The 144,179-nt window shown below is 44.8% G+C and overlaps 1 protein-coding gene across 1 annotated transcript; it reads right to left on the bottom strand.

Annotated features, from left to right (window-relative positions):
- Positions 1-1,607: 1,607 nt before the first annotated feature.
- LOC115323886 (neprilysin-11-like) lies at positions 1,608-80,494 on the bottom strand. The gene is made up of 19 exons (XM_040214771.1): positions 80,381-80,494; positions 76,379-76,471; positions 70,485-70,666; positions 67,792-67,986; positions 64,461-64,550; positions 32,872-33,002; positions 27,124-27,361; positions 25,547-25,645; positions 25,367-25,444; positions 14,276-14,391; positions 11,620-11,678; positions 11,466-11,517; positions 10,831-10,898; positions 9,299-9,393; positions 4,268-4,330; positions 3,357-3,455; positions 2,378-2,430; positions 1,831-1,939; positions 1,608-1,748 (listed from the first exon to the last, which is right to left on the bottom strand). Exons 2-19 carry the CDS (start codon positions 76,431-76,433, stop codon positions 1,608-1,610), a joined length of 1,923 nt encoding a protein of 640 aa, XP_040070705.1. The 5' UTR covers positions 76,434-76,471; positions 80,381-80,494.
- Between the last annotated feature and the right edge of the window lie 63,685 nt (positions 80,495-144,179).

Raw genomic sequence — 144,179 nt, forward strand, 5'->3', positions numbered from 1 at the left:
AGGCTGTCCGAGCAACTTGACTGGTCCTCAGCCCCCTCAAGTACAAAGCAGGGGTGAGAAATGTAAAATAAAAGATACAAGAAATTATACAATAATACGGGGCACTTCCCATGACAGGAGCAACAAAAACACCAAGAAGGGATTGACAACAGTGACTCTTGCCTGCACTAAGAAAAATTTATTGGAAAGCTGAACATACACACAAAAGGGGACCCGAAAAATCTACGAAATTATTTTTAACATATCTCAGTAGCACACATAAAAATAAAATGTTCATGCTGTTGTACATTGCACGAGGTTTCGTGCAGCTGCAAGTGTGTAGATCAAAATGAACAAGGTGATCGCTCTCTCTTAGAGATGGCAATGATTAAGAGACTCATTTCCGGAGTCAAGTCGAGTTGTAGCTACAATCCAGTTATTTTTATGTCTTATAGAATAAATGAAGTTTTTGTTTTGCAATTACGCCACACTACGTATACTATTTAAAGCATTTTAGGTTTCTTATCTAGAGCGGGCATTCAAACGAAATCTATATAGGTTCTAGGCTCTTACCACGCGGGAACGATGAAAGAGCATTGTACTTGGTGATTCATATGGCGCGTTATAGATCTGCCCTATATTTATTTTGTATTCAATTAACGCGCGGTAGGTTTGAAAATGTAGTTTTCCCCAACACCAAATGGCAATAGTACAGTGTGAGTGAAAAAATGAATTATAAAACAACTTAATTCTCCTGGAAAGGAGGTTTCTAATGCCTTCAAGTACACCGGTAATTTGAGCTCTTTTTTGTTAGTAAGTGGTTAACGTGATTTTACCCCAACACGTCGTGGAAAAATATAACACCTAGACAATTGAAATAATATGCCTCCTCCTACAACATGAATTTAGGATTATGTAATGGTGTGTTGGAATGTGCTTGCACAGAATTACCTACACAGAATTAGAGACTGACAATTGTTTAGTGTTTTCATCGTAGCATAACATTTATCTATGATCTTATTACCATCGTTGCCAGAAAATATATACAGTATCATCCACATATATGAAAATCATGACTGTAGGGGAAATATTAACAATATCGTTAAGATAAACGTTGAAGAGCGGTGGCCCTAATATGCTACCCTGTGGCACACCAGAAATTACAGGCTGAGTCTTCGAGCGCATTTCGTTTATCTGCACCACTTATATGCGATATGGTAAATATAATTTTGAAAGCAATAAGGCCTCTTCATGAATGCCATCGTAGTTCAGTTTTTCTAGCACAATTTTATGATTTACCGAGCCAAACGCCTTTGAAAAATCCGCGAGCACCCCAGCGCCAATCATTGGGCGCCGAAATAGTTACTGCATTTTTTACAAAGAGGTTCCGCCGTCCAGCCGTAAGCTGGACGGCGAGACCAAGGGGCGGGGACATTGCCACCCGCCGCGATTGGTCAGCGTCGCGCGTGACGTCACCGCCGATGCTCTCTATACCGTCAGGCTGCGATGTCCCGGATCCATGGACCCGCGGTTCAGCTTAAGGCCCCAGGTGTCTAATCTCCAAAATGCTCCCGATATAAGTGATAAGCGCTATTCTCGCCTCTATTAGCTCGATAATGGCGCATATATCACGGCAGTTTTATTAGAGCTGCTTCGAGAGTTTGGATATTCGTTCCCTCCAAATCGCTGATATTGTTGGCCAAGAGTAGTTGAACGACGGCCCCTACTGCGGCAAGCATCAGTGTATTTTTCTTTGGAGGCTTGGGGGGCTGCAAAAAAAAAAAAAAATGCAAATAAAGGTTCACATTAGTTAAGTATTACAATGAGCCAATGGGAAATGCGCTGGCTTACTTTTCGTTCCTTGGGCTGTTCTTTGCACTGTTGTTTGAGTTTGGCGTTATATTTCGGACAGGAATACGTTTCCGCAAAAAATGGATCAAGCTTCATTTGAAGGTTTAACCTGTATAATACAAAAAAAAACCTTTACAACTTTTAAAACAGTGCGGCGAGAAAAAGAAAGTATTACAATAGTTCAGCTCAGACGAGCTTTCTAGATTGGTTTGCATTCGTCTATGATGCCGAGAGTAAATTTTCACGTTCTGTAGCCTGCAATGCGCCGGGAAATTTCCTTCCGTATTCAACACTAGTGGCACCACGTTATGTTTAAAGAAAGAACAGGCTTCACATGAATGGAGACTTTTTGGGCACCTTGCAGTAGAAGAACTTTTAAGTTATAAACGAAAACGCAATCCCTACGGCATATACTTGATGTCTGAAACAGCAAATTATATCGTTGAAATTATCCTTAGCCTCCTTTTACTCGATCTGCGTTGCTTTTATAAAGTTAGCCTTTTTTGTAATTCGTGCCTTTATGCAAGGCCAGTGACAACGTTCTTACCGTTTTTCTCTTTCTTTCGCAGAAAACCGATGTCCAGCTCCTTTGCAGTACCGCTGTGACAAATGAAATGCAGTGTTGCTGCACTAAAAATTCCACAAGCCATTTGTTCCGTTGGTTTCATCCGCTAACTGATAGGTTTGCAGAAGATAGAACGTCCTTCAACGGTACTTGGAAACAATTACCTTACTGTTTGCACATCACTACACAAGTACCCTTCCACAGATGTGCCGTGCCTCAAACTAAAAAAAAAACGGTGCTTTAGACTTTTGACGTTGAATCTTGGCAGCGCTATTGAGGGCTTCTACACTGGACGCATTTTCATGTAAATTTTTGTCTTTAACCGAAAAGGGTGTCCCGGGAGAGGGGGACTAAACCTTTTCAAGTCGGCATGTGCTGACTGGTGGTGTTTTCTAAGTGAATACATGGCCGTAATTTGGAGAAAACGAGCCATTAAACAGGAAATCTGATTGCTGGTTGCATCCTCTATAGTTGAAACCGGGCATCATGTTAGGGGCCATGCTAAAACTTTTAGGGCGTTAGCGGCCTTCCAACCCGACTCTGAACGTAATGAACTGTAAAAAAGGTACACTTGAAAAATTTATATTAAGTCTTGTAGTTTATTATATACCTACTCAACAGCAACCAGCTATGAGCAACAAAATATATGCAAGATTGTTCTCTAATATCATTAGAGCACCTATCAAATTCAACTTGTTTTGTTTCTTGTGCGAGTACCTTTCAAAGTCTCTTTAGAAAGGAAAGCTAGGGAAAACATACCACATGAACTGCGCAACAAAAACCTACATTGCTTTATATATATGATCATACCACTGAACATGGAAAAGTAAAAGGCAAGAAAGCAATATATGGCCATTGAGTGGGTCGTTCTTAATGTACATCATATTCATACTAAGAATGAACGGATATCTTAAATTGGCTAAACTATGTCTATTTCCCATGGATTCTAAAATGTTCATACCTGTCCAAAAGTCGCGAAGAATAGTTGCTCAGGTGTCAGTGCCTTATGGATAGGGAGAGTATACTCAACGTTTGTGTCATTAAGAACACTCTTGTACGCCTGAGAAAGACATTAAATAAAATCATAAATAAAGCAACAGGGTGTTCAAGACATTCTAAAAAAAAAAAAAGCGAAAAATAACGCACTCGGAAAATAAAGATAAACATGCTAAGGCTGAATTGAGAAAATGATTACAGTAAACTTCTATCAGTGCAGACTTTATTGCAGAAATTCCCCTTTACAAAATATATATCATTACTTATATCACTTTAGGTGTCTCTCCATGACTTCACTGCTTCAAAAACAAATAAATATTTGGTGACACCAAACATTCTTTACCCACTTCAGCAGTTATTTGCCATATATAATCCAGGATTAGTTATGAAAAACAAGATCATGTCGTATACTATGCCTCTAGGCTAATTAAATTGCACGTTGACTAAATTATTGGTGTTAAGAAAGGTTATTACATGAAGGTAGGGGGATTTGATATAACCTCAGACACATTGTTACTTTTTAATCTGACTTCTAACATTCCGGTCCTTCGCAATTCAACCAACGGATAAAAGGAAGCTTATTGTTGTAGGGTGATAAGAAAAATGTAGTGTAACATTGTGAGCTCCTTTAGCCAACTCTATATTACTGTGGCTTGTGACACAATTTATTTGGTTATAGCCTGTACAAAAATAATAAGCGTCAATAGTAAACCCGAGAAAAATAAATAATAAAAATGGAAAGAACAACAAAGTTTCTATAAGGCTTCGTTGTTCTGTTCGTTTTCATATATTATTCTTTTGTTTCGGGTTTACGATAGATATCTTTAAAAAAAGGCCGTCGGCATTTTTTTCTCTGTCTACAAAAATAATACCCACCTTGAAGGCCAAGTGCGACGCTACGTAGGCCGCAAATGAAAGTTCTTCCATCTTTACTTCCACCTAAGCAGAAAGCAATGAAATGTTTCACTTTATTCACCTTAATTTATCAAACTGTCAAATCCCAGAGGGATAAACTTCTAAGTACTCACAAATACCCACGATTGGTAATGTACTCAGCGTTACTTTGAGATATCCCGTGTCACCAGTGGCATATTAAATCAGGAAAAGGGACCAGTTGAAAAATCACTTAACAACAGGTTTTGTCCGGAATATTTCGACATTATTCGACAATAATCAAAAGAAAGGCACTCCTGCAATCTACCCCCCAAACTTCCTTATGAACGTGATGCGTTCGGCGCGTTTGCTTCTGCGTTGAATACAATGCTGTTCACAAGTTGAACGGTGCAAGATGCGGCCCGGGCGCGACTTCAAGGAGCATAGATGGTGCGGACTTCGCAAAACCAAAGATGGCCGCTGTGGATGGCCCATCAGCCAGTGGCCCTTCCAATGCCCCCCCCCCCCCCCCCCCCCCACCCAAACTGAGATGGCACCAGAGCCAGAAAAAACATTAATCCTCGCTACCGCGGAACGTAGAACGGAACGAGCCGCGTATGAGAGTTACTGTAGTCGGCGCTCCAATTGCCACACTGGTGCAAACATATCACTTACTGGAGATTCGGTATTCGAGGTCTGCTAAAGAAAAAAATACCAAGTTCCGAACATCAGTGTAAACTTGCAGGTAGCGTCAGAATCTGTGAGATTGCGAATCTTCCACAGCAAGAAACGAACGCAACGGTTTGTGTATCTGCTGGTAGTACCAGTACCAATAATCATATGTAGAAATTTCGTCGTGGCTGATGGCATTACGGTAGATTTTGCTTGGGAAACGATGCTGTGCTCACGCCATTTACCTTACGGAAGGACTGCGTTCCTGCAGACGCAATTTCGTTAAACTTTTCTGAACAGGTTTTTTTTTTTTTTTTTTTTTTTTTTGCTCCCATACAGTGTTAACAAGGCGGTGGAAGGTGTCCCGCAGCAGCTTCCAGAAGCAGCACCTTCAGAACCTGCCAGATTTCTTCTCGTCGATGTTCACGAAATAACTTCGGAAAACTGCTCTCCTATGGCACCGAATGGAAACCAAGGATGCACATCCTCGGAGGTGCAATGCAAGACCCATACATGCTGGCAAGCGACAACTTCTTGGTGTGGCGCTCACAGAAATGATCGACACAAGCGCAATATGTGAATTAAAAAGCCCATGAGCTTCGCCCGAGCTCTTGCTCTAAATGAAGGACCAGGCTTTGTGTTGATTGCAGGCGCCTAAAGGGAAGTGTCAGTCAGAGGCAGTTACCTATTCCCCAGTATTTTATCAGTAATTTACGCCCTACGACTTTGGAAACGCAACTGTTTTCACAACCCCCCGATTCCAGCCGCGGATTTCTTTAAATAGAAGTTCTTCCGGCTGATATACAAAAGACTGCATTCGTTTGCCACAGAGGGTTGTTTGAATTCACTCGCATTCCCTTCGGTTTGTCCAACTATACCGCCAGCTCTCAGCGCATAACGGACGTTGTCCTCGGCGACGTGAAGTAAGAGTAGGTGATGACGTGCATGGATGACCTACTTGTGCTTTCACGAACATTCGAGGAGCACCTCGTGCACCTTCGCATTATACTCGAACGAATGCTTCAGGCGGTCCTTACCATTCATGCAGATAAAGTTCAGTTAGCCTCGCCAAGAATCAACCTTGGCTTTGTTTTCGATAATGGCACGCTGGGCCCAAATGAGGATGCCTTGTGCGCAATAACGAACTACTCATCCCCTCACGACATTAAAAGCCTAAAAAATAACTCTGGATGATTACGTTATATAAATATTTCATTCCGCAATGTGACAAAATAACGGAACCTGTAAAACAGTTGCTTCAGAACAAAACACAAAAACAAAAAAACACGAAATAGTGTTGGAAGCGACAGCAACAAACCACATTTGAGAATGTCTTTCAGAAGCAGTGACTGAAAACTCGTGTTTAAACTGTTCGACTTGAGCCGTCCGTTCATACTGCAGAGCAACACAAGCTGTTACTTACTAAAGGCGGTTCTATTGCAGGAACATGACAGCGTTCTTCGTCACGTAGCCTGCGCCAGTCATGCGCTCAACGGAGCTGAAACGAAACGACTCAATAACTGAAAAAGAGTGTCTGGCAATTATTTTTGCGCTGAAGATGCTTGACATATACGTTGACGGCGCTTCATTTCGCATACAAACTGACCACATGACTCTTTCGTGGTTCAAAGGGCTTCAAAACCCTGCAGGACGGCTCTTTCGATGTGCTCTTTCGCTGCAGCGCTACAAATACACTATCGAGTACAAGTGTGGAGTGACTAAGCACGCTGCAGAAGCGTTGTCCAGTGCTAGACGTATCGGGCAGGAAATGTAGGTGGGTCCCGACTTGGTCGCACTGGCCAATGCAGCGCCCGTCACACCGGATTGGCGGTGGGGAACCGTCGTGAGCAGGGAGGAGCTCCGGGCGGTCTAGCTGTGCGATAGACTTTGTAAGAAAGGGATACACCGGTTGGCAGAAGAAAGCGCTGCCGACGCCTGGATTTCAAACTTGGGCTCATACTTGCTGAGCACCGAAGACATCTTGCTGAGGTACATCCCCCATGCGGACGATGGGTCCTGTGGCCCGCCATTCCGGACTATAATGCCTCATAAACTGAGTAAGTCACTCATAAGATGTATGCATGATTAGGCCCTGGCAGGCCACAGCTGTAGGAGCAAAACTTACGAAACGTTGTCCCAAAGTGCAACGTGGCCAGGCATGAGGCAGGATGCAATAACTTACCTACGTAGCTGCACGATATGTCAGAAGGCGAAACCACGAGGGGGCCAACAATCACATTTAATGCAGTCGGTCGAAAGCAAGTAACCCTGCAGTGTGCTGCCTGTGTCACTGTCAGTCCCTTTCCCCATAGTCCACGCGGCAATCAATATTTGCTAGTAATGACCGACCACTTCACGGAGTGCGTCGAACTGTTTCCTTTGCGCAGGCTATACTCTAGAAAACTCTGCAACTGTCTTCTTGAGACGTTCGCGCGCTTCGATTTGCCGCAACGCTCACTGCAGATAACGTCTTGTTTTGTTATTAAGGTGTTCGTGGATGGATGAGTGCAATGCACTGGATGCACGGCACAGACAGACTTCTCTGTAGTATCCGTCACGGAGACAGTCAACCGTAGCTGGCAGTTGATTCTTGTAGCACATATAGAGTGACACAAAAACTGGGACGCAAAACTGCCAGAAATAGAATTCGCTACCCGCACGCGCACGCGTGTTTAAATCTGCCCGACTTGAACCGTTCCTTCATCGTGGAGACCAACGCAAGCGGTTATTGACTAGAAGCTGTTCTATTGCAGGAACATGACAGAGCTTACCAGAACTGAACCAAACGACTCAACCGAAAAAGAATGTCCGGCGAGTTTTTTTTTTTTTTTTTTTTGCGCTAAAGGAGTCAACCGTAACCGTCAACAGTCAACCGTAACCGGCAGTTGATGCTTGTAGCACATATAGAGTGACACAAATACTAGGAATAAAAATTGGCCGAAATGGCATTCGCTACCCGCGCGCGCGCACGCGTGTTTAAATCTGCCCAATTTGAACCTTCCGTTCATCGTGGAGACCGACGCAAGCGGTTGTTGACTAAGAGCGGTTCTATGCGGACGGCAAGTTCGTCTGCTTCAGGGTGTAAGATAGACAGGTGGGGAAACGAGAGCCAAATGAGCAACCGGCAAGAACGCGGCCTTCGAAAAAAGCGAAAGGAAATACCCTGAAAGGTACGTCCTTTCTCTTGAGGTGAAGGATTTCACTCTACAGTTGCGAATGTCCAGGCGTCGTTTAAGAAATGTAGCTTCGCGGTAAAAATGACGCTCTCCGATAAAGGTGACATTTTAGAGAGTCACTGTGAGTGCCCTCGCGGGGTTGCAAAGTGCAACCACACGGTGGCTACCGCGCTTTACGCGGCTCTAAATGGACTGTCCAAGACGGACCTTCCACTGCAGCGACTGCAACGCCCCAAGAGCACCATGCCGCGGCAGGTCGCTCGCTCAGATAAGAAGTAAACACCATGTTCATCGCTATGTTAAAACGTTTAGTTGCACGAGTTTCGTGAATGGTACCTCGCGTTTAATGAGTTGTTCTAAGATAATCAGCTGAAGACAGATGACAGCCGATGTAGTGGCTGTAAATAAACAAATGCGGCTGTGCGATCGGTACTATGAGCACATCAAAGCCCAAAATTGCTCGAGCGCTGCTTGGTGTTACAACTTTCTCGCTCGACTAAAAAGCTGTTGTCAATTAGTGTATTGGGGTATGTATGTGTGGCGTAAACCCAAGTGGCAAAAGTTTGAAAACTGGAAGAGAATCCGAGCAAAATCGATCCAGCTACCCGAGCGGCGTCGAACGTATCGCGGAAGTTATGTCGTAGACTCGTTGACACCAAGAAGTAATTATTGTTAGAATGCAATTAAATGCATAGGTGCAAGCGAGCTGGACAAGAATGACGAAAATAATCACTGGAGAAGGGGAACAAGAAGGACAAAGGTAAAGCACAAATCTTTTTCGAAGGCCGCGTTCTCGCCGGCGAAAAAGCGGTGAATTTCCGACGTACCGCTCGAGTTATTTCGTCTGCCCTCTCTAAAAGGCGAAGTCGAGCTCGCTTGACTTTCGAAAGTCGCAGGAAAGGTAAGACAGACGCAGACGACGTTGCGAGCAGACGACGTTGCAAAGGAGCAGACGACGCTCAGATAAGGGGATCAGCCAATCAGGTCTCGGCGTTCTGACGTCACCGCTACCCCCTGCCCAAGAGGCAGACGAACTTGCCCTCCGCATTGCAGGAACATGACATACTGAATCAAGCGACTCAACCCAAAAAAAGTCGGACTAGGTTGTTCCCATGCAAAATCGTCCGTGGTCATTTGATTACGCAATAAGTACAGGTGACTGTTTAAAAAAAATCATAACTCTTACAGGTTTTGTGTTTCCGTAACGACACTGTGAGTCCATTGATTTTCCATCCGAAATAAATCGTGCTCCTGTAACAGACGTCCCATTTCCATCCCAATCTGAAAATGAGTACATTTCTTTCAGCAGTTATTTTTAGTCGTGCACCCCAGCGAACGTTAACCTTTGTGCAGTGCTTAAAAAATTGTGGAATTTGCATATTTTTATATAAATTCTTAACTTTCAACGGTATAAAAATTTCTTCTTTTTCATTGCCTTTTGTCAAACCCCTTTTTTGCTATTCTTTCTGGTTCTGAGTGTCAATTTAAAATGATTGCTTATTTAATTTTTATCGTTTGAATATAATTTACAATCTAAACACTTACTTTATTTAAAGAAAGTTAATGCCCAAAAAGCTCGAATCACAAACAGGTTTTGCTCCGAGAAACATTTGGTAAATTTAATTCAATATAGAAGTATAAATTCCGGCTAGCTTCCTCGCGGTTTCGAGTGTTGGCAGCATCTGGTATCCGGGCTTAAAAAAAGCGAGCCCAATAATCTAGACAAAAGTTACCTTGGAATTAGGGCAGCCACTTTAAATATTACCCGGCCACTACATACGATATAAAATTAAAAAGATATGCGATTTTATTAAACACGTTATGGCTACGTTGTGTAAACAATTTATGATATGATAGACATATTTATCTGGTCGACTGTAGCTTCTCTAATTTCATCTTTCACTCTGCGATCACTGGAGCACAATCATTTTCATGCACGTTCCAAACATGTAGCTGGGTTATGCGGCGAAAGAATTATTTGTCACCATGGAGCTTCTCTGCCTCTCTCTCTATCTTTCTCTCTTCTTCCCTCTCTTTCTTTTTCTCCTTCTTTTATTCGATCTCTTCTACTTATCACTTATTTGCAGAAAATGCGGTTGTGCATTGTATTATTCTAAAACACTCACACTAATTCTCGAAAAAAAAATCGTCAACCTTAACCAGAACTATTCTGTTTCTCCCTTTCAGAAGTTTCCATGCTTAAATTTCGTAGTCATTGAGAAAACTTAATATTTTAATCCCTACCAGCCTTTTTGACCTATTTTTTGCTCGCAAAATGTTCACCAATAACTGACATAAATAAAACCAAACATTATTCCTTTATTTCAATGGTATAGGATTCAGTTGGCGTTTTTTTTTAATAAACTAGCTATGTTTATTGATCACACTGACAAGGCTTAAACTCACAGAAACAGCAACATTTAAAGACACTATTGCGTTTTATACTGTTCATTTCGTACGATAAATTATTTTATAGTTTAATAATTTTGTCATATTTTAAAACTCCACCCCTCAGGGATTCTGTCCAAAATTGGCCTATAACATTATGGCACGCAAACGTATAGTAAGTTTAGATCATGTGTTAAAAGCATCAGCATCTCAATATTATTTCTTGTAACGATGTATAGTGTGAGGTCCATTATTGTGACAATAGCAGATTTTTTGCTAGTGTGCATTTTTTCGGTTGCTACGAAAAAATTTATATAAATAAATTCTTACATGTCGCCTCTGCAGTCCGGGCAAGATGGAATGCTAATGTAGCTCCAAGTCCTCCATATATGTATGATCTGAAAAGTATAATGTGGAAATAACATTTAGTTCACATATTTTTAGCATGTCATCATAATTTTAAGATATGTCACTGGTATCAAATTAGAAAATGATATATCATATAAAAATTACATTTCTTATATCTGCTTCCAGCTTAGTGTTTCAGCTTATTCTGGCATATTGCGGCTATGAAGCATTGTAGCGATATTGGTTTCACGCGAGGTATTGAATATAATTTTGCGTTTATACTTTAAGCAGTCTTCCGTCCAATTGCAAGTCCACATCCTGCCCCCCCCCCCTCCCCCCCCCCCCCCCCCCGGTTTGTAAGTGTAAAACAAATAATATATACATATGTTTACCAAGTATATACAATTACTTGACATTCGCTTGAAATCCCAGAAGCAACGTTGTCAAAGGAGCGTGAGCTTTTTAAGGGGCTTAATATTGTTGTGTCTAACAGTGTGACAAGACAGACTAATATAAATTCACGTCCTAATACAGACTTAAGCAAACACATTGCTGTAGCAGAAAGTTGCAAAACGTTTCTCGTTGCCCCAAGCTATGAAAGTAAATGTATGCATTACTTTGGTATACTTTCTTCAGAGAGCCGCCCTTGAAGCGCAGCTGCTTGAAATACTGAAGTGGAAAGCAAAGCGTTAATACTCATGCAGCACGGCACCTTAAACATGGCGGGAAATTAAGCATAATACGCTAGGGCACAAAGTGAAGGTTTCATACGTAATGTGTTTCTGTGGCCGTCGTAGTAACCATGGGTCAAGAAAGGTCCAAAACGATAACTGTAAAGAAAAATACTATCTTTTATTTAAAGTAGGCAGATGAGTATTTGACGAAGTGACGCTATTTGGCGAGAATGACAGCTACATTTGTAAAGAAGATACCTATATTTTAGTGCTTTCATATGACTGACCAAACCCTTCGGGCGCTAAACTTATCGCAAATTGTGTAAAGCATTTACATTAGTTTATCATTGTGTCATATGAAGCCACATATATTTTATCCGTACTGCGCCGTATACGTAACTTTGATAAAACACCCTGTCTTAGAATTGAAATTAACAGCACTTCAGAATGAGACTTCCAGCATTTTTTTTTTCCCAAATGATTTCTTCTGGTAAAACCCTAGCAACTAAAGGAGTTCGGCGGCCACCCTCCGTACCCGCCTATAACAAGTTGTACGCAGGGACTTTAGAAAGGAAATTTTTTTTTAAGTAGTTGGTGGGAGGGAAGGATCTTCAATCTTCAAGCTCAACATGGAAGCCGTCCTAATTTGTTTTTATCCACACTGAACTCTGAACACACAAGCTGCAGCCCATTCAATCTTTTTGGCAGTCAAGCAAATTATTCACGGGAATAATCTGTACCTATTCGAACTCTAGCCTCGTAGTACACAATGTGATAACTATGCATTATGATCCGTCGCTCTGACAATCAAAATGAGCTCGTAGCCATATATTCATTAATTCTCATGTTAATTTCACTCACTACGCGTACTAGTATTAAAGCTGCAAATAGAATTCGGAATAAAGAGCAATTTGTTAATATTAAGCACAGTTCATCTTTCATAACTGCAATTTCTACGCGTGTCACAGGTCCCAGTCAAACCCGAAATAAAGCAAAACGGTAGACGTGATTAACACAAATTTTGCTTATATGGAAACACTAATATTCTATAACTAAAGCTAGAGTCTATATAATATGTAAGTTACATAGAAAATATATAAAAACCGAGGTGATCTGGTGTATTCTAATCGTATTTAACCTTTGAATAAGAGGCTTTATTTTTTGGTTTAACACCCGCTTCAGGCGGGGCGACTTTTTCCAGCAACTCGACGCCGCAGCACCACCAACAGGGGCCGCCCGCGTTCGCACGCAGCACTCGAACTGCTACAAATTGTCATAATTGTCATAAAATTACATTTTCTTGCACTATTTAGACATACAGTTACGCGCTATAAATGTGTTTTTATATATTTAATTTAAAACTAAAAACTCATCTTTCTCAGACGGTTTATTCCTAAAAACGATAAATTTAAGAGCAGAACCAGGTCTTTAGTTATCATCATAACCGCCATGGGGTGCCACATGAACTATGACATCCCTGATTGGCTGCTGTCGCCTCAAACGTCACCAAGTGGTCCGAGTTTCTCGTACGTTTTTAACCGGACGCCACCAGAGCAATTCGTGTCGCAGCGCTATGATGTAAGGAAAACTAGGGAAAAACTCGCCAACAACGCAGAAATTGCTGGGAAAGTGCTCCGTCTGAGGTGAATCTTAATCTCGAAACAAAACATAAAAGTCGAAGAAACAGAACGGGACAGGACGACATCTCAACGACGTCCTGTCCCGTTCTGTTTCTTCGACTTTTATGTTTTTTTCTACCCCAGTCTCAGGTATATTCAACATGGTTAACATCCACCAGCTCGCCTGCACCCTTACTATTGTATCTTAATCTCGGGTTTAATTTGTGTGTGTAATATGCAAGACCTTAATAATTTTATTTTAAACTATTTAACAAAAAACCTATTTGCAATTTCTCGTTCTGTTGTCCAAGCGGTACCTGCAACAATTCGAGTTCGAGAATTTTATTACTAATTAGGGTCAGTCCTACTAGAAACTACTTATTAACTAAAACATTACTGACGTTGCAACAAGCGAGTGTGAGAGAGTGAAATTGTGTTTGTTCATGTGCATTCCTTCATACTACGACACAAATTTAATGGCTTCATTATTAAAACTATTACGTCACCAGTGCGCATTCATTCCTGAACCTTATAAGGTTACGACACTGTCAGGTAAAATTCAAGACAATTTGAAGGATGTGAAGTTTTTAACTTCTCGGTAAAATTCAAGTATCGTGAATATTGTTGGTAACTTAAATCGGTTCGTGCGTTCATGATTTATTTTATATCACGCATGCCTAAGTTTGTGTTTTTTTATATATTTTAAGAAGTGTTTTAACATACTAATTTTATGCCAAGCGCTTATATTTATGTATTTCTGCTACCACTAGCACCTGTGGGATTCTGCATCCGTTACTTTTCTCTTTAAGTAAACAAATGGAAATACAAATTTAAGATATGAATAACATAGTTTTATATATTTCTTAGATAGTTTTTTTCCAGTATTTACTTAATCTTATTGAAGCGAAAGCTTCCTTCGCGACCATCCCGTAATCAAAGATAAAATAATTATTACATAACAATAAAGTAATAACCCTGGATAAATACATTCCTTCGCCCCATTGACAAAGGAGCTCATTTCAATGTATATATATGTATATATATATATATATTACTTGTAAAATACAGGTACGTGACAAAACGCATCATTTTCATTTGTGCCATTAAAAATAATTGTTTAAACGAGCCACTTACTCGTACTTAGATTCCCTCTTACGCAACATTTTCAAAACGTTCAATTCTTCGTTCTTATGAAGCTCATAATATATTTCAATGAATGGTATGTCTTGCTGGAAGCTCTTTTTATTCACCTTGACAAAAAGAAATGGTTAAACTGAAGTTTTAAAAAATTTTAGGCATATAGATAACTGATTATGACTGATTAGTTAACACATTAGTAGATATGCATTAGGAAACCAAAGACTGCACGAAGGCGGACGAAGGACGAGTTAAACACAAAGTGCTAACTGACAACTGATTTTTTTTTTGTTAGAATTACATCGCGGCTGTTTTATTTTTTTGTCACTGTAATAAAGAAAAAAAGTTCAGTCAACGCTTCAGCTCGTGTACCTCTCGTCCCTTCTTCGTCTTTGCGCTGTTTTAGTTCTGTATTCATACTAAAATAAATATCGTTAGCTTGCTCTCATGATTTTTACCAACTTGGCAAGCTCAGTGGCTGGATATTTGATGTAGGTACTCAATAAAAATAAACATTTATATGCAACAAGGTGTCACTAAAAAAACTAGAACATCGAACCTAACTCGCCAGCATCATCATAACTCGTTATTCCGTTATACCAGGGGTCTCCAAACCCCGGCCCGCAGACCAGATCCAGACCGCGGAGGTCTTCTGACCGGCTCTTATCTGGCGTCGGTCCTTCCAGTCAAGTCCGACCAATGGCCCGCTTCCAGCAGGTCGGCTTCTACCGGCGCAAAAACAAGCGCGCCCAAAAAACGGCGCTGAAACGAGCACCAACCACCTGAACGAAGATACGCACTAAGGATGAGAGACAGTTGTCTATCGTAATGCTTGTCCTTACGTCATAATATTTTTTAAACATGTCATCAACAACTTTACCATTATTAGCCCCCTGCTTTATATCTATGCGACTACGTAGGTTAAAGTTTCTTTGCTGCGTTACAATTTTTCTTCGGTTTAGTGTCCTGCGTTCCGTTAATTGCATATTGTCAGCATCAGTTCTGTAATTCTCATCATATTCTACCCCGTGTAAATATGCTAAAGTTCTTATTCGGTTTGATTTATATCTGGTGAGTTTTCAGAGTTTCAATTATTGCTTAATGTAATATTACAAGATATTGAATTTAAAGATACAGTATAACTATTAATACGCCTTAGATTGTATGTTTTTTTTATTTTATGCTAAGAATTAATGTTTTATTGAGATTCTTATCTAGGAATACGTATTAAATATTTATTGTTTATTTACGGCCCCCGAGATACCGACAGATCCCCGATCCGGTTCCTTTACCAAAACGTTTGAAAACCATCCCTTAGACAGACCAAGAGCAATTAGAGAATAACTATAATTTTCGATTGTGCTTTCGCCTAGTCCGTAAAGCGTGCCTAGAAGTTTCGATTCACCAAAAGGACGCGGAGAAGCGCTCTTTGCGATCAAGAGAGACGACCATCAAATCACAAAGCCAAGAAAAAGCTTTTTTTCAAAACATGCAATCTCAGCACCACATATAACGGTCCAGAAATGACATGCTTATTATCACGGCATAAAGATAGCATTTTAGGCAGAAATCTCTACACATTTAGCAAGGAATATTTTATTCGGTCTACGTCACTTGGCTCTCCGTGTGGCCTGTTGATCGGTTTCCAGGATTGCCCAACAAATCGAGCCAGTCTGTCCCCTCATCTAGAGTTTCTGTATAGACTCCCTGGGAGCTAGAGTTGCGCGCTCATCCCCATAGCGCCGGCTTTCCTGCACGGCCCGGGGTTCTGGTCGTTACGTGACTGAATTTGGCGATTTGCGATTCCTCTCCTTCTTTTCTGAAGAACAGGAAAGGAGGAGGAGGCAAAATCAGAGGAAACAAACGACGGGCGCGTGCAACGTCTGCGAAGTGGCCGTATCGGTTGCTTTCCTGTACCGCACTTGGATTTTGCTCTTTACGTTATGGGATCTCGGTGAATAGCGGTGCGGTGGCACGTAAAAACGAGACACGCAATTCTGGCCACTGGGTGTAGCCAACACCCCTTAGAAGAGAAGTCCGTAGCGCTCCGAGTGGTTACGTCACAATGTCGGAGAGGGAAGTCCATAGCGCACCTAAGTGAGAAGAAGTTTCTGGCATCGGACGTGAAAAAAGCGTTCCTTGTCGAGCGGCGCGGGGTGTTCGTGAGCGTTTACCCAACATTAATATATGTTTTAAAAGCGCAGTATTGTACAATTTATTATATATATATAATATAAACATAATATACAACGCGCTACCAAGGTTGAAAGTACCAATTTCATATTTATGATTATCCCGGTAACCGCGGGACTACGTGCAATCCCGCAAATCCCCACACTTTTCGAAGGAACCGGTCCGCTTCGACGTTTTCTTCCCTCGTACGGGCTCCGATTCTGGTAAATTTACGTTGTGTGTGAGCTGCTGACTGTCTGAAAAGGAACGCTGAGACTTTCAGAAGGGAAGGGAACCGAAAAAAAATCCTGTCATCACCGCAGGAAGTGCACGTGAGCAAGAGAGGGTTGACGACGTTAAGCCTCCCACCTGCTGCCGCCGCTCTCGCGTGTATGTGTGCGTGGTTCTTTTGACCCTTCCCGTCGTTTCTTGGTCGTCAGCACAGTCCCGGGTAGTCTTCTTGTGTTCGCTTGATACAACGGCATTTACGTGGATTCGCGGAACAAGACCTGCTACGGTTTGAGTGACATGTGTGGCAACTAGCCAACGATGACACTGGTCGATTATCGATAGACCTCTCTTTCGACAGAGAGAGACTTAAAGTTCGTGTTCAGATGTTTTTGTCACGGATATTGTGGGACGCATGGATACGGTCGACAGGTGAGAAACAACTTATTTATGGGCTTTCTTGGTCGTGTGGGACGCGAGTAAAGTGCAGCAGTCGGGTTGTTTGTTTTTTTTTGTTTCGTTTTTTTTTTGTGATAGAAGGGCATCTTATTCGTCGTTATTAGTTTGCAATTGCGTCGACATAAATATGCGTGGTAATATTCTAGTTTTCACTGGAAGGTGAATAACAAGTTTGAGTGATTATACGAAGTGCGTTCTTTGTGCTTATGTGTTTATTTATACTGTTATTTTATTGCCTTTACCGCTTTTATACTAGAATCTTAACTGTATTAAGGTAATAGTATTTTGTATACAAAATAAGATATTTTTTCTAAGGCAGTTCGAGCCCATAGGGAGAAGTAAATTATTTGACTCTAAATAGTAAGTTTAGTAGCCCTGCCACACGAAAAAGTCAATACATTTTCATTTATCGATATGGGACTTAATCAGCTCGCAGTCTTGAGTGATTATACGAGAGTCGCAAGCTGATTTGTCGACCCCGTAATGTCATTCGGTCGAAATTCTATTACTTTTGCCATGTGGCCAGGGTATGATGCAAGAACTCAGTGACTGCACGCGATAACATCGCTTACATGACCGTGAGAAACACTTGTCTAGCCGTGTCCGCTTTGACTACGTCTACCTGATTTTTACCTGTGATCTGTTTTGCTGTCTCCAATCAGTGCGTGTCTCGCCATCTTGTCTAAGTATTTCTGTGTAAAATATGCATTCCTACAGCAAAAATTGCGTGACTCAATGTTTTCTCTTTTACGCCTACCTCGTACCATTTCATACCAATTATTTAGCGGTGTAATATTTTATCCGTGTAATAAAGTGTTTCTTAGACCCGTTGCTATGTGCAGCTTTCATTTTAGGTAATAAGACGCGCGTGTGTGACTAAAAACGTGTTACGACGGCCGATCCACTCGCGTTGCCTTCGCTTCGACGCGCGCCCCCGATGGCCTTCCTTCGTGACGTCACGAGAAGAGCGGTACGGCCTTCTCTTCTAGGAGGTGTTGGTGCGGCGATGAGGGCGCTAGAAAAGAGAAAAGTGAAGAAAAGGCGGAAGAGCGCTGAAGGAGCGAGAAAGGAAGGGAGGAGCAAAGAGGAAACGACCGCCATTTTGACGCAACACGCTTTCTGCGTAGACGCACGACGCGTTGCCTCAACAGGCCTCTACGCAGAAAGCGTGTTGCGTCGTCTGCTACGGGCCGACTGCTTTTACAGCGCAGCTCTGAAGGCCGACCCCCATAGGGCGTATTCTCGACGAATTTACGCGCGTTTCAGCGGCCATAATCACGGCATTTGGCGGGCGCTTTTTTCACAGAGGAAAGAGGGGTTAGTCGACAAACCACAAACGGCGCGTTTTGTCGGCGTCCACTCGGCGTTTGGTGCAGAAAAGCGCGACTCGGCCCGACTCCCGTTTTTCATGAAACGAGGCAAAATGTAAATCGGCTGCTACACTATCGCTTTATACTCAAGGGGACAGAAATAACTATATGTTAATCAGCAACGAAAGCCCAATTTGCTACCGCTTGTCTCGAAAAAGTACATACCTTGACATCGCAAGGTTGCTAACAAGCCCCGGCAAAAGGACGGCCGAGGTCTCTGCTCGAAAACCTTCCTTTTTAATATTTTTTCATACCGCCCGCCACATGGACGGTCTTTTCTTCTCTTTCTATTGTTTTTCACTCGTTCGAAATAGATATAGCGATTTCGTATAGTTCGCCGATAAACCGGCGAACGCGACAAGCGAGCACCCGTTTCGGCCGTTGAATCAAGCGAGCCGGCAGGTCGCAAAGCTAGTCAAGCCAATCCTCGAGCTATTTCCGGTGATTAACTCGCGAGCTCATTGGCCGGCACCACGCCGTACGCTTCCTTTGGGGTGCGAGTGACGCTGCACATGCAGCGGCTGCACTGCGGCTCACGAGGCTGACGGAAGTAGTTTTGTTTTTCTATAAACTTTCCGCGACCGATTAATCAAGATCTTCGACCGATAAAAGCAATCGGCAGCGTCGAATAAACGTTTAGTCTGTCGGCAACCAGACACGCTGTCCATTGCTTTTTTCTTCAGCGTTGGCTTCATTGGCGACGAGAAGACCGAACACAACGCCTTAAACCGGTCATCTCACCCCGCACCCCACACACGATGGCCTTCGTGGTTCCTCAGTTTAACGAAACCACAGATAAGTGAACCTCCTATTTTACGCGTCTGAAAGCGTTCTTCGAGGGAAATACGGAGAGCCGACGGGGTGATGAAGCGAGCGTTGCTAGTGTCAACCCTGAGTACGAAGACAATTGAAGTTTCGGAAGCGTGCAGCTCATCGACCGCGGTCAATAATATCACGTAGCCGAAGTCGTGGAGCGGTTACGTACTTTCTACGCACCAAAACTGAACGAAATTGCCAAGAGCTTCAAGTTTTTCATAAAGGATCAGAAGCCAGAGGAGTCCGTACAGGAATATTACGTTGCGCTTCGCCACCTAGCACAGACCTGAAACTTCGGCGACACTCGCGAACGTCTACTCCGTGATTACATTGTCTGCGGAATCACAAACGCAGATGTGAGGAAACTGTTGCTTACTAAAAAAGTCCTAACCTTGCAAGCGGCCGAAGGCATGCATGTCTTCGGCCGCTTGTAAGGTTAAGACGCTTTTAGTGACCAACAGCGCTGCGAGCGCCATGGCGCTCGCTGCGGAAGCCGCTACTGTAAACATTGCGGCCATGAAGCCGACGCCGGAGTCGGATGTCAACGCGGTGACACAAGGTCCACATCACCGAGCGCCACTTGTTCAAAGCTCCCGCAAGAACACGACTCTCGTCTGCTCACGCTGTGGGAACTCGTCGCACGACGCATAATTGTGCAAGTTCAAGAGAGTTTCATGTCATCCCTGTGGACAAATTGGGCACATTGTTCGATGCTGTTGAGACCGGATGATTCTCAAGAAACGGGGGCGCGACCTTCAGAAAAACTATAAAGCTTCTGAATGAACGTTATTGAAGGAAGTGATACCTTATCAGACAAGGAAGGAAGCTTGTTTACGCTCCAATGCTCCCATGCCAGGTCAGACAATTTGATTGGTTTAGTGGAACCGGTGATGCGGAAGTTTGTTTGGGCCGGGGAGCCACCCAAACTGTTGGTAGACACAGGGTTTCCCGTGAGCGCAGTACCAGACGACGTCGATCACAAGTACCGAAACTCGTTTCTGAAGCTTTACAAGACACCGGTTCGGTTGTCGTGTTTCTTTGGAACATTGCCCGTGTTGGGAGAGTTGAACATGCGCTTGGATGTACCAAGACAGGATGACAGAGGGCACTCTTACTGTGTTTAGCTGCTCGGGCCCTTTGTTTTGCCGGGACCTGATTAGAGACATGAACGCTCGCGGAGTTCCTGTCTTCAGTCTTTCAGCCGTCAGTACGCATGCTCCGGCCTCAGGTACTGCAGCACCAACGGACGATCTGAACCTACCACAGCTACTCAGGGAATTTGTGGATTTGTTCGAGCCCGGACATGGGACAGTGCACGACACACCGGTGAGTCTGATCGTATGCCCAGACGCTCAAGCCCATAGTTTTGTTTAACCCGAGACTGGGGTATTTCGGAAAAGGGACGAGAAGAAAAGAGGCCACAAGGAGGCGGATTAAACAAAACTATGATTAACTTCCACCAGCTCAAGCCCAGTTCGCTAAAGCAAGGCCTGTGCCCTACGCGCTGCGCATTAAAGTATCCAGCGAGTTGGATCGATTTGTGGCCGAAGGCGTGTTGTCTGTGGTGCCCCATTCTGCTTCAGCTGTCCCGATTGTGCCGCTGGTTAAGAAGGGTGGTGATTTCAGAATCTGTGGGGCACAACACACTGTAATTTTCAGTTTTTTGTATTCAGTTTAGACAGACGCCAAGCACGAATAAATTCACTTGTGGATATCTCTATCTTGTGAGTCTCATAAAGTTCATTATAAAGTCAAGAGTAGATAAGCCATTAAAATATATGTTTCGAAAAATTAAACTAGATAAAGTTCTACTCGAACGAGGAAATACGTTTGCATATCTACAACATTTATCAAAGGGTTCTTCTAACTCATTTTATGACCGCACATTCGCTTCATATCCTCTCCTATAGCTGAAGAGTTCATAAAGCATAGTAGTTTTCAGCTTTTTTTTTTTCAGAAGTATTTTTATAGTACTTTTTTATTCAACGGTGCGTCCCGCTGGCCAACCTAGCCTGTCAATTAAAGTGTATATAATCAACGTGTATCTTTCATAAACAATAAAACTACTAAAATATATTTCGAATCTACTTTTCGAAGTGTTTGATGAAAGTATATATTTGGCACACTTTCAGTAGATTACATATTACCAAGTGCTACGCAGCACCCCTTGGTAGCAAAATAAAGGAATGAAATAAATACAAGGATAATTTGTAATGGGAGATAACCAAGTGCGTCGTCGCAAGCTCGACCTAACTAAGACATTACGATTCCCACAATCATAGAGAACTCTTTTCTAAATAAAAACCCTTCTTTTATGTGGCGTATAACGCTTTTGTACACTGGAGCTGTTTGTCTAGCCGATCAGCTTTAACTTCTTGGCCCAACAAGTTGCAATAACGATAAAATATTACAGCAACAAATCATATCTTACTTCAATCGATTGCTCTGCATAAGGCACAAATAAGCAGCCTCGTACGATTTTAGAATGTAATTAAACATTACATATTGCGGTGCAGGCAATAATTAATCTTCGTGTCAAAGTTCACGTTGCAGTCGACATTCACATCTAGTAATATATTCCAATAGCCAGAATATTTGCGGCTTATAGGACCGTCCTCGACGCAGACAACTGATTCAATAAAATGTCAACAAAATACGAGACATCTGTTTACTTAAAAAATTGCATTTTCAATTTTATGCATATTAAGAAAACTGCCCGCAAGACGTACACACAGAGAAATCTTGCGCGAATACATTCCCGCGAATTACTTGGGAGAGCCAATCTCTCCTTTTAAATGATGTAGCTTGGCAAACGTCGACGCTGGAAATATATTTAGACCTAAACAGCACTCTGTGCCGGGTCATTGAACCAGCCTACATGATTCCCAGTGCACCAACTCAAACTGCGCTTACAGCGTCAACTGTGTACTGGGCTTGCTGCACTCGACGAGTGTCGTGTTGCCTAAAATGAATGGAGCTGCGCGTTTATTGTAGGTGTGTCGTTGGCGCCGGGTGAGGGCAAGTACAGAGGTGATACCCTCGCCCTTTCGCTGATAACAGTCGCTGTTGAAGCACAGCGCCTTCGGCGAATCGCGATTGCGCTAGGGGTCATGTGATCGCCGTCCTCGCCTCATGCTCTTTCTCGCCTTTGCTCACTAGTTCCCCCGGCGTTCTAAGCCTTTGCGCGCAAAAATGTAGAGGTCAAAAAACACGCCGGATCAAACAGCGGCTGCTCGACGGCGTAAACGCTCCTGTGCAAGAGAACGTTGTCGATGTGTAGGCGCCGATAGTCTAACCCTGGGTGTTAGGATGTAGCGCATTCGACGTCAAGATTAAGCTGTGCGTGAACGTAAAGTGACACGTAGGAGAGAACGTTACCGAGGGAAGACTGGACACGCTGGTGCTATAAGCACTTTGTGCAGCGCGTCCGCGAGAACGAGTGAGGTGCGAGCTATTCCGCGTGTGGTCGGTTGTGGTTTACGCGAGACACAGCGCGACGCAACATCATCGAAAGCTCGAGTCAGTCAAGACGAAATACCATAGAGATGTCGTGCCAGCTGACGCTGTCCATTTGAATCGGGTCGCGTGATCGTCCGCGAAACTTTTAGGTCTAAACATACATATATATAAATTTGTACTTCCCCGAACACCCACCATAGATTAGCTACTTCATGTTTTACACGGGAAAGTAAACTTACTGGATTTTGTAGAGAGCACGATTAGGAATAGTATTGTTCCAAGCAGAGTAGAAACGTAACTGCAATTTGATTATCAAAAAAAATCAAAATTACACGATATCGTTTGATCCTTCACTAAATTTGGCTGCTCAAGCCGGTCCAGATGACTCTCGGAAATTGTCACCTGAAGGCAGCATTCTCAAAATGCCACCCTCTTGAAAGCGTGCACCAAAAAGGAGCAGCACTTAGTAATATAGCTTTTGGGTTCAGAGGGAGAGAAGCCCGCGGTTATTTATCCCAGAATGTTGGAACAGTATGGAGGCGCCTGTATGCCATCTCGATAGGTGTACGATTGGTACAAACATATGGAAGGCGTAAAGTCAAATCTGACTGACGCACCTTGGTCCGGCTGGGCTCACACTTTAACGACGCCGCACTCAACATCAAAACTTCAACTGCGTGTATAAGTATTGATCTTTGTTTAGGGGGCATAATGTATTCGTCATACTCAAAATAACCTGGGACCGAGCAATTATAATTTGTTTGGGCCCCTCAAAGCAGCTTTCGGCAAAATTACGTGGATTACAGGGAATGTTTTGTTCCGTGGCACCCACGTGTTGTTGAAACGCTGGCGCATATGTGTCGAAAGCGGGGAAACTATTTTGAAAAGCAACAAATGACTTTTCATTCTGTCTGTATTATTCAGCAAATAAAAAATATTTTGCGGTTACATTTCATTTTGCCTCGTACTTTGGGTTCCTTCGCCATCGTATTACTTTGCGTCGTCGTCCTATCAGTAGGCCTCCACCTATTCTGCGCGAGTAGTCGCAAAGAAATAAGACAATGCTACATATTCATCGTTATTTAAGTCCACATCAATGCTGTGTGCTGTGGGTGAAAATAGTGTCTATGTTGAAAAGGAGAAGGAAGAAAAAAAAAGAAAAGGAGGAATGTGAAGTAGGAAGGCCGGGTGTGCAGAGGCTGGTAGAAGACTACATCCACGAAGCCAAAGCTAAGACGATGTCAACGACCCTGGAACATCTAGGGGGTCCTTGATCTACGAATCGCGTCATCCTTCTCGACGACTGGCTGAGACGGTCAAAATATGGCAGGCCGCGAGTGAACACAAGACGTATCGGCTCATCAAAGTTGGACTTCATATTGCTACAGATTATGGCCCTTAATTACTCTTGACTTGTGTAAATAGTTTTTTTTTCATTTTTTATTTTTTAATTTGTTCATTGTTTATTTTATGTTTTCTTTTCATTTTTTAATATTCTGATTTTCAAGGTAAAACTTGTTTACATTCACGAGGCCTCCTAATTTCAAATGACCCTTTGCGCCATACATACATAAGCAGGTGTTGTGATGGCTGGCTGCGTCACAAGGGACGCGGCGGTAACGGGGCGACATAAATTGTCGGTCGTTGCTCGCCAAGCACGCTAAGAACTAGTTCCCATCTATGTACCGCCAAGAACAACGATTTGGATCGGGCGAAATGCACGCTGAACGTGCGTGACCGTGCATTCCTCCCAGACAAGATGTTTGTTCCTTGCAGATGGTGAATGGGAACCATAGTCAATAGCACCTTAAGAAACGCATGTCCCGACACGGCATCAGCATCTTATTGTCGCTCCGCTGCCACCAGTATTGCGGTATTGGACGATGAGAAGGCTCAAGAGTGAATCGCAAAACAATCAGTGTGAACATAATACGACACACCCTGCATTCCCTTTCAGCTGACAACGGATGTAGATATTACCGGCTGCGAAAAGCAGGAACCATACGGCATCCCGTGAATACACCTTATATTATCAGTAAATATTCATGATGGAGCAGTCGGAAAGTGCAATCAATCCGACCACGCGCGCGTATTACTTGTCTGTACGTTTTCTGCTGCAACGGAACTGAGAACCTGAACATTGATCATTGACCACTGCAGCTTTAGATTTCAACACGTACGCTGTGCGTGTAGTTGTCAATAACCATATTTTTTTTCGCATCCTTCACTGTTTTTTTTTAATTAACGTGTAAGAAGGTGGAATTTATGTAAGTATGAGAGCAGAAGCTGAACTTGTATTTTATTAATTTGAATGCTTCGTTGTGGTGTATGTAACCAACGCGCAAGTATGTGGATCTAAAAGTATCTGACAGCTTAGAAACTAACCAACATAATCAGCTCCAGTCATCTGATTATTAGTCAACAGGCTGCGAGTGTGAAACATAACACATTAACAATTATCAGAAACTTCTCACAATGCACAAAACAACGTAATGAAATCACACCATGTGTAAATTTATGCATCAAATTAAAAAAAAGCTATTCAAAATAAATATATTGTTAAGCAGATTATAGTGCCACTCACGAATGTGTAGAGATTGTTTATGTAGGGCATATCCACAAAGAAATCATCATAACCAATTCGAAGATTTATTTTTTGGATCTGAAAGGCAGAATAAATGGGACATTACAAAAAGAAACAAAAAAAAAAAACATGCGGTGCTCCTTCAAAGAAAACGGGCCAATGATTCTTGGTAATATTTACCCGTTCTGTGGCTATATCCTTTGACCTTGTATTCATCCAGGGGTTCTCATTAACTAAGGTCACCAACTGGGCTTCAATGTTCCGGACCATATCCAATGCCTACATGTAAAATATAAAACTAAATATCAAGATTTAATATGGGGCCTAAATTAGTTTCTTTATGGAAACATTAAATAGCAATTGGGTATCTATAAAATTAAACTCAATGATTACTCTGAACCCTTCATTCTGATAGGTCAATGTGAGTGCCCCTTTCAGAAGCGATATATCATTATCCTAGTAGGATTCTAGCACACTCATGTACATATTAGTCTCAAAGGAAAAGTTAAAAATATACAAGTATCTGCTCAAGTAAAACAAAAAGGACAAATGAAACCACAAAACGTATAATGGAGCATTTTTCAGCGTTGCGTTAATATCAGCGTATGACCCGTACCGGAAATCTTATGAACATTTGATATGCCGAGATGCAACCTACCGAAAGATAGAGTGAGTAAACCAGAAACACAAAAAACAAAAAAAGGACGAAACTGTTCATGCGAAGAAAAGTAAAGGGAGGGGGCCACTACGTTAATTTCTATCGTTAAATTACTATGAAATATAAAAGAATTATGTAAAGGGAAAAAAGTAATTAGTTAATAAATCTAAATTGATTTGATTTAATGGGATTTCAATACCCCTGCAGGATAAAGCCTGATGTGAGCACTAAGGAATGTGTAGCAAACACCTCGTTGCGTACTTTTTCATCTGCCCTTAACGATTTCAGTAAGCAATCATGGACAACTATTGCAGGTCGCAAGAAATCCGACTTACACGATCCCATTCCAGCAATACTAAATACTGTCGACCTATTTAGGTTTACATTTTTCCTCTGTAATGACTCAATGCCAAAATCATTCTGGAGAAAAGAGTTGTTTCATTACATGCCCAAAAATATCAACCAGCTTAAGTACTGATTTGCTGTTTTGCGTTATACCAAGCCAAAACTATTTTATGGGTCTCTGAAAAGTTTTAGTCTAGCCGCTTGACCTATAATACGGAGGGCCGGTATTCTGCACTTTGTCATGCAGCCACCCTGGCGAGCTTTTATATTTATTATCGCACTACTGTACTATTTAAACAGGGGACATTCGCATAGAGTATATCCGGTAGGCAAAATTACCTTAATTAACCGAGCGCAAGCTATGTGCAAAACACCGGGGAGCCAGATATGTGCAGAACACAAGAAGATAGCAAAGAATGTCAAAAGTTATAAATCCTCTGTTAAGTTTTCGTACTGCGACGCCTTCAGATGTAATTTGACCAGAGCAACTTCATCAATCATGTCAAGTTATCCTCAATTCTCGCTTTGTTTCTTTCTCTTTTTTATCTTTTAATGCCACTAGGGAAAGATTATCTACAGCAAAGCAACTTGTTTTTGTATTTTATCTAGGCAGAGTATATAGAAACCAAGCAGAGTTTCACAAAACGATAACAACGAATTATCGTCCAAGACCGTTTCAGAGATTATTTCTTTCTTTACGTAGTAATGATTCCCAATAGTCATCGTCAGCGTGTAAAATGATACGGGTGCTCACCTTGATTTTTTCTTCCGGGGAAAAGTATTTTTCCAGATATAAATTTGCTGCTGGCGTGTACATGGTAGTTTCATCTGTTACTAACGCATCGAGGCAGACGTCTTCCCAACCTTTTGGATCTCGAAGACTGAACTTGGTGTTTTCTTCAAATTCTTCCAAATACTGGGTTAGTCGTCCTCCGGCAACTTTAATATATTTCAGAATCCGAAGCCAGCCAATAAAATTGTACAGGTCCGTACTGTAAAAATTCAAAGATACTTCTAAGCACAATTGGGCAAAGAATACGATTCAATTGTGCCGAAGATTTTCTAATTATTCAGCTGCAATCATCAGGTAAATTTTAAACTCATAGCACCCTGCACCGTCTTGTTTAATTCTAGATAAATTTTGATATATAAAAAAGCATATCTAAAAAAAATGTGCTAAGAACTTGAGTGAGAGGAGGAGACTAAAGGAGGTCAGAACACCGCGCTTTGGTTGGAAGGATTAGAGGGTAGACCTAAAGCTAGCTGCCTTTATCTCCACTGCACTTTTCGAACGCGTTAAAAGGTGGGACGTCGGCGTCCAGCGTTTGACTTTCGCATTCGAACGCGTTCGGCGACTGCGGTAGGGACAAACGCAGCACTTGCCATCACTGCACTCGTCGAGTGTGTTAGAACGCTGAGCACCGGGGTCCGGGGTTTGGCTCTCGCACTTAAGCGCGTTCGACGTGGGCAGTGGAGACAAAGGCAGCCAGCTTTAGTTCTACCACTAATCATTCGAACCAGAGCTCGGCATTCTGACGTCCCCGCGCCCTCGTTCGCTCCTCTCCCTCAGTTTCTCAGCGCATCACAAAACAAGATTTTTCGCGTTATTGCGATCGCAGCCATTTATGTTTGTTTCATTCGAGCTATTCTAACTCTAATATTAAAAAGATTGCTCTGTGCGTGGCAAAGTTGGCAACGCACGCCGCTGCCACGTGGAGAAACGGGGTTCCAACCCCATTTTACACGGTTCTTTCTTTTGGCACTCATTGATCCTCTAGAACAGTGGTTCTCAGCCACTTATGTTTCGCGGACCCCTTGTGGATCGAAGGAGATGATGGAGGACCCCGCTCGTGATGAGGGGAAAGGAAAGTATAGGTTAATTGTGATACTAATTTAATAAATGAGTATAACTAACTTCTAGTGTTAACTATAGAATTCTCTTAGTGACATATACACGCGAAAACGCACCCGAAAATTGAAACGTTTCTTCTCAGTCTAAGAAAAGACAACTTCTATTGCCGGGCTTGACTGATGAGGTGGGCTTCGCGTACTTCTAGAGTGCCTTCGCGGACCCCAAAGGGTCCGCGGACCCCCATTTGGGAACCACTGCTCTAGAAAGACCCAGCTCGTACTCGGCTGCAATCGTGTGTGCTACAGCGCGAGTCAAATGGATCGTTGGCGGTTTGAAGGAACCGCATAAATGGGTTTCTGAATGTATCGTGCTAAACGTTTGTGTAGATGTGGCCAAAGAATGTGCATTACGTTACAAAAATTCTACAAAACCAACTTACGTGGGTAAAAAGATAGAAACTATGGACTTCAAATCTTAACCTACGGTGTGCGTCTGGTAACGAAAGGCGTCTGATAGGCGCAATAGCTGACAGATGGCGGCACGTGATATAGCAGGTGGCTAGAGAGCATATATAGAGAGTTTTTAGCTGCTCGAGCGGGGTCACTTATTTTGTAGGAAGCGTTTGCAATTCGAGCTGCGAGGAGGAGACGAGAGCGTTGGTCGTCTGCATGTGTATCCGCCTTTCCGTCTGCTTATTTCCTCGCAACGCGGCAGCGCACTTCATGTTTTTTGCAACAGATCTCCGCAGGAGGCGTCCACCATTAAATTTCAAACACTCCCCACAGTTTGAGTTGAACCCTCTCTGGCTATCTACAGGCGGCGACAACGTGCGCCTCCCTCGACCTCGGTAACAGCAGACGACGTTTAAATTACCTTTCACGGTAACTTGGCGAACTGTGGAGGCAACGGCCCCGCCACCGAATAAGAGCGTCGGAGCGAGGTACGTGACCTGACGTCCTGAGAGCGTGTGTGTCACTGGAGGAAGCGCCTGTCGTCCGCTAGCCAAGAGTCGTCTGCTCCCAAACAAACCAAATTCGAATAAACGTCTACCGCGGCAACATATCCCTCCGCTAGAATAGCAAGCACTTCGGGAACAGTTCATGAGACGGCCATACGCTCAATTTAGCCGCAATTTTGTGACGGGGGCTCATGCATATTCCACAGCGCGATATTGTGAGTGGATACGGCAGATTACATGGCTGGGGATCGCCGGGGATCACTAACGGCCAGGGCGCTACAATGCGAAAAAAATCGAGCGGATTCGGATGTGACGTTATTTTTAATGCAAAAGCATTAACTGTCTTATGGAGCGAACCGGCTTTATCAGCTTTTGAAGCCGCGCCAAACGGCCCCTAAACTCTCCTGTACCAATGGAGCGAACCCTGTCGTCTGTAGCAGCGATCTTATGGGTAGGCTTCTATCGGCTGGCGCGCGTCATAGTTTCAAGAATAGAGGCTTCCATTTGCTCTCGCGCGGCGTAGTTCCAAGGAACGCCACCACAAAAGCCCTCTCTATGTCGGCGCAGCGGCACGGTCTCCGGCAGAGCCGTATATGGCCTCCGGTAAGAGGGAGCGGCTGGCCGCCGAGCCTCCAGAGCCCGCACGGGCAGACTTCGGAGTGCCTGCACGGCCGAGCTCAGTGGGGCGCGGCCACTTCACAAGAACGCGCGCTCGGCCGTCGGCCGCAACCTCGGCATTAGCGAAACGTGGGCGTCCAAGCCAGAACGCCGCAGACGAACGAAGGGTGCCGAAGAACGATATTCGTGCTTTCACATTCACAACACATAAGAAGTGCTTATTTGTCGTCGGAATTTCTTCTTTTTTTTTTTGTTTAAATATAATTGAAACTTGTAAATTTGTGATTATTCTCTTCATATCCTCGTCATAGATGGGATCGTGCAAGGTCAAATGCCGTTAAAGGAAAAAGAAGCCTAGAACTACATTTTGTCGCGGAGGGCTCTGTTTGTTGTTCGGGCGGTAACGAGGCCCCGGTGGCCGCGACCATGGAGTGTTATCACATGCCTTGCTCCGGCGCCCATATTGGGTCGCGGGCTGAAGTCTCCACAGTTCGCCAAGTTATCGTGAAACAGAGTAACGGGATGCGCTGTCTTTCTGCGCAATTGTATGTGCACGGGTATTTTATCGTATTAATAAAAAATACAAAAAGGAAGACAAAACGAGAAAAAAAACACACACACACACCCTTTGTGTTTTCCCGCTTTGCTCGAAAGTTATTTTCGGCAACATGTAGTCGCCTGCTTTGCATTCTTTGGTTGTTTCCGCATCTCTTTTCTTGTGTGCAACTTTCATTTTTGCTGTTTCTGGGTGTAAGTCGTCTTCATGATGCGCTTAGCCACCAACGATTGAGTGAGGGTTCTTCTCTCGTACGGGGAGTGCCGGAGAACGAAAGAGGTACGTCGACGGTTTCGGGAGGAGCATTGGTGGTGAACTTCGAGATCATACCACCGAAATAACGGGTTCCCTCGCCAAAGCTGACAATGCAGTATTTAGGAATTTGCTGCCGACCTCCACCTATTGGCGCGGAGATCACTGCCGATATCTGTGGGCTGCTGTGCCAATCATAGGCGTTTCGTTAGGCGACGAACGCCGTAGATGGGGCATTTCACTCTTTTTTTTTCTATCTTTTTATTTAGGTAAGTTTGTTTAGGAAAATTTGTATAAGCTTAACTTATGTCCTTCGGCCCCCTCTGCACAACATCTTAGCTCAATACGTTCAGAAACCGATTTATGCTGTCCTTTCCTACAGTCAACAATCCCTTTGACTCCACGCTGTAGTTCAGAACATTCTTGAGCGTACCACGTATATAAAAGCAGCGGTAACGCGCTGCTTCGTGGAAGTCTCCCTTCCGCAGCAGACGCAGAATGCTCGATACCTTCTGTTTCAAATTGTAGGCGCAAGTTCGCCTCATGAGACATTTATTGTTACTTTTACATTCGTTTACCCTTTTCCATGTGTTACATTATTTTGGAAGTTTACGTGCCAAAATAATAAACGGCATCGGCACGTTGCATAAAAAAAAAAATCAAAGGGTAATTTGACTCCGTGAATTTGTGACTTGCGATCAAAATCCAGAAATTTCTGTTATATAGTGCCTTCGTCGAAATGAGCCTCCGTCAAAATTAGGGCACCACGACCGGAATTAAAACCTGCCATCTGGGGTTTCGTAGGCCGGACATTTGATTCAGAGCCACTGTTTCTCATTTCGTTTTGACATGCCGGTTTGCCATTACGAAGGTAAACACTACTAGAACGCTTTTCACAACACATGACATTTCTAGATCTCGGTATCTACCGATCTTTAAATACATCAGCAGAAATGACAGGACATATATATTTATTCTGACCGAACAACCAAACAAATGTATGACATGGTGGGTGTAACAGCTTCAAAAAACCAGGACGATAAAAGGAATAGACACGATAGGACAACAGCTGTACTCGCAACTGAAATGTTTTATTTGAAAAGGAAAAGAGAATGCATTCGTCAGTACCGGATAACACAGTGTGTAATCACACAATACTCCCTCCACAAGGCCCGTGTCATCAAAATAGGTTATCGATGCAACCCATGCCAGTCATGGTCTGGCGCAAAAAGGACAACCCCTTATCACATAAGACAAGCGACGGCTCAATCGCGAATCTTTCTTAGAGGCACGACATATAAAAAGCCTCAATAATTTCGCGAGTGGCCCTCTCTCTAAGCCTCCCTTCAACCGTCACCTCGTCAAAGGCCGGCTGACACGTGCAGCCTCTGCAATGCAAAGGGAGGAGCCGCCCCACCGTGGCCCTCAGCGAGTAAGCATGCTTCCGGTGCCTATCGTTAAGGCACCTCCCTTTCTGTCCTATGTAGAATTTTCCACGTGGCAGGGGTATCTTCTATACCACACTCGAGAAACATGGCACAAAGGGTTTTGCGTGCCTTTTGGTACACTTCGCCTTAACTGGATTATCGTATTTTGCGCTTGTTATCTGCTACTGACGTCTGTGTTCTGTTTTTCTTTTCAAATGAAACATTTCAGCTCCAAGTACAGCTGTTGCCCATTCGTTTCTATTCGTTTCATCGCCCTCGTTTTTTGAAGCTCTTACACCCACCATGTCAAACGTTTACCAACCCGCCCAGTTCAACACCTTGTTACAAACAAATGTAGCCAGCGTGTGCTAAAAAACAAATTGTCGAGCTATTGCAGTGCATGAGGATAATAAATTGTTCTTAACTTACTAATGAGCACTAGGCTTTTTATGTCCCCAAATTCCATGCTGGTTGAAAAATAATGTGTCGCGCTTTATATTTACTAGCTCTCAAAAAATATGAAAAAGTGCAACCTGTATATTTAGATCTTAAAATTTCAAAGAGATTGGGGGTTGTTCATCTACACATGCATTTTCTGTATTGGCTGTTTTTTTTTTTTTATTCTCTTATTTCTTAACATTCAGCTGGTGCAAGTTTTATACACACTTCCACATTCAGCTTAATGACCACGACATTGTTATCTTCACTGTAAAATTAATTATACCGCTTTTATTTATCCTGCATTGCATGATCTCCGTGCACTGAAACACACAAGTTCATGCTCATAAAGCATCATATTTAATCAAAATTGCAAGAAAAACATTCAAGTTTTTTCTTACCTGTTTACCCACTCGGTCCACTTAACAACAGCACGAGTGAGATGAAAAAACGGCAAGTGAACCCGATCGTTTGATGTCAGTGTTATATTGGCCTTTTTGAAATGAGCAACTAGTAGCTTCGAAAGTGGAAACTGAAAATAAATAGAACGTTTCAAGGGCGTACAGTGTACCCGTATGTTACACAACAAAATTGTGCGTTCGCAAAATTACATCCATATTTTGTTTACAAATATGGCGGTTGCTTTCTTACCCCTGAAACCACACAGATAAAGCAAGAAGCTATGAGCCGACAAAAAGTGAGAGAGAGGAGAAACGAGAGCACGTGGGGACATCAGAACGCCGATCTCTGGTTGGAATGATCAGTGGGTAGACCCAAAGCTAGCTGCCTTTGTCTCCACTGCACTTGCCGAACGCATTAGAACGTAGAACAACGGCGTCCGGGGTTTGGCTCTCGCATTCGAGCGCGTTCGACGAGTGCAGTGGACACAAAAGGCAGCTAGCTAGCTTGATGTCTAACCACCGATCATTCCAATCAGAGCTCAGCGTGCTGACGTCCCAGCGCGCTCTAGCCCCCTCATCTCCCTCAGGTTCTCGGCGCATTAAATTTCCTCTTGCAAGTCATTACTTCAGGAAACTTTCCTGAATGTTCTTGAGATCGAGGATTCTGCAAGTTGGCTGTGCGGAGAGCGCGTCGTCTGCTTCTTGAGCAGAGATTCCAGGGACGACAGAACGACGCCGAACCCTGATTGATATTTGGCTGAAAGAATAGTGGGTAGACCTCAATGCTAGATGCCTGGAGGTCTACCTACTGCTTTTTTCACTTAGTCAACAAGAGCTCAGCGTTCTGATATCATCGCAAACCGTGCGCAAGAAGCAGACGAACTTGCCCTCCGCATTCATACTTATAAATGAAGGCGCACAAGAACAATTCACACTGAAACCCGTACACCAGTAAAGAGGAAACACTAATTCAGCGCTCACCATCACTCAGTGTGGTACTTGGTCTACTACTCAGTTGGCCCATGTACCACACTAAGTGTATATTTTCTGTTGTTGCTAGGTAAAACAAATATTTCTGGGATAGGTGGGTTCCCAACAGACTTTTCGTCAAGCTTCATTTCATTTCATTTTATTTAATGCTCCTGAAGGGCCCTGTGGGACATTACATAAGTGTGGGGAGCGGGGCGGGGAAGCAGGTGGGGCAATGCAGAACATTTTGACAGAAAAATAGAACAACAAGAACAATATGAAACAGAGGCCAAATCAATGGTCATAGTAACGTATTTACTTGTTAAAATTTATTGGATATGTGGAGTCACTGATTACCGAAAAGTGGATGGGTCAGTAATAAAGATGATTCCTCAGGAAGAGAGTTCCAGATGGTTATAGTATGAAGAAATAATGAAGTATTAAAGGCTAGCGTTTTGCTTGTTATGCGTTTGATGCAGCGGCTGTGATTGAGGCGTGACGAGATTCTGTTAGGAGGTGATATCAGAGAGTCAGAGAGGTCTTCACTAGTGTGGTACAATTTATGTAGGAGACATAATCGACAGATCATTTCTCGGTCAGAGAGCAGTGGAAGCCCGAGATTAAGTTTGAGCTTCTTACACTGGTGTCTTCGGGGTATGCTCAAGAATTGAACCGGGCTGCATGATTTTGAATTCCTTCCAGACTGTCGCTGAGGTGAGCTTGTGATGGATGCCAGATGGACGAGGCATACTCGAGCTTGGAGCGGACGAGTGTGGTGTACGTTAGTTGCTTCAGGCGAGAAGGTTCCTATTTTAGATTCCGCTTCAAGTAGCCGAGGGTCCATGAAGCATCAGCAGTGATGGCGCCAATATGTTCAATCCAATAGAGTGTGGAAGCCAGATGGACCCCGAGGTACTTGTATGAGGGAGTAATGCCAATTGAAACGACCTCAAGTGAGTATGAGTGAGAAAGAGTAGAGCTTTTCCGTGTGAATGATACAATTTTGCACTTCTCGTAGTTAAGAGGCATGAGCCATTGATCGCACCATGTGTTAATTCCTGTTAGATTCCTCTGCAGGATGATATGACCTTAGGAGTTTATGTATATGAGAATTAGGAGTGGGGAGAGACTTGCTCTCTGGGGAACGCCTGATTTTACGTTAGAAAGGGGTGATTGATGAACGTTCGCAAGGGTAAACTTAACTCGCGACGTAAGAAAATCCTGATTGAAGAAATTGTGTTTTCTCAATACCGAGCACTGCAAGTTTAGAGAAGAGGGGATTATGAGGAACTCAGCCGAATCCTTTGGAAAAGTCTAAAAATACGGCGTCCGTTTGATAATTGTTATAGACGTTAATATGTAGACCATGAGTGAATTCAGCAAAGCTCGATATCGCAAGAACGATTTACCGTGTCAGTGAGAGTAGAAAACGTTGACCGAGTGCAAGTGATGGATTATGATCGTGCTGAGTATAGGCTACAAAAGTTTTGATGGGACGCTCGTTAAAGGGAAACTCCGCTTCATTCTTGGTTGCGAGAAAACAATGCAGCTCTCCTTAGTATCATCTAGAGAAACTACGTGTCATATATTAGAATGTAAAACCACATAAATGATCATTAAACCGGCCAACAAAGACAAAGATGCCCGAAGCCACCATTATCAGCTAATTTAGCCGGCGGCGTGCGGCGCAACCAACGTTGTATTTCCGTTGTGGCTGACGTCTGTTGCATGCGAAGTTTTTTTCTTTCTTCGTATTTTCTTTTCCAGGGTGAGCTTACCAGACGGCCCTACCGGCGCGCCACGTCTGAGCGAGATAGAGGCACAAGAGGGACGAAAGAGAATGAACGAGAACAAGAAAAACCAGAAGAAGGAGAGGGTAGCACGGGATGTAGCACGCTATGTTTCACTGACTAGCCGCCTGGGTTGCCGCCTACATAGCCTGCTTCGTCGTCTCTCGCGCTGTCTCTTTGCCGCCGCCGCTTCACTGCTCCTCGCCCCTCCCCTTGCGTCCGCGTCATTTCTGGATTGCCCCAGGTAGATCACATGACCCCTTGAATCCCATGTGGGTGCGTATTCAACTGACGTCGAGGGTACAATGTTGCCGGGCTGTGCCGAAGTTTCGGTTTCGGTTTGCGATTATGGTAACTAACAAGATATCACTAAATATATTTTGGTATTCTTGAGACAAACGGTCAAGGGTCGTTTTGAATTACCTTTCACGTTTATATCACCCACTACCTCAAAATTTTCGATATGGAGCGGAGTTGCCTTTTAAGGATATAGGACGATGATTAATTGTAAGTAATCGGTTGCCATGTTTATAGAAGTGCTATCTTTCCAAGTTTCCAATCTTTTGGAAAGCGGCTGCAGGAGAGGGGTTGCGAGAAGATTAATAAAAGATATGAACTGGCGATTACATCGACGTTCTTGAGGATTTTGTTGATATTGTCCGTCCCGGCTGACGATGAAAGCTTCAGTTTGTTCATTAGAGCAGTAAAAACGGTACAAAATGCTATCGCGTTACAACAACAACCTGCGCAGTAATTTTGACAACAATTTTAATGCGTTAGCATTAGAACGCTCGTTTTGACGAAAATCTGGCGGTGCTTTCCTTTGTCAGCTACAGCGAGAAAGGAAAAGGAAAGGAGAGACAGTGACGCGTACTACGCACCCATTGGTTAGAAGCGCTGGCGTCAGCACGTTCAACCCCTTTCCCCTCATTCTCCCTCTCTCCCCGTAGCTGACAAACTGAAAGACACCACCTGGTTTTCGTCAAAACGACCCCTTTTATTTTCGTCAAAGTCACGCACAGCTGGCGCGGAGCCGGAAAGGAGGAGGCGCCGCGCAACACACACTAGGTAATAGAGCCTTAGTGCTCAATGAGATCGCGTCATCAGAGATGGCCAACGCTGGACAAATATTGGAAACGGATGCCGCGTCAGCACTGGGCTTAGAGTCAAGGCGAGCCGAACGTTGACGTAATCGTCTAGTCCAATCTGGGCCCAGCGTCGGCCTTCTCTGATGACGCCATCTTATCCTGCTCTACGGCTTTGTTATCTAGGAGGTGCTGTTCTGCGGCGCGTTGGAATGTGGGCGTAGTGGTGTCACAAGGGTCAGCGGCACCAAAAGTGGTAGCCCCCCCTCCCCCCCCCCCCCCCCGCTCCCGTGCCCGCCGCGACACTCGTCGCCCCCCCCCCCCCCCCCCTCCTCCACCGCTCCATGGCCCGCCGCGACCCGATCCCCGCCCCGCCCCCCTCTTTCACTGGCCAGCTGCACCCCTCTGAGTACTGCGCCCGTAGCGGTCCAGGTGCAGTATTCAGCGGTTAATTGGTTCATCGGCTGAGTGAAGATGACAGCACTTCGCGTAGATTTATTGGCATGAAAGTCATACTGCAGCGGCGTTCTCACTTGGTATTCGTCTATTAATGAATCAATGTGTTTCATTACAAGTTTTAAAATATTGTTTGATGCTATTTAGTACCGAGAATGACTGATACATTTTAGGTTAATGTAAAGCGTTGGGACGTTTTAAGGAATTTTGGTTTACTCTGGCTTTTAACGAGTAATTAAACACGTGCTTTAATGGCGTGGCTAGTAGAGCAATACTAAATTTTAGCACTCTACTTTGAATTTTGTCAGTCCTTGCTGATTTACTTGTAGGCATTGTAAAGGTTGTGGATTCTATTTTTGTAAGTTATTTTCTCGAAACGTATGGTTACGTGCAAAACTCGTGCCGGGAAAACATCGGCAAGCTGCTTGAGATAATGCCATTTGTAAACTATGGGCCTATGTTAGGAAGGAAGCAATTTAAACTTGCCACTATGGTATTATCAACTTTGTAGAGATTTATTCGCTTCCCCTCTACAGGCTAAATGAAGACGTTGATGACATTTTACGTTTTGTTGGGATCCTGACAGTTGGTATTTATAAGAATAGAATAATATGTTTTTTACGCTTTTTATAAGTTATATAGACAGCCACGATAGAGCTTATTGACTATACACTGTTTTAGGTTTGTTTTTTTTAAAAGCAGGACAAGCAGCTCCTCCACTCTTTGTACTTTTGCGGAGCGAACGCTGAAGAGGGAGTAAGTCCCTCGATCCTCACCGCCTCTAGCCTCCTTTCCAGCTTCATTCTGCTAAAGTACAAAGACTGAAGTTAAAGCATGTCCGGTTTTTCTTAACCTACAAGAGGGTATGATATAACATTTGCTGTGTTTATGCAGTTTCAACTTTTGATGCTAAGTAGTTCTATCATTTAGAACGCAAAAAATGCACGACGCCATTCAGGAGCAAATCGCATCGAAGTAACGCCTAGCAAACATCTAATTAAAACAGCACAGACAAACAACACAAGGACGAGTAGAAGAAGGACACAAACACAGACCTGACTTACTACACACTCTCCTTTTCGCGTTCCTTAAAACACATCAAAACAAGAAGAAAAATGAAAGGAAAGAGAAGAATCCCAAATGGAGGACATCTTCACTCTCATTTGCCATAAAACAAATTCTAACAGAATGTAGCATTAAAAACAAACAACAATCTTTCAGCCTTTCCACTCAGGTTACGAACGAAGACCAGGGAAGTTGTACTATGGTAGGAATGAAGTAATGACGGGCCGGAAGTCGGCAAGCTAGAGTGGAAAGGCTGGAAAGGTTGCCGCCATCTATGAGCTGTTGCCATCTATGAGCAACCAGCTTGCAAAACCACCGGCAAGCCGGTTGTCTGGTTGCCGCCGTCGCTCATAGATGGCGGTAGCTGTCCGGAGTGTTGTGTCAACATTTTTTTTCTGGCGGACACAATCCTGGGGAAACTAGCCCTTAAGAGCTCCGCTGTAAAAGAAAAATTAAAATAGAAAGAAGAATTATACATTTTTTCACCTCAGGTCCGAGCGAAGCAAAAGCTACAGCGCGAGCCCGAATGGTCGGTGCGTTCTTGCCTCGCGCGCGGCCTCGCGGAGTGTGGGCCTCATTTCAAGCTGCATGTACGCGCTTCTATACTCTGTTTCACCTTATGATGTACCGCAGGAAAGGCTACAAGCGCGAGCTCCTTGCTGTGGGACACATCTCGTCGGCACAAGCTCTCGCGCATTATGGGCAGCCGCAAATGCCATGAGCTCGCGCGCCTACCCTTCGCTGCGGTACAACATAAGGTGAAACAAAGTATAGCCATGGAATCGCACCAACAGAAGCTGAAACGAAGTACCAAACAAACGTGCCAAAACTACGAACAAACTATAACTCTTCACTGGATAGCGTAATTGACTCTCAACTGACGCAGAGATCGGGACCATGTAGCCTTATGTAAAAGGCTTCATATATTTCCCTGACCATTTTTTTGTGAATGTCTAGCCGAAATTTCGATGTCACCTAACCGAGGTGAACAGCCACATCTATCGCAATGAACAGTTAGGTGAGCCGAAGGTGGATGTATCAAACACAGAGAATGCTCCCGACCTCTAATATTGATACATCGACCAAGCTGCCTAATATAAACTTTACTACAGGAAAAATGTATTTTATAAACGACCCCGACCACACATGCTACATATTTGAATTGATGTTTTGTTCCACGCCCTAAATGTTGAATCCTGCCCTCTCAGTGGAAGCGCACAATCCTGATAACTTGGAATACGCTGACAACACTATAGGGAAGTTGTATTTATCAGCCACTTTCTTAATCTTGTGGGGAAGCTGTGCAAATATGGTATTACCACCGGTCCAGAACCAGGTTTTGGTCTAACGTTGTCAAATATGCCAAGCGAATTCCTCAACAATTTTAAAAGAAGTTCCGCTAACCCCCCCCCCCCCCCCTCCCCAAGTTAACCTATCAACTTGAACCAGAAAGCTCTTAAAACTTCTCTGGACACATGATTTCATTAAAGAAGCTCTCAAACATAATTTTGCAATACCCCTTTTCACAACCTTAGGGTGCGTAGATTCGTAGCTAAGGAGGGACTTTTTTATTCTAGGCTCATAAGCCCAACAAAGGTGACTCTGTTCAAGACAAATGTTTACGCCCAAAAAATTCAGTTTTTTAGCTAGAACCTTAAACCTTAGACCTCATGAGCACCCTTGCTTTAACTCGATCGAACAATTTGCAATCGCATTTGTTGGCACCCCTGCCAACTAATGCATCTGGTTTGTATTTGCTTGATAAATCAAACGTTGATATCGTGTTTCGTAACCTTTTATAATTGATTTGCCAGTTTAGTTGATGACGCGGTCTACCACATGTGGTATTCATTAGTGGGACAAGTATGAATATGCCAACCTGATATGCGAGAAAAAATTCGTAAACTCCAGCATCATTTATTTCAATATCGGTAAGAATGTAATCTATAAGAGTTGATGAAACAGTCGTCACTCTATTTGTCTCGCTAATAACATGTGCTAAGAGAACGACTGTACAACAATGCATATTCTATGTGCAGATTTTTTTGAACATCATTATAACGTCCCCACTTAAAATTCACTGTCCTCGCAATGGTAAGTTATCTTTTTGTGGGCTAAGCTAACATTACGGGCACAGGTCCAGTGGTCCGTATACTCCACGAACCACTACGCCACAATTCATATCCAGAAATAAAGCTTCAATACAGTTCAAAAAGTGAGAAAATCGAGGGGGTTCACTAAAGGTTACTAATGTTTGTATCAACAACTCTACGCCGCGCCCTGTATGCTTAGTGGTTCTTGGATGGGACAGCATTACATACCCAGGGCTATTAATACGCTCATTTCATTCAAATTATGTTTCGGTTATTGCTGTGACATTATATGTAAATGAATGGAGGGACAGGGAGGCAAGCAGTAAATCAAGATTTTTATGAATACTGTGCATGTTACAATGTTACAGGGGGAGCAGTTTTGTCGAACACAACTGATTCACGGATGTTATGAAAAAGCATTTAGGGCTGAAAATTTTACAAAAAAAAAAAAAACTAAATAATAAAAAGTGGGAGGGGTGAACAAAGGAGCTATACAATCTTATCGAAATCCTACTCGCTGGTTATCTGAATCTAGGAACGTATTTACGTTAAAAGGGTCATGAAACCATATCGGGTGAGTGTTCATGCCGTTCCAGAGGCGTGCTGGTGTTAGTCTGTGTCAAGTTTACTCGCACAGACCACCACGGATTCAGAAGTTTTTGTCGCAATAAAATTACGAGAAAAATAGGGAACTACTATTTCAGTCTTGCCTTCGCAAAGCTTGATGACGTGATTGTGGAATCGTTTTGGTAATGGCAGATGCGTCAATAGTACACAGTTGGCTAATGACTTGTCTATGCTGAATTGAAACGAAAGAAACACACAAGAGGACGACAGTCTGTTTCGTCCTCTTGTGTGTTTCTTTCGTTTCAATTCAATGTAGATTACCAACACGCTCAAGTCTATAAATAAATTGTCTATGCTATTTTCAGTTTTCCCAGTTCTGCTGAGTGCTGGTGGCTGCTACTGGAAAGCTGCAGGCCTTTGGGTCTGCTCACGATACTCAACGTCGCAAGTCATCCTCGCGGATCACTCACCGTCATCGCCTTGTGCCACCTACCAATTACCTTTCAAAGCGTCCCCAGTGACACCATTGTCTGCGCTAAAAAGAGTTGTTCGGAGACACGGACCATCACTTTGGCGGCGGCAGCGGCGTTAATAATACACAGACGGCTATCGTCTTGCCTGTGACGAAAACATTATCTGGAGAAGGAAAACAAGTGGGACAAAAGACAAAACAAAAATCTCCAATCACAGCTAGATGACTGGAGCGCGACCGAAAAAATCCGCCTTGTCCATAGACTGCTGGCAGCTGATAAAGCCCGTTTGCTCTACTGACGTCTAACTTCCAACTCGAAGCGTGCTTCACTGGAAATAAAAAGATTCCTGTTTCGAAACCAGAACAAGGCGGATTTTCTCGGTCGCACACCAGTCATCTGACTCTTTTTGGAGATTTGTGTTTGTCCTTTGTCCCCCTTGTTTTCCTTCTCCAGGGGTTATTTTCGTTATTCTTGTCCACCTCGGATGAACCTTTGCATTTAATGGCGTTATCGTCCTGCCTGTGTTACTTTTAAGTTAATTTTACCTTTGATTGTATATAAAAGGGCATTGATTGACTGCTGTTTCTGCTGTTGCTCCCAAATATCTGTTTATTTTTTAGTCGTTTCTTGCTTTGTTGTATTTCTCGACGATGTCAGAGGAAGATGATGTTTTTCATTCAAAATGTTGCATCGAGAACGGCAGCAATGAAAATGCCTTGACATGTGCAGAATGCGACAGTTTTTACCACATGGGCGACTGCTCTGATGTAAGCGGGACAACGTACAAATCTAAAGGGGACGGTTACAAGTCCTTGGCGGTGCCCACGCTGCAAACCATGGAAATCAACGAAGGGGGGGGGGGGGGGGGGGTAAGGTAGGGAAAAACAACGTGGCCTTCATGTAGCGAGCTTACTTGCTGATATAAATTATAAAGTGGACAGCCTGGAACCCTTAAAAACGACCGTTGACAACATCGAAAAAATTCAACAGGTGACTGACAAGTACGATGAGTCCTCATAAACAAAGCCCTGCATGACAAGGAGAATAAAGAGTAGTGGAAATCGCATGGACGCTGCCGAAAAAGCGTGCCCGGTGAAAGAAAGTGGGCGACTGCAAAATGAAATCAGCCATTTTGAGTAGCAATCAGGGAAACTAAACCTCAAGGCTCATGGCATTATCAAAACTGAAAAGTAGACCTTGATCGATAAGGTCAAGGAGGTGGCACCAATATTGCAACTTCCACCCACAAAGGTTAACGAGGTGGTTACTATAAACTGATTACCCGGGAAACCCGTTAAGTCACCGCACATTATCATCTGCTTCGTCAGACAAACCACAAGAAAACAGTGGCTGCAAAACAAGAACCAAAGCTGGGTGGAACCAAGCCTAATCTGTTTATTGTTGAAAGCATGATTATGAAAAACAGGGCGACCTCTGGTAGGCAAAAGAGTCGGCTAGAGGGGCTGGTTTTCAGTACGTACGGCATCGCAATGGGAGTATCTTAGTAAGAAGGAGGACCAAACGATTGTAATAAGAAGCGAGGTAGGTGAACCAGTCGGTCGTACTTGGCTACTTTTTTCATATTGTGTTTCCCTCTATGGCGAAAAACGTCCCATTTTGGCATAATGCAGTAATATGCAATCTTCAGAAAGAATGTGGTTCCTATTTGACTTTAAATTAAAAATTAAAAAAATTAAAAAACTGACCTTGAACAGTTTTGTTTGTAATTTTGACGTTCTTTTTGACGGTATTATGCTTACCGACAGATGCTACATTAATTATTTTAAAGTCTTCGCCTCCAGTCGTAGGCTCCACTGAGCGAGGCGTCCTGAGGGGTCCTTCAAATTTGCGAGCCGGCAGAGCGAGTGGTGGTCCGTGACCACTCGGAACGGACTTTCGTACAGCTACGGGCGAAACTTGGTGATGGCCCAGACGACAGCGAACCATTCTTTCTCCGTCGTAGAATAATTACCCTCCGTCTTGGATAGCATACGGCTTGCATAGGCGATTATCTGCTCTGTTCACTTCTGTATTTAAACCAGCACCGCGCCAAGACCTGTGTTACCTGTGTCCGTGCGAATTTAGGTTTGGGCATGCTGGCCAAAGTGGCCAAAGACGGAAGGTGTTTGACGTCTTCGTTTAAGCTCGTCGAAGACCTGCTGGTGCTCATCTGTCCACGAAACATTTACAGCGTATTTTGTCAAGTGTGTCAGTGGTGCAGAAAGCTTCGCAAAATCTCGAACGAAGCGCCTGTAGTAGGCACAGAGGCCTGGGAATCTTCCTACGGCCTTTTTGTCAGACGGTGGAAAAAATTCGGCTACGGCACGCGTCTTCTCGGGGTCAGGACGTACACCCCCTCTGCTCACGACGTGGCCTAGAAGCTTGAGCTCAACACAAGCAAACCAACATTTCGTTTGCTTTAGAGTTAATCCAGAGGCCTTGGTGGCTTGGAGTACGGCACGGAGTCGCCGTTCGTGCTCGTGTAAGTTGCTGGAGAACACTACAACGTCGTCAAGGTAGACGAGACAGCTCTGCCATTTCAAGCTTGCTAGCACGGTGCCCATGACATACTGGAAAGTCGCGGCGCTGTGCACAGACCGAAGGGCACCACTTTAAACTCGTACAGTACGTCGGGCGTGACGAAGGCAGTTTTTTCCTGGTCCCGTTCGTCAACCTCGACCTGCCAGTAGCCACTTTTCAAATCCATTGACGAAATGTATGGAGAGTAACGAATATAATCTAGAGTACCGTGGATGCGGGGAGCGGGCAGACGTCTTCTTCTGTCACAGCATTGAGTCGACGATTATCAACACAAAATCTCAGGATTCCTTCCTTCTTCTTTACGAGGACAACAGGTGAAGCCCATGGACTGCTTGAAGGCTGTATGGCATCATCATCGAGCATTTCCTCAAACTGTTCTTGGATGACTTCCCGCTCTTTCAAAGAGATATGCTACGGTGACTGGTGGACTGCGTGCACGTCGCCGTCAGTAACAATGCGATGTTTCGCAACTGGTGTTTGACGAACTTTCGTCGACGTGCCGAAACAGTCACCGTATTCAGCGAGCGGATCAAGCGTATGCCGACGCTTTGGAGTTGGGAGCTCAGGATCGATGTCGAGCTGTGGCGGAAACGTGCTCTTCTGCTTTGACGATGAGATTTCCTCAGATTGCGGTGACCACGGCTGGCGCCTGTATCTCCTCGACGTGGCCCACTGTGGTACCCTCTGTTAGCTGCTGCGGCTCCTCTCGGAACTTTGTCACGAGAACAGTTGTACGTCCTTCTTGGAGATCCGTTACGCCTGTTGCGACACCAATTCCTTTTTCAAAGAGCAGTTAGACGCTGCCTTCCAGAAGAGCTTTACCGTGCATGGCCACGTCAATTATGACGGTTACGAAAACACTCAAACGCGGCGGCAGGTTCACATGGTCGGATATAAGTTGGACCGCGGTTGACGTCGTGTTGGACTCCACCGGCGACAGAACAGGCTTTCGCAGTGTCAACTGATTTGCCCCGAGGTCCATGACGGCGCCATACTCCCAGAGTATGTCCATTTCGGGGATAACGTTTCTCGGACAGTCTTACAGAATGACAAATTTCACAGGGAACGTCTCACCGTGGATCTCTACGTGAGCAGTACATCTATCTCCCTACTGGTGTGACGAGTGCCCTCCGGCGGTTCCTCTTTGAGGTTCATGCCAGGCGTCGTCACTTTCCAAAGGCGGTGGGAGAGCCTTCCATTTAGGACTTAGTAGTCTACTCCGGCGTCCACGAGTGCCGATGCACCGTGGCCGTCGAAAACAACACTAAGGTTGTTGGGCACCGTTGCTGGAGTGCCGCTGCGATGCGTGGCGTTGGGAGAGTGGGACCGCTCCGGCGTTCTTGGAGGCTCTTTAGTTCGGTCGTCTTCGGCAACGCCACCTCCAGATATTGCCGCGCTTAGTTTTGCCGAGGAGATACCGGAGACAGGCTGTCCTGCCGGGCAGCCTGTCTCCAGAAGAAGGCGAATAGGAACCTCGTGGTAGAGTCGAGAAGTCGAGAAGAAGGCGAATAGGAACCTCGTGGTAGAGTCGGCACCGGGGAGAAAAGTCGTCAGAGGTATTCCTCGATGTCCCTTGGTCGCTCCCCAAGGCGGGGTCGCGGGTCGCTTGGTGCAAAACCTCGCAAAAATAAAGGACTTACAAATGCAAAGAAAATTACTATTTCTTTTTTTCTGCAGCAAATGGTCGCACAAATATTATGTGGATGCTTCTAGGTTCGTTGGTTAAGTGTATTTCTGTATCAGACGCAATTGGAACGTTGTTGCAAAAGGATGTGCATTTAACCGGTCAAGACATGGCAAATGTGTTTAATGACCATTTTGTAAATCTAGGTGGCAGTGTTGACGGTTTTGACTCTTGCAATTATATTCAAAAAAAAACTGCAATTTCCATTTTTAGAGACAATTATCGGCTCAAAAGTCAGTAACCTGGTAATGCAACTGAAGAATAGCGCATGTTGTGGTGCTGATAAAATGCAAGTTTGTTGAAATAAATTTGTCATCGACATAATCGCTCCAGTTTTAACGCACATACTTAATCTCTCTTTTAAAGCGGGTTTATTGTCTAAAGGAATGCAATTAGCGAACGTTTCTGTTTTCTGCAAAAAAAAAGCGATAAAACGAAGCTAGGCAATTATAGGCTTAATTAAACTTGAGGAAGAAAACGAGAAGGAACGGACAAACCGTCCCTTCTCATTTTCTTCCTCAAGTTTAATTATCCCTACCAACCCGCTCGTTCTGTCCTTGAATTATAGGCTCATTTCTTTATTGTCCGTTTTTTCTAAAGCCTGAGAGAAACTATTTATCAGCGTTTAATAAACTTTTCAAATAAATATTATCTTATTACCTCTTCTAAATTTGGTTTCAGAAAGAATTTTTCTGCTGAAACAGCATTATTTAATCAATAAAACTACAATTCGAAAAATTTTGAGAAAAAAAAGTTGTACTAAGGTTGTTTTAAGATTTCAAGAAAGCATTCGACTGCCTTAGTCATGATATCCTATTTACAAAACTTGAAAGTTACGGTATCAGTGGACAGGCACTACTAATTTTAAAGTCCTGCTTGCAATATCGCGAACAATGTGTGCGCATGAACAATTGCTTTTCCACAATAAAACCTAACACGCCAGGCGTTACACAAGAAAGTATTTTAGGACCACTTATTTTTAATTTGTACGTGAACGAAACTGTTAACAATAAAAAGGAAGCAAAATTTGTTAGCTACGCAGATGATAGAAGCATACCTTTTTTTTATTCAGGATGAACTCATGCTGCGATAATGACTCTTTAACATTTACATTAGTAAAATAAGAGTCGTTTTGGTTCAAAAATGAAAGACGTTTACAACACACTGTAACGTCGAATTAGAGCGCAGCTCTTGAGGAGGAGGAGGGAAGGGTAATGAGGGGAAGGTATGCCCCTCCTCTCTCCTCTTCACCCCCTCATCCTTCTTGCTGCTTCTCCTCCTCTCTCCTCTTCCTCCTCCTCGTCCACCTCCTCCCCTCCTCCTCCTTTACCTCCACCTTCCCCCTTTCTTCCTCCTCCCTCCTTCCCCTCCCTTTTCTCCTCCTCATCCCTTCTCCCCTCTTCCCTTCTCCTCTTCCCCCTCCTCCTCCCTCCTCCCTGTGGCAGACAGCCTGCTATCATCATCGAAAGGCACCATCAAGTGAGGTGCACGGTCTCGTGTGGCTGGCAGCTCGGGTGTTCGGCACCGTATGTCCTGGCGGCCAGACATGCTTAGTTTTGGCTCCTCAATATAAATATACTTGCAACCTGAACCAGGCTACAACATAGACGACGAAAACCAAGAACCCTTGATGACAACCGGCAGCTTCAACGACCGAGGCGTGGTGGACAGCAGCTCCCACCGCTTCCATTGCCCTGGGACGTTCGACTCCAACAAGGAAGAGTGAAAGCTCTATCAGATAAGATTTCAAACTTGCTTGGACGTCGCGAAGATAACCGCCGACGTCGAGAAGAAAAATTTATTGATAGCTTCACTTGGATCGACAACGTTTCAGCTGCTGTACACCCTGGTTCAGCCTCGGAATTTCTTCGAGCTGACGTATCAAGACCTCGTTACACAGCTCCAGAATCACTTCGCTCCGAGAAAATTCAAGGAGTTAGAGCGAGCCAAGCTATCTTCGGCGCGTCAAGAGGAATCGGAGAACGTGAAAGAGTTCCTGGAAAGATTACGCTCCATTATTTCAACTTGCGAGTATGAGACGGAGAGCAACGCCAGGAACTGTTCACTCTTGACGGCACTCATTGTTGGTCTTCACGATTCACGCATCCGGGCACGTTTGGTAATGGAGAAGGATTTAGCGCTAGACACTGCACTGCTGCTGGCCGAGTCCTATCTCAGGGCTGAAACGGAGTCTTCCAGTTGAATCGTCCTGACCAAAATGCGCTGCACGTCGACAAAGTAAAACATCCGGCTCCTACCCCAGCCAAGTGTTTCCGGTGTGGCAACAGCAACCACAAAGAGTCTACTTGCCGATATCGGACTGAATCCTGCAGCAGCTGTGGAAAGCAAGGCCATATTGCGAAGATGTGCCACTCCAGCGACCGCAACAAACGCCGAGGAAACCGGAAACGGGACGTAAAAACCGTCACGAACGTTTTCACTACTCGCAATAGAGACGGCGAAGTTGTCACCTGCCTCGTCCAAGGGATCCCCGTTGATCTGTAAGTGGACACCGGTTACAAACTGATACTACTAAACATTGACACCTGGAAGATGCTCGGATGCCCGCAACTCAAGAAAAGTGAGTGCAACCTGTGCTGTTTCAACAACCAGGCAATTCCTCTCAAGGGATATTGCATTCTTAACGTCACATTACGCCAACAGACCTCTGCGTTAGAAGCCGTGGTGACAGAGAAGATATTTTATATTTTGATATTTTATTGCACTTTGGGTGGGTAGGGACGGGCAGGGTGTGCAGGTGTCACGGAAAGGCTGGCGCCCATGCAGTAGGTATGCCCATAACGCCAACCCGCACGTCCTCTCTGTACATTTTTTACAGGTTGTTAAAGCAAAACACATAAACAAAGAAAAGTGTGTGTGGGGGGGGGTAGAAAAGTGAAGTAATCATGCACTCGCGTGGGGACCATGGGGGTCGCGGAACAGCTCCCTCGCCAGTGCCTTCACTTCCTCAGGGTCTGAGGGGATATTCTGTGTCCGCGCAGACGGTAGGGTTCGCCAGAGCGTCGCCGCCCGCAGCAGACATTACTCCCGATGACGGAGAGTTCTCGATAGCACTGGCTGGAGTCTGCCAGTTCGAGAGTTCAGTCGGGGGGCACCGTAGAGCCCTTGGTGGTTAGGTCCCATGACCCTGTATAGCAACCGCACAGAAGCCATTTGCTGCCGCTGATGCAGGCTCCTCCAAGCAGCAGCGCTCAGAAGGTCGATGGTGCGTGTCTCTCTGTAGGGGAGCAGGAGGGACCGAGGAACAATGCGGCGGTAGGTGTACGCAGCACGACGCTGTACACCCCGGAGCGTCGCTTGCAGGTGTTGTTGCTGCGGGTACCACACCACGGAGCAGTACTCCAAATGGGGCAGTACCAGTGCGGTGTACAAATGTCGGAAGGTGCCGGGTGTCATGCCTCTCGTGACCCGAGTAACGAAGGCTAGCAGTCGTCTGGTCTTTTACGCGGTGCTGTGGACGTGAGGTGCGAAGCTCATGCGGTTGTCTAGCACTACGCCGAGAAGGGTGGTCTGGGTTATCCGACTGAGTGGGAGACCGCCAAGGGTTATGGGTAGGGCCGGGCTAGGAATTTTTGAGGACGAGCTAAATGTCATTGATATGCTTTTTAAACAGTTGAAGTAAAGTTTGTTTTGGATTGACTAGCGGAAGCAATGGTCAAGGTCATCTTGGAGAGCTTGGTAGGAGTTGCCGGATTGAATTGGCTGCAGAAGGGAGAGGTCGTCAGCATACAAGATTGGAGTAGAGTTCAGGTTCGTAGCGATGTCCTTGATGTAAACCAGGAATAGTGTCGGGCCCAGCACACTTCGTTGGGGGACTCCAGAGATTACTGTGCAGGATGGGGATTTCACCCCCCCCCCCCCCCCCCCCCCCCAAACACGACCTGTTGGCTTCGTCCAGTGATAAAGCATTATAGCCATAGAAGTAGGTTGCCCCTTATGCCAGCGTTGTGCAGTTTGTGTAGCAGGAGTTGGTGGTTGATATTGTCGAACGCTTTTGAAAATTCGAGCTGGACGAGCTCGCATGGCGTGCGATTGTCAAGGTGAGCACTTACTGTGTGTGTCACCGTGCAAAGTGTGGTTTCAGAGCTGCGACCTGGCCGAAAGCCATGCTGGGCTGTGGACAGTATGTCGTTTGTCTCCAAGTGGTGTAGAACCTTTTTGTTGATGATTCTTCCGTGGGTCCGGCAAAGGGCTGATGCAGATGCTATTGGGCGGTACGAGTCCACGAGGTCTGCGTTCGAACTGGAGCCCTTGCAAACAGGTGTTACTTGCGCTGTTTTCCATAGTGAAGGCACAATGCCAGAGTATAATATCCTCTTAAACATTTTTTGTAGCACGGGGTTGAGGGTAGGGAACGACAATTTAATAAGGAAAGGGTGCAGATCATCTGGGCCCGGGCGTTGGTCGGGGTTTAGGCGAGCCAGTGAGTCGGTTAGGTCGTCTTCTGACACGGTTATAGAGGACAGGCAGCTTGATGGGGGGTCATCGGGATCTAATTCCAGGAGGGAAGTGTCAAACGCCTCAGTCTATTTTGGAGAGGGTGCAGACCATACAGAGGCGAAGTGTCAGTTGAAGAGTGCAGCAACAGTGTCAGGGTCACTTACAGCCACGTCGTTGTGGAGGAAGCAGGGACGTGGGGATGATGATTTGCGTTGTGAGTTAATATAGGCCCAGAAGAGTTTTGGTTCCTTTGCTGCGCGAGCTGCAATATCGGCAACATATTCTCGGTGTGCCAGGTTTATCTTCTTTTTTATCTCTCTCTGGATTTCCTTGGCTTTCTCGCACGTACGGCAACCCGCCTTTTTTGCTTTGCGGAAGAGTCTATGTTTCAGGCGGATGAGGGAAATAATTTCTGGGGAAATCCACGGGAGGCGGCATTTGCCGTGTGCTCTGAAGTGGGGTACACATTTCTTCTCGATTGCACTCTTGAAGCACAGGTATAACTCGTACATATCGTCCACTGTGTCCTCGTTGAGAACCATGCACCATGCGGCAAGATGCAGAAGGTTTTTTAGGTGTGCGACGTTTGTGCGGGCGTAACTGTGAATTAGCCGCGCATGACGCCCAAGGCTTGGGAGGAATGTGTAGGTTCGTACATAAATTGCTTTGTGGTCGCATCCACTAAGGCTGTCCTGGACCGTGCAATATACTACCAGGGAGGGGTTAGACACAAAAACAAGGTCGAGGTGTGATGAGCTTCCTTTAGGCGATGTGTATGGGGGGAGCAGCAAAGCTGTACAAGGCCCGTGGTCTCTGGCGCACGAACTTACTTGGAAGAACGTGGATTGATGCGCTCAACATCGATTTCAACAGACTGTCTGTTAGAACCGTTAAACTGACTACACGCACCACGCTGGAGTCAATTCTCACGTGATTCTCGCGCGTGTACACCGCCAGTCTTGGCTGCTCCACGAAGCTGACGGTTTAGCTACAGTTCAAGCTTGATGCAACACCACGGTTCTTCAAGCCGAGATTTATTCCGTTTGCGACACGCGCGACGGTAGAAAACGATCTGCAGAAGCTGATCAACAACAAGGTTATTTCACCAGTTGAAGTATCAAGATGGGCAACACAAATCGTGGAAGTCCCCATAGCTCACGTGTCAGTCCGCGTGTGTGGAGACTTCAGCGTCACCGTAAATCCTCAACTGGACATTGCTCAGTATCCTCTACCACGACCTGAAGAACTGTTTGCCAAGCTCGACAGAGGCAATCTATTCACGAAGTTGGATCTCTCCGAAGCGTACTTTCAGATGGAACTGGACGAATAAGCCAAGCAAGCCATTGTAGTCAACACCCATTAAGGACTGCTTCAATTCCATCGAATGCCTTTTTAAATTGCGTTGGTGCCAGCCGTGTTCCAACGAACGATGGACCAGGTCACTGCAGGTCTTGATGGCGTGGCTTGTTATCCAGGCGACATCACTGCAACCGGGAAGGACACTTTCGATCATCTTCAGAATCTGGAACGAGTTTTTGAGCGCCTCAAAGAATACGGGTTCACTCTGATGAAAAGCAAAGCACCTTTCTTCAAGAGCAAGTCGAATATCTTGGACAAGTGGTTCATGGTGAAGAATTCAGTTCGTCCCCTGAAAAGATCTCTGCTAAGCTCAACATGCCTGAGCCCGAAAGTCTCAGTCAGCTGAGATCTTTTCTGGGGATGATCCAACACTACAGTAGGTTCCAGCCATAAGCTTGGCCGAGATGTCCGCACCACTCAACGCCCTTCTACGAATGTACACTGCCTGGAACTGGACCTCCTATTGTGTGGACGTTTTTGACAAGATCAAACAGCATCTATCAGCAACCGAAGCTCTTGTCCACCCTGACAAGACGATCTACCTTGCGGCAGATGCTTCATCAGAGGGAGTTGAAGCAGTGATCTAACATAAAATCAACGGAAAGAAATGTCCCATCGCTCACGCCTCAAAGACACTTACGAAGACGGACCGGAAGTACACTCAAATTGAAAAAGAGTCACTGGCAATCATCTTTGGTGTACGTACGTTCCACCACTACCTCTCGGGACGCAAGTTTCTGTTGTGCACAGATCATTGACCTTTGACCACCATTTTTGGACCAACCAAGAGCATTCCAGTCACTTCAGTAACAGACGTTACTGAAGTGACTGTAACGTTGGGCGCTAATTTTAATGGATTACGCCTACACCATTGAGTATGTCCCAACCGACAAGTTTGGGAACGCTGATGGTCTGTCTTGGTTTGCCAAAAGGCTTCGATCAAGCCTTTGACCAATAGATGTCACAAGGCATGTTTTCCATTCAATTGCAGTCTGAAGGTGTCTTCGCATTCCAAAACGAGAGTCTGGCAAAGCTCCTCATCAAGGCAACTGACATCGCCAAGGAGACAGCAAAGGATAAAACACTTTCCCAGGTTCGCACACACATCTTGAAAGGATGGCCAACAAAGATCGTTGACCCAAATATTCAACTGTTCCACAAGCAAAGAGCAGAACTTGCCGAGCTCGACGGTTGCATTTTTTGGAATGCTCGAATGGTAATTCTAAGGAAGTTCAGGCCATCTATCCTCGATCTGCTTCATGAAGGTCACATTAGCCAAACGAAGATGTAGCTGCTCGCGCGATCTTATGTTTGGTGGCCAAGGATTGACCAAGAAATCGAAAAACAAACTCAACAGTGCGAACAGTACGCATCATTATCGGACAATCGACCGCAAGTCCCTCTGCATCGTTGGGAAGATCCGGGAACACCATGGCATCGCCTTCGTCAGGCTTTGCAGAATTCGACCGAAAGCACTACCTCATCGTCATGGATGCTTTTAGCAAATGGCCGGAAGGCATACCGATGACATCTACGAAAGCATCAGCGACCATTGATGCCTTTAAAGAAATATTTCAGCACCATGGTCTTCCACAACAGTTGGTAACGAACAATGGACCTCAGTTTATTAGTTCCGAATTCGAGTCGTTTCTGGTTCAAAACGGCATTGACCACCTTCTCACGCCACCGTATCATCCGAAATCAAATGGTCAAGCCGAGAACCTCGTGAAAATGTTCAAGACCGCTCTTCGTCCCGCAAAGGGAAAGGACAGCCGGAAGAGCCTGCAAAACTTCTTGATGCGATACCGCATTACCCCTCATATATCCACTGGGAAGGCACCATCCGAACTTTTGAAACAAAGACACTATAGGACGGTGCTTGATTTGGTTAAACCCTCGGCTAATCCGTTCAGGTCTCCACAGATCTGCCACTTGAACTCGCGCTCGTTCGCAATTCACCAAAAGGTCTGGATCAAGCACCCGCTGGGAAAACAGCACTGTATCTACGGTGTGATTCAAGGAAGGGCTGGTAGTGTGATTTACGAAGTCCTGGATAAGAGCCTCAAAGTTCGCCGTGTCCATGCTGACCACCTAAAGCACAGAGTCACATCCGATGCTACCCGAAGGCCTCCTCTTTCCAGTCAGCAGAAGTCCGCCGGTGGAACGCACTGCGTCATCAACGGAATTTCAAACTCCAGCAAGCCCAGGAGGTGCAGCCCATAACTTGGATACCATTCCAAGGTACCCTCAATGAAGACGCATGGCACCGGAGCGCTTCCAGTCTTTGTAATCGAGGAGGTGTAGCATACAGCCTGCTATCATCACCAAAAGGCACCATCCAGTCAGGTGCACGGTCTCGCGTGGCTGGCAGCTCGGGTGTTTGGCACCATTTTTCCTGGCGGCCGGACATGCTTAGTTTCGGCTCCTCGAAATAAATATATTTAGTTATTAACCACCTGAACCAGGTTACAACACTCCCCATCCTCCTCCTCCTCGCCTCTTCCTTCTCCACTCCTCCCCCTTCTCCTCCCCGTCCTCCTCTCCCACCCCTCCCCCTCCTTTTCCTCCACCTCCTCCCCTCCCCCACTTCCTCCCTCCTCCTCCTCCTCTTCACCGCGCGTTGCATCATGAGGAATGTCTCATAATACACCACGCGGGACCCTCGTAATGTCACACGTGACGCCACGAGTGACGTCACGAGGGTCCCGCGTGGTGCATTATGGGACATTTCCCATAATGCACCGCGCGGTTACTCTGACTGTGACGCCGAAGCCGCTCAAGCCGGAAACGGGCGCCTAAGGGCTGCGCTCTAAAAGCAAGTCGCTTGTATTGTCTAAATCAGCAAGCTTAAACTCCTGTCCCATCGAAATAGTCAGTTCCTTCAAGACTTTGGGCGTATTTTCTAATGGGAACATATCATGGGATTGTCAAATAAATTATCTTCTCCCAAAGCTATCCTGAGTGATAGAGATACTAAATGGCTACCTTATTTGTTGCCCAGAAATGTTAAATTGCGAATTTATAACTTTCTATTTTACCCTCACCTAACATACTGCCATCTAGTCAGGGGTACATCAACTCTAGCCAATACTGAAAGACGGTTTTTGTTACAAAAACAAATCAGCGCATGTAATGTTTTTTGCAATACTCATACTGCCGAACTATTAATAACTTTCAGATAATTCAAATTTACATGTTGTATGAATATAGACTATGCGTCACTTTAAAGAGGCACTGACACCCCAAAGGTCGTATTTATTTTTATTGTCTAAAACGATGCAAGTTGCAGTCATAGACACGTAAAAAAAAACGCATCGCGAAAAAAAATTTTCCCGCGCGCGCCTTTTTATTTTTGGCGTTTGATTCTCCCGCCTCTCGCCTCCTCGCTTCTTTTGATTCGTGACGTCAAGAATCATGAAATTTAGAAACTTTGTAGGCGACATCTTTATAACATTTAATAACGGCAATCCTAAAACATGTTTTTTAACGCAATTGCGAACGCACTACGGCCCTTCTTCTTGAAATACCGAAAATCGGGAGTTCGTTGTGGTGCCGTCTCCTGGATTTGTATCCTCCAACGGAAAACAGGCGACACCGCTCAAAACCGGTCCGCCGCAACGTCGGCGCTCGCTCCTTTCCTTCTCGCTTTGGGTCGCCATGGCAACAGCAGGGAGTGGTGAAAGAAAGTGGACTCTCGGGACTTCGCAATATTTGACGTCAAGGCACCGGCGCCGATCGCGCGGGAACTTCGAATTCGGCATTTGGAAATTGTTTTTTTACTTCACAAATACTGAATTCCCCAATTTAAAATCTTGAGGGTAATGTCCCGGCATCGTATTCAATCGTTTCGGATAATAAAAAAAAATATGATTTTGATGTGTCAGTGCCCCTTTAAGAAGGAAAAAATAAGGTGCTCATTTTTTTTAGAAAACCTTCCGTCTTTGGAGAACAATCCACCAGCACACCCCACTCGCCGCGCGGAGAAGTGGAGGATGGTCATTTAGCGAACGAACTATAGTTTTTAAATGCTTAAATTTGCACGCGCTCATTTTTTAAATCATTTTATATTATTAATGTGTATTTCGACTGTATCACTGTTAAGGATTTGCGCTTGCAGCTGACCATTTTACACGCTTGCAGCTGACCATAATGGGGACCTAAGGACCAGTCCAGCTGGCAATTGCAGCTTTTAGAGCGCAGCTCTTAAGCGCGAAACACATGTACGACGAAACCTTCCGATCCGACGTGCGGACTACCGGAATGACCTTGGGGGGAGAGGGTTTTCGTAGCATCGGAGAGCGTTGAAAACCCTCGCCTCCGACCGTCGTATTGCGCGGTCGGACGTCGGATCGGACGGTTTCGTTGTACATGTGTTTCGCGCTTTAGGCGCCCGTTTCCGGCTTGAGCGGCGTCGGCGTCGGCGTAGCCGCGCGGTGCATTATGGGACATTTCCCATGATGCACCGCGCGGGGAGAAGAGGGAAGAGGACGAGGGGGACGAGAGAGGGAGGGGAGGGGAAGGGGGAGGGAGAGGGGGAGGGGGAGGGAGGGAGAGGGGGAGGGGGAGGGGAGGAGAAGGAAGGGAGAGGGAGGGAGGGAGGAGGAGGAGGAGGAGGAGGGGAGGAGGAGGTGAGGGAGGAGGAGAATGGCAGGAGGAGGGCAGGAGGAGTAACATGGAGGATGATGAGGTGAGGAGGAGGGGTATACCCTCCCATCAGTACCCTTCTCCCTGCTCCTCAAGAGCTGCGCTCCAATTCGGCGTAACAGGGTGTTGTAAACGTCTTTCACTTTTTGTCATGTGTCCCACCATCATAACCGACTAAAATAAATATGTGCTATTATTATTATTATTAAAACCACCCGCCTGGCGACAGTCGAGCCTGGCTCATGGATTGGACACGAGAACTGCTTGAGCATTCAGCGCCGGCTCATGATGGACACTCGGGTAGTGGCTCGTGCCCAGCCACTGCTGTGATGACTATAGGAGGTATTCACTGGACGCCATTTTTGATGGCGATGTTCAGAGCGCATGTTCACAACGAGCTCACATTAATAGCCTGCTAAGACCGGCAACCTTGATGGTGCTAAATGCACGCTCGAAAAGGACTGCGGGAGCTCGCCGTCAGCACGCGCTCAGCAGCAGCGCACACGGATATGGCCGCCAGTGAATACCCCTATAGCCGAACTCTAACCATGCCTGGAGCTTGCACGCGTTTTCTACTTTTCCAACCCCAGCGCGATGGTGTGATTAATCTTGGTGGCCTAGGATAAACACCAGGCTACGCGGCCGCTAGTTCTGGCTGTGAGTTGAGGCGATGAACGATGCTCATATTTGTTAAGCCTTTTGCCGATTGTCATTGGCTAAGAAAAAAAACTAAGCTAAGTGTATTCAGTTGTTAACATCAGGAAGTGATTTGAAGTAATATTTAGGCAAACTAGAAAATCGTTTCATTACTTCTTTTGAAATAGATCAGTAGCTTTCATTCTATAATAACTTCCGAAAATGCGCAATTCATCCAAGAGATCATATCCTTGTGCAAAGCACGTCCTCGTAAAACAAAAATTTATGACGTACGTCCTCAAATATTTTTCCGATGTTTTACAGGCAGGAGATCGAACTATAGGGGGCGCTCTGACCCGTTTGTTTTCCCCACGCTTGGTGTTTACTCAACACAAGGCCTGTGCACATGCCGATAGGCCTTATGGGCATGGCCATGTCATCTTCTACAATAGACCGCGGGGCGCAGTTTAATGTAAAAAATACTAACAATCGACGAAGCGACGTTAAGTGCCGGATCTATCCTCAGAGAATGCGAGCTTGACCCACTTCGGCTTTTGTGCTGAGCTGGAATCGTGCATGCTGCATTGTTCATGCAGGCCGTAGTGGAAACAAAACAGCCCCTCCTCCCCCTCGCCGGAGACCACGAACTCCAGCCGAACGCTGACGCCGCGTTCGGTTATGTCGGCCGAATGCTGCGTCATTGTATTTGTTGTCCCCATCCGTGTAGTTGTTAGGTTAACCGCTTGGGGCGTCACGGTCTGTCCTCCTCCCCAATAGCTGTTAGTGGTAACCTCTAACAGCTATCTTCTGTTGACGTCATGAATCAGATGATCGCTCCCAGCCGCTGCTGTAGCCGCTCAGCTTACGAGAGAATAGAACTGCGGATCATCGAGCCGGATTCGAACAAGTGACGTATGAACGGCAACTAGTGTTTGGCGTAGACAGACAGCTGTAATACCATTCCGAAAAGGGACTTCTGGTCGGTACCATTTTCAGCGTTCGTGCGCATAATGCGGGAATTGCTCGCTTCCCGAAGCGAAGAGAATGCGCGTGCTGGGGATGTGGAGATCACACACTGGGCTGTGGAGTTGTAAACATCCATAAGGTGTATGCGCCGAAGAACTGAGAGAGAGGAGGAGACTAGAGTGCGCGGAGAAGTCAGAACGCAGAGCTTTGGTTCGAATGATTAGTAGGTAGACCTAAAGTTAGCTGCCTTTGTCTCCACTGCACGCGTGGAATGTGTTCGAAATGCGAGAGCCAAACGCGAGACGTCGGCATTTCGTGTTCGAATGCGTTCGACAAGTGCAGTGGATACAAAGGAAGCTAGCTTTAGGTCTACCCACTAATCCTCGGAATCAGAGCTCAGAGTTCCAACGTACCCGCGCGCTCTCGTCTTCTCCTCTCCCTCAGTTTTTCGGCGCATACATTTCAGTTCTTTCGTCCTTTGATAACGCTTCGCAGTCTCGTAAACCTCGAGCGTGCAGAGGATGCCAGAGGACGCCAAAGGCCACGAGCACGTGCTGGAGGCCGGGAATTCGAGAGACGACCCAATGTTGTCACCTTGTCAGGGATAATACTGTGCTCGCCCCGTTCACTCTTTTAAGCTGAGACTCTAGCGAGAGCCACAAGTGCGAGCTAGCACGTGACCCTGGCTTTAAGACGTGCAGAGCGCGCGTGTACGTCAGTATGCGGAGCTCTGGTTGGAATGATTAGTCTGTACAATCAAAGCAAACTGCATTTTAATCAACTCAACCTTCTAACTCGTTTGGACAGTGAGTAGAGAGAAAGGAACTTTGCTCATGCACACTATTCATTTCAAATAAGAGCTCAGGGCTCTAACGTGTCTGCGCCCTCTCGTGCACCCCTCCCCGCTTTTCCTCACTCCCTCAATTTCTCGCCGTATGTTCCGTTTATCTTTTAGGTAAGAGTGCACCCACGGCCATAAGCGCGTGCTAGCCCGCGCTCCTGGTTCTTGGAAGTACCTTTCTAGCGCGAGCACTCGTTCTGCGTAGGAACGTTTCTAAGCAGCGGCCTCGTGCTTTCGCGCCAGTGGCATTGGTTACTGTCTTAGCCTAAGGGTGATCAAGTTATATACTTCGCTCACTTTTAAGGGTTCCCTGAGGAGGTTTTTGAGATCGACCAAATGTGGCGATAACTTACTCTGCGGGCTCTAAGCATCCTAGAAATCCATAAATCAAAAGGATGCACGGCCGATTTCCCCTTTAAAAAAAATAATAAAAACCTTAATAATTTTCTGTAATGCCGAATTGAAGCGCAGCTCTTCAGGAGGAGGAGGGGAGGGCACAGAAGGGAGGCTATGCCCACTTCCCCCTCCGTACCCTCCCATCCTCCTCTCCTGCTCCTCTCCCATTAAGGAGAAAATTTTCGCTAAATTCTCCGCTTATTTTAGAGGGAATATTTACCTCTAAGCTTAACGGGAAAATAATGACGTCACACGTGACGTCACGTGTGGCGTCTTTATGGCAAACGTACCACTAAATTTAACGGAAGCATTTCCCGCCAAATTTAGCGACATTTTTTCCCATTTTTAGCCGGAACATTTTACCCTCCCGACGTCACACGTGTGACGTTATTATAGAAAACGTCACATAACGCAACGCGCGGTTACGCCGACGCCGACGCTGCTCAACCCGGAAACGGGCGCCTCAGAGCTGCGATCTCAGATTACAGATGTTTACAAGTCTCTGTAGTACGAAATTAGAGCGCAACTCTTGAGGAGGAGGAGGAGGGGAGGGTATGCCCCTCCTCCTCTATACCCTCCCTTCCTCCTCCTTTGCAATTCCTCCTTCACCCCTCCTTCTTTCCTCCTCCTCCTACTTTTCTTCTCTCCTCCTCCTCTGATTCCCCCTCCTCTTCCTCCCCTCCTCCTCCTCCCCCTCTTTTCCTTCTCCCCCTCTCCATTTCTCCTCCTCCCCTCCTCCACCTCCTTTTTTCCTTCTCCGTACCCTCCCCCCACCTCCTTCGTACCCTCCACTCTTCCCACACTTTCCCCGCTATATTTAGCTGAAAAATTTATGACACATGACCTCAAGTCGAGTTCAGTGTCCCTCTAAATTTAGCGGGAAAAATGACGTCACGTGACTTCGTGTCACGTCACCTATGAAAAAATTCAGCTTCTCCGCTAGATATGGCAAGAAAACTGACGTCACGCGACCTGTACACCAATTCAACTTCCCGCTAAATTTAGCTGGGAAACTGAATCGGTGTTGAAGTCGTGTAACGTCAGTTTTACCGCTTAATTTAACGGGGAAACTGAATGCGCAGTGTTACATTATGTGACGTCACAGACGTACATACCAATTTAGTTTGTTCGCTAAATTTAGCGAACGCTATAGGTCTGTGACGTCCTATAATGCAACGCACGCGGTTACGCTGATGCTGACGACGACGGCAACGCCGAGGCGCCTGTTTCTGCGTTATACGCAGAAATAGGCGCCTAAGGGGTGCGCCCGAAAAAGTAGTCAAATATCAAACACACCGAGGTCATCTCCGGCGATGGGACGAGCATTGTTCCGGCAGCCAGGTCGACATGTGAACAACGAAAACGCTGCATTTCGTTGAGATTGCAAAAGCTGTTATGTCGAAATGTGTGTGTTATTTCTTCTTTTTTTTTTTTTTTTGATGAAAGCAAATAAGAGCAGTCGAAAAATGTTAATTTTACGCCGAGAGGAACCATAATACTAGAATAGTCGCCTCAGAAACAGCGCACTATGCTTTGTTTTGTTTTTTGTCTTCCGCGGGAGTGGTGTTTCCGGTCGTTAGTTCTCGAGCGCGAGGCTCCCTGCTGAATCGTAGTCCGGGCTGCTAAAGAAACAAGCCGAGCGCACTCGAGATATCACTCCGCGGTTCCAACGGTCAGAGGCGCGATGACCATTCGATTGCCATTGGCTGACAGTGGTCCTGGTTTCGGGACATGCTCCTCCCATCGCCGGAGATGAACTCGGTGTGTTTCTATCTTTGATTTCATTTTTTTTTTAAATATGGATATCGGCCGCGTATCGTCATGATTTCTAGGGTGCTCAGATTCAGCAGAGCGAGTTATAGCCATAGTGGGCGAACTCAGAAACCTTCTCAGGACACCTTTAAGCAAAAACTGCAGCCAATAGGTAGTTTTAGTTGATCGTTCCGTTGACTTCGATAAATATGCCCGATACTCCACCGCCGCCTTTGCGCATGCTTCGTATCGTTATCGGGAATGTCGGAGATATCGGAACGGTCCACTAAAACGTTTTAATGTCCGCAAAACGAGCCCTCAGACTAGAAAGGCACATCTCAACTCCAATCGCGAGGACTAGCCCACGCTTGTAGCTTTGCTTGCAGCCTCGGCTTGAGGCTGAAAGGAGTATAGTGGATCCAGGCAGCGCTGGCTAGCTTGGGGACTCTCTTTCCGGAGGTGCAATGGGGGACGGCGGGGCTTCGGACGCCGGCGGCGCTCCGCGAAGCGGCTTGCAAGGGTGGGTTAGGTGGGTTAATATTCTTAATGAACCATCCGCAGGCGAAGCGGCGTAAAACAGGGAGGGGGGGGGGGGGGGGGGCACTGAGTTAACACGCGCCCCAGTAATACACCCGCCGTCTCCCACTGAGCCTTCCAAATGGACGGCGACCTAGCTCGCGTCCCTGTCATCGCCAAAGCGTTTCACGGCGTTTTACAAGGAGCGCAAAGTGTTTCACGGCGTTTTAGAAGGACGCCAAGACGCACGCGTCTGCCGCTTCGCGCCTCCTCTATTTGTGCTTCAGTGTACGTTTGCGTCTCTCGGTGGTTCAGGAATTCACTGCCCTGACGTAATACGTAGACCTCGTCTTCCAGGTAGTATCGGCTGTAGCCTGGACACCCCGTTGTGCAGGCGGATGAGCACGACCATCCGAGCGGACGAACCTGCATGCAGTATGGCTGTAGACCTCGGAAAGTCGGTAGCAGGCCCGAAGAAAGCACATCTCAGTTACTGTGCGCTGAGGAGGTTCATCGTAGAAGTGCGGATGAGGCATGTCGGCGGAATTCAGACCGGAAGCTAGAATGGCGGGAAAATCTTCAGAAGCGTGCTCAGGAGGTGGTGCAGCGACAAAAACGTCGCCAAAAGGATTGTGAAAAACGCAAGCGCCGAGCTGCTGTCGCTGTGACACACGTTGTGCGGTAGCGTAAATACACTGGGATTTTTAATTACCGTACTCGTAGTTGGGGCCCGTAAGAAATAAATTGCAGATTGTTTTTTTGTATATCGCAGAATCAATTTAAAGATTTTTGCAACGCTCAGCCTTCTTACAAAATGTAGCCAGACCTGGGGGGGGGGGGGGGGGGGGGGGGGGGCGTTTGCCAGTGTTTCAGACCGTGTTGTTATCTAAATATAAAGTTATAGCCGATTTTTTAATTTTTCATGGTGAACATTGGACCCCTTCCCGGTAGCGGATGCCACTCATCCCGTACGCACATAGGCTTAGTCGTCCCGCCTTCCCTAATTACATTTTTCAAAAATTGCTTATAAAGTGTGGATTAGATAACTGCAAGCCCTGGAGATTTTACATCTGGCACGCACCGCTAAGACGGGCAAAGACTGAGCGTTCGGCAAGGCGTATTTTATTTTTGTGCTGAACAAAACACTACAAATTTTTTCGCGGACACCCAGTTCATCATGATGCTGAAACCCTAAGACTGCGAAAGAAACTTTCAGACGAATTAGAATAGTCAGAAGAAAGGTGACAGACAAGGGTATCAAACTCAACTAACAAAATCATTTTCATTCAGCGATTTTATATCCCTCTCTCAAGATCGTCCTCAACGTAAAAAAGCAGCAAAAAGAGACACTGTTTTGCAAGACTTGTTGGGGTAGTTGTATTATGGTACTGAGCAAACGTATAAACTAAAAAAACAAACAATCATTGTTTTCAAGGTGACCCAAATTCTAAGCTAGCTTGTTGCCAACGCACCAAGACACAAAACAATAACAAACCCAGGAGTGAACCCAACCAAAACGGTTACACAAAACCAAACCCTTTGACGCACAGATACACGCAGGAATAAAAGAACAATGTCACGTGACATATGTTACAAACCCACAGATTAAATATATTTGACTCGGTTTTTTGTCGATCCAAACATAATATGAAAGCAAGCATAAACAGTGCGAAAAATGATAACGACGAAGTGTAAAGATGCATACGAGGTAAGCGCTGGAGTATACGAGGCAAGCCATTCCCGCCTTGTTCTCGTAAGTGGTATAGGTGGCCGATCGTTTTGTTAACGCACCGCAGCTTGGTGCATTTAAAGCGAAAAGCACGCGCTTTGGAGTCACGGCGTAAGCAGGGGCGGATCCAGAACTCCGTTTTTGGGGGGAGGGGGGCGACATTTTGTCAAATTGCACTCCGAGAAGGGAAGAGGGGGGGGTCGACTTTGCTTGGGGGGGGGGGGGGGGGCGGCCACCCCCGTCCCACCCCCACCCCTTTGAATCCGCCCCTGGGTGTAAGAAACATATTTTGGTAATTACACTCCATTCGTCGGATCATCCATGCGCACCGAAAGCAAGCCGTTTTGTTTGGGCACCGTCTATATGAAAGAGACGTAGGTTCTTACCGCGACCACCTAGCTGTTGCTGGCTATCTTGATTCTTTTATAGCAACCAACAAAGAAGACGAAGAAACCCAGCGGTCAAAAAGCGCAAGCGCGAAAGCGCGAGGAATTCGATGCTAATCGGGTCGGCGGTAACTGTCGACGGTGGCGGGCTCCTTCTGGTTTTGTGTATATTAAATAACTTATAAGTGGTAACTCGAGCGGAACCGTTTCACCTTCAACTGACCATCATGGCCAACAAGGGAGACTCCCCCTCAGCCGATCTCTCATCGGTGCACCTGCGTCTTCCAAAATATTGGATCGCCGATCCGGAGGTAGGGTTGGCTCAAATTGAGCGCCAATTCTGCACATATAGGATCACTTCTGAAATCCACATGTTCCATCACGTGGTCGCCGCGCTTTCACCAGAAATTGCAACTGAAGTGCGGGATTTGATCCTCACCCCGCCAGCAACGGATCCTTATACCATCTTGAAAAAGGAACCGGTGTAACGCACCTCAGAATCCGAACAGCGCCGCCTACAGCAACTTTTAACTAGCGAAGAGCTCGGCGATCGCAAACCATCATCATTGCTCCGACGCCTGCAACAACTCCTTGGCGAAAGGGTCATGACACTTCGCTGTTGAAGGAACTGTTCCTTGAGCGGTTGCCAACTAACGTTCGCATGGTCTTAGCGACGGCGCCGGATCTCCAATTGGCCGCCCTGGCACAACTGGCGGATTCCGTCATGGATGTGGCTACACCAACGGTAGCACAGCTACCGTTGAACAAGAACCAGTGTCGCCTTGCTAATATAGCAGACGTTTATGTTGTCTAAACAGGGATTTAGCTTCTAATTCGCATTGTTGTCCCCTTTTTGTGGGCTGTTTATACTTAATATGTCATGAACCAACTCGCTCACGTGGGATATTTGGTGCAGACAAAGTTGCTTGCTTAGTGAACTGGACGACTATATCAGTTACGTGGCCAATTCCAAATGTTTCGTAGACGTTTCAAGCTGACGATATTCAATAAGTCACGCAAGTCAGATATAGTGTACATTTATCCCCTGAGACTGTTCTCTTAACCATCATCACTGAGTGTTGTAAAACAATGTTAACCGTTCTGACAACTGGATCCACATGATTGACTTCAGTTTCTGGAAAATTACTTGCTCCACAAAAATGATAGATGATGTACTTACTCTGTTTTCGAAATACTGACTCAAATCGAATAAAGATAGAGTAGGTTCTGTCCAGAAACCGTATACTTTATCTCGTCGCATTTCGTCCAACTGAAATATAAAAAATAGTGAAAAAATGATTAGGAAAGCGCATAATGTATACACCGTGCGTTGTGTCAAACTAAATACAATAAAATCGATTCCATTGTGATTATCTATTAACTTTGTCGCTCAAAATTAGATGAAAATGTATTACATCGTGAATATATAGAAACATTAAAAAGGTTCTTTTGTTTTTAGCTTGGGTTCAGATACTTAATCTAGAAGGTAGTTTATAATTTCAGCGAAAAACAAGAGCCCAGTTATTTTTATAAGCACACTCAACAGCTAATTTTCCCCATGACAACTCTTTGAATCGAGTCATATTGGCTTCGAAGATGAAAACAAGTATGTATATAAAAATGCGATGATGACTTGTTAATAGGCATCAACATAAAAATCAGGAATACAAAAAAAAGAGGCAACCGCGATTAGTTTTCTACATATTTTAACACAAATCACAACAGCTGCAAACAGATGCCAGAAAACCTCTAACGGGCTGAAAGGGAGCTAGTTGATACATTGGTGCAAAAGAAAAGGTCAGCTCGAACGTTAGGAACGAACACACAAAGAAATAGGCATGTTTCTCCTCTCTGTGTTTGTTCATAACGTTCAGCTGACCTTTTCTGTTTGAAAGTAATATAGTAAAAACAATGTGTGTTTTGTATTTTTTACGCGAATAAATAAACCAACTTGAAATAGTATCATGGAAACCACAAGTTAAAGTTGTCCTTAAAAAATGTCGAGTGCCAAATTTTTTCTTTAAGAAATTGATATGAAGTGTGACACCTAATTTCTAAAAAGCATCTTGAGCGGCGACTTACAAGAAGTGAGATAGCATTTGGAGAGCATATTGGTTGAACCTCTTGTTATGATAATGCAAAAAGAGACAAGAGACACACAGAAACACGTCAGACACCAACAGTGCTTCTGTGCGTCCCTTGTCTTCCTTTGCGTTCGCATACCAAGATGTATATGAGAAGTTTTCTTAAATGCAGATCTTTGTTTACTAGTTCAATAGTGTACCATAAAAGAATCACAATTATTATCTGAGTAAAAAAATAATCATTTAATTTTCAGAGTGTCTTAGTTCTCCTGACAAACTGATCATGACGTCAAGGGTTCCGTGAGAACTAGATCCATCATAAGCCAAAGCGTTATTCAAAAATTGTCAAAGTGAGTTCTGTGTGTACATTCATCTGCCTCTTCAACTTGAAGTCCCTGAAGTATTACCCTCAGAGCTTTTGGTCACCATAGTTTCAAGAGATTCAAGGACTTATTTTCTTTTTTCCAGATAGCTTATCACGACGTGTAAAAAAATTGTAGAAGCGCAGGGGACCTGGTGTGTATTAATCAGTATGTTTAAACCCTGAGACTGGGAAGGAAACATGAATGTACTATATTAAAAGGGACAGAAGAGAGGTGACAGACAGGCTTGTCAATCATTTAGACGCGTCTGTCTCCATTATTCAGTCTCTTCTAATATATATTTAAGTGTCCTTCCTAGTCTCAGGTTTAAACATCATAATTATAACAACAGCGGCCGGGCAGTATGATCGAAATAAGCAAGTAGCAAAAATCCGCTTTGTCTTAGCTTGTCTCCTCAGTTTTTCCCCGCTCTTTCACAGTAGCTGTAGTTCACTCATGTACCAAGCGATCTTCATTCAGCTCATATAATGCTCCGCCCTTGCTTTATAACTTCTTTTTTTTTCGGTTTCGTTTGTCGTCTGGTGCTTTTGCATACATTTGTGCGTTGACGACGTGGCATGAACTACACATTGAATGCGGCTGAATGGCAACGTTTCGATGTGTCCGTAGTACCTAATTAATAATGTCTTTCTTTTCTTCCTCTAATGCCTGTACAAAAATTCAGGTTCCCATTTTTGTTTTTTTTTAATTCTCAAGCCGTTCGGCGACTCCCTGCTGAGTCTTTTGTTACACACACTTTGAAAAAAAAAAAAAACTAATATGCAGGATATAAATGGGAGAGTCTGCAGAGTGCCATACATAAATGGTTTCCGAAATAAGTATATTCCGCAATTTTACTTCATCCACGTATGAAGTCGCTATGCACAAAATGTGTTGCGCAGCAGTGTTCTGGGTTTGTGGTAAAGGTTGCAGTTTTCTCTTTGGTTATTGCGTGTCATTTTATTCCAAACTGTTATTTTTATCTGATGGTGCGTACTTCTTGGGTTTATTGTTTGTTCCCCCTCTTAACTGCAATCCCTCCCCTTAGACACCTAAAGTAGTTTACTCAAGTTTACAAATTTCCTGCCCCTGGCGTGAATCAGCTTTTATGTCTTCGCAGCTCCCCTTTGGTGCTGTCGTAGAATGTCCATCTCTCAATCATGGGGTCGTGGGTTTCATTCCAGTTTGGGCACCGTTTTAAATTCTCCGAGGACAGCGTTGCGTCACGCTTTCCTCGAGAATCCCTGCCCATAGTCCGTGTTATAATGAGCACAATCAATAAAACGTCTCTAAAAAAAATTGAGTTTTTTTTTTAATTTTTGTTTAACGATAAAGTTAGCATTCCGGATCAGGCACCAAAGCTTTGGAACTAACCGTTATGTTATTGAAAAGTTGTGAATTTTTTTAAACTTAAAGGGGAAAACAGGCAATTTCCTGAAGCTGACACCGCCGCCATTTCCCATTGAAAACTTTGAAAAACTGCTTAACTTTTTTTTAATCAAGAAAGTTCAAACACTGAAAATGGAACATGTGGCTTGTACAACGTTACATTTAGGCGGAAACTGAGCGTTCACCGATGCGTTGCTTATTTTCGTGGTAAAATAAACAGTTTTTTTTTCTTTCTTTTTTTTTGCGAACAAACATTGTATTTTGTGGGCCGCTAAGTTGACAGGAATGCGCAAGAGGCGTCTTTACAAGACTAATTGATCGCCTGGCTTTCGTCGCATCGCCCCGCTGTCTGTGCTTGAGCATGCGCAGAGTGCGTAGCCAGGGTTGCGAAACCGAAGGTTGAATTGTTCAATAAGCCTATAGCTACCACAACCCCTTCAGGTCATGGGTAAACGGAGTATAGTAGCCCCTACATTAATGATTCCGACCATGATAGAAATTTAGTCGTGCGTCCTCAAAATGTACAAGATAAGAGTAAGCGTCTGGCTTGAATTTTGTTATAGTTACTCTCGAGGGCTTGATACCGTGATGTTTTAAATGGGCAGGACGAGCACTAATACTGCTTCATGGGTTTTAGATCGGAACGTAACGGAAGCTAAAAACTGAGACAGCTTACCTTAGCCATAGCTTTTTCCATGCTAATGATGCTCCTCGCCATGGTTTCGAGATTTTGCGCATTATTGTTGAGCAAGAGAATAATATTTTTTATCAAATATTTATGTTCAGTTTCGATTGCCATAGCTCTCCTCTTGCCAATTCCATTGTTTGGCCACTCTGTCCACGGCAGTGCATACGATGAGGCTGTAGTGAGCTGTAAAAGGTTATTTATTTATTTATTTATTTATTTATTTATCTATTTATTTATTTATTTCATATTTCATTCTTGTTTATTTTCATTTTTTATTTATACTTTGAACGCTCTAGAATACGTTAAATTCCCAAATGTCGACAACGATTATATAAAGAAGAGTAAAATGGGCATTTGGGCGAGTGGTAAGAGTTCATCGTTACTTGCAGCGCGACTGGGACAAGGCCACACAGAGGAGAAAGCACAAAACAAGCGCTGTTTCAAAATAAAAAAAAAAGTTATCGGAAATAATAAGAAATTACAAATCGCTATAATTCCCTAAGCGCCTTCAGAATATTAAACATGCTGAATAAACCTAAGACTGCGGCAGAAATGAACATTTAAGTCGAAGGAACAGAAAGGACAGGACGACGTCTCAAGACGTCGTCCTGTCCTTTTCTGTTCGTTCGACGTTTACTGAAAACAATTTTCCTCTTAAACGGTTTTCGGTTTCTGTTATGGTTACGGTTTGAGTCCCTGACAAAAAGAAAAATAGTTGAAAAGAAAAGAAAAAAGAGCAAGCTCGACCGAACATTTAATCTCTTGCTTTACGCCAACGACCAAACCAACGAGATTTAAAATTGCGAGGCTATGCTATATTGTGTTTTTATCTACTTTTACCTTTATTTTGAAATAGCCTCTCATAGTAAGGTGCGTTCATACATTATAGCAACCCTTTACGTCGACGTTTCTCTAAAACACACAGCAAAGGACGGTATCGAAGGAATCTCTTTGTTTTCTCGGAGGTTAGTTATCACGTGAGACTGTTTGTTCGTTCATGTGGAAATGATCAAAGACAGCAAAGATCGCCTACCCGCTACCGCCACTCTTGCCTTTCAATTCTCGGCGCCAGAGATCGCTTTGTTTTTCACCTCGTATATTTTTCCTGGCTTGCTCGCATGTGCCCTTCCCTCCCACGTGAGACCTCAGGTTTCCGCGCTGAGCTTGACTAGGGTCAAGAAGCCCAATTCTTCGTATCACAAAAAAAGGAGTAGCACATTCTTTACAAAAGGCAGTGAATCAAGGTGATCTTGATTGAAACATCCGAACAAAGTTGTGAATGAATGGACGAAAAAAAATCAAGCATGTTCAAGTCAACACGGAATCCTCCCTCGACGGGCAAAGATGACGATTGTTGCAACTCAAGTCCAAAACAACATGTGAAAAAGACACAACTCCATTATTCTTTTTAAAGTGTTCGTGCCTGTTTTCTTTAGAATTATCTGGGTTAAAAATATTGACAGCCGTAAAGTATTAACAAGTTAGATACTTGTACTAACATGTGCTCAGGCATTGTAAATCAATAGGCTCTTTTTATATCATATGTTTTCACTTTGTTTTGTGATCCCGAGATTAATACGTCAAGTCTTGAGTATTTTCATCGCAAACAAACACACTGCAGACATATAAAACGCTTTCTAAGCCCCGGGAATCTGCCAGGTACCATAGGAATCTTCTTTGGTTAGTTCGATTTCTAAGACCTGCCCAATAGGACACCAATCAATGTTTGATTAACTCGACTTTGAGATATGTTGGTTCAGGTACTTTTTTATCGTTAAGTAAGAAGCCTTAAACAAAATTTTAAACTTTGCTCAGCGTATTGTGAATAAAACATCTGTGTTAATGGACTTATAATGCATGGCAACTTGCTCAAATTTAAATGAAGCATTAAAGCCACTTAGGTAATTAACTTATATTTGAATGCATATTAGAGTCTCTCACCTCTTCTAGCTATTCCTTTTTCAAGCTGAACAAACCAAATGAAACCAAGACAAAATTCACAGAAGTAAAGTAGAGCTGAGCTAGGTGGTACTTCGAAAATTCACAGTTCAGCGCACTTTCGTGCCTCAACAATTGTCAAGTACCTTCCTGTAGTTACTAAAAAAATAAAGTAAATTACAGGAATTTGAAGTTAATTAACTTAAAGTACGCTTAAAGTAGTACAGTACACTTACGAGAGTGCTACTACACCAATAGTAGTCTAATTTTTAACTGCGCTTGTTTTCTATTTGCGAGGGTACTTTCAGTGCGGCCTAGAAGTACACTTTGGTACATTTAAAGTATTCTCTGAGTAGACTGTCATACTGAAAATATATTTCTTGTGTATTAAGTACAATTATATTGTATTGCTTTTTACCAAGGTTGCCACTCGCATTTTTCCTTTAAACTTCGTTTCAATGTTAACTGAACATACTACTTTTCTGATTATTTAGACAAACATAAACTGGCCATATTTTATTAAAATGTAATTCCTCAAAAATGACTTCGAACTCCGAACGTAGACTCGAGAGCTTGATCGAGTCCTTTGATTTCTCGGATATATGTAGCGTCTTTTTTTTACGGTTGAAAGATGGCCGGTAAACGAATTACAATAATGTCATACAAGGTATAAAACTCAGAACGAATCTCTAAGTATGCCAGTTGAATAACACAATGTCACGCTTCTAGTCAGTAATGCGTACCTGAATTATGTTTGTGGGGAAATTTTGCTTGGTTCTTGTCACCTCAATATGAAATAGAGGCTCCAGACCTGTAATCTTCAAAACGTCTAGGTAGCTTCTAAACTTTTTCATCGATGGCCAATCTTCAATGCCGTGCTCTTTCAGCACTCTCCCAATGGCTGCAGGTTCGCCTTCATAGTATCCTGGAAAGAAACGTTTTTACTTTACACTCACTTGGAGATAATTGAAACTAAAAAGTATATATTTTGTGAAAAATATTCGACGAAGAGCGTTCTGAGTGTTACATCAAAGTGACTGCATTTTCTTCAATGGGGACTCAGCAAAAATTCGGCTCCTAATGAAACATTTTTGAACAATTTTGAGCACTGAACAGTTCTGCGTGTTGCTCTTAGCCAAGCAATCTGGTTCCCGATGTAAATTGATCGCAGAAACCAAGTGCAAAAATAAAAATGTACAAAAGAAATTTCCACATTTTATGAGAACAAAAACTGACTCGCTTAAACAAAGTAATAATTTCGAACAGCCTTTGTTTAAGTTGTCTAGCATATTGTGAGGTTCTTTCAAGAGCTACCTTACACAGTGCATGCAAAGTGTTAGGCTAGCTACTAAAGTAGCAAGCGAGCGCATGAAGGAGAATACGAGGAAGGTGTCTTTGATCAAGGCTGCTCATGCTTTCAAAGTGATTTTGTTTTTCTCTTTTGAAGTTTTCGTCTAAAACAACCCATCACTGATGCATTCATCATGAGGCCACAATCGCTTCGTTTTCGTTTCGTTTCCTCTTCTGGTTAGTCACAGCGTAGGCACGAGGGTGGCTTTACGTGGAGGGAGAGGGCTAAAGGAAATATAAACAATACGATGCACTAATTATCATCTAGCACAGAACGCCGAAGCACACAAATTAAAATATAATCATCTGATTAATATCACCATATACGTAGGAGATGTAACCCGTTCAATTATTTTGCATGCCACAAATGATGTACAGTGCTCCTGAAACTTAACGTCACCACTGAAATTGCCGTTTATGTCAATCTGTGCGGCGGTCGATTGAACAATTTGAAGAATGTTTGGGTTCCCGCTTTCTATCCATTTCTTAAAAGTCACCCCGAAAGTTTTCGTGAGAAATTTAACAGTAAGTGTCCGGCACGAGCTCCATGTTTGAGAACCCAGTGGCGGTGTTAAGTTTGGGGCGCACTGTACCTTCTAGGCACTTCCAATAAGCTTGCAGATTTTGTGCTGAAGACGACCCTTCTTTGTTAGAGACCATATATCTGCAAGTAAGCGAACATTAACTGGGCAATGATGCGTGCTGTAGTCAAGGTTATTGTTATACGAAAATTTATCAACTCTGATTTGATCAAACATGTAAACTCATCTGGGTTTTCTAGCCCCTTAACTGGGGACTTTTTGACCAAAAATATCTGTAAATTAAGGAGTTTTTTTTTTAAGTGCTTCTAGCTCCGAAGGTATAATATTAATATCAAAACCTAAAACAAATTGATTTATATCAAGCTGGATGTGCACCCTGGCACTCTCTACAATCCGGATTGGATCTTTCACTGTGCTGACGTTTTGCCAGGTTGCAGCAGGCCCCGAAGTTGATTTTGTTTCTATAAACAATTGTTCCGCTGTGTCATCTTCCATTTTGGTGTAGGTTTCCGGGAAGCATTCCATCGAACTCAAGAAATCAACATCGCAGTCGCTGTCTTTGCGAGTATTTTGCAGCAGCTCAGCGTTTTCTTCGTCGGTCAAGGGACGCGCTGGCGTTTGCTGGACGCCATTTTCCAAACAAACAGTCAAAGGTGTCATACAGGAGTCTTCAACCTTTTTTTTTGTGCTGCCATGAATGCCTCGTTTTAAAACTAAAAATGTTTCCGATGCATGAGGATGGATGGCGCATCCTACCCACCCACTAAATAGAGCGAGCGTTTAAAGACGCGCTTATCAACAGCAAAGGAAGTGCAGCGCGCCTATAGACGCGCCCCCAATCTTCAGTCAAAATTGACGCGCGCCTAAATTCGCGATCCCCAGTTAAGGGCTCAACTGAAAATTACCTAAAACCTCAAACTTTAAGCAGCTCTTATCCCCTGAAAGCTTTCGTAAACATTTAAGTTTCGATTAACAACAGAGTAAATAACTATAGGAAAGGACAGGTCGAGAAAATCGACGACCAGTCTCTTTGGTTCATAAACTCAACATATAGCCATAGATTAATTATTTCACTGATTTTCTTTTTTCACGACTTTATCGCACTGCACAAGATTCGGCACTATTCAAAATGCATGTATTAAGCCTTCTCTTCATAGTTTTAATTTGGATGATGCGAAGTCCTGTGATATTTTTCTTTGGCACTTGGATAATATGTCTGGTCTTGAAACGTTTGTTGCACCATAAAATCTTTTTTTTTCTTTAAAATATTTCGGAAGCTAAACTTGGATAGTAACCCAGATAACTATAACTGTTTGACTCGAAAGTTGCCAAGTGTATCTGTTCTCTGACAAAGAATAGAACTTTGTGCATCGTACTAAATTCCCCTCCCACTAAATCACCACCCAGTAGCATTTGGACTGTTTCCACTGTTATTCTTTTTTGTTACAGCGACGTTGGCCACTAAAGCAATGGTACGAAAAAAAAATGCCACCAACCTGAGTTTTCATCAACATTTAAAGAGACGACAGTATGAGGCGAATGTGCCAAAGCGACCAAATTTAAAGCTCTACATAAGAAGAGGCGTTGTATAAATGCAGAATGCGATGTCTAACACAAAATGCGATGCCAGCACACTGATATATTCTAAGAAAATAAATATAAGGAGCCTTCCCTTTTTCGTTATCAGCACAATTGTTCCCATCATAGCCCCACATTTTCTGTACTTCTTTTTTTCCACATTCCTGCGAGCGAAGCCAAGGCTTCGCTCGCAGAAATCTGGAAAAAAATACTTTAGCAAAACCACACTACTGTGTGGTTTTGCTAAAGTATTTGAAACCATTATGCAAGAATGTCTTTTAGCTCATTTATCTAAGTATCTGACGCTGCAACAACATGGTTTTATTAGAGGGCGCTCTGTCGAAACTAACCTTTGTACTTTTCTACACTACGCAGCCCCGGTCGTTTCAAACCGAGGGCAGGCTGACTCCGTATATTTCGATCTTACAAAGGCTTTCGACAAGGTTGACCATGCTTTGCTTGTACATAAAATGAAACAATATGGTTTCGCCCCTGAACTTTGTGAATGGGTTTATAGTTACTTGTCATCGAGGAAAAATTTTGTTCGAGTTGATACTGTTTTATCTAATCCGTTTTTCCCAACTTCAGGCGTACCCCAGGGGTCAGTGTTGGGGCCACTGTTGTTCCTGGTATTTATAAATGATATTTTAAAGTGTGTAAAGTTTGCTAATGTGCTTTTATTTGCCGATGACATTAGGTTATTCTCAAGTATTTGTTCTGAAAAAGATTGTGATGCGTTACAGTCTGATGTTTTGAGTATTTTGCAATGGTGCTCATCCAACCGTTTGCCCTTGAATATAAACAAAACTAAAGTCATCTCGCTAACTAGACGTAAAAATCCCTTACATTTTAAGTACACGTTGGGAAACTGTATTATTACTCGAACTGATATGATCAGGGACCTCAGGGTGTTAGTCGATTGCAAACTGACGTTCAGTTCTCATGTAACTGCTATTTGTGGTACCGGGTTCAAAATGCTTGGTATGATCTCCCGTTTGACTCGGCACTTCCAAGCACCTGAGGCCATATTACGTTTATTTTGTGCTCTGGTCAGGCCCAGGCTCGAATTCGCTTCTGTCGTGTGGAACCATTTAACGGAGACTGAATGTAGACGTATTGAACCAGTGCAAAGGCGTTTCGTTCGCATAGTCTATGATCGATACTTCCACAGGAGACTTTACTTCGACCACCATTCTGTGCTTAAGATTTGAATCTCACCACTTTGGATGACCGAAGGCATTGCCGAGATGCGGCTTTTCTACAAAAGCTTATCCAGGGTGTAATTGACGTACCTGACCTTTTGGGCAGCATAAAGTTACGTGTGCCAACGAAATTCACGCGACAGTGCGACATGTTCTACCCCAACATGCGATTAAAGGAGTCACCAATCTATCGTATTCAGACATCATGCAACCTCCTTGTCTAGCACGATTTTTTTTTCATGCCTTATTTTACCTTTAACACCTGATGTGTATTTTATGTACTTTGTTATGACTGTTTTATTATGCTGACTGTTCTAATATGACTATTGTGGTTTCCATATGTTTGCATGTTTCATAGGAATCTGACTTCTGTGCACCAATGTCAAAACCATTATGGTGTTTTTGGGCACGCAATAAATAAATATCAAATAAATAAATATCAAAGGCTCGCAATGCGAGCCCCTCTCCACCCTTCTCCTCCTCTCCCCTTTGAGCAGTTTACAGGAGTTGAATTCTCTCTTGCAGTTTATGGGGTGTACGAGGTAACATGTTCACCCATAAAGTTTTAGCCACCAAGACATATAACAAAAACGGCTGCTTCTGAAACACGTGTTGTAGTGTTCAGTCAGTTTGTTGAAACTACACCTAATAAAGTATGATTCAGTGTCGCCATGCTTGCAGCACAGTCTAATCAATATTGATTATTGTTTAGTTCCTGGCAGGCGCTAGTGCTTGAGTCTTGCGATGTGTATCGTTTATATAAATCCCCGACTGTGTGCTTTGAACAAGATATAATATACTGGGGCAATGAAGATGATGACATGCCATTTGTCGCCGGCTCCCTTTCTAGCCTACTTGCTTTATAATCTTTCCGATTGATATCGCTAGCTACGCTACGCTGCACTGATAGCGCAAGCACAACGTTGGCGCTTGCTCACCTTCTACCTCGAACAGAAGTTGGCGGGTACCAAACTTCACGGCTTATTTCAGTGAACCCAAAAAGAAGTTACCACCACTCTAGTAGTTTTGATGACAACCTTTGAATTCTAGAGCAAGGCAAACAAAAACGGCGATAGTTTTTTGCTTACTTTTTTCACTAACAACGTTGTTCTGAAAATAATAAAAAGATTCTCAGGGCCACTCTGAGCAGACAGCTGCCATATCCCACTAACAGTGGAAACGGCACAGTAATATTGTCACGAATGACAATTCATGAGGCGATGATAATTGAAGAAACTAAACGTTTATGGGGCAAACTTGTTCCCCCCCCCCCCCCCCCCCAAAAAAAAAAAAAGTGAGAGCCGTTTACAGCTCCTTGTAACGCCGAATTACAGCGCAGCTCTTGAGGAGGAGTAGGGAAGAGTACTTGGGGGGGGGGGGGGGGGGGGGGGTCACGTGACCTCTTGCTCCAGCGTTCGATCTTGCTGCTTCGTCGTCATCGACGCCTGCGACGCTAACCTTCCTTCATCTTGTTTCGGGCACAAGTTTGCCCTATTAAACGTTCATTTTGCTTCGGTCTTCGTCGCCTCAACAATTGCCATTCGTAAAATATTGAATGTTTTTTATCAAAATAAAATTTGACAGGTGTTGCACCCACACCGTACTGGTTGCATGAAATATTAAATAAATATTGTTTGTTCGACTGCTACGCTTAGAGTATATATGCCTTCATTACACCCCTATAAACAGCTGCAGCGGCGCGCCCAATTTCTTCATTCCACAAAATGCGCGTCTCGATTTACTATGAATAAGCGTAAGCTATATTTATTGGTAGAATTTTTGGCCAGCTAACATTTTTCTCGAAAGACTCCCTTTAATTATAACTAGAAATCTTAGGGTCAAGACATGTGCTTAAAATAAAAATACAAGTAAAAATACTGCACTGCTAAAAACTTATTTCAGTCTGAGCGGTGTTTCAAGATCGCGGGTGCCAATCCTTTTAAATTAATTATAAATTTTACCCACCGTAATGTCCCAGACATGAGCGGTATGCAGCTTTCACCATATCCGTTGCATTCATATCCTCGCCCCGATGAACAAGACGGCTCGTGAGTAGACCTGGGTAAGAATTAGGACACATAAATCTCTCAAATTTCTTCACATCGTACAGTCCCATATTCGCGAGGCTTTCCGCATCATTGATTTAGAAACGCTGACAACTTCATGTTCTTTCGGTTGGTTGTACTGATAATAAACTATTAGTTTCGGCTAGTTGGTTAGGCATATTAGACAATAATAGCACGAAGAACAGAAAAGAACACGAAGACGACGCTATACCAGGCGGCGTTATCTATACTCACAATTGCCGTTGAAATGCAATTTCAAAGAAGACGAGGAAGAAATAAGGGTAGTTATAACAAAAACTCAAAGGACAAAATCAAACTAAAAAGAAACTCAAGAAACAGGATACATGAAGTCAAATGCAGTCAAAAGAGAAAATAAATTTTCACAATAAAGGACATTACATGAAAACTAAAAATATCAACTAAGACAATTTTTCAAACATTATTTCAACGAACTTTTTGTCCAGTTTGTATTGTTAGTATAACTACTGACTTTTTTAGTGGGAATAGTTATTAGGACTATACTTCTTTTTTTTTATGATTCAAATAGAACACCAGTTGTGAGTATTGAAATCGTGCGACACGTATAGGGGGCGCCCGGATCCGCCTTTCAGATGGTTGGTGGCATCGCCACCAGTAACCGCTTCCATGTTACGCCACATATTGAAGCGCTGCCGTCTCTGCCCTATTCTAACGAGCCCGCAGCTTCTTTGCCCCGTTTAAACTTTCTCGCTCCGTGTTTCTTGATCTAGCACCAACACCGGACCAAATGTTTGGCACCTGACATTCGATACCTACCTGCGAGCGTTGCGCTGCGTGTGTTTTTCGTTACTCGACCCGCAGGAATCGTTTGGTGGTCGGGCTCAATCGTGTATCCCGCAGTTGGGAGGGGCAACGCTGCAAGCGTACCGCTATGTTTTCCGTTTATCTGCGCTGGAAGATACCCCTACGAAGCGTTTGTGTGTTCGATGGCTTGGAAATCATCAGTACGGAACGGCATTCACCCGCACCTCAACTGATAAAATCTACGTCAGAAGTATTGTTCGCTCATTTTATTATGTGACTGCTCTTCGTTTGCCGGTGGATTCACTAGACGTGCTGAGATTGAAATGATAGCGCGGCAGTTTTTGCCAGCGCATGGAGGAGATCTATGTTCTCAAGTTCCAGCTTTTGTGTAAAAAAACGTTAGCGCCAAATGTGGCTCCGAACGTGTTGTACAGCGCTGTGCTCAGGTAAGCTGACATTCATTGGAGAAAAAGGTTAGCTGTACTACAGTTGCCTAGAGAGGGGTAGTTGGTTCACTCGGCAGCGAAACCGGTTATGGCGAGGGTACCCGAAAACGTGGAAGAAAACCGAGGATAGCGGTGGCGCTGTAGTCGACTTTCCTTGAACAGTCTCAGCGGCAGTGAACTGCCAGCGTGTTGCGGTCGCTCCCAGTTTGCGGCCTTTCATTTAATTTGAGGAACATCCGCTTTTTGACGGAGCGAACATTTTGCACATACACAGTTATGAAGCCTGAGATGTTCAAGTAAAGCAGAAATGGACAAGGCAACGAATCGCAAACGCAGTTGGGGATTAATTGACCAGAAAACGCGAGTTGACACATAGAGGAAAAAAAACACGTGCCTAAGCTTAGTGTGTTTACGGGCACTAGTCCGGCTGGCTAATCCCCTACAAGGTTCACCACACCACTGAGACAAAAAATAGGCGCGCAAAGACCCAACAAGGAAACATCCCCCGAGAATAACAGAGCTAACATATATTCCTACTTTTGACAGAACCCCCGTAAGTTTCTTCTTACTACAATCCGCTTAACGTCAAACCAGAAGTTAGGGCAATGAAGAGAAATAGATAAACTTAAAATAAACTCCTCTACCCATTAATACCAACGAGTATGTCTCCCGCAAAGCGGGACGTACACATAAATACACGATTCAATATTCCGCAACGCATACGTCTTTATCTACCAGAAGTTCGGGCCCCTTTCCTTCATGACTAGTTAGACAGATTGAGTGATGAGAGGGATTCGCCTCTTCAGAGGGATATATCCCATTGGTGCCATCGTTGAAAGGGGAACGAAAAGACAAGTCATTGGCCGTGCTCCAGACCGACTAGACTTGGTTATTGTTAGCGGTCCCGCAGGGTACAGAGCGTTTTAATAAAAAAAAATGCTATTTAAAAATGTTTTGAAAAAATAAAGAAAAAGGGAAGTATTCTGGTAGCAAAACGGGAAGTGTGCACTATTTTGGGCGAAGATGAAATTACGTCTACTTGGAAAGGGATAGATGAATACAGGTTTTTTTTTTCACAGCGAAGATTTTCTAAAACAAATGTCCAAGGCTCTCTCAGTGTTTTCTATCCCAGTGGTAATTGATTAAAATCGCTTATATGAGAAGGTTCTTGCAGTATCTTTTTAGGTAATTCTCTGGGGGTATGTTTCTGTGGAAAGAAATCCTGCTCTTTGAATTTACTAGAAGCTACTCGAGACTGGTCTTTTTCCCGTTCATCAAAACGCTTGCACCTTGGTGTATTTATGTATAAAGAAAATCTATTATTGTATGGACATTAACATATTATAGATCATTTCCTAAATTACCCAAGTGCCAAGAAAGGTGCGCGTGCTAGCGTTTGCAAAATAACTTTTCAGAGCAAAAAAGAAAAAAAGGAAACACGTTGCACGCACGTTTTCCAACAACTTATTTTGGTTGTCTGCGTAATTTAAATATTTTATGCAGATAAGGAGAACGCGCGCGCGTACTTGCATTACCAGCATTCTGCTCGATATAGGTAGGTTGGCAAAAGGCATACACCATTCCAATATTTACAAGTCCCTAGCCCAACGTCCGACCTTCTCATCTCAGTACGCGCGCATGTCCTTCGGAAAGCGAGCAAATCACGCGCCTTAGGCACGAACACTGGAAATAAAACCGTCCGATGGCCTTTTTTTGGTTATGTTCTTATTTAACAGAGTCAGAAACATTCTGGAACATAATTTGGTCCTTTTCAAAGTTCGGGCTGGTATCTGGTTACTAAAACCCTTTAACTCTTTTTAAGGTGAAGTACAGTAAATTTTAATAACAAGTCTGATTCAGCGAAACAGCGCGAGCTCGCTGGCTTCCGCAGTGCTTTAGTTGCGCGTGCCTGCGCGTTCACAGTTCTGTTAGCAAGGGTGGGAAGATCGCGCTGAATTCGGAGCTGCTACTCTTAGCTTAAAGGCCGGTTCTCACATGCAGCGAATCGCTGATGCAGCGCTGTTCATGTGCCATCAGCTACTTATTGTCTGTCATCAACACCAGCTTTTAAGGTGCAATAAAAAGTTGGTGAACGCACCCGTTAGCATGCGCTTAGCGCAATTCGTGTGTTCAGAGCAAGGAGGTTAGGTTAAGAGCCACTCACTCACCAACGCACTGCTTTGGATCGACTGCGTGAGTGCGCTTGTAACGGCGGAAGGTGCTACCACGCTGCTTCCCCAATTAGAGAGCGACATATGATTTTGGAAATTTAATTTTTATCAGAATATAATTAAAACGGCGGTCATCGCACAGAACTTTGCATGAGTCAACGGAACGGAGGCGGAGGGGACGGAGAACTTCAAGCGAGGGCGGCGGTGGCGTCCTCTACTAGCATCCACAGAAAGAGTAACCTCTCCGGCCAGCATGTGGACTCACCACTCCTCTCTAGTTCACTGTAGCTGTACCGCTGCTGCACAGGTTGTCTGTGCCTGTCCGACCCTGTTCAATGCGAAATGCTTCTGCCAGAAACCACACCGTGACGCCACTGTCTTAACGCCTGCTTCTAGTAAGGCTAGTCCCCTTTACGTGCCCTTTTTTTTATTTTTTTATTTGTCTTTCGCGCTATTCACGTTTAATATTGCACTGATGAGGCAGAAGATAAGCTTTCTTACCATAAAGTATCTTACGAATGTCCACATGATGTTTAAGTTCTCGGTATTCTGCTGGATCTTTGGCTTCGTCAAGCTTCTTGCAGACATATTTATAAAAGTTTGAGCAGGGTGGTGTTTCATTGTTTAAAGCCAAAGTTTGTAGAAAACGATTGCCTGTAATTTAATAAAACTAATTTTAGACAAGAATGTTAGACACCGGTAGCTTCCGTCCTTAAGTTAAAAAAAAACATCAAATAGCCGCAATCATTGCTATTTTAATCCTACTTGGAAAGAAGCTAACCAAAGCCGGTTAACATGGCTTGACTTTTTACTATCCTTTTTTTTTCAAGAACAGCAGCGGAAGGCGATCGAATTTCGGAATCTGGAAAGCTTTATTTTATTGCAGGTGCATGCTTTTATTGTCCAAGATAACTCCTAGTCAACAACTCAAAAGTATCCTCGATGTTCTTCCTTGTTGTTCAAACGTTGCAACGTTTTTATGACTAGGAACTTTGCAAAACGTCAAAACTTATGTAGAACACAATAAATTGATTACCGTTCATTCAAGTAAAATAGTAGATACACACTGTGCTGACCTACAAAAGCAGACTCTGCTTTTGTGTAGGACCAGAAAACCGGAACCTTGTAGATAAAGATCCGGCCCGATTGTACTGGTTAAATTTAATGCGACAAAAAACTTCCCACTCGATTTCAATGGCCCTGCAAAAAAACTTGTAAACAACAACAAAACGCAACTGATCAAAAGGGAAGCGCAAAACTTGTCAATTTCATATTAACTTATTGCTAATGTTACCCTAGCAGCAAATTTATCTTTTGTCAAAAATATTTGAGGTGACATACTAATTCTGCAGTAACTATTGAAATGGTAACGTGCTGTAAATGCACCTAAAATATCTTGAAGATAGATTTAAGATCGCATGATTAAATATTAGGAATTTAGCCGTCCGACTTGGATAGGTTATAATCCAAATCATAAAACTAAGAAAGTTTAAATTATTTATGACTATAGTAACATCACCTTTAATTTTAAGCTGAATGCATAAATGTCCGTGTATAAAAAAAAACATTTAGAAAAGCAAAAATTTGGCTTTCCATGCCGTTAGACCAGAGTTATCAAAGAACTATTCTGTCACATTTTAACATGAGTGATTTTCAATTAAGTGAGATTAGCTCAGAAATGCTCAGAGAAAGTGTTGAGAGATCAAGCTTGTTCTGAAATGAAGCTTACATTTTGTGATTATAAAGGCTGAGGAAATAAAGTTCAGTGCAAAAAGATTCCCATTTGGTACTTGCCAAGTGCTTTGCAGGTTGGAGTGTTGCAAGTTTCAAACTGGATCTTTGCGTTACCTGAAAATTTAGAAACTGTAAAATATGGTATACTGTTCTCGGTTGCATTTGTGGTTCCTATTCACACAGTGAAGAATTAGATTGTAGTAAAACGCCACAGGGTAAACTGAAAAAGTTCGCATTCAGGCCAGCAAAATAACTAATATGAAACAGAATAGTATGGAACACCGCGGTATTATTGCGCCACGGAAAGTGAATATATTTTTATTTGAACCGTGCTTATCAAGAAACAAACAGCTCCATGGAAATATAAAAAAAAACTAAATTTGAAAGGCTGACCCAACAAACTTATTTTAAACTCTTGTTTTCCATCTAATAGGGACCAAAAACGATTTTGATAACAAGATATTTTGCACAAGTTATCTTACTTATTGTGGCATAAATGGAAGGAATAACGGCTTCTTTCCCCAGGATAACACCATTCTGCCGTCCCGTTGCAAAGCAAAACATAATTATATTTTAATCTGCAGAACCACGTGAATGTCATAAAAACCATAACATGGTATATACTGACGCGCGTCAGGTTAAATTCCTGCTCTCAATTAAGTTGCTCAAAACTAAACTGTGCAGTACATCTTGTTTCTTTGACGCATCATTCTGAGTCAAATGTAGCGTATGCACTCTAAAAAATGGCATATTTTAAGCCCCTTGTCCTATATGAGACAATCCAAAACTTCAGTTAGAAGTACAGCACACTGTCGTCGAACCGACGGTGTCAACTTTCACGAGCAGCTTGGTAGCCGATTGGTACAACTTATTGAAATACCTAATGTACAGGGTGTCACAAAAGAAAATTTACACGATCTTTCTTACCGCAAAAATAAACTAGGCATCGCTGAACGCTCATTCTCCGCTCAAAGGTAGAGCTAGAGGTCACAACCAGTTGCCAAAGTTTCAGCCCGATCCGATAACTTCATCAAAAGTTATAAGTGATTTTCTAAAAATTTCAATGGGAAAATGGCGGCCGACGGAGTTTTCAAACACATGGGGCTCTATGGCACCAGAAACCGAAAACGGGCAAAAATGAGCTCCATTTTCCCATTGAAATTTTCAGAAAATCATTTATAACTTTCGATTAAGTTATCAGATCGGGCTGAAACTTTGGCATCTGGTTGTGACCTCTAGCTCTACCTTTGGGCGAAGAATGAGCGTTCGGCGATGCCTAGTTTATTTTTGCGGTAAAAAAGACAGTGTATATTTTTTTTGTGACACCCTGTACATGTCACACACTACAAACAGAAAATTTGGGTTTCCTTAGCCTTAGAGCAAAACCTCAGTGTTTCTGTTTCTGTAGTGATGCGTACTTTACCTACTTAATAAGTTATGTCGCACCGTTACCAAGCCCCTTCTAAAAGTTGGGGCCGTTATTCAACGTCAGTCCGCGTATGCCGAATGGAAGTATTGGGGTGCACTATATGGGACAAAAGGGTACAAGGCGACACCTTTTTTTTAGACTGTATAGTCAAGATGTAGTGATGCTTTCAGAAAATGCCCTACTAGGGAATAGATCTTTCACTGGGACCATCCAACGGCCTTGGCGCCGGCAGCTTTTGCGTGGTTGGATCTGCTGGATGTGCCTAGCCTGAGGCTTTTCCCGTTGGAATTGGGAGGGTTGGATGCCGCCATCTATCGCCGCGGACAGCTTTCGAGGCAGCGGAGACAGCCACCTCTGCCGTATAGACTGATCTCACCAGCCATTTTGACTGTGCCACCGCTGCCTCAATGCATCGAGGGAACTTTAGTCCTTTTGTACGTGCTGTAACCTCGCTGGAGCTCTGCGCGTGTAGAGCACCAGACTTCACAAACCCTCTCGTGCACAGCAGTCCGCCTCCTGCTAACTAAAGTAATAGCGGCGTCACGCATGCGCCGAACGCTTAGTGAGATCGGTCTATTGGCGAATCAAATTCCCCAAGGCGCTCTTAGAAGTTTATTTTCGCTAATTAAAAATTAATTAGCACGTTTTGTCCAATTATTTAGCTATTTACTATGTTTTTGCAACCCCTGACGTCCACCATGGCTTGTGGTTTCTTTCCCGTAAAGGGTTTAGTTCTGTGTCAATCACTTTTTTTTAGGGATTTTGAAGTCTTCGCTGAAACATCATGTGACCTTAGGGTGGCAGGTTTCAATTCGTATATAAATATATTTCTAAGAAACGGCGGTGTCTTTAATGTGAATATTGTCTCTTGTTTAGCAGTCTCTGTGGCTACTAACTTCACTAATAAATTAAAATTGATAAAATAGCCAGGAGCTAGTGAGACTCGCGCTCACTAGCTCCTGGATGATCGGCTTCAAAATGAACGCGCTTGCTTACGCCTTCCTGACGTGGGAGTATGATTTACGGCTCTAATATCGCTCGTAATTGACAAAAGTAATATTGCTTACGAGGATCGTATACTCGTGACAGGCACCTCGTGATTATCTCGGTAGCGAGTACTTGGCGGACACGCTGATGTCACGATGCCGAAATATAAGTTGATGCGATTTGCAAAAAGGCAACGTGCGTTAGATTTATTCATCGATCGTTATTCACGTTTTTCATCCGATTCCGAAACAGGATCAGATGAAGCACCGCATTCCGCTGCCCACGAAGGTACGTACATTGAAAACTCAATCCTTTCGGGAATTTGTCTTTACGGAGCTTCAGTAGGTTGTTTTTACGCTTTAATAAGGATGCACAATGGCGATGCCCAGCTCGGGTGGGGTATCGGACAGCGTTAGCGGAGTGCGAAAAACGATCTACAAGAACTCCCGAAAGTCGAGTGCCTAAAACGATTATGAACATAAATAGATTGAAGGACCGACGGGGACATGGGTTGAAGACGGAATGGTGTTAGTTTCGTCTCCATGTCCATATCCCTGCTTGTGTTTCGCGCTATTTATATTTATTATGCTTCAAGAGATGGTGAACCGAAATTTGGATTTCAGACAACAATGCAGCAGGTGTAGGCGGGACGTTAGAGTCCGTACAACACCACCCGTAAGGCGATATCTGGAATGGACGTCCGTATTTTTGGAAAAAGAGGTCGTGATTGTACGAGGACGACGAGGCGCGTGACGTCAACATATCCCGTTTCCTCCTCTCTTCGCTACGCCGCCTCAAGGCGGCGAGGCAGATAAGACGCGAGGCCGTTCCCTCTCCTTCTCGACTTTTCTCGGAAAAACAAGCCGTCAACACATCTCAAATGCGCCTCCGTTTTTTCTTCCTTTTTTTTTTCTTTTTTTAGAGAAATACGTTCATCCGTTTGAGATATCACTGTATGAGTGATGTTTTGGTGTTTGTAGCGTCCCATTGCATGCTTCTGCCGCCTTGTTTTGTGGAATCCAGATTTCGGTTCAGCATCTCTTTAACCAACTAGCCCAGCCTAATATTTTGTATTACGTGATTGCTCTACGCATCATTGCAGGATGCTGTTTGCGGTTTTTTTGCACGGAATGTGTTTTATTAGCCCAATTTCATGAGAAAATACTCATGAAAAGCCGTTACACAAAGCGTCATGAATGACCATCACACCAATTTCCCCGCTAAATTTAGCGAAGTCATGTCCCGGGACGTCAAATTTCCGCTAAAGTTTAGCGGGGAAATAGATGTTACGTGACGACGTCATATGACAAAGTCACAAAAACTTAAGCCACGTGACCTCGATTTCTTCGCTGTATTTGGCGGGTAAATTGATCGTGACCATGTCTAGTGACCTCAACTACGTAACCTCAAGTTCCCCGCTAAATTTAGCAGAAATATATTTATGTCATGCGATGTCACCGCGTCATGTGACTTCAAGTCATGTGATCTCAAGTTTTATAACGTCAATTTCGGCCAAAGTGACTCTGAGGAGATGGTAGTTTGCGCTCAACACCTTCTCTGCTCACCGGTCGTTGTCAGCGGGAGTAAGCTTGTATACTATTTATAGCCCAGTTTCGAGATTAGGCGACGAAACGCGAAAACTGATCGATGATTATCTGAACGTCGGTTGTCTTTCTGCAAACTGAATAAAAATATTTAGCTTCCGGCCTATTGACTGTCGTGGTTATCCCTCGTGTAAATTTCGTCAAGTCCGATACTTCAAAATAAAGAGGAAGGAATAACAAATTTCCGAATTAGAACAAGCGCTCTTAATAAAACAAGCTTTGGCATTTTGCCTACAGCTTTGGGGGATATACTACAGATCATTAGTGTCCTGCGAAAATATTCCTTTATATTTCTCAAACAGAACCGGCTGTTTATTATTGTGAGGCTAAGATTTACGACTCTTTTATCCTTTAGTATGTCTCTATTCGCTAGCATTTAGCTTTGTTTCTTTTATCACATTAAATTTGTGCTGCTAAGTGGAAGTTAAATAAAAATTACCAACCTTGTTTTTCAGAAGAATTAGATGCGACATCGTTCGTCAGCCAAAGAAGAAAAAGCCATGTTAAGCATGTCCCTCCTTGAAGTTTCATATTATTGCGGTTCAAATAGCGGGCCTGTAATGCAAAAGCAATTCAGTTTACCAAAGTGAAGCATCAACTACAAAAAAAACTCCAAGGACGCTTCGAACCTCGTGTCGTACAGTGTTAGCAATTTCATTAGACCACATGAATCAATTAATTGGCTAATCGTGCTACCATGTTATCTCAGTCGGTATAAACACGGCACCGGCGATTACTCTACTATCTACAAAATAAATTAACGCGATCATGACAAAGCTGCAACGGTGCTGTTCTATCTACGTCGTCGTTTTAGTACAGAACATGTCCTAAAGGGCCAAAGCCTTCTTTTTTAACCGTTTGGTTGGTCACGCGTCTCAAGAAATAAATTTGACGCGAAAATAAAATTTGCTAGAGCAATATTGACGGCGAGAGATTTATTTGAAATTCTGCGTGTCAACTCCATGACGTCACGGATGGTCATTCGCTCTTTCCACCTCAACGTGAAGGCGAAGCCGATCCACCTCTCCTCCACGCGCCCGAAATGCAGAGAGAGAAAACAAGTGGAAAGGAGGTAACTACCAACTCGATCGCGTTTGCAGTCTAGAGGTTTTTTACGCGACACAAGGGACAATCACAAGCGAGTAGACACAGACAAGCGCGAACTTTCAACTAGTTTATTCGTGCTCGATCGACCACGAACCTCCAGAAAGAGCATGCGCAGAACGCTACACAGAAGAAAAAAGGAAACAGAAAAACAGATAGAAAAGTCACCCACCAAGACACATTCCACGATAGTCATTATCAAACCAGCAACCCGGATAAAAATTGCACTTCACTTTCAAACAAAGAAACCGAGGTATCGCTAACACAGTCACGTCCCTTCTTTATATAAAAAGTTCCATCACTTCTCTGGCTGTACTATCTTTGCTTCTACCCAAGATCCTGATCTCCTGAAATCGCGCCTCACACCCACAGTTGGCACAGTGAGTTGGCAAGTGTGCATCGCCTTTATTTCTGATCGACAATTCATGTTCCCGTGCGCGGTCATTAACACAGCGTCCAGTTTGACCAATATATACTTTCCCACACGAGAGCGGAATCTCGTATACCACCGCTGTAGCACAATCCACAAACGGTCGGGCGTGCTTTTTGTTGCAGCCACTCGTCTTTTCTCTTCCCGAGGAAATCCTCGAACAAAGGCCCGCAAGCTTTCGTGGCGCAAAGAACACGAAAGGTACATTGTACCTATTCGCTACCTTCTTGAGGTTGTTGGACACTTTATGTATATACGGAACCACTTCTGGTCTACACTTCCTTTGTGGCGGCTCTGGCCGCGTCCTCTGCTTTTCCTTGGTCTTTTGGAGCAACGTCTCAGCAACCGCCGTAATGACCGAGCAAAGGAAACCGGCAGACTTCAGCCTGGCTACCTGATCATTAAAGCTTCTGTGCATAGAGTGTGGACACGACTTCTTAAGGGCGGACCCTAAGCAGAGGGAGGCGATGGCTCGCTGAACAGTTTTTGAGTGAGCCGAGTCATACGTCAGCAGCCCCTTCTGCACTCGAGGGTTATAACACCAGCATAAATGATTATTTTTTAACATCAGCTTTATATTCAGGAACTGGGGTGAGTCATGGGTTGGAAGCTCATGTGTAAAGGACAGGCCCAACCCATGACCATTAAAAGCGGTTAAAATCTCATCTACAGAGTCGTCAGAACTAAGACGGTGTTGTCTTTTTAAAAGGATTAAAAATCGTCAACGTATCAAAAAAACTTTCAAGACACCGTCATCGACAAAGTGGTTGGCTAAGTTTTTAGATATGTTGACGATTTTTTAATCCTTTTAAAAAAAACACTGTCTTAGTTACCCTCGAGTACAGAAGAAGCTGCTGCCGTATGACTCGGCTCACTCAAAAACTGTTCAGCGAGCCATCGCCTCCCTCTGCTTAGGGTCCGCCCTCAGGAAGTCGTGTCCACACTCTATGCACAGAAGCTTTAATGATCAGGTAGCCAGGCTGAAGTCTGCCGGTTTCCCCTGCTCGGTCATTAAGGCGGTTGATGAGAAGTTGCTCCAAAAGACCAAGGAAAAGCAGAGGACGCGGCCAGAGCCGCCACGAAGAAAGTGTAGACCAGAAGTGGTTCCGTATATACATAAAGTGTCCGACAACCTCAAGAACGTAGCGAATAGGTACAATGTACCTTTCGTGTTCTCTGCGCCACGAAACTTGCGGGCCTTTGTTCGAGGATTTCCTCGGGAAGAGAAAAGACGAGTGGCTGCAACAAAAAGCACGCCCGACCGTTTGTGAATTGTGCCACAGCGGTGGTATACGAGATTCCGCTCTCGTGTGGGAAAGTATATATTGGTCAAACTGGACGCTGTGTTAATGACCGCGCACGGGAACATGAATTGTCGATCAGGAATAAAGGCGATGCACACTTGCCAACTCACTGTGCCAACTGTGGGTGTGAGGCGCGATTTCAGGAGATCAGGATCTTGGGTAGAAGCAAAGATAGCACAGCCAGAGAAGTGATGGAAGCTTTTTTATATGAAGAAGGGACGTGACTGTGTTAGCGATACCTAGCTTTCTTTGTTTGAAAGTGAAGTGCAGTTTTTATCCGGGTTGCTGGTTTGATAATGACTATCGTTGAATGTGTCTTGGTGGGTGACTTTTCTATGTTTTTCGGTTTCCTTTTTTCTTCTGTGTAGCGTGCTGCGCATGCTCTTTCTGGATGTTCGTGGTCGATCGAGCCAGAATAAACTAGTTGAAAGTTTGCGCTTGTCCATGTCTACTCGCTTGTGATTGTCCCTTGTGTCGCGCAAAAAACCTCTAGACTGCATCATGAACCAACTAAGCCAACAACAAGTTTTAATTCAATCGCGTTTTCCTTTTTTTTTTTTTTGCGTTTTAAAGTTGAACTTGATACAGCGAATATGATGCGAATAACCAACAACTTCGCCCGGCGGCGTTCGTTCTTGCCGCGTCATCAAAAAACTGGCTGTTCGCCATATATCTAGCGGAGCTAGATCTTAGTAGATTCCTAACGAGCGTGTTGGTAAGATGTGCGAGATAACAGAAAGTATAAAACAGAGAAAGGGCGAAACACCAGACGAGTACATTCTTTCAACTCACAACAAAGTTTATTCCATGGAGTGCGAACGTATGTTCCCCTGCACAGACTTAAGGAAAGGGGGAAAGGGCAGAGGCAGAGGGGGGAAGTAAGAGGAAGGAAGGGCGGGTGGGAGAGGCGGCTGGGTGCGTGGATCCGTTGGGGTCGGGCCGCTCACCGAGGTCGTCTAATCACCCCGGACAGCCCTTGGCTCAGATAATCTATCTCTCTATCAGAGAGGGCTAGCGAGGGGAAAGAGACATTGACTCCGGAGTTTTTTATCGCAAAAGATTCGATAACTTTCCTGCTGAATCTCTGAGGATGGCGCCCAAGCACGCGCGTTTTTTTTTAACCTTGGTTCACATCATCCGCATGTGCGGCGATGTACTGCAATCGGGTGCACCGTTTCCTCGCCGGGATCGGCGACCTCTCGGAAGTGCACCCTCAGGCGGTCATTTAGGCACCGGGCGTTTGCCCGATATGTTCTCCCCCGCAAGAGAAAGGAATGAAATAGATTCCCTCTCTCCGGCAGGAGACGAACTGCTTTTCATGTTTCTTGGGAGAGGAACTTGGAGGGGAAGGATTATTCACCTGACGGCACATCTGCTTCAGTTTGAATTTGCACTTGAAGACGACTCCTACGTCAAAACGTAAGGCGTCAATCCGTACACGCACAACACTTCACATCGCCTCAATGCGCTCGCCTCACGTTTTGACGTAGGAGTCGTCTTCAAGTGCAAATTCAAACAGAAGCAGATGCGCCGTCAGGTCAATAATCCTTCCCCTCCAAATTCATCTCCCAAGAAACATGAAAAGCAGTTCGTCTCTTGCCGGAGAGAGGGAATCTATTCCATTCCTTTCTCTTGCGGGGGGAATCTATCGGGCAAACGGGCCGGTGCCTAAATGACCGCCTGAGGGAGCACTTCCGACAGGTCGCCGATCCCAGCGAGGAAACGGTGCACCCGATTGCAGCACATCGCCGCACATGTGGAGGATGTGAGCCAAGGTTAAAAAAAACGCGCGTGCTCGGGCGCCATCCTCAGAAATTCAGCAGGGAAGTTATCGAATCTTTTGCGATAAAAAAAAAACTCTGGAGTCAATGTCTCTTCCCCCTGGCTAGCCCTCTCTGATAGAGAGATAGATTATGTGAGCCAAGAGCTGTCCGGGGTGATTAGACGACCTCGGTGAGCGGCCCGACCCCAACGGATCCACGCACCCAGCCGCCTCTCCCACCCGCCCTTCCTTCCTCTTACTTCCCTTCTCTGCCTCTGCCCTTTCCCCCTTTCCTTAAGTCTGTGCAGGGGAACATACGTTCGCACTCCATGGAATAAACTTCGTTGTGAGTTGAAAGAATGTACTCGTCTGGTGTTTCGCCCTTTCTCTGTTTTATACTTTCTGTTGTCTACTAGATCTTAGCTTCATTCGATTTACCTGCACCTCCTGCACAGGTGCAGAAAAAACGTACGGCAGTGTACTTCCGGTATCTGTACTCATATAAAACTGGATGTTCACCTCCCTACACTTTTCCTCACAGGTGCGGAAGGTGCAAGTACAGTGCGCTTCAAACTTAACGCCGCCATGGCATTTTCTGTTTTTGACATTCGCTGCTGCGGCCGATTGAACTATCTGAAGAGTGTTGGTTTCCTAATTCCACCCGATCCTGGGAAGGCATCCCAGCCTTTGTGGTGACAGATTTAACAGGAAGCAGCCGACACGAGCACAGTGTTTGGGAACCCTGTGGCGGCGTTAAGTTTGAGGCGCACTGTACATCGACCGAAGCTATTGTTCGCCCAGCGAACGCCGCTACCTGAAGCGGCCGAAGCGCGGCGAAGGACACGGACCAATCACGACGCAGTACGCGGTTTGGCTTCCGCCTAGCAATGATGCCCAGTGTCGCAGACCAAGCATGCGCCCCGTCGCCCCCCCCCCCCCCCCCTCCTCTCATCTGGACAATCTCTTTCCGAACAAACACTTGAAGGCTTATTAAGACTCAAAAGTATATTAGTATACATTACTTGCTCGTTTCGTCAAATTTGTTTTGCGCTATTTACGAATGTGACGTAACAAAGCTTTAAAGGTGTTGGTTTCGATGAATATACACTTTCCCCCCTGGCAACACTGACACTATACTCTGTTTCATACTTAGCGTGCAACGCTGTCAAAGCTACTGGCGCGAGCGTGGCGCTTGATCTCACTGATCATTTGCACGCGTTCTCGCGCAAACGAAACCATAGATGAAGCCACGTGCTCGCGCCAGTAGCTTTGACAGCGTTGCATGCTAAGTATGAAACAGAGTATAGGGCCGTTCGCGGTGGCGGCGATCACAGCTTATTCGTCTCATAGAGTTCAATGGTGAACGAATACGCAGGCGCGCGTCGTTGCAGATTTTCGCCGCGTGATTTTCGCCGTAAAAGTTTGCTTCGCGGAGTCCAGCCTCTAGACGATACCCCGTATATTCATGCTGCAATCTAAAAAGCAGCATCCCATTACGAGATATATCAATTATTAACTAAAACGGAGAGCATTCGTCAGCGAAATAAAAAAGTAATTCTATTGACTCATTTCAGCAACTTATTGTCCCCTAGTCGGACTATTCCGTTTGCTTCGCTCGTGTATGCTCAGCTAAAACAACGTGGGCTATTTTTAGTTGGTTTTTACTCATTTTTTGTTTATTTTAGCAGTATACGCTTTGCCTAGACTTTTGAAAAGCATCGAAATGACTATCCATATTTTTTATCTTTTTATAATTTCGTTTTTTTAATCGCCATCACACATACGCTAAAGCAGCACGCTATTCACCCTGTTTAACGTAAAAACGAACTAAACGCAACTTTCTAAATACGACAGTCAAAGGAAAACTCACCAGCCCCGAGCCCGAGCGGTCAACTCGAATTCAAGCGGCTAGTCTTCACACTTCTCTGAAACTTGAAGCAGCCTGCTTAAGAATCTTGAGTCATCGGTAGTGGAGCGTTATTTCGGTTGTTACACGAGCCTCGACGGCCACAGCTCGACCCTAAACGAAGGGCTGGACAATCGAGGATCTAGAGTCGCTTGCTTCTCTGGTCATATGACTCATCGTTGCAGTCGTCGCAGCCCAAGGACTCGGCACGTTGCGATGCTTGCAAGTGTTCAGAAGGCTTGTAAACAATGTGCGGCTGCAGCTCACGGTGACATCAGCGCCTATTGTATTTTTTCAAGGGATTGCGCATTGTCACAGATTGTTATTGAAAGAAGCAACTGCATATTGCACACGCTACGTCCGCCTGTACAGAAATGTGGAGATGGTCATATCAAAAATTGGGCAAGTAAGTTCATATATTCATATTATATACACGCAGCATATGGTCTTTTTTTTTTTCCAATTCTTCATGTGACCATATATGGCATTTCTGAATGGGTAGTCTTTTTTTAAGAAGGAAACTTGCGTTAAATGTGTTCATCCATGGTACGAAGTTGTGGTGGTAGGCGACACTAGAAAAAAAAGGCTGTATTGGCTACATAGCTGGCTATTTAACTAAAACGGTTTTATTATCTTTATACAGTTTCTTTTTATTGGAGGGGCATAACGAATACAGAATTAAAGCTTCAATTTATTACAGTCTAACAGTGTTCTATAATTTGGATTGCAATGGGCGGCGTGAGCGATCGAAAGCGTCGCTGTGGTCGGCCTGCCACGATTGGTTGAATGCTGACAATGACGTCAGCAAAAGATTTCTCATCGACGGAAATGAGAGGAATGTAAGAACTTCGATTTTGACGGTGTTGGCAGTGTTGCTTTGAGAGCGCTATGATTTCAGGCTTCCACCATGCCAATTACAAACACCATCGAACTTGTTGTTCACAAGGTAATGACGTCACGAAAGGTAACCGAACGAGGGCGCCACCGAAACATCTCGCCGCTAATACTCGTAGTGGGCCCTACGGGGCGAGAATCGTCATCCATGCACACTGTTTCAAGCCCGAAACTAATGGTGTCTTTCATTCAGTTCACGGGTACGCCCTCATTGCGCGCGGGATGCAACTATTACATCCTCCCTTGAGCCGCCCGCCACTCAGGCAGCTGCACTGAGTGACTTCCCTTCGCGGAGCGCGCACCTAATACGCCTGGGCACGGGTGGTGCGCGGCGCCGCACCGATAAATTCGACAGGCTTCCTTGCGGTTTAATATGGCGGCGCCCAATTGCAAAAAAAAAGGGGTTGCGGCTTTGATATCGCCTCTAGGATGTTTTCACGATAAAGCCTTGCTGTGTGAGTTGCTCGTTCATTGCTGCGATAGAAGTGACACGAGTTCCTCGGGGTACGTTCCCCGACTGTGTTCGGCAACCCCTTCTGCTCTATGAAGAACGATTAAGCGAGCAAACTTTGAGCGACAAGCGCAACACATGGCAATGATTTTGTCTATTGTCATCGGCCGTCTTTGCCATCGTGGATTGACCGTTGTGAATAGAGTGCATATTACAGTATATTACGTGTTCTTCCTCTGTTCCTTCGTGTTTTGTTCCGTTTCGTTTGTTCTGTGCTCTCTTCCGCCATGCGCCGCAGGACCGCCGCAGACCAAGGCGAGACCGGAGAGGCGCCTGAGCCGACGTCTATGGACCTGATGGCTCGGGTGGCCAACCTCTACGACATGGTCGCGCAACGCCTAGTCCTGGCTGAACACAGACCCCATGGGCAAGGGCCATAACCCCAGGTGCCGGTCCCGTTGTACATGGACTACGACGACCAGAAGTCCGTGGCCGACTTCCTGGCCGAGCTGGCGGCCTATAAGCTCGCCACGGGAGCCTCGGACGAATACGTCCTCGTGCGGATTCTGCCCGTGGCGTCCCAGGCGAGCGCCGCGCGCTGGTGGCGCATCGTGGCCCCCTTCCTCACCTGGAAAGTCTTTCGGCGGAAGTTTCAAGATGAATTTCTTTCACCTGGGTACCAGTTTCAAGTCCAGTGAGAACTGGAGCGCCGGACCCAGCACCCGGATGAGACCCTCGTCGAATATGTACGGGTGATGCAGAAGCTCTATGACAGACCCTGCCCAACGACGTCGGAGTCGGACAGGGTTGCTCGGGGGATGAAGCAGAGCCACCCAAGATTCCGGCCCTACCTGCATGGCCGCACGTATTCCACCCTGGAGCACCTGGCCCGGGACGCTCACGACATACAAGAGACGCTCCTGGCCTAGCTGCAGTGTCGGCCCCCGCCACCGCCTGAAGAAGCTCTGGAGCCGTCATGTGCCTGGCGAGCTCCCGGGCGCAGATGTCCGACCCGATCGCCAAACCCTGGATGGCGCGGTCTGTCCCCCCCCCCCCCCCCCCCCTTCCCCCCATGCGCTGGACTCCTACGCCTTCGGGCGATGGGAGCGCGGGAGACCACTCGATGGTTCGGACCCCCGGCTACGTGCCTGGCCGGCTGGATCGAGACTACGGCAGGGTGAAAGCCGTTTAAGGTCCTTCCCCCGCAATGCCAACCGGGGCGCCGATCGCTGGTCCAACGAGGGACACCAAGAAAGGCCGCAACGACAAGCGCAGGCAAGCCCGACGCAAGGTCCTGACCGACGCAACTCGTTGTGGTGCTTCGGCTGCGGTCGCCATGGCCACTTCCGGCGTGACTGCACCGACCTGCGACGCAACCGTCCTGCAGCCTCGGGAAACGAGTTGACACCTGAACGCCTGTCGGCCGCGGTGACCATGGACAACCCGGCAAAACTTCCATCGGAATGTCGAATTCAGCCTGACCTTGAGCTAATTGAGCCTCGTATAACAGTTACAGTGCTCGGAATAGCTGTGGCAGCGCTGATTGATACCGGTGCGAGTCTGTCGCTTATTGGGGACTACCTGATTGGACGCTGAAAAGAGCAGAAAACCAACCTGCGCGAGACTAACGTGCGCTTACAGCTAGCGTTAGGGCCAGAAATACTCGCGAGTCAAGCTGTAAGGTTACAGATCGGGTTCAACGAGGAAAAAACGCCGTCACCGTTTCGTTTGCTTACCTGGTCTCACTGTACCGATTATTTTAGGGCGAGATTTCATTTTCGGGGAGAACCTTGTTTCTGACTTTCCGAACAAACGCTACCGGTTAGGTGGTGACGCGAAACTGATCCCGATTGCCAGACGAGAGGACTGTATCGTCAGTGTGGATAACGTTGACGTTAGAACGCCTGCTTTGCGACTCCCATGTGCGGTAAGGGATGCTTTGCAGAAGTGTCCTGCTACGGACCAGCAAAAGCGGCGTCTCCAAAGACTCCTGGAGGAGTTTTCGCCGATGTTCACGGAGAACCCCGGTAGAACCGGTGTCCTAAAGCATTCAATTGACACCGGGAATACACGGTCTTTACGCAGCAACCGTCGACCAATCAGCGTGCACAAGCGAGCCCTGCTGGACAAGGCGCTCCAAGAGATGATCGACACGGGTGCAGTGCGTGAGTCACTGAGCCCTTGGGCCTTCCCGATCGTCCTTTCCCCCAAGAAGGATGGAACGGCTCGGCTTTGCGTTGACTATGGACGCCTGAATGCGGCAACCGTTCGTGACGCGTACCCGTACCCCTCAATTGAGTCGATCATGTACAACTTTTGAAACGTGAGTTTTTTCACGACTCCTGACTGCAGTCGCGGTTTCCTCCAGATATAGGTCGAACCCGCTGACATCGAGAAAACAGCATTCACATGCTATAGCTCGATTGCACGAGTTTGTGCGCACTCTTTTGGGCTTGAGCAACTCTCCTGCTATATTCCAACGATTTATGGACATCGTGCTTGGAGACGCACGACACAACTACGCCATGGCATATACGGATGACGTAGTATTTTCTCACGCACGTTTGGAGAACATCTTGCGCACCTTCGGACTATTCTCGAGCGCATGCACAATGCTGGTTTGACAGTTCACCCGGGAAAAATGGTCCTGGCAACATCGAAGATTAGCCTGCTCGGTTTTGTAATCGTCGATGGAGCGCTTCGCCCTAACGAGGGCAAGCTGACGGCCATAACTGATATTCGAAGCCTATTTTTTTTTTATTTGTATTCGATTCGTATTCGAAAATTTCAATATTCGCACACCCCTAGTAAAACCACAAGCTGCTTTATATTTGGTTAACAGAATTTCACAAACAGATCAAAATCTATATACTTTCGTATTACCATAAGAATATAAAAGCAACTTCAAAAGTAATCCGCAACTTTTTTACGGTAGTTAGTAATTTACTAAATTACTTTCGATTTGAGTAATTTTTTACTGTACTCAAATTACTTTTGAGGCAAATACTCCCTAACTTAACTTAATAACTTTTTTTAGGTACTGTATTTTCTGGCCGTAACCGCCTGAACCAATCAGGCGCAAAAAAAAATAACGCGCAGGATTCTGACGCATTCACTGAGAGTTATTCGTTTTGTCCGTGAATAGCCAACGAGGTGAGAGGCTTAGAGCGATAAACTGGTATGCATCCCGTTCACCAGGCAAAAATTACCCCCCTCCCCCCCCCACTCCCTTCGCCCCCACCCCTTTCCAGGCTGCCGCCATGCGGTACAATTTTGACCACTAGACACCTGACCGTACTAAATCCTGAGGCTTTTACGTAAAACTGAGCCAAAATTCGTATTGCGATCACCGTTTGCCTTAGAGATTAGTGTCTAGCTCCGATAAGAACACAAACTACAGCACCGCAGCTGACGACATCTAGCGGAGGCATTGCGAAGCTGCCCGAGTTTTTGTCATAAAAGCACATTTTGGGCTTTAAACGAACAAAACATTACAAAAAAGAAACAAACAAAAAAACATAACCGTGGCCTATACTTCAACTCAGTTTCCCCGCTAAATGTAGCGGTAAAATTCAAGTTTTGTGACCAAAACATCAATTGAGTTTCCCCGCTAAATTGAGCGGGAAATTGACGTGACGTGACCTATACACCAATTCAGTTACCCGCTGGCGGAAAAATTCACGTCTTGTGACTTAGGCGCCAATCCAGTTTCCCCGCTAGATATAGCGGGGAAAATCGACGTCACGTGACCTGGCGTCCAGTCACCTATAGAACCTTGCAGTTTCCCCGATTAATTTAGCGCAAAAATATACGTCACGTGACAAACCAATTACCTCACCAATTCTATATAATGCATTTAATGCATTGTAGGACTTAAAATGTCAACGTCGCAGGAAGTGTTGAAGCTTTCACCAAATGCTCGTTCGCTTCCTCGGAACGGGTTATTGCACTTTGACATTGAGCAGCCGCTTTACTTCCTGTTGGCTGCGCAAAACTCATATCGTCAAAAGTTGCTTACTATAACAAAAATAAATGCGGCGAAAAATAATATTTTATTTTTATGTCCGCTTTTATTTTAAGCCGATTCATTGTTTGACATTTTGGGCTCCATAGTCAAAGCTCACCAAGTAAAAAGGCAAGTGGCAGTTATCGCATACGCAAACGTACCTGGCGTCCACCAGTAAATATAACGAACTCAAAGGGAGCATAGCAGGACTGTTGTAATTATAACAAATATAGCTTCCCGTGCAACAAGAACGTAGTTCAAATAAAACGTATTTGTTCAATGCTAACGCTATTTTGAAAAATGTATCAGTATAGAAATATGGTTTTACGTTTAAATAAATATATTTGCCCTCTTACAGACATTGCAATCATTGCAATCCTTACATATCTGTAAAGCTTTAAAAAACACTGCATAAAGACGGTTATCTAACTTCATTTCATTCGTTCTTTTTTTTTTAGCAAAAAAATATATTAACCATGCGTTTTTGTACAGTAAACCCTCATGCATTGAGTACAATGTCACGGCGTCTGTTGTGGTATTTTGTAACTCGTCTATGTTAAAGTTATTTTGAATATAAAAATCGCGATTGTTATCTTGTGGAGTTAATACCTCTACGAAATGTGGCGCAGTGGTTTACTGCGCAATAAACGTTATTTAAACAAATATATATATATATATATATATATCAATATATATATATATATATATATATATATATATATATATATATATATATATATATTGACAGTTTGAACAAATTACAAGAATCTCAGACAACTCTCTACCGAACTGCACGTTATATAAAGATTTCTTAATTTATGGCTTCGACTTTGCTTCGGCTTTTGAAAACTTGTATACTAATCACTAAACGACTTATATTTATACATTTATCTAAATACAAGGTGTAAGCTGGTAGTCTTCCTTTTAGAACTAAGTGTAGATTTAAGACTTCAGTAAACCGAATTCGCACAATATGTAATTGTTTAAATGACAATTTGTAACTCTGAAGACAAGAACGAGCGATTTCAAAGCAACCATAAATTTTAGAAAGTTCAATAAAACCAAGCTTTAAGTAGCCGAAAAATGTTGCTCCTCCAATGTTAAAAAGCTGTTAAGGGTCCGGCTTCAAAGATCAGGCGAACGTGCCTAAACGCATGATCAGCTGTGACTCTATTGCAGTAAAGCAGAGCATTAAATCAAAAAGGGTGCTGCTTACTTAGTAAGTTACTCAGTGAACGTATTTTTATGTGACCCAAAGTGAACTTCATGTTTGACCTTCATGGTTAAAGCAAACATGCAAAGGAGGTCGAATTTTTTTAAATTGTTATTAGGCTGCTTTATAGTCAATTTAAATTTACAAACTTTCTGTGATAGCTATTGCACTGTTTTTTATACGACAACATTTTTTTACACTTTGTTTTTAAAATGACTGAAAAAAATTTCTTCAAGTAAGGTGCATTTTCTTAATGACATCACACCGTGTATGCCTGAGTAAACGGTCGGAGGTTGTATGCAGTTTATCATAAGCCGGCCGCTTCACGTTGCAAGACGCTAAAACTATAACCGAAGTTAACCAAAGCGCCGAACGCAGGCTGCTGAATTCTCTGTCCGACTTGTTACTTGCATTAAAACACAGAAGTAATTATCTCGGAATTTGGAAAGAATTGAAAATCGATGGTAGACGCGAGCGGCTATATATGATTATAGTTCATTTATAACGTGCGCTTTATGTTACACGCGATGGTGTATCTGCGTGAAAACCGCTCTCAAGTTGCTATGCAAACAAATGACAACTCGTTACCAAGAAAACACGACTTTTTCACTTATTCATTTATCTTCAAATACCCTAGAATGAGAAGTAAAATAAACAGAGTAGCGCAGCGCTGATCAATCGGGTACGAACAAAGGTCAGCTGGTATTGCCAACGTAAAGAGCTCCGTCCAGTTTCTAATGTTTGTATTTACCGTGATCGTGTAGTAGACTTATGTTGGCACATTTACGCTTTGCTAAAAGGTTGTCAAGGGAATCAAAAAACCAAAAACAAAAATAGCTTCGTGCAAATTCACAAACTTCATAGTACGAAAGTAGAAACCTTAATATGTAAAATGTCTTATGCATACCACTGAAATTTTTTTTAAAACCATAGAGCCCACTTTTATGAGATGCACGTGTTCTACTGATGTAACGCATGCTATGGCACAATTTAAGTTGTGTATATTTCCTTATCGTGAAAGTATTCATGAAGCAACTGTGCAGACACAACTTAGAAGGGCAATATATGTCCGTATAGTTTGGTAGTGTTGTATATTATTCAAGTACTTCAACCCCGCACCAGAGTATAGCGAAAGCACTATCACGTTTGCCCCTCGGATAACATTAACGCCTGATAACATTTCGTATGAGAGGAGTATTTCAAAATTAATGTACTTGGAAGCTTCTTTTCAAATTGGATAAACTCTTTGCTTTACTTTAGGGAAATAGCTCGTTCTGGTTCTATTTGGTGATTTTACACTGACTTTACGTCATGTGTACTAATCTAAGCTATTTCATATACCTTAATGTGTTTTTTTTTTTCCTAAATGATTTTTTTTATACAGTTCGGAGTGCAATAGCTGCATGTGTAGCCATAAATCTCATGCGTACTGAGCTCCTGCATCTATAAAAGAGCGTGTCTACTTCAAATCATCGGCCTATTTGTAAATAGCAATGTTATTATTGTTCAGTACAAATAATAGGAACCTATCCTGTAACAATCTGAACGTGTTAATTGAGATACATGAAGTATGTGTGATTTCTTTTACTACACATCACAGTAGGACATCATTTCGTGACATCGGCTTCTTGACATATTTGCAGACTTGGACGTAGTTCAACTACTCTACTCAAACACAGTAGTTTAACTACTTTTTCGAGTAACTTGGTAACTTTCAATTACAACTTGATTTGAGTAATTAGTAGTTTAATTTAACTACTTTTTTCAGGTAAATTCTACTCAAATTACTAACTACTTTCCAAATTATATAGTGCTAATTTTGCCCATCACGAAAGTTTGAGCGCAGAAATGAATAAAGGCTAGCCCACATGGTGCGCTTTTCTCCGCGTCTGCGTCGCGTCTGCGCCTGCGCTTTGACGTCACTTCCGGCGCCGGGACGAAACGCAGCGTTTTTTGGCGCATCCCGGCGTATCTGGAGGAGCCAGATATTTTGCGTCCACGCGTAGCGTCTCGCGCTGCGTCCAGAAGGCAACAACCCATGAACCGTCGTGTTCACTAGTTGCAAGGAGCGTTTGAGTTTTCGCCACTGTAGGACTGTAGTTTTCGCCACAGACCTCGCGACAAAGGCGATAATAATAATAATAATACTAATAATAATACTTTTTATTTGCACATATTGCGATACCCACTCGGCAGCGTGCGAGGCTAGGCAAAAAGGTCGAGACCCTTACGCAGGTGGGCCTGCTAGCCCGCCGCCAAGTAGGGAAAGGGATACGGGAAAGGAGAATAAATAAAAACACTCAAAACAGAAAGGTACACACAAAAACGGGTAGCAGCCCTGTGCCATTCCAAGGCAAAGCGCACGCGCGCACGCACACACACACACCCGCGCGCGCGGAGTTTACAAAATTTGCACGCTCGCGGCCTTAAATAAAAACGGCTTTTAGGCCCCGCCAACGCTAGCAGCAGGGCGAACATGGGTAGTTACGTCCTTCCCCCCGCGGATATCAGTTTATCATACCTTTTACACAAGTCCAGGGAATCCTCTCTGCTCCGCGGGAGAGGCTGACGCTGCTTCAGCGGAACAGAGAGGACCTAGCGAAGTACAAAAGCGTCCTGCACTCTGGCAGGCCAAATGTAAAGAATACAAGGACACCGAGAGACAAAGGTACAAAATTAATACTACCGGCAACAACCGCAACAACGTAACCACTGTGGCGGCCAGCTGTAAATCATGTTGAAATAACCTGAGACTGGGGTAGAGAAGAAGCATCAAATCGTAGAAGGGACAGAAAATAGACAGGACGACGTCTCCCAGTCTCAGGTTATTTCAACATGGTTAATATTCACCAGCTCGCCTGCACCCTTGCGATTTTTTCAGCTGTAAATGTTTTGGCGCGGGCGATTGTGATGCCAATGGCGTATCGAAACGTGGATGAGGCGTACGCACTAAAAAGGATGAAAATTAGTGAAATTGAGCTTCATTGCGATTGCTGTAATAAAAATGAGTGCTTACTATTACTAAAATTAAATATTACGGCATGTAGCCATCATTTACCGCGCGATTTCTATTTAATCTTTGCTTTTGTTTCCTAAGCGCGTCTGGCTACGTTGGGCAGACGCTTCGGAAACGCAGACGCGAAGCGCTGCACGGTAGCGCTGCGTGTGGTTTGACTGGGCGCACGCGTCCTGCTTAGCGCGCGCGCCAAGCCGAGACGCGCGTCTAGACGCACTGAAAAACGCGCCATGTGGGCTAGCCTTAAAACGCCGGCAGATAAAGTGGCATTCCCGAACAAGGGGTGCCCCCTTGTTCGGGAAGGCGTCCTTGGGCCAAGGGGGCGACGAGCAGCCAAAACATAACACCGGCACGCATGAACGCAGGAAGAGATGCTTAACAAGCCTTAATCGGGTATTGACCTAATCCGGTAATGCACGCAGGGGCCGCGTTTCCAGCTGCAACCATGAAAGACGGGGACACTCCGAGAGTTGTTATTGTTTTCGTTTTGTCTGTCTTTAGTGAGTTCTGACTCAAGCGGTAGGTTCCACGGGAGGCGCCACTGGAATGACCTCCCAGCTGGGCGCCTGTTCTCATGGTCGCCTTGTCGTCAGCGCATACGCCTTTGCAAAGCCGGACTCCCCCGCGCACAAACCCTGGCACGGATAATCCGTTCATGGGAGCACGTTCCCGCTTCCAGCTGCAACTGTATACGAGCGACGATGCTTGTTCACGTAATCCTTCGCGTCCTTCCGACCTTCCACGCCAGGGAGACCTCCTCTTTGTTAAAAACGATTTACTTGTCAGGCGTGTCAGGCGCATCAGAATATTGTAGTCGCCGGGGAGGATTGCGAGTTACCCTTGGGAGATCATTTTGTTGGACCCGGCGTCAGCGGAGAAGTATACTTCGGTTCATCATCTGTTAAACCAAAACATTTTTTTTTTTCAGTAGCGTAGCACTAGCACGTAACTACAACGGGACGCGGAGTCGTCCGGATGATCTCATCGTCGTGGCGCGAGACTTGAATCCTTGACGGCCTGGTGCACTCGCTCAGCGTACTCTCAGAACAACGTCGGAATAAAGAGGGGTCAGTCATAACAATCTCAACTTGACGAAGAAAAAAGAAAAAAGGAGGAAAGTTTGTTATAAAAGATCCTCTACCCGAGGCAAACCTCACATGTTTAGTCATGGACTCCTAAGATGCCGACACTCGCTTACCGACCCTGCACAGCCTGTTTCTCAAATTCAACGCTGCCGTTCCATCCAGCCCGTCGGTGGAACGTCTATTTAGCTTGGCTGGGGAAGTCCTTCGAAGGAAAAGGGGAAAGCTCTCCTATCAAGAACTTTGAAAGTCAATTGCTTCTGCGAGCGAATAAACTATTTTGGCGAAAACGCAAGCCATAGATAGACAGCATTTCTTTTAGGCTCGCAGGGTTTTTCATTGATCAGAACGGCTGTTCACTTTGCTGCCACAAAAATATAAAGAAGTAACTTTGAAAGTAACTTCAATGTAACTCGCTACTTTTTACAGTAGTTAGTAGTTTACTCAATTACTATTACAAATGCGTAATTTCTACTCTACACCAATTACTTTTGGCGTCGATACTCAGTAACTTAACTACCTTTTTTGAGTAATTTGTACATGTCTGCATATTTGCACTAGCTTTAAAATCAATGACAATAATAAAAAAGCACTATCTAATACTCCAAAAGCGCAACTCACCTCACAGTCCTTTTAGCATAAAGGTCTCGCAACTGCCTACTAGGGAAGCATCACTAGCCTCACTCTGCCGAGACTCCAAAGCGCTTCCTGCTTATGGAACGCGGATATTGTTGATGACGCAAGATGGGAAAACCGTAAGATGCGACCACAGCTTGCCGTCCTCTTAGTCTTTCAAGCAGCAGACGCTACGAAACGTATCATCGTTAATGTCTCTTCATAGAGCCTTGAAATGGTTCCCTAACTGCTAAGTCAATAATCGCGTGTTTTTTTGTGTTTCTTGGAGTTTTTTTTTAGGGATTTTGGTAGAAAAATGCAGATTTCTTCGTGATCGCTTATAGGTTTTGAAGTTTAAAAAAAAGATCATAGCATAAAAAACAGACATCCCACAACGTATGAAATACCCAGTGTGAAATTAAACTTGGTGCAAATCTGATCGATGTAGATTGCACTTCAACTATAGTCGTTCGCCGACTCACCCGCTCTCTTTCGAACTCGCAATTGTGAGACACGATCTTTTAAAGGGTTTTGTTTCCACAGAAAACACAGGTGGAGAAGTTGTAATTTGCAGCGTTTGACCTTTGCGCCGTTTGTATTCCTAACTTTTATATCTAAAACCCTCTGTTTCATATATGTTTTCTGATGGCCTCACATTGGTAGCCATGATATGAAAATCTCCCACCAGAGCGGAAAATAAAAATTAACATTCCATAGTGACTTGTTGTGAGATTTGTCTTTTAATGTCAATCACTTGCCCTCAAAAAGGTTATCCCTAAACTGCTTTTTTTTTTATTTCTTGATTATTTTCGTGTGAATTTATATTTTACCAAATAAAAAAACTGGAAACCATACAAAATAATTTGATAAGGCTGAACACGAACATAATTCGGTGTTTCTTTTTTGAGCATTGAGACATTTTAGTACATATTACCTTTCACCTTGTTAGGTACACTCTGAAAAAAAAGCCCGTGCGTCTACTTTCCTGCACAACACTCGAAGAGCCAATCACAGCCACTTGCGGAGGCAGCACAGCGAATTGCGTTGCCGAAGCATATCTTTGGCCAAAAAACGCAGTCTGAGTTGTGATATTAAGCAATGAAAAACGTCACGCCCTTGCATTGCTTAATATCGCAACTCAGACTGCGTTTTTTTATCTAAATATATGTTTCGACATCGTCATTCGTTGGGTTGCTTCCGTAAGTTGTGGTGATTGGATCTCGGGTGTTGTTCGGGGAAGTAGATCCAAGGGTTTTTATTAGAGCGTAGGTATTTATCTGAACTCGTAATCGCGGGCGCCGCAAAAAGAGATTCGACAATACGTGGTGTTCCATTGCGTGCGAACCAGAACGTGAAAAAAGATAGGAACAGAAGAATGTACATGGATGTGTAGAACGTAGTGATGTTCTATAAAAATACCAGTAAATTGAGCTGATTGATGCATGGCCACTCTGAGGTTTAAACTAGAACACAATGTTGGCCTCCATCCCGGCCTCTGCTCTCAGGTCACCTTTGTCGGGAGCCGACCCTCCTCACGTGACCCTCAGGCAGGGTTGCCGTGCTGTTTACTTACAGCAGTGAGCGGCACATGCCTGGCTAGATCCGCTGCGGAGACTGCTCCTGCGTGCTGCTCGACGCTTGCAGAAAGGTCCGACAGCTCTAAACCGCCGCAGATGCACACGCAAACGCGCACACAGACCGGCAAAAAGAACCACACTTCGAGACAATGATCTTGCGGCGACCGTTTTAGCTCGTCGGAAAAAGCCTTTCAGAAATGCTGACGCCCGCCACGCCGCGCCACTCCGATGTCTCGCGGATACGACGGTACTCAACGCTCCAGCACCTCAGCGTTTCGTGAATACGACGATGCTTCCAGGACACGCGCGTCGTTAATCAGTCTGTGTTGCGTCGTAGCAGCTTCAATAACCGTAAAATACGGGTGCTGTAAACGGGGAAGTGAGAAACAACAGGTCTGTGAAGGCACCTTTTGGCCCGTGCGATGTTCAAAACACTGCTTGTTTTATCTCCTAGTCAAAGCTTCGCGGCTAAACGATATGAAATAGCTAACAACCCACAGTGCCAGGAGAATGCCCAACATTTCCTTGGCAATTCGAGAGTGGAGTAAAAAAATTATCATTTTCATTTCATTTCCTTTTTATTACATTAAGGGCCTCTTGAGAAAGGCATTACATAAGGGGTGTGTCCTGTTCAAGGTTCAATAACAAGACATCAAAACATTACAAAAAATTTAGAAGAGCTCAGGAAACATCATTAAATAATCATTATTCAAAAATTTTATAAATCAGATGCGAAAAACAATATGGTAACTGGTAGTTACCAAGCTTGTCGGCAAGCTATTCCAATCGGATATGCATTCTTGAAGAGGTGAGTATTTGAATGTGTTGGTTTTCGAAAAAAAATATAAAAGACGTTTACAATCCCCTGTAACGTCGAATTAGAGCGCAACTTTTGAGGAGGAGAAGGGAAAGGTACGGGGAGGAGGGTATTATTTTTCTCCTCATTGTTACCCTCCCCTCCTCCTCTCCTGCTCTCGTCACATTTAGCGGAAAGTTTTCGCTAAATTTCCCGCTAAATTTGGTGGGAAAGGTTCTCCGCTAAATTTAGCGGGGAATTTTTTTCGATAAATTTAGCGGGAAATTATTTCCGCTAAATTTAGGGGGGAATTTTTTCTGCTATATTTAGCGGAGAATTTTTCGCTAAATTTAGCTGGAAACTTTTTCTGCTAAGTTTAGCGGGAAATTTACTCGGTAAGTTTAGCGGGGAACTTTTTCCACTGTATTAAGAGGGTAAATTTACCCATAATGCAATGTGCGGTGACGTCACGAGTGTCGTCAATATGGGAAACGTCCCATACTGCAACGCGCGGTAACTCCGACGGCTACGCCGCCGCTCAAGCCGGAAACGGGCGCCTATAGAGCTGAGCTCTAAAATAGGTTCAACTTTACAGGGGTGGTCGAGACGAGAGGAAATTTGATGGACCGTGGAAATAAAGGTTTGGGGAGACCACGGGTTATGGCGCAATCTCTGCATGAAAGAGGGCCGGTCTATTTTTCTACGAGTGTCGAGAGTTTGTAGCGAGATGGACTGTTCTAAAGAAGAGATGCTATATGCCTAGTGTAGTTATGAGTGATAAAACAAGTGGCACGATTTCGTACAGCTTCCAGTTAGCTAATTATATAGCTTTGATAAGTGTTCCATATTACTGATGCATACTCCACCTTAGTTCTGACTAGTGTAATATATGCTAAACGTTTAACAAAGAAGTTTGCGAGAAAAAGATGCCTTCCTAAAAATCCTAATGTTTTGTTAGCTTTAGAACAAATGTAGTTGATGTGACTCCTCCATGATAAGTCTTCAGGAAAGTACACTCCTATATATATAAATGTGTTCACCCGCTAATGACGCCAGGTGAAATAAAATAAGAGCAATAGAAAATAAGAGCAAACGGGAGACATGTTTCCTTACAGCATACGCCTAATTTTGCGCTAATTTTATTCAAGAGGTTTTTCATGTGGGCACTGTTTTCGTTCGGGCGCCTCTTGCCGAAGAGGTTTGGATAAGTGATACCTTTTGAAAGTCTGGCCCCTGTCGGAATCTGTGAAATTCCCGCACAATGCCGGTACACGCAAACACGTGGACATGTACTAAAACCGCAGCGTCACCGCGCACCTTTATCGTTTGGTTGTATTAAAAAATTGCAAATTCGCATAAATATAATGAACACAGTGACGCTCACCCTCGGCTTTGTTCGATTGGTTCGTCCTGTTATTTATGCACAGCCCCAACCGGGCCCGTACCAAGTCAAAGAGACATGCTCCCGACTTGTTTATAAATTGACGGACCTGCAGTGCAGGGACATTGGAGAACCGGTACATGTCTGCGACCTCAAACCCTGCATAAGGAGGGAGGAGGAGCCCTGGGAGGACAGCTGTTCCTCGCCGCAGCAGACGCGCTCGCGGCGAGGCGGTGCTAGCGGCCTTTTTCCGCCGACCCGCTACCCGCTGCGGAGCCGTCATGGATAGGGACGACGAAATGCTGGACTTCCTGCAACCCCTGTTTGCACCGGGAGTTCGCCTAACCAGTTCTGGACGACTTCAGTTTGCGTACGCATTGGCCAGTACTGTTATTGGAACCGCCTGGCCTGCTTTCCGAGTAACATCCCGCTTTGCGGGTGTGCCGTTTAATGTACATACGAGCACTGCATGAGTCCAGCTATTGGCACTAGGGATCCGACTGCGAATCACGTTCTTGGAAAGCAATTGCTTTTCCTTCACTGACAGCGTTTACGACCGCGATCAGCGGCGCGGTCCACCCGGCTTCACCTATCCACGGGCTGGGAGGAAGCACCTGCCTGCAGCGTTCCAACACTCATCCAGAGGGTGCCCCTCAGGCTTCGTCATGCCTGTTTCTTCGCCACTGGCGCTGTGTTGCTCCCCACATTGACCACGCGGGAGGACAAGGGGGGAGAGAGAAAGAGTTCTTTCAGCGCAACACGCAGAAATATTCTCCCGATGTCAGCCTCTAAAGTCGGTTCCTCCCCGACTCCACCCCCCCCCCCCCCCCCCACAACGTATTGCGGGGGGGGGGGGGGGGGAGAAATAAGGAAAAAAATAGGAATTGGGCCAGAGCCGGAGGACTTGCGGTGTTTTCATTCTTCTTCTCACGCAAAATGAGTAAACAACAGCCCGGCGCCCCACCCGACCCTCTGAAAGCGGCCTTTCCCGGGAAACGTACCCTCCCGAACAGAGACCGAGGAGTACTACAGGGCGCAGGTGCATTGCGGGCCGCGGCCCACAACGAGAAAGACGAGACTGCACCTGCCCGGGACATCGCCACCGTCGGTTGACTGCCGCGGCCATGGGGGCCACCGGCACCGGGTCCATGGGAAACCCGGACCGCCGCTCCCCTCGAGGCTACCTAAGCGGCTCCGGTTGCAGCGGCCGTGGATAACGCCGCTCTTGGACCGGCGGCCACCCCGCGCGCCACCAGCGGTGGAGGATTAAGTCGGTCCGCCACGTCGAGGGTGGTGCTGCCGGTGTAGGAGCGTTTCGTCGCGCGTGTATTCCTGAGGCGCAATGTTTCCTCGACATGCGTTACGCGAATTGCGCACCGTAGGGGCATTTCGTCGCCCGTGTATTCCTGAGGCGCAACGTTTCCTCGACATGCGTTACGCGAATTGCACGTTGAAGGAGCATTTCGTCGCGCGTGTATTCCTGAGGCGCAACGTCTTCTCGACATGCGTTACGCGAATTGCACGCTGTAGGGGCATTCCAACACGCGTGTATTCCTCAGCCGCAACGTTTCCTCGACATGCGTTACGCGAATGGCACACCGTAGGGGCATTTCAACGTGCGTGTGTTCCTGAGGCGCAATGTTTCCTCGACATGCGTTACGCGATTTGCACGCTGTCGGGGCATTTCGTCGCGCGTGTATTCCTGAGGCGCAACGTTTCCTCGACATGCGTTACGCGAATTGCACGCTGTAGGGGCATTTCAACGCGCGTGTATTTCTCAGCCGCAACGTTTCCTCGACATGCGTTACGCGAATTGCACGCTGTAGGGGCATTTCAATGCGCGTGTATTCCTCAGCCGCAACGTTTCCTCGACATGCGTTACGCGAATTGCATGCTGTACGGGCATTTCCTCGCGCGTGTATTCCTAAGGCGCAACGTTTCCTCGACATGCGTTGCGCAAATTGCACGCTGTAGGGGCATTTCGTCGCGCGTGTATTCCTGAGGCTCCACGTTTCCTCGACATGCGTTACGCGAATTGCACGTTGTAGGAGCATTTCGTCGCTCGTGTATTCCTGAGGCGCAACGTTTCCTCGACATACGTTACGCGAATTGCACGCTGTAGGGGCATTTCAACGCAGGTGTAATCCTGAGGCGCAACGTTTCCTGGACATGCGTTACGCGAATTGCACGCTGTAGGAGCATTTCGTCGCGCTTGTATTCCTGAGGCGCAACGTTTCCTCGACATGCGTTACGCGAATTGCACACCGAAGGGCATTTCAACGCGCGTGTATTTCTGAGACGCAACGTTTCCTCGACATGCGTTACGCGAATCGCACGCTATCGGAGCATTCCGTCGCGCGTGTATTCCTGAGGCGCAACATTTCCTCGACATGCGTTACGCGAATCGCACACCGTAGGGGCATTTCAACGCGCGTGTATTCCTGAGGCGCAATGTTTCCTCGACATGCGTTACGCGATTTGCACGCTGTAGGGGCATTTCGTCGCGCGTGTATTCCTGAGGCGCAACGTTTCCTCGACATGCGTTACGCGAATTGCAGGCTGTAGGGGCCCTTCGTCGCGCGCGTATTCCTGAGGCGCAGCGTTTCCTTGACATGCGTTACGCGAATTGCAGGCTGTAGGGGCATTTCGACGCGCGTGTATTCCTGAGGCGCAGCGTTTCCTTGACATGCGTTACGCGAATTGCAGGCTGTAGGGGCCCTTCGTCGCGCGCGTATTCCTGAGGCGCAGCGTTTCCTTGACATGCGTTACGCGAATTGCAGGCTGTAGGGGCATTTCGACGCGCGTGTATTCCTGACGCGCGTGCTCACCGAACCAGCCCACCCTTTCATGCCGCTTCATGCTAAGTCTGCAACGGTTCATAGCAAAAGAAAAAATAAGGAAAAAAACATATTTTGAGTTTTTTTATAAAACATCGGGTGTTGATGAAACAATCTGTCTATGAAATGTCGTTCGATGAACTCATTGCAGCTTACGACGTGCAGATGCACAGATTCGTTCAATATGTGAGGACCAAGAGAGGTTGTTAGTAATGGAAATATCAAGGCACTTAAAACTGCCTGTTTGAGAAATGATTGTATTGACAATAGAACAGTCAAACAAATGGGGCACTTTTTGTTGGTGATACGCATAAACACAGATGTGTCTTGATTAAGTTTCAATTCCCAGAGATTGCACAAGTTAGAAATTGCGTTTAGGCTATCATTCAGCACAAGCTGGTCTCTAATAGAGTTGCTGTTCAGAGGCAAACATTTCCGCCACATGGAAGTATTTAAAAACCAATATATATGTGACGAAAATTAACGTTATATTAGTTTATTGATAAATACTACCTGAAGAGATAAGTTTTTTTGTTTTTTTTTTGGCAAATGAATTCACCGAACCCTAGAAATAGAGGCGCTTCGTTAAGCGAGTCGCTTGGAAGCCTTCCAGCTAATTATCAACTGTTATTCGCCTTGTCGAACTGCAGTGCAGCGGATATGTTTTCTCAGTAAGTTCTGTTTTTAATTCTTGCGAGTTGCGATAAAAATCTGTCACATTGGAAGAAATTATTTTGATTATGTGGGCTTGGGAGTATGGTATGCTTGTTTTGCAATGCGTCGGGTGAAAATTGTTAAAGTGAAGGTACTGTCGGCGGTCTGCGGGTTTCCGGTAGAGTTTAGTTCAAAACTGGTTTTTCTGAATTTATAGGGTCACGTCCAAGAAATCCCTGCTAGTTGCTGAGTCACAGTGTGAAAATTCCATGCTAGGATGAAAGGTGTTAACATCGCCAATAAATGGTAGAAGGTCTGCCTCGCTGTGCCGTCAAAATATAAAGCTATCGTCAATCTACCTTTTATAGATTAGTAATTTTAGTTCGCAGTTGGAGAGCAAACGGGACCTTAGATCGGCCATAAAAAGGTTGGCATAGTTTGTGGCCATCCTTGCGCTGATTGCCGTGCCCCGTACTTTCAGGTAGTGCTCTCCTTCTAATTCGAAATTGTTTTCTAAAACGAGTCTACTTAGTGTTGCAAGAACATTATCATTCTCACCGTCATTTGGTGGAATTTTGTTATACGCACTTATTACTGTATCGACACCGTCCTGATAAGGAATATTTGTGTGAAGGGACGCAACGTCCATGGGGACCTCGAGTGCATTAGTCGGTATACTGAGCTGCGATATCTCGCAGAGAATGTGATTTGTGTGTTTGAGGTCTGAAGGAGCTTCGGATGGGAGGTTCATTAAAAGAAGGTTAGAAAAACTTGAAATTCGTTGTGTTACTGTGTCGATTCCTGACACAATTGGTCGTCCTTGGTTTCCTGGTTTGCGAATTTTGCGTAATGTATGAAAGCACCCAGGTTTGGGATAGGTGGGCTTCATCGCTTTTCATATTTCCGCTTAAATGTCTGCGTTTAAAAAAAACGTCGTTAGGATTTTTCTTTATTATCTTTTTTGTAGTTCTCAGTGGGATCGTCCAGCAGTTCTCTGTAAAATTGATTGTCGTTAAGCTGCATGAAGCCTTCATCCATGTAATGTTACTTGTCTTGAATCACTATCGCCCCTCCCTTATCTGCCGGTTTGATGGTATATAGGGAGTTTTCGTAGACCGCGTTTCCCCCTCCACTAAGCCCTCCGCAACGAAGAAGTTGCTACTGCGCCTGCGCGCCCATGGCCTTGACTTTAGAGTTCCGGGTATTGTAGCTGGTTCCGGAGGGCTTAGCGGAGGGGGAAACGCGGTCTGCGAAAACTCCCTTATATCATCTCTCGAGTACGGTGCAAGCATAGCGGCGCGTTCAGCAGAGGTAAGATTCTAGCATAATTGCTTCTGTTGTTTACAACTCTGTATTACATCTTGTTGAACCAATTCGATGTATAAGTCCAGGTACTTATTACGCTGTGCGTTGGGAGCCCACGATTGGTCGGACGCATTCGTGACTCGGTCTCAGTTGTCTTGTGGTTGGTCACGGAAATACTCTTTTAGTCCCAGGTTCCTGGCAAAATTATCTAAATCCTTAAACATTTGAAAGTAATTAAATTCTCCGGAAGGGGGAAAAACTGAGGTTTTGTGAACACGAGGAGACCTCCGCGACTGATAAGTTGACGCTGGACAAATTCATTACGTTTTGTTGTCTTTCGCGTGTTCTGGGGGTAAGTGCCCACTCTATCATTGCGGTCGGCCTGTGATAGGGTTTCTGGTTTGAGCTTGTTGCAAGTGTCAGGTGTGAATTGTTGGTTTAGATCGCTGGAATGACAGTCGCGTAGTTGCCACCAGTACTGTGTGAGATATTCGGTCCGCTGGAATATTCCTTGCGTGGCTGTCACGAGCTACTCTGTTAGAGGGTCCAGAGGTACCCACGTTATTACGGGTCAGTTTTTTTTGTTTTTGTTTTTTGTTTACGTCGCGTTAAGCTCATTGAGAGGTTTCTCTCGTATTCCGCGAGTTCCCTATTTTCTATAAGACCAACTGATTTGCTCAATTTAAATGTACACCAAACCAAACATGTTAGTATCCAGAATAGGTGGCGTACGAACTCTCCACGAGCCAGCAGCCACCGGTGTGCGCGAGCACACGCAACGAAATTGACGTCATAGTCTTCCATTTACGCTTTTGATGACAGTGAAATGCATGGGCTCTGGTAAAAAGAAGAATAAAGACAGGCTTTTAATTTCCACAAGTGAAAGGTACCTCCTTGTTAGACCAATTAAACAACTACCTTTTACACCAGACCGCACTGTGGAGATGAAAAGTCGGTTTTAATGCGAAATCCTTAACTGTCCCATGGACCCAACTGGCGTTTTCAGCTTTGAGGCCGCGCCCAACAGCACCTACATTTCCCTGTCTGATAGAGCGAAGCCTGTAGTCTGAAGCAGCGAATTGACTGGCTCCGCGTCACGCGTGTCCAGACTTGTGCCCGTTACTCCAAAAAAGTAATTAATTACAATTACAATTACTTGGCCTAAAAAGCAGTGGATTACCGTTAGAAATTACTCCCCGTAAAAAGTAAAGGATTAATTACTTCGTTACATTACTTAATTACTTTTGCGTTACTTTAAAGAAACACGCAAAATACCTGCAATATCTACTGCGTGTTTGTGGGAGGAATTTCGGGCCCCATCAAAAATAAAACAGATCCAGTACTATATTTACCGATTATTTTAGGATAATAATTTTACGACGATGGATCTATAAAGCTCTAAAGGACTGGAACAGGTGTTCGATATAAACGAATCTAGCGCTGTCCACCCGGGACAGAACTGAATCCCATGAACATGCGACGAATGCACATGGGTGGCAGAGGCACGCACACCATTCGAAATTTGGCAACGGCAAACTTTAGAACAGGACTCTCCTGAATATCTGGGTTTTGTACGGTTGCTATACATTGCCTAAATAGGGGCTGGCTTAGCCCCTAAAACCAACTTTCTGTAAGACGTGCATGCGGTACTTGCGTTTGGGCAGATTTCAGAGTACCGCTTGTTGAAGGTTGTTTTCCGGCCTTAACCCACTTGATCTTTTTCTTGGTCATCAAACTAATAAAAACGGAAACTTACACCACGAAATATTCATCCACAATCTTTCAGCTAAGCTGATTTTTCCGTTTAGAAAATATTAAAAAAGCACAATTTTCAGTGAACAGCAGGCTTCAATGTATCCCACGCGTTTACAGCCGCCTTGTGCTGCCTTAACTACTGTGGAGGCACCCTACTGTGTCCAAGTCAGCCACTGTTTATTCTCAGAAAACTCGGTCTGTGTTCCCTTTCCCTAAAATGTCGGAGTAAGTTCCCGTAGGCACAATCCGCTGACGAGAACCCCAACATTCTCTTTTCTAGCAATATGGGTTCAGCTTCAAAGTCCCAAGCCATTTTGGCTGTGCTCCCCGGCCACCTTATCGCCTGCTGTCTAAAGTTACTGTTTGAACTGACAGTAGTGTTGATGCTACATTTTTTTGTCTGTTCCAATGAGCTGCTTCCATCGCTTCCCTTATGTTTGTGCCTTACGTATCCGCTAGTGCGAAGTCAAGTGACAGAAACCACAAGGCTGGTTGGCCCAGCCGGTATTTAGCTTTCACAGCGCTGTCAAAGATGAACAGGATCAAGATCTTGTTACAATTTTTTTTTTGTCTGCGGAATGGGTATTTGTAAGCAGAACATCGACAAGCAAAGGACGGTCTCGTGTGACAAAAAAAAAATGCTGGTTGGTTTTTGGGGGGACAACACGCAGGGGGTGGGACGGAAAGGAGGGGGGGGGGGGGGGGGGGGGGCGAGCGGACATCTGCACCACGGTCACAGTGTCCACGTCTGTGCTCTTCACGACTCCCACTCGATGGTTTTATGGGCCATTAGTTTTCTGCTCTTTTGTGCGCTCGAAGGAGTCCGTTCGTTTTCCAAGTCGAAGCTTGCTGCCTTCATGTAGACAGTCGAATCCTCCCAGCCTGACTGACTGTACGAACAAGTCCAGAAACGGGATCTGGCTGGGCTGTCGCGGTTTCCGTGAATTCTTTTCCCTCGCCAGCACTCTCTTCGTGAGCGAACCCCCGTCTTGTGTTACCATGCTAAAAGCGCGAAGGCCGCTGCATCGCCCTTCTTCCTCTCTATTTTCCCTTTGACAGGGCGGAAGAATTGTAACGAGTAATTTCAGTAAAGCGTTACTGGAAAAGTAATGAAATTAGATTACAAATTACATTTCCAAAAAAGTAACGGATTAATTACAAAATTACTAGAAAAGTTATTAATTACAAGTAATTCCGTTACTTGTAACGGATTACTTCCAAGTCTGCGCGTGTCCCATGGCTCCATGTCACGCGTGCCCCTTGGCTCGCGCTCGGCCGCCTTTTTCGCGTCACGCGTCGCCTGGGCTCCGGCCTCTTCTCTCTACTCGGCGGCGAAGAACATGGCAGCGCCTGTAGCATCCTTATCGTCGGCGGCCGATACCTCGGCAGTATCAAAACGTGGCCGTCCACGCCAGTACACCACAGACGAACTAAGGGAGGGGAAGAACGGCATTCATGCTTTCGCATTCACTAACTCACAAGAAGTGCTTAGGTGCAGCGTTGTACGGAACGGGGTTCCTGGAACGCGTTCCTTTTAGGAGGAACGAAGGAACGCCGCCGTTCCATTTTTTATCGGTGGAACTGAAACGGGAACTCGTTACATTTTTAGCGAAACAAAAAAAAAGAACGGCGTTCCTTTTTTTTGTCTTGTAGGGTAATTTTTATTTATTTCTAAGAGGGAAATTCCAAAAGTTGTGGGGGCGCTGCAGAGTATAAACCGCGGCAAAGTATAAAAAAACAATATTTTTTCGAAGAGCGATCAGTTAACTTTTTTGTACTTATCTTGGTTTACTTTGAGTCGTCCTCGTTTGGTAAGAGTCGCGTACAGAAGAGCCAGTGGACACTGATTCGTTTTTGAGTGCGCAAGTCTGCGGTTCGAAAATCAAAGCTTTTACTGCTCATTCACACTGGAAGCGGATCCGCGTTCGCAAAGCGGTTGCGAACGCGGTTGTATAAAGATCCAGTACATTTGCACGCGCACTCGATGACATCAAGTGTGCGTGCAAATTGTACTGGATCTTTATACAACCGCGTTCGCAACCGCTTTGCGAACGCGGATCCGCTTCCAGTGTGAATGAGCGGTTAGTCAAAGAAAAATGACACAGAAAGAGGAGCTTTTCAAACTCAACTACTTTCTTTGCTTCCTCGAATGCTCGTACACTCAAAAAGCTAAGGCCGTGTAAAGCCATCACTGAACTTCCACAAAGAAACCTACAGTTACAGCAGAATCGCAGGTTACCAGACATCGAAAGCACCCTTGTATCCCAAATATTGGTCACTTACAAGATACACAAGAATTAAACTTTATTGTTATTGTTAAACGCTTGTGCAATGCGGGGGTAACAGTACATTTGGCTCGTCTTAATCGTCACCACGAACATGAATATGGTTAAAAGTTGAGATTCGTAAACTTAAATATATAAAAAACTGCTTCCACTTGTTTTCTCCTCCCGGTGCCCTTCCATCACGGCATTCAAATTTGTATGTTCCCATTTGTGGGGTAGATAAAAAAAAACTTTGCTTAATCTAATTAAATGTGATAATCAGCAAAATACAAATGTAAAGTATATGTAACGATGCGTTCCATTTTTTAACTGTAACGGGAACGAGTTCCTTTTTCACATATGGAACTTGTAACGGGAACGCGTTCCAAAAATCAAAAGTAACGAGGAAGGAGCTTTCGTTCCTTTTTTTGAGGAACGTGTACAACACTGCTTAGGTGTCCTTGGAATTTTTTATTCTCCTTTTCACCACAGCCCAGATATTTCACTGTCATCTTAATCGTAATGCGGCATTAGGACGTCAATTTTGTTGTGAGTGCTCGCGCACACCGGTGGCTGCTGGGGCACCATGACAGAACAGCACACGACAAAACAGCACGCGACAAAACAGCACGGTCAAAACAGCACGCGTCAAAACAGCACAGCGTCAAAACAGCACGGCGACAAAACAGCACTCGTCAAAATAGCACGCGACAAAATAGCACAGTGGCAAAACGGCACAGCGACAGAAGAGCACGTGCCAAAACAGCACGGCGTCAAAACAGCACAGCGACAAGACAGCACAGCAACCAAAAAAAGGTGTTCCGGAAATTATTGCGGTAAATATTTGTAGACTCATAAACGTCTCGGTTCTTTTCGGTTTATTGACGAAAATCACTATAGTGACGAAAATGTAATATTTAAAAGCTTTTGTTTGAAATGTATAGTGAGTTAAGAAGGTACTGTTTTTTTTTTTATTTGTTACTGTGTGTGGCAGCCGACGCGACCTTTTCAGCAAGACGGACTGGGGCCCTATCGTGATCTGACATTATCGTCGTGTGCGCGTATTTGTACACAGGACGAGCATGAGCTTCACTACCACTTCGGTCGGAGAGGCAAGTATCAAAATCCAGAAATTTGCAAGCATTCTACTCAGTGCGATTTTTCCCCATTTTCACGACTGCGAGAGCTGGTAAATTCGCGCCAACCACAGAAACGGCAAAAAAAAAATCGTATTTACGCTTTCCTTAGTAGACGGAAGCTAGTGTTGTTAAAAAATGAGCGGCTTTTATACGGACGCTTTTGATTTGCATTGAGCAGTACACAATTAGATTTTCTTTGAACGAAGAATTTGGCACACAAATCCCTATCAGGTCAAAAATCCAGATTTCATCCTGAAGACCCCTGCGGCCCCTGAGCTTTTGTTGAAAGTTGAACCGACCTCGGAGACAAGCTGAAAACTGCGAAAGGAAGTGGTCACATAGTCAGGAATGAATCACCCCCCCCCCCCCCCTCCAAACGCCCTCAAAAATACTGACCTGTTTCAATTAATACTGACCTTTTCTTTTCTGCTGACTATAAACGACACGGAAGAATCCGACAAACGTACCAACAGGAGCTTCCCTGAAGGAAGTTCGAGCAATTGCATTCGTTTGTTAAAGCTTTCCGCCTGTCACCTTACGGGAATGCTTTACGCTGGATGCCGATCGGTAACTCCTGTTGTGATAAAAATTCTGGTCCACTACCAACTGCCGTGCCTTCCAAACTTTGGGTCCGACAGATCCAGTGGGGGATCGCGAAGCAATTTCTGCTGTCATATTTTTTTATGGATTTAAGGTTATCCATCTTTAGCATACATTTTATTATGTGGACTGATACTAGTACTCATCATTGTAACTGACTTTTGTAACTTCGTGAAAAGCCCAAGAAAAAATAATGACGCGATATTTTTTTTTTTTTTTTTTGGGGGGGGGGGGGGGGAGGGGGGTTCCGGGTTGCGGAGTTTGGTAAGCTCAGAAATGGGCAATAAAGTACTCTATAACCTAGCGACAATAAATGAAAACATGAAGGAGGTTCGCTATTATTCGCTCAGATGGAGATGAAGAACGCGCTTGAAGTTGCTACATGCGTGCTCTTTTGTCGCTGTGCTGTTTTGACGCCGTGCTGTTTCGGCACGTGCTCTTCTGTCGCTGTGCCGTTTTGCCGTTGTGCTGTTTTGTCGCGTGCTATTTTGACGCGTGCTGTTTTGTCGCTGTGCTGTTTTGACGCTGTACTGTTTTGACGCGTGCTGTTTTGACCTTGCTGTTTTGTCGCGTGCTGTTTTGTCGTGTGCTGTTCTGTCGCGTTCCCGGCTGCTGGCTCGTGAAAAGATGGTGCGCCACTTATGGACACTGAAATGTTTTGTTCAGCATTCCTTTAAGGCGGCTTTCCGTGTTGGTGAGCTCTACTGCAAGACACTCACCAAAGCACTCAACCAAGGGAAGAGGGTCAGGGCTGCCCAACTACACGCAGTTTGGTGCGGAGAACAAGTAACGGGCAAAACGATACTCTAGATATTGCATTACCTCAGCCTATTATAACTTTTTTATTCCCAGAACATCTTCAGAGTGGAACCGCCTTCCTGCGCAATTGGTAAACATACCGTCTTTTGATATGTTTAAAAGTGCGGTGACTGCTTACTTATGCTAATGTTTTTCTTTGTTTGCCTTGTTCTATAATTGTTAAACTTGTTTAAACATTTGTTTTAGATTTTTAGTGCTTGGCTTTTAGTGTTTGTATATTGTTTGTATTCCAAATTTGTCTTGTACCACTCCCCTCTGCACTGCCTCAGGGCCTTGAGGGTACTGAAATAAATAAACAACGATTGAGGAAGCTGTGGTAGCAGTTGATACGACCCAAGAAGAAATCAGGAGCAGGCCGAATTCCTACCGGAAGGCACGTTTGATCGAGAACTCGAACTCAGGGAAATACTGGCAGTGGCCAGCAGCCATCCAGAGAAACACAATGACAGCAAGCAAAACCAGATTCTTCAAGGACTCCCAGAAGTCGACGAGGAGGAAAAACATTTATTGACGGAAAATAGAAAATTCCTTGGAGTGCGGTTCTCGTTGTGGTCGTGGTGCGGCGACCTCCTTAGTCCTTTCCACCAAGGCGCGTTGCACCTCAGGGTCGGAGCTTTGAAGCGAGGTCTCCCAATCATCTTGCGATGGGATTGGGGGGAAAGAATATTGTGGACAAACCCAAATTGTGAGGGGCAGAGTAGCTTTTTTGCCACATAGGGGGCATTGCGAGGTGGGGCACTTTGAGGGGAAGATCTGTGTAAGGTTTGCTGGGTAAGAAAAAGGGCCCGTCTAGAGTTTTCGCCAAGTATGGGCCTGCTCCAGGATGAGGATCTTGTCGGCTGGAGGATATACTTGTCGGGAGAGAAGGTAGTGTGTTGTGATTTCATGAAAGCTGGATGGACGGTTCTTGGCGGATCTGGCCCCGTGGTAGGGATAGAGGCTAGACCCAGCCAAGATGGTGTACAGTCGGGCTTGTTCATGGGCTGCCTCGTTTTTCCTTCGAGGCCAGCGTGCTCGGGTTGTCCAGGCTAGTCTGACGGGGGTCTTGGGCGGGTTTCTGTGAAGAATTTTGAGCGCTGCCTTAGAAATTCGGCCAGCTGCGAAATTTTGAAGGGCGGTTTTAAAATCCGTGGTGATCACTGAGATGGTTGCGATCAGAGTGAAGGAGAGGGCTATGCCTACCTTCTCCGCCGTCTCCGGATCAGTGGTTAATGTGGTGGCTGCGTCGATGAGGGATTGTAAGTTCTCAGTCACCACCGCCGTGAAAGCCCCTTGGTGCCCGTATCCTGCTGCGTTCACAAATAGGGCACCCGGGTTAGCCCCGTAGGTTCTTTGCAGGGAAATAGCACTTTGCTTCCTGCCAGCAAGGTGGTGAGTGGGCTGTACGTTTTGAGGTAGAGAATTTCCTATAATTTTGTTGTGGCAGTTGGGCCTAATGGGGGATCTGTCTTAGAGGAGCTTGTGATACTCAATGTTTGGGCTGGCGAGTATGTGCCTACCGGTAGGGGTGCGGGAGAATCTAGTGAGTTGGCCAGCACGATGTGCTTCTATTAACTCATCCAGGTGATTATGCAAACCGAATCCTTCCAGTATGAGAGTGGGAGTGATAGGCGGTAGGCAGAGTGCTATTTCGTTGGCCTTGCGGATCAAGGTATGAACCTTATTGTTAAAGGCCGGTGTGAGGCGTAGGTATTGGGCCGAGTATGTCTTAGGACGAATGCCTGCAGGATGCGTATGCGATCCTGTTCGTTAAAACCTTTTTGTTTATTTGTCTTCCTTTTTCTTTGGGCCTATTGTTTTACTAATCTGACTTTCTATTCTTTCAAGAAAGTTGTTATTGAGCCTATGAGCCTGGTTCTGGAGTCCCAAAAGGTTGAGCTCCGTGACATCTGGGATTGGTCTGCCATTGATGTGTAGTATGATGTCAGCTTTGTTTTGTTTCCAAGTGTTGGAGGATTGAAGTAGTAGTAGTTCCGACTTCGCCGGAAAACACGCAAGACCTTCTCTCTTCACTTCCTCCGTAACTATCCCAACTCCTTGTTGTAAAGTTCCTTCTATATGGGCGTCACTCCCTCTGCCGATCCAGAGGGTCATGACGTCCGCATATAGACCGTGTCTAAGTTGGGGGATTTAGCCTATCCTTTTGGGGATGTTGATGACTGCTAGATTGAAGGGAATAGGGGAAAGCACTGCCCCTTGCAGGGTTATCCTGCTGCCGAATTGGATAGTGTCTGACATGAGGTCACCAACGTTGATTACGGCAGTTCTCCCGGAGAGGAATGCCTTGATGTAGATGTATATCCTCTCCGGGGTTTACTGACCCTAGATTCCCCGGGAGGAATTCATGGGTGACATTGTCGAATGCCTTTATGAGGTCTATGCAAGGATAACTGCCGCGTCGAGATTACCTTTGTATTTGAATATTTGTTGAGAGTGTTGTAGTGGTATGTCCTGCGTGGATGGAGAGCCCAGCCCTGAAGCCTATCATGCTGTGTTGGAATAGGTCCGTGTCATTCATGTGGTTGGTCAGCCTATCTAGGATTATGTGATCAATTAGTTTACCTAAGCAGAATGCTAGTGAAATAGGTATTAAGTGTTCTATGGTGAGGCGTTTCCCTGGTTCGGGGATTAGAATAACTTGTGCGTGTTTCCATAGCTCAGGAATCCTCCGCTTTCTTCAGCATGTGTTGATATAATCGTTGATGTCTGTAATGAATGAGTATTTAAGGTTGCCGAGGGTGCGGTTGGTTATTCCGTCCGGTCCTCACGCCGAGTTTGGTTTGAGTGTGAAGATTGCACACCTCACCTACGCCTGCGTGATTGATGTCTCTGTCTATGTTAATGGTTTGCTGACCGTGGTAGGGGGGAGTGAGTTTGGGGCCCGATTGGTAGGTATTTTGCGGTAATGATTAAAACGCGCGACAGAAGAACGGACACAGATGGAGACACAGACACAGCGCTACTTACAACTGAACTTTATTTCCACTGCAGCTCGGTATATATTACCGAGCTTGTGTTTCTGTTGTTGCCGGTAATATATACCAAGCTGCAGCGGAAATAAAGTTCTGTTGTAAGTAGCGCTGTGTCTGTGTCTCCTTCTGTGTCCGTTGTCCTGTCGCGCTTTTTAATCATTATGAATCCCCAACTTGCCCAACTTTCTACCTTCGTCAATTTTGCGGTAGCTGGATTGAGCAAACCTTGATCCTAAACTGGGAAATTTTGCGCAAGTTTGGTCATACGATTCTTTCAATCCGGATCAAGGAGGTGACGCAAGAGAAGCCCCGTCTTTTTCAACCCGAGGTTCCCGCACGAGGGAACTCGCGTGTGAGTGGATTTGTCTCTCCAATTGGGGACAGTCTCATTTTCAGTTTATGGTTGTGTTTGTTCTTCCTCCATCTTTTTCGCTAGCTACGGTAGACTTCTACCGTTTACCGTACTATAGGAAGTTTTTGGATGTCTTTATGCATTCCTCTAACACAATTGAACCGCAATATGCTTACTTCCCACTTACAAAAACAGGTTTTTTTTTTTTTTTATATATCTATACATTTGAATTTGTAGGAGAGTACTGAAATGTTATTGTAGCTGCGCTGCATAACATCAAGGCTCCTTTCACGTCCAATTTAATGGATGCGCCTGTTCTCTTCGCTTGGCACTCAGCATTCCACATTGCACGCAAGAAAAGTATGTCTAGGCCTCATATTGTTGCTTTTCAATGCTTTTTGTTTAGATTCTGGTACATTTACTTTGTCAGCTGTTCGTAACCATATTACCAGACTAATGTATTGTTTATAAAACAGAGCCTTTTCAATGCGTAACATTTATAGTCCTCTCAGTTGTAAATGTCTGCAAATGCATATTAATTACATTAAAAAAAAGTATGAGTCATTCCACTTTGTGACCGTAGATGGCAAGCGAAGTTGTTTAGCAGACGACACAGACGTGACACAGATATTTAAACAAAGGTGCGAACACGTTGATCGGTGGTCATCGTGATGAAATGTACGCCCACACATGTTGAGGACAATCGCCGCGCCGAGGAGCCGAAGGAAGCCAGACACGCGGAACGCGACCGCCACCCGGCGTAAGAAAAAGAAGCTAGGCACGAAAACGCTTGGAACGATGACAAAGAGAGGGCGGTGCAAGCCCTTTCTGAGTTTTTGTTGACGCACAGGAATGATCCACGGAACCCTAGCCATAAACAACTTCGCTATAAAACAATTTTAGGGCAGGATGTGCAGCAGTGACAGAGGCGAACCTGCAGAGCATGATGTTTTTGCTCTTGCGGGCGTTAGGTTCTTGAGTCTCGTACACAGCACAATGCAACTGCATAGATTGTGTGTCAAGCGGATGAGAGCTACAATTTAGCCGATTTTTTATGAAAGTGTTTTCCTGTGTTGACTTGTTTCAGCTACGGTGCCTCTACCATCTTCGGGAGAGAGCGGAGTTCATAGTAATGCCCCCCCCCCCCCCCTCATCAGCCACTGGAAGGCCGGCCACAACAGCCGTCCGGCCCAGCAAGGGAACAGCAGGCCATAGTGGTGCAGCCGGCAGAGGTGATTCCTGCACCCTACAGCCTGGAGCCCTTCAGCCCTACACCCCAGAACTCCTCCGAATATCTCGTCGAGGATCTCGTCGTGGACCTAGCCGAGGACCTAAGCGTGTTCCTAACTCAGGACCCTTCGAACTTGCCTGCTCAAGCTCCGGTGCCTTCCCAGGTCCCAGCTCAGGCTCAAGCACAGATCCACCCCAACGGAGGTGTGGGTGGAGTAAACGGCCCAACTCCCCGCCCAGATGCTGACTCAGATTTAGGCCTCTAAACTCGTCAAACACAAAGTTAGAGACGAATTTGATGGAGCGCACCGATTGGCCTATCACGACGATGACTTCGCGCTTTTTTCGCCGACGTCTAATCGGCGCGCTCCGCGAACTTTCTGCTCCAACTTTGTGTTTGACGAGTTGAGGGCCCCAGGTGTGTTCTAAGTGCCTGGGTACTTTTTAACATTTGATTGCTTTCAGAGCTACAATAATAGTGGTCACAAGCCCTCCAAGTGAATGCCTCTGCTGTTCAAGTGCCTCCTTATATACAATAAAACGCAGTAAGATGTAGGCATGCACGTACAGTGAAGTCCTGTTGAAGGAATAAAATTTTCAGTCCTGAAAGCTCTGAATGACTGCTGCAGAAAATTAGTAACATTTTTAAAGGCATCTTTGTGATTTGTCCATACATAATGTAGTCACCGACAAGGTGAGAACGGAAGAGCATTTCTTTCGAAGGCCTCCAATTCGTGCTCGTTACCTTTGGACGTGTTTTGGGCGTGTGTGCATGCTAGAGGCAGACGAGACGCCGAAGCGTTCCCGAAGGTAGCGAGCGTGCTCTGGAGGTGGGCCAACTGGTACTCCTCACTGCCCTTTTCACCTTGTCAGTGACTATAGCTTGCAAAATGTGAGGGAATCAGGGCTGTGGAGTGTGTGATCACCTAGCGGTGGTGATGACAGTTGGAAGACTGGGACCACCATTTTGTGAAATTTTCATTCCTATCACTCAGTGCAGTTTGTATACAGTAAATGCATGTCGCAAACAGTGATGCCAAACATGTCTTTGCAACTGAAAGTATTTATTAATGCAGTTTCTTGTGAGGAAAATATTTTAGAAGTGCGGCTCTTGACAGACTTGTTGCATGAGTTGTTGCACTCTGGAATTTTTTTTTTTTTTACATTTTAAGTTTTTAAACTGTAAATTTGTTGCGTTGAAATGTAATGCATGGTTAAAAATCTGCATGTACAGAGGGCTTGTTCAAAAAGAGCCTTCTTAGAGGCAGGGTTGGCAGTGGAAAGAGAGGTAATTTATCTATCACCTTTTACACAATAAGTAATTTGTGTAGGTGAACTAATGCATTCATTATTTTTTTTATTTATAGGTTGACCTGGATGCAGCGGTGAAACTGCACAGTATCTTTACCACCGAGACGATGACAGACTCTCGGTTTGGCATGAACACGCTGCGGCTCCTCCACAGGGAGGGAATCCTCATCCATCGTAGCGTGACGGGAGCACCGAGCAGTCTCTTCTTTGAGAAAATCAGGAGCTCCACAAGGTAATCACTCCAAAAAAGATGGAGGCTGTGATGAGTGAGTGCAACCGTTCATTTCAATTACTTGATCAAACTTAAAACAGTCTTTTAAGAAACCAAAATGTAGCCATGGCACTTTTGCATCAATCCTATGATAAAGTGATCCCAATTATCAGAACTAGAATGGGCAGGTCTATACACACCAGGTTGTGTTCTGCTTGTTATGATTTGCTTAAAGCATTGCAATATATGTTTTTTCTTATTTGATGTAATTTGCCAAATCTAGTCATAAACAGGGTGCATAGCTCTTGTGGTGCCTGCCTTGTATGTTTTGTCTGAATTCCACATTTTCCTGGCTGATCTAAATAATTGCGAAAATTAATTCAAATGTATCTTGTTTCTTACGCCTGGCACAACCCCAATTACATGAGAGATAATTCACAACAATCTTCTCTTCACCCTTAAGCTGAAAGTGTTGCCCTGCAAAGTTGTTGCTCATTGCTCTGAAACAGGCAGAAGGTGCTGCTTTTCTACTTGCTTGCACAAGCACACATGTGGGGCAAGTCTCACATGGTGCACAGCCTGCAGTTGACTAGTGCAGCATTGATTATGCATATCCTATTACTACGCTTTGTAGAAAGATAACATCTGTGATCACTATAGCACTTCAACTTTGGCAGCTATCCTAAATCACGTTGACAGCGCCGAACCCTCGTTCAAAATTCTTCAAATTTCGAGATGTTTGCGGCATTATTGTACAGATGTCTCTTTTTTCAGCATTGTAGTCCACCAGAGACTAGGGAAAGAGTGTGACATGAATAAAGTCTTGGGTATGCCGTAATTCCCCAAATTCTTCAGTCTAGTCTGTGCCCTCACCATTGCATCTTGACCGCCTTTGTGGCATTGAGGTTCCGTTTCTAACTCCGGAGCGCTAATGTGCTTCTAACATGGAAATCAATACCCTGGGTCGTTAATTTCCAAGGACTGTTTAGGATGTTGCTCATAGTCTCAGTTGCTTTATATTGTGAACCCCAACATTTACCTGCCAACTTTTATGACATTATGTGCGGTGATTATTTTTCACACACTTACGTTCTCTACATGCCTGCGAAGAATGGCACCATTCAAGACACCGAAGTAGCCACCCGTCTGAAGGAATTGAGAAATTAGATCTCGGGTCTGCTCCAAAACAACAATAGGGCGAAGAAAGCCCCTGATGTCGTAGCCGTGCTACAGCTTTGTTATAGAGTTTTGCCTTTTTTTTTAGTATAAGGGGAGTGTCAACCGGCGGGTCGTGTCAGCGTCGTATCAGTGATCGCTGCAGCAATATCAACAAGAGGAATTGCGTATGCGCTAAGCAGCCCTTACTGCCGCTGATATCACTGCGGCGCTCATGATGCGACACTGACCGACCCGCCGGTAGAGGCTCTCATGATAGTATCATAAAATCCCAAAGCTGCGCCTAAGTTTATTCATAAATTTTTTAATTGAATATATCAATAAAAATGTATGTAATCTCCATTTTGCTTACTTATTTTCTGCATGATAAAGCACAGTATTAGTTTCTAGTACAACGTTCCTCTGGGAACAAATAATTACATAGACAAAAAAACTTATACGAATAAAATGTATGATATAGAGTTCGTATATGTTACTGGAAACGAGAGCACATAGAAATGTTTTCAAACAGGATTCATTTTATACAAGATCATATTCACATAATAATATTTTCATATATGATTTGTTTTCTTTTAAAAATATCTACAATAAACATATAAAAATGTTATGTACTTTTTCAGTAGGGTGTGTATATATATCTATATATATATATATATAGAGAGAGAGAGAGAAAGGGAGAGGTGGAGAGGAATATAAAATAATTAAGTTCTGTTCAGAGAGTCGACATTTCGACCTTAGTCAGGTCTTTTTCAAGACTGGTTGACGAAATTTGTTACAAAGTAGATTTTGTTTTACACATTTGGGTCACATCATGTGCCACACATCACGTGTCACACTGCCTAAGTTCACAACAATGCTAGTCGACGAAGCCAATTATGCTCGGTCAACGATCAAAAATATTCTTCCGGCTTAAAATAAAGAAAAGAGCACACACAGTGTGCAAAGTAAACGCTCGGCAAACGCTCAAAAATAATCTCACTACTTAAAGAAAGCGCACATACTGAGCAAATTAACCGAGTCCCAGAACATTTAAAAAAAAAAAGCAATAGGCGGAAAATGCCTGCCGAGGGTTATGGCCCGTTTACCCGTCGACGGGTAACATGGAATGGTACACGGGAAAAGGCAAGGGTTTAACTGATTAATTGAATTAAGTACATTCACTCCATTACAGGTGGATCGAGGGTGATTTTTTCATGCATAGGGGACGTTATACCGGGATCGTCATTAATTGCTGCCCCGATAGAATTAAATTTGTAAATAAGACAGGATTTTCTCTGTCCACGATCACGGTTTCATTTGAATTTATATTGTAGATATGTAACGCCCAGTTCGTCAAATTGAAAAGTGTGCTGGTCTATACTTTGTCTCATCCTACGATGGACTAAAGGCCAAAGCCACGGGCAGCCCCGTCCAATCACGTTGCATAACATTGATTAGGGGTGGACGAATAATGCTCTGAATCAAAAAGAGCTGCATCATTTTATAGCTTCGACACTGCAAAAAGTCTGTATGCTGTGACTTTTTTTTTGCGATGTAAAATTGATGAGTCACACAGTGCTATTTAATTCGAACCACTGTTCACCCATACCTATTAGTGATCCTAGACGGAGTCACCGACACGTGCATCGAAGCGAAAAACCACGCAATTCTTAAGTGGCTTGTGATTGGATCTGGTGGCCCCTAGCTTTTACCTTTAGTCCATCCTAGGGTGAGACGAAGTATAGCCCACGTACTGCTTACCGCAGGTGCCACATGTCAGGAGGCATATCATGTTATTTGTGCCTCAGTTTAAGTTTCCGTGAATTATGTAGTTGAAATTGGAATTAGTACTCTCTACCGTGGTTTTAGGTGCCACGTGTTGACACACCTCGCGATTTGTTCTTTCCGATGGGCGATCACCAGTACTTTCAGTGTAAGTTGTCTTAAACCTGATTATGGCGTCCCTAAGAATGCGTGATCGTCTGTAGACTATTCGAGGAACAGAAGTGGCAATTCTTGCAAGGCGTTCACTTTGCTGTAAAATGGTAAATGTTTTCGTAATATAAGGGCGACTTTAGGTAACTTATTGTTAAAAGTTAGTAGAAGGTTCCCCGGACGGTCCTCTCTCTGAGGGCTCCACTCACTTAGAAAGAGGCTACGACCAAGGGCCTGTGCCTTATTGATTGCAGCCTCTATTACCTTTTTCGGACACTTCTGTTCTTTCAGGACTTGCCATGGTTGATCGGTTTTTGTTTTAAAATATTTGTTGTTTGAACATATACGTTTCAACCTATAAGCCTGGCTGTAAGGTATGCTAATTCACAGGGCCATGAGTGGCAGCTGTCATAGTGCAAAGATTTCTGACGATCCGTCGATTTTCCGTACATTTAAGTGGCCAATTTGATGTAATAAATTATCACTCTTGTGTATAAAAAGGTAATCTCATGTTTTGAATAATTATGTGTAAAACTAATGGAGGGTTCCACTAAATTAAAAGCTCTAATTACCTCGAGAAGCCCTTCTTATGAATGAGATCAGATAAGAAACAAATTGTTAATGCACATTTTATACAAGAGTGGTTTGCGTTAGCGGGATGACAAAAAGTTCGATTATAAATTTGCAACAAAATATTAGCGTCATTAGGTGCCATCGTCGTGGCCATTGCAGTACCGCTAGTTCGAATAAAAAACTTCCACTGAATTCAAAACTATTTAACTCAAGCACCAGACGCGAGGTGGGCAGCCACGGCATGGTTATCTGGTAAATCATCACTTTTGTGAGCGTCGTATGCGTTCACAAAGTCCTCTGTGCAATCGTTGGGAGGCATGTTTTTATACCACGACGACATGTCTACCGTAACAAGAAAAGCATCTCTGGGAATTTTAATTTTAAAATTTCACTAAGGAAGTGGTTTATGTCCCGGATGTAAAATGGGAAGCTGGCTAGTATGTTCTTAATCAAGTTATAAATAAAGCTAGATATTGATTTGGTGAGGCTTCTTAATCCAGATGTAATGGGACGGACTGGGTTTCCTTCATACATTCTTGGTAGCATGTAAATCACCCTGGCGCGGAGTTTTTAGCAGTATTTTGCAGCGTTTTAGGTTGTTTCGGTAATTTTCCCCTGTTCTAGCTGGCCCAGCTGCCCCGTATAACATGGGCATGTTGCCTAGTTGAATTGTTTTGTATATGACGATATAATTGTGAATCGTTAAGTTATCTGTAGCCGACCTCTAAGTAATCGCTGTTCTTAAGAATGAATATGGCGGCCCCCTTGTCGGCAGGTTTTATCTTGATGTCCTGTGTTTCGCTGAGGGACCTCCGTTCTGGAGCGGAAATGTTGTAGCGACGAGGCTGCTGTTTTCTAAAAGCCGCTCCGATGTCATACTGATCAGCATTATTAAAAATATCGCAATGCTTGTTTCTGCTAGTTTTGGGAGTCAAAACCGTCAAAGTGGTTGGGAGAGCAGACCCGCTTTCGCGGGATCTGTGAAAAAGAACTTCGAAGTCGAAAGCTACAGGCTAAATTATCTAGACCTTAAAGCAAAGAAAATTTGTCATATCGATTAATTATGGGGTAGCAGTTGAGTCCCCGCTAGAGGAGCGATGAGTAGTGAGTGGACATTGTAATGTTTGATAAGTTATTTATATCAGTAGATTCGGGAATACTATTCTGCGTTCACGCACTTTCGTCGGTGGATCCCGAGTGGATGGTCCTACGTTTCATGAGTTAACCCTTTGTTGCCTACTTCACAAACGTCCATGCAAATCATAATATTGTGCGTTTTTTCAACCACTGGTATTGAGCTGAAACCCAGGATTTTTTGATTTTTTTTTTAGCTTTCAGCAAAGTAGTTTATTAATTACAGAACGTCCACTACAGCGGACAGCATGCATTGGGGCAAAAGATCTCTTTCATCCCATGACCATAACTTTGGCTTTTCTTTTTGAACTCAACGTCTTTTTCTTGGTGGCGGAGCTTGGGTTTCCGTGTCGCTATCCTCTTCATCACTGTCATCACTCTTGCCGGAATCTTCCTAGCTATCATCACACCTGCCTTGATCACCCTCTATGGCATAATCTACGTCATCCTCCAAGCTCTCTAAAAGATTATCATCACTTCCTGACGGCAGTCCGTCCGTCATTAAGTAGGACATTGATTTCTCAGTCAGATGGTGGAATATCCAATAAAACTCGATATGTGCTTCCCTCAAAGGCGATTAGGTAGCAGATCGCTTGCCTCTAAGAAAAAATATATATATATATATATATAGTATATTTTTTTAATATGTAGAATTATGGCGCCTTATTCATTACAAGAAAAAATTGGACCATTCCAGTATGTCTACAGTGCTGCTAACCAGAAAACAATTTGTGCATAGCGCATGGTCTCGTAATCCTGCTGTTCATGGTGTCTACCAGAATGGACAAGCCACAAATAGATCACTTACTGAACAGTGAAGACTTATTCAACACCCGTATTTATATAGATTGCACCTCACGACTTCCCTGAAAGCATGAAAACGCGTATCAAATGAGAAATAAGTTATTTCAACAGTTTACGACGCTTTTGCGAGGATGCACGTGCCTTACTTCGAATTTCTGGAAGCTGCCATCTTAGATGCTGAATATGCAAACACCAGTGGAATGGTGGCGCCATCTGTGAGTGCCAAACGAAAATGCGGCCTGGCACTTTATCTAAAAAAATTAATAGCTTTGTCCACGGTAGTGGCCACTATGCAAGAAAGGGTTAACTGCGTTATGTGATTCGGCGGTGCAGCTCTACACGTCCCGTTCGGACACTCTCGTCAGAAAAGATCCAACATTGTTCCTAGCAGCTTGTTTTTCTTTTACCTCACTGAGCATCCTCAGTTTTCAATCTTCAAACAGTTTTATAGCCACGGTTTCATGCTGCGGTAACTCATGATCGCAGTGTAAACTACGTTCGGCTTGTTTGACCGTGGTTGAAGTTGCTCCGCCGTGTCAAGGAGTTACAGTCACAAACTTGAGAGACGCGTTAGTGAGAACCGTATTCGACCTTTCCAGTTCGCTCTGAGGCAGCGCTGTGCTGCTATGTGTTAAGATAATTCGTAAGCCCTTAAAGGCGATGCGCGCGTCAAGGTAATTTTTAAGGTAACCGGCATGCGAATCGCGACGTACCCATTTGGGAGCTAATTTTCTAAGTTGTAAAAAGGTTCAAGATGACAATTTGTCGCGGTCTGCGTGGTCTCACTCACATCAGAGGTAGCTCGTCGTGTGTCCCGTGGTGGTCGTCAATTCCGCCACTGGGGCGGACAACGTCGCTAAACGTCTTGCGCCGGTTGTATCCGGGTGGAAGGCGGAACTTGGGGATGCGATTCATTCGCTCTGTAGGGCGGGTCTCCCGATCGAGACACTTGGGGACGTCCGCCGACGGCGAGGGAGGGGCTTTTACCCAAGAGTCGCCGGCGAATTCATGGTTCGGCTGGACGGAGTACTCGGGGACGGTCGCCGAGGGCGGGAGCATTGGGAACCCTGCGAGACCACCGGCGAATCCAGGGTCCGGCTTACGCGCCGGGACGGGGCACAGAAGGTGCAACCGTGCGAGGCCAAAGTCCTCCAAAAGAGCGGCATGTTGCACGGAGCTTGCCGCTGTGTTCAAGCCGTGGTTGTTCTTGGAGTTTCGTGAATAGGAATGGTCCCGCCACGTGTGGGTGCCGCGGTGGCGACATCGTGCAAGTAGCCGGTGCACGTTCCACGCCAGGTAGGACACGCCGGCGAAATTCGCGTGCAGGCCATCCGTCGTTATGATGAGCCGCACAGCAAGATCGTCCAGAAAGAACGCGATTTGTGCCTGGTGACGCAGGTGGCGGAGGCCACCGTTGGAGCCTTGCGTCCTAGAGTTGAATCTACCTATTAAGCTCCAGATCGAAGAGCCGCGGCGTCGGTTATTAGCATGCGGTAATACCAAGGTTGCGTGCACATCTACCATGCCCGGACGTCGCTCCAGGACCAGTTTCAACTGGTTACGGTACCTAATCAGCGCTAAAGATACGCCTGGCGGTGGCGAGGTCATTGGTTCCCATGTGCAGAATCAGGCGGTTAACACCTCGGGGCCCGAAGTCCTAGAGATGCTGGCGTCCATGATACTTGCTCCTCGTTGCGAAATGAAGGCGGGTGATTCCTCGTGGCACCGGTCGAAGAGGTTCTTAAAATATTTAACTTGAGGGTACCCGATAATACCGAAAAAATATAGCGTAGGCTGCCGCAGAATATAAAGTGTTGAAGTCGCACTTCGAAGCGTTCTTGTTGTTTTAAAGCATTTTGTGAGTCAATATTTGGGCCTGAGTCAGGCCTTCTTCAAGACGGGTTGCCAAAATTGGTTACGAAGTTGTTTTCGGTTTAAACACCTGGGTCACAACACGTTCACATCACGTGACACGCTGCCTAACTCCGCACAATGCTAGTCAACGAATGCCAATCACGCTCGGCCAACGAACAAACATATCCTCCCTATATACTTAAAATAAAGAGCACACACAGTGAGCAAATAAATGCTTGGCAAACGCTCAAAAATAACCTCACTACTTAAAAAAAAAGCGCGCACACTGAGCAAAGTAAACATTGAACTGATAGGATTGAATTTGCTACATTCACTCCGTTACAGGAGGATCGAGGATGATTATTGCATGCATAGTTGACATTATACCGGGACCTTCAGCCGAACGGCTTTACTATGGCACCTTAGCTTTATTTATGGCCTTTTAGTTACTGACAACCTCAGAACAGAAGGGAGGAGCTTCCGTTTTCTTACCTACAACGCAGGCCTTCAACTTTCGACAGCGCTTTGACGTTTCACGCACCTCGATTACGCCTGTGCAGACAAAACACGGTCGGAAGCATAGCCTCCTTCATACTTACGAAAATCCTGGCAGTTGAAGGACGGAGCCATAGAGTGCCCGGTCGGAGATTCGGAGCGGGAGGATCTGGCAGCAGAGAGCATTTCTCACAGGAACCTGGCATTCAGCGCAGAGCTTTTGCAGCGGCGACTACTCGAAACATGGTTTTCAAACCCGACGAAAAGCAAGCGCCGGCGCGAGGAACGCAAGGAGCACAAGCGGACATTCCATCGTTCCGAAGAAATGTGTTTCGGCGTCCCGCCGCAGCGGGGAGCCCGTTACATGGCTTTCCTCTCATCCCTTGTCTCTCGCTCTACCTTTTCATTTTCGGCGGCCGCGTCTTGTGGCGATCTGCCAGGCTTTCTTTGTATAGAGAAGGGTATGGCGGAAAGCATGCAGCGAGTCCTGGAGGTCAAGTGTTCGAAAGACATGACCTGCGGTTTTCATTCCTCCAGTGACTGTAGTGTGTTCTATTGATTTCATCGTAGAGGAAACATCCCGTCGCCGGTGATTGTGCAGCTGTGAGACATGGCCGTTCTTCTGAAATTATTGGTTCACACTTACGCAGAACCTTTTTCATTATGAAAAAGTGTCTTAGCTGAAATTGAGTAGCACTATACCCGTGACGAACCGCTGTATTCTACACACCGGCACCTGAGACTCTCATCTGTGAATGTGGGTGACCTAAATATACTTACGCTCAACATAATTTGTTAATCCAATCAGCAACCTTATAATAGAAATTAAAAATATTAAATGGCAACTCCGCTTCATTTTTGATATTGACAAAACTATGCAGCCCTCTTCAGTATCATCTAGGAAGACCATATGTCAAATATTACGATCTAGATCCGTCTATATATTTAATAAACTGGCCAGAAAACTTTCAAACGAGCCAAGTCGCTAAAATCTGCTAGCTCTAGGGTGCGACGTGAGGCGCTATCAACAGCGCAGTCAATGCCAAGGAGCTGGAGCAACCAACATTGAGCCACTACGTCGGAAGCGTGTCTAGGTCATTCTCACGTTTTGTTTGTTTTTGCTTCTCAGAGCGAAATTGAGCGATGATGTCATGAGTTTCTCCTCCCGGTGTTGGCTCAACGGTGTCCACGGGATCACCGCCCGGATGCGTTAGTTTGCGCTGCCCTGCGCGCCTCTTGAGCTGGGGGCTATGAGCAGTCTGTTTTTTATACCTGCCATTGTTGTAGAGAACGACGTTTTATTTACGGTACGGCGCGGGCCGCACCTCAGATGCCTAGCTGCGATGCCTGGTGAAAGATCCATAGGCTCACGATGTGGTGTAGCTGCCCGCTCGAACTACCAGTAGACCAGCCCGGGAGTTGTCTTTCACAAATCTCCACATGACAGTGTGTCTCTGAATGTATCGACGGATATCCCGCGCCGATGGAACTCCGGGAAGCCGTTGTCGCCAAATCGCAGAACAACGGTCTGTTCCGATTGCTTGAGCGCATGACACTAACTAATTTTCTGTTACCGCTAAATAGCGAAAAGTGCGTGAAAAGATCAGTTTCGCTGTGAAACCAAATGAATGTGCACTGAAGCATACTTATCACGGCATTAAATATTTTCGCTGACAATTTTGCTATTGACCATAAGCGTGAATCCTACCGCACAGCTTCATAAAGGTACACAATTCAGGCTACTAAAGCAGCTGGGAGACACATGCACGGTCAAACGACCACTGCGTCGGTCGTACTACGTGCCGGGCGTTTCCCAGTGTACGAGCATATGTGTCTCGCGCCTGTAGAAACGAGGCGCGAAGACTCGGTTAGCTTCAGTAAAATAAATGTGAAGTTGGAGCCTTATGTACCAGACCTACGAAGGGCATCTCGCACACCCAAGCGGAGGCCTGATGAATAATTCGGACCACTGGGGATCTTGTGACCTGTAACCGAGATCTCGGTTTCACGGCGCTTTCGCGGCAATAAGCCCGCGTCAAATTGTGGGCACCTCTTTCGAGATTCCCACCAGAAGCGCAAGCTGGGGCCGCAGTGGTGCAGACGTCTTTGGGTGGTGTAGCAAACTACATTGGCGAAAATTGCGGAGCAGACGAAACTTGCACTTTGCTCTATGTTCGCCCGCCGTCGCATGGAGGATCACGTGATCTTTCGGATCACGTGGTTCGACGTGACGTGGCCATGACCCTGACGACACGAAATCAATGTTGCCTGTCGCAACCTAAGTTTCGGTTTCTATTTCTGCTGATGTTTAAACTAAGATTACAGAAATAATATTCCACATTTCGCGAACCTGAAGACATAGCACTGTTTAGTAGTGCTTTGTTTTGGGAAGTGAAATCGCATGTAAGCCTAAAAGCTCTGGAATGGAGCGGAGTTTCCCTTTAAACAAAACAAAAAACTTTATTTTTCTAGGCAATGCGAAGCGAGTCAGCTAGGTTATTCACAACTACCCAAATGTAAGCACACGCACCGCACGCACTCGCCTTCGTCGAATAAAAAGATTCGAAGTAAATAGCCAATATTAGGTGCTGATGAACGCGCCTGCAAGATTCATTTCGTTTTAGGATTTTTTTTTTTTTTGCTTTAGAACCGTTTTTGCTGCAGACGCCAACACGTGCAAAGCGTGTAGCTATACAAGCAGCATGCTGATAGTGCTTCGTAAATTTGCAAATGATATATTGGCTACACAGAATAATTAAATCAAATAAACATCTTCAGCGTAACTTTGCGTGTCCTCCACTAAAAACCGATTATGCCGCACACGCCGGGAATGTTGTTGCAAATATGTTTTTCGCGGTTCAAGAATGGCAGTCCGTCACCAAACTGTCTCAAAATGCTTCATGACGTTCTTGAAACATGCCTAAAATAAATTAAAGTTTACAACACACATATCTTACTGCACCCAAACGAAGACGGGCAGAGAGGCGAATGCACGTACCAGCTGCTGGTCGTTCAGTTTCTTTGGGATAAAATGGAGGGACACGGCACTGGTTAACATATGCATGCATAATAAGGAAGTATATATGTACTTCATTACTTGCTTCTCTACTTTTACTAATAGTAGTAAACATTAAGCAAGACTGCTTTTCAAGTGAACACTTTCACCAATAACCCAGTTATTTTTCAACAACTTTTCCTTGCTGTTTTTCATTATTTTTGTGATATTACTGCCTTTAGCGCTCCAGCAATGTTATCGTTAAAAAAAACAATCCTAGCTATGCACGTTGTTCCAAAAGGATAATATATAAACTTCAATCGAAGACTCAGTACAATTTAGCCGAAGACAAAATGGAGGGAAATATAAAGTCGAGGCACTCACCAGCTCAGACTTGAAACAGGCATGCTTCGGTAAAATGTTTAACAGAGAGAAATGCCCATTAACACTTCATAAACTATGTATTTTGTGAACGATTTGATATAATATAATCATTATACCGTGCTAGAAGAAAACCACCAAGACTTTAGAAAACGCTGAACAAAACATTCAATGGTAGTTTCGGCGTTCCGAGTTAATTTGCAGTGAAGTTAGTGCCGAAATTTTCTTTTGTCTCAACGGTCATGCCTGTGACTTGTGGTTTTTACATATATTAGCGAAATGAAAATCCTGTCGCCCGTTTCTCAGTTTAATAAAATCAGCAAACTTACCATGTAATCCTGGTGTTTGGTGAGACATTTTGCCCAAGCCTGAAAACCGGCAGTGAAAAAAAGGTTAGTCGAAAGTCATCCACACACTCAAACACTTCGTCATATGTGTTCTTCAGGGCATAGTCAAACTGGGTCAGGAAGTCTTAACCATAAAACGAAAAACTACGCCTTTAATGCCCATGTTAAACAGGCACTCCTAACTTCAGATACGCTAAGCCCCTCAGTTAGCGCGCAATGCTTGCGAACATTCTGCGGCTATGCAGTCAAAGCTATGAGCACCCCACAAAGCAGTGCATTCACGCTTTTCACTTATTCTGAAATAGCTGTCCGAGAGTATAGTGCGCTAACTGTGGTGCCGCGTAACATCAGTTAAAGCTGAGTTAAAAGCGATTAAAGGGATTTCCCGGTCAAACATCGTATTCAAGAAAACATCTAGACCTCAGTGTCAATCGTTGTACGAGCAACTTCCACGACATATATGAATTTTCTGTGCTTCCCTGGATGAATAATTGTATTCTAAACAAAGCGTGCTCGAACGGCATTTTTCCCTTCCACCTTCAGAGCCGCGGTTATTCTGACGTAACATAACACAAAGAACGCAACGACCTAAAGCGCTCGGAAGTTTGATACTTTAGACCCATGTTACGGATTAAAACAAAACAGGGCACGGGATGGCCAGAAAAACACGCTTTTCATGTAAGGGTCGTTCAGTTATGAGGCGCTGGAGAAAACCTAGCCTTCTAAGTTAAGTCCTTATTTCGAACACTTTTTCGTGTTCCCCTCATTGAAAAGCATGCGGAAACCGCTTCGGAACGCATTCGACAGGTTAGTAGGATGCGAAGCGTTCATTTCTAAATCGGATTAAGATAATATGTTGGCGCCTCATAATCGAATTCACAGCCCCTTGATGTATAAAATGCTATTTCGGCTTCAATGTGGGTCGCTGGGTCGTTCTTTTGAAAAACGATTGCAAGGTAAAAGAAAAATAACACACAGGCACACACATCCTCGACTGCTGTTGACCAGCGAAAGTGATGGTGCATGGCAAAATACTACAGACTGCAGTTCAAGTACGACCATTAGTACGGTAAAAGGTAAACTGCTATCTGAGCCACCAGATAGCGCTGCATTTCGAAAGGGGTCTATTGCAAGCCTGGTGTACGTCACGACAGGCATGGGAGTGCAACCATTGAAGTTTGCGAAACTTGGCATGGAAATTCATATAATTAGCAGTCATTGATTACACTAAATTTGGGTGTCGTTTAACAGAATACAAATGGCCTATGTTAACCATTAGACTCCCGCCAGGTAACCATCACAAAATCTTAAGAACTTCCAGCTTTCACCGGACAATCGCTTTAAGGATGAACGTGTAACGGGAGTTTTAGAGTGGAACGCGATAACATTATCGGGCCCTGTTCGCGTTGCCTTTTCATTCGCCGTCCAAGCTTGCCTTGCATGGCCTGGTCTGTAGCGTGTCTGGCTCACAACCCAAGGGTCGTGGGTTCGAATCCCGCCTAAAGCTCATCAAATTTTTCTTCGAGGCAAATAAATTCCTCCATAAAGTAAAATCATGTAAAACATGCGGCGTCCTTCATTTGACGCGTAACGTCACGTTTCACGTGAGCGTCGGGGGTTGTTGGAAATTCCCGCGCCAGGTCATGTTGCTGTGATGTCGTCGCCCTATCGAGCAATCAGAATTGTTCCGTCACGCCATCGACGCCCGCTTCTCTGCGACACGAGCTCCTCAACGCTATCGTGTTTAAAATAAGTGCTCCGATTATTCTGGAAACTTTAATCCAACCAGACATTTTTGCCTCAAAAAGTAGAAATTCGTTTCAGTGCAACATAGAGCATTCCCGTCCTCAGAAAGATAAAAAAAGATCAAACTCTGGGTACAAAACATATATATATTGTAGGAAATCACTATGCTCAGATAAATAATATAAAATATATTAGCTCCTAATAAAACTAAGGTATCTAAAAGGCAATGCAAATAATTTTTTTTATAGTTTTGCACTTATTTGCTTGTTCAAAACAAAGTGTTCCGGGTGTTTCAGCGAAGACAGACAAAACTTCCTAAAATTAGTGCATTCGAGGTAAAAGGATCTTTTTCTTGGGGTGCCATTACTCGTGGTGACGGACCTCAGAAAAGGCGCAATGCACAGAAATTTCTTCGTCAATTAAATAAAACTGACTAATTAACGTTTTAATTAGGGGAAAAGACATATGGTTCCTTTAAGGAACTTGCTCAGCGTCATCAGAAACTACTGAGTCAGTCATTTTAAGAAAGACTTTGAGCGCGTGAGAAGCGTAGCAGTGCGCTAAAGTTGCCACTCGTGGAGCAGGTACAAGGCTGAGGCTCTCATAAGAGATGCCAAAATCACGAAGGCTCCTTACCGCAACCACTAGCCTAGTAGCTGCTCCACAAGTGGTTACTTTAGTGCACTACTACGCTTCCCACGGGCTGAACGTCTTTCTGAAAATGATTGATTTAGTGGTTTTTGATGACGCTCATCAAGATTGTAATTAGAACCATACGTCTATTTTCAATAGTTACAAGGTTAATTAGTCGCTTTTAATTTATTAGCCAACTAATTAGTAAGTATTGCGCATTCTCTGACGTCCGCCACCACGAGAAATACGGTCCCGGGAAAATTATCCCTTCACCCGGAATACAATAACATTAGGAATTTTTGTCACCCTTCGCTGAAACACCCCGTATATTTTGTCGAAGGTCCTAAATCCGAAGGCTCGTAATAAATGGTTTGGAAATAGTATTAACTTCCGAAAGATAAAAAGCACTCTTCAGTTTACATTTTACTCACCCTTGAACCAAACGTGCTGGTTCGAGTTAGGAACCAAACTAGATTTACTTAAAACTTAAGAAAAAAGGCAGGGCATGGTGAGGGCCGAGCACCATATCATCAAGCTACAGCCAATGAAAACGCGTTAATAGCCGATTAGAACGACGAAGAACAGATTAGGATGCGAGAACATAGCTATAGAGCATAACCCGGCGTTCCTTTAGCTATCGGTGACTGTACATAAAAATCCACTTTAATTGCATACTTTTTAAGGCATTAAGAAACAAGTTTCAACCCTGAATACAAGGTTATACTGTACTTCATTTCAGCTTAAGTCCAGACTCAACCGACACCACTAGGGCTGTGTTCCAAATCTTACCCAAATGGACCCGAGTTACTCCGGCGGATTGTATCACGTGACAGCACAGATTGAAAAACGCTGGACGCGAGTAGGTTTTAGAATGCCAAGTGTACCAAACCCTTATCCTGCAGTAAGATCGAGTAAGTTTTGGAACACGGCCTAGGTAATGGGACTAGGCAAGCGGCGTTAAATGCGCAAATCACTGGGCCCTTTTTAGTTTATGATTGGTTGAGCAAATATTGAACACGTACGCAAAACATGACGAAGACCATGATTATGCACTTTTGACCCTGTCTGATTGATCCCATCAGCTCGTAGCATCGGCTGCGACTAGACTTGAAGTGAAACAAAGTATAACTTCAATCTTAGCAGCATGAAGTGCTCAAGGCTTGTAATATTCATAACACTTGCGAGCATATCAGCAACTTGCATTTTGCAATCGAACTTTGTCCTCCTTCGTGTCGTTTGCGCCGACACAGGCACGTATCTCTTGCATTACGCCTCCTGGGTGAAAAAGAAATGCTTATTTATATTTCCACATTTATTGCTGTATTATTATTGTAAATGCACTGTTATCGATAAGCTATCTAACGTGATCTGTATTAAGAACCCTGCCACAACCAACTGGTTCAATTTAGCCGTGTAATTCATAGTTTTCATTTTGATGAGCGGGCGAGAGAGAGATTTTGGGGGGTTTATGGCGCAATAGCTACGAGGCCATCTGCGCCAAGATGAGCGGGTGCTACAATTCGTAGTTATTGCGTCAAATCTGTTCCTCCTCTATACCAACTAGAAGCGTCGCCTCGGTGGCTCCAGAGTGGCGTTCCACGAGTTCTCAGTTAGCGTGTTCAAATCTCAGCCGAAGTACACGCAGTCTAGCAGAGGATTACCACTGAGAAAGAGCCGGCTACATGTACACAAAATATCCCCATATGGTCACCGTCAATTCGCAAGTCCGATCTCATAAACACTACTAGACTCAAAACACCACTCAAGCTCTACTGCAGGACGCTTGTGCTCTTCATTGTTTGAACTCGACTCAAAACTTCACTCGACTGGGAAAGTATTCAACAATTTTCTCCAAAATCTCAAGGTAGCTCCGAGCTACCTTGCAATTTCCTCTCGAGATTGGAGTTCGTTTTTGTGTGTCATGGCGGCCGGCACGTCGTTCACCGCGTTCGTGAATTGCCCTCAGAACCGACAAACTCCTGCACCACAGCGAAGGCATGAGCCTTCCAGTATCACGGCGCCGTTCCAAGAACCGACTGAACGAAATGGAGGTGTTCAACGATTCCGAATGTCCCGCGTGATAGTGCTTTACGAAAGTGATGGTGGCCATTCTCTTGAACTCTCTGTTGTTGGAGGTGTGCGAGAGCAGTCTTGATCTGCCGGTTCCAACAATGCTCCAGCTGTTAATTGATCTGCAGTTCTACGGCGCTGGAACATTTATTCAGGTCCATAGTAACCGGCGACCTGGTAAATGTGCCGCAACCCACAGTATGCTGTGTAGTTGGGCAAGTGTCGATGTTCATCGCAAGCGCTGGCCAGCACCTTGTGCCACCGTCTTGTCAATTTCCCGGGAAGGGCGGCGAACATGAAGCTTCTGAAGTGAGACTGTTATGAACTCAACATATGCAGTAAAATGCTTTGTTTCAGACTGTATGGGCGAAATGTGCCGAGAAGGTGAATTCGCATTTTTCCGAAAGGCCCATCCACAAAGTAGCATTTGGCCGTCGAGCTACGATTTCGCAACACCGTAACATCAGTGCTTTGGGCATGGCAACCAATTAAAGGAGTAGGTCTGCAGGCGACATATGAAAAAGTCATAAATGTCCTGATGAGTTATGGTCGTATCAACACATAATGTAAAGAATACGCAGTCGAACACTTCTGTGTGAAGGCCTTATCTTTTTCAGGCTGCACATCATCATGAAGCAATGAAAGCATGTAAGAGAAGTTTAATTGGTTCTTTACCGGCAGCTATTTTATGGAAATGCGTAATCGTTCGAGCCCACCTGTGCACAGTATCGAAATTAAATTTCAAGCTCGCACTGAAATGAGCACGTTCAATACCTGGGTTCGACTGGCACATTCATTGTGTCTGTCGAACACACTGTGTTCTATTGGCACTGACACATTCAGTGTGCTCTTAGTGCCAGATGACTGTGGTTGCACGCCAAAACACAAGTGCATACACTTTGTGAGCCATCAAGTGGGCACCAGTACTTTCTATGTTTTGTGTTACGACTGCGTTTCAAAGGATGCCAAAGATAAGAGTACTAGGCTAGCTAGCAACCTACAGTTCAAACAGCAGTGCAAAACAAGTTTTCTAAAGCAGAGGAGCGTAAAAACACATGATACGTAATCAAATAAAGGCAGAAAAAAACGTTTTATCTGCTATTTTGCCCACTCCTGACAGACTGGAAAGCGCTTATGCTTCTTTTAACCATAAAACAACTAAATCTTTCAAGCCGCCTACAAAAAAGCTTTAAATCCACCAACGTGGTGCTTGTTAAGCACGTACAATATTTTCAAGATGACGAACACATTTATTTATATTTTGCACCACAATTTTGTTATAGAAGAAACATGTTGTTATAGTCTCGTCAACTAACATCCCCGGGAACGGTGGAATGGAGTACGAAATAACCAGTACTTCCTCCGTGGAGGAATCACCGAGGAGCATCTGTGAGGTGAAATTCCTCCTTAGTGGAGATATACATTTTTCCTCCCCTCCACTGAGTAGAGTTGAGGTCGAGTAGCATTTAAAAATACGGCGGTCACTCTTTATCTGCTGCGTCCTAGATGTACTTCTTTGCTTTGGCACGTACGTAACCCCCCTTCCCCCCCCCCCCTCCCACACACACACATCGTTTGCCATAACTATGCTCCGTTTCATACCTCTGTCGAAGATGGTGGCGCGAGTATGTAGCATGGTTTGAGTGGCGCCATTCATTGTTGTGGGGATACTCAGGACATGTGCCCCAAGCCATTTCTGAGAAGAACATGTCGTCTGAAATCTAGCTCAGTGCTGCACTGTGCCGCCATAATCTTCCGAAGGGCCTCACGTTGCACGTACCTCTTGCACCTACGCACCTTGCGCTACTTTTAAAACATGAAGTGGTTTAAGACACTTCATGTTTAAAACATTAAGTGGCTCTTGCACTGATGATTTTGCGATTTAGGTCAGCGGGGTCCCGAGCAAATTTTGACGCCACGTGAAGCCATGCACTCGCGAGAGTAAATAGCTCTGACAGCCAACGTTACTGGAGCAAGCTTGCTCCAGTAACGTTGCTGAGAGCGTTGTACATTAAAGGCGCCCTGAGGAGGTTTCAGAGAATGTCTAAATAGGGCGATAACTCACACTGCGGGATCTAAGCATCCTCGAAATCTATAGATCAGAACGATGAGCGGCCAGTTTTCCTGTTAAGAAAGCAATCAAAGTTCTAAATTACCTCCGGCGATGGAAGGAGCACCGTTTCTGCTGCCAGGACTGCATATGACCAATGAAAACGCCACATCTCGCTCAGATTGAAAACGCTGTTATTACAAAATGTGTGTGCTTTCCGTAGATGATAGAAGCAAGTACGAGTAGTCGAAAAGTTTTAATTTTTTCGCGGAGAGGCAACAAAATACCGCAATGATCGTCTCAAAAAGAGCAAACAATGTTACAATGTTGTTTTTCTTTTGTTGTTGTTGTTGTTGTTTTGTTGTTGTTTTCTTGTCTTCCGCGGAAGTGCAGTTCGATCGTCAGTTCTTGAGTGCTCGAGCGTGCGCTCGGTGGGCTGAATCGCAGTCTGGGACGTGTGGACAACGAGCCGCGCGCATTCGAGACATCATTCCGCGCTTCCACCGGTCGGAGGCGCGAGGATTCTTCGCTTTCTATTGACTGACAATGGTCCTGGTTTCGGAACATGCTCCACCCATTGCCGGACACGAAATCGGTGTTTTCCCATCTTTGATTGGTTTCTAATGCGAGAGCATTGACTGTCCCATGGAGCGAAGCCGGCGACGTCGGTAACCGCGAAAACCAGCACCTAAATTCCCACTTTTCCATTTCCCAAGTGGCTGAGCGAAACGGCACCTAAAACCCATAGGCTGCGATGCGTCAGATCAGATGCTTCGTCATGGAAGCCGGCGAGGCCGCTCGAGATCAAAGCGGACGCACCTCAGAAATAAAACGCAAAGGAAAGCCCAGCAACACACATGCTTCATCACGGCATGAAGTCGATGGGTATCGCCGCGCCTGCGCAGTGGGGGAGCTTGACGTCACCACCGGAGCACCGGAGCCGGAAATTCCAAAGTGGCCCAAATTGAATCCTCAGCTCTCCGCCCAGTAAAGTCCCTAGATAACAGCTTCCTACAAATAGCGACATTTTTTGAAGCGCCGACCGCGTAACAGTTTATGTTTTAGGAAGCGAATGGCGGCGCAAAGCAGAGGTTTGAACTGAATGCCACCATTTTGTTCCAGAAGAATGTGTCTTGTCATTTGTATTGGTTGTTGTTACTCGTAAAAGACGTATCAAGGGACTTTACTCTGCAGGACCATAATAGATTCCCTTTGATGATTTGGCACATCAAACTTTCAAATTCAGTTTGACATTGGCAGCACAAAGATGATGTCAGACCGGTTCAAACTGAAGTCCCTTGATACTCATTTTACACGTAACGGCAAGCAATACAAATGCCGAAGCACATTCCGCTGGAACAAAATGGAGGCATTCAGTGCAAATATCT

Source organism: Ixodes scapularis, unplaced genomic scaffold, assembly GCF_016920785.2.
Source record: "Ixodes scapularis isolate PalLabHiFi unplaced genomic scaffold, ASM1692078v2 PGA_scaffold1__304_contigs__length_218370807, whole genome shotgun sequence".
Lineage (NCBI taxonomy): Eukaryota > Metazoa > Arthropoda > Arachnida > Ixodida > Ixodidae > Ixodes > Ixodes scapularis.

What these genes read in the sequence shown, in the direction of transcription:
- LOC115323886 (XM_040214771.1), bottom strand. Translation starts at nt 76,433, where the DNA reads ATGAATGCAACGGATATGGTGAAAGCTGCATACCGCTCATGTCTGGGA. An exon ending in TCCCCACAAACATAATTCAG is followed by an intron (nt 67,987 to 70,484) that starts GTACGCATTACT and finishes AACCTTTTACAG; the next exon opens with CTCACTACAGCCTCATCGTA. An exon ending in TGGACCGAGTGGGTAAACAG is followed by an intron (nt 27,362 to 32,871) that starts GTAAGAAAAAAC and finishes GAATTTTTACAG; the next exon opens with TACGGACCTGTACAATTTTA.